The sequence below is a fragment of the Scyliorhinus torazame genome, chromosome 17 (genome assembly GCF_047496885.1).
Source record: "Scyliorhinus torazame isolate Kashiwa2021f chromosome 17, sScyTor2.1, whole genome shotgun sequence".
Lineage (NCBI taxonomy): Eukaryota > Metazoa > Chordata > Chondrichthyes > Carcharhiniformes > Scyliorhinidae > Scyliorhinus > Scyliorhinus torazame.
In genome coordinates, this window is record NC_092723.1 from 156,879,188 (window position 1) to 157,021,600 (window position 142,413).

At 50.2% G+C, this 142,413-nt stretch overlaps 4 protein-coding genes across 9 annotated transcripts in view; 2 read left to right on the plus strand and 2 right to left on the minus strand.

The window, feature by feature from the left end:
- Positions 1 to 424: 424 nt before the first annotated feature.
- telo2 (TEL2, telomere maintenance 2, homolog (S. cerevisiae)) lies at positions 425 to 41,918 on the plus strand. The gene is given in 25 exon segments (XM_072481378.1): positions 425 to 539; positions 1,613 to 1,955; positions 2,539 to 2,816; positions 3,535 to 3,603; positions 7,077 to 7,224; positions 12,611 to 12,713; positions 13,432 to 13,500; positions 13,889 to 14,030; positions 14,327 to 14,463; positions 15,461 to 15,549; positions 16,512 to 16,610; positions 16,957 to 17,045; positions 19,126 to 19,188; positions 19,191 to 19,216; positions 19,998 to 20,049; positions 20,052 to 20,081; positions 20,084 to 20,112; positions 21,893 to 21,964; positions 22,071 to 22,115; positions 22,117 to 22,245; positions 34,837 to 34,928; positions 39,031 to 39,130; positions 39,349 to 39,413; positions 40,061 to 40,176; positions 40,706 to 41,918. Coding segments are annotated over 25 exon segments (2,493 nt in total). The 5' UTR covers positions 425 to 535; the 3' UTR covers positions 40,810 to 41,918.
- A 15,573-nt stretch (positions 41,919 to 57,491) lies between these two features.
- Positions 57,492 to 94,291, minus strand: LOC140394288 (SEC14-like protein 5). 4 transcript variants are annotated; one of them, XM_072481379.1, is made up of 17 exons: positions 93,619 to 94,291; positions 89,018 to 89,087; positions 79,797 to 79,946; positions 78,818 to 78,949; positions 78,225 to 78,353; positions 74,220 to 74,460; positions 73,270 to 73,382; positions 71,367 to 71,396; positions 70,101 to 70,290; positions 68,645 to 68,733; positions 64,726 to 64,796; positions 63,914 to 64,085; positions 62,956 to 63,090; positions 62,437 to 62,574; positions 61,631 to 61,879; positions 60,331 to 60,506; positions 57,492 to 59,497 (listed from the first exon to the last, which is right to left on the minus strand). In XM_072481379.1, exons 2-17 carry the CDS (start codon positions 89,078 to 89,080, stop codon positions 59,392 to 59,394), a joined length of 2,184 nt encoding a protein of 727 aa, XP_072337480.1. In that variant the 5' UTR covers positions 89,081 to 89,087; positions 93,619 to 94,291; the 3' UTR covers positions 57,492 to 59,391. The 4 variants fall into 4 exon arrangements, with proteins under 4 accessions (XP_072337480.1, XP_072337481.1, XP_072337482.1 ...); XM_072481380.1 differs by lacking the exon at positions 93,619 to 94,291 and adding an exon at positions 90,688 to 91,090; XM_072481381.1 differs by lacking the exon at positions 93,619 to 94,291 and adding an exon at positions 90,599 to 91,090.
- A 19,314-nt stretch (positions 94,292 to 113,605) lies between these two features.
- LOC140394290 (heme oxygenase 2-like) lies at positions 113,606 to 131,414 on the plus strand. 2 transcript variants are annotated; one of them, XM_072481387.1, is made up of 5 exons: positions 113,606 to 113,834; positions 118,061 to 118,178; positions 128,001 to 128,492; positions 129,832 to 129,949; positions 130,563 to 131,414. In XM_072481387.1, exons 1-5 carry the CDS (start codon positions 113,755 to 113,757, stop codon positions 130,685 to 130,687), a joined length of 933 nt encoding a protein of 310 aa, XP_072337488.1. In that variant the 5' UTR covers positions 113,606 to 113,754; the 3' UTR covers positions 130,688 to 131,414. The 2 variants fall into 2 exon arrangements, with proteins under 2 accessions (XP_072337488.1, XP_072337487.1); XM_072481386.1 differs by having other exon boundaries at positions 113,607 to 113,834; positions 118,058 to 118,178.
- A 1,339-nt stretch (positions 131,415 to 132,753) lies between these two features.
- Positions 132,754 to 142,413, minus strand: part of dnaja3a (DnaJ heat shock protein family (Hsp40) member A3a) — a 44,490-nt gene continuing 34,830 nt past the window's right edge. Inside the window, exons 11-12 of one of the 2 annotated variants that reach the window (XM_072481383.1) lie at positions 133,687 to 133,812; positions 132,754 to 133,102 (exon numbers count right to left, since the gene is read on the minus strand). In XM_072481383.1, the coding sequence (XP_072337484.1) occupies positions 133,697 to 133,812 (116 nt within the window). In that variant the 3' untranslated portion in view covers positions 132,754 to 133,102; positions 133,687 to 133,696. The remainder of the gene's footprint in view (positions 133,103 to 133,686; positions 133,813 to 142,413) is intronic. The other variant, XM_072481384.1, reaches the window with a different exon arrangement.

Here is a 142,413-nt window from a genome sequence, read left to right on the forward strand (position 1 = left end):
GCTAACACAGATACCGTGATGTTAAAACTGGACTAGTACAAAGGTCCAAAATATGGCACAAAACAGAAAATGTTGGATATAATCGGCAGGTCTGACAGCAGATAACGTTTAGAGTCCAATGAACAGTCACATTCGACATGAAATGTTAACTCGGTTTTTCTCTTTCCACAGGTGCCACCAGACCCTTTTTCAGATTTCAGCATCCACCCGAATTCGCTTTTGTCCTCTACTTCCCATCTCCTGTAGAAAGATGTCTTGTGCTTCCGGGTTCCTTTACCAAGATGGCGCAGCAGTTGCATTTCCGGCACCCCGTACAAGCCAGCGCGGTTGTGTCACTTCCTGGCCCTGTCCTTCCCGTTTCCTATACGAAGATGGCGCAGCAGTTGTACTTCCGGCATCCTGTCCCAATCCAGCGCAGTTGTGTCACTTCCTGGCCTCCTGTAGCATGATGGCGCTGGTGTCAAACCCCTTGATACGAAGATGGCGCTTGTGCTGCCTATACCAGGAGGGCACGTTCTAGGATGTCAACCGTGAAATGGGTAAGGCGATTGTAGTCGGCAGATTCGGTACAAATCGGGCCACTTGTCCATAAATAAATTGAATAGACAAAATAACTTCAGTTCCAGCTGCAGATGTGGGTTCAAGACCCAGAGCGGCGGCTCTGGGTAAACTTACTGCTCGCATGTACCGAGAACGGACGACGTGAACCTATGGGCTGTTTTAGGTAAATGTATTTCGACAGCAGGAGGGTTGACAGGCCTGGGATAGTTGGCAGGTGTTGAGGCATTTCTCTGTCTCACGTTTTTAATGTGGTTATTCAGTTATTTGCTGCTCCCTCACCTGTGATATTTCACTGGACTTCGTGATCCGAGACTGTGAGAGTCACAGATTGCCTGACAGTCTGGAGAACCTGGTGTGATCCTCACCCAGTGTCTGTAGGCACTCAAGCAAACAGGAGAGGGAGACCTGGCATTATCCCCACCCTCTCTTGTCAGTTAAATCTATCCTGACTATCATTGGCAAACCAAGCACGAACTGGGAATCAAATGCCAGGCTTGTTTTTTTTCATTCATGAGATGTGAGCGTGGCTGGCAAGGGCAAGATTTATTGCCCATCTCAAATTGCTCTTCAGAAGACAGTCTTCTTGGATATATATTTGGAGTTACTTGCTGGGCCATTTCAGAGGGCAGTTAAGAGTCACGTGCTCCAAACCGGGTAAAAATATTTTCATTCCTCTGAGACATTAGAGAACTTAATGTTGAAACCAAATTACTTTGGATGCTGGAATCTGAAACAAAAACAGAAAATGCTAGAAAACCTCAGCTGGTCTGACAGCATCTATGGAGAGAGTACAGAGCTAGCGTATCAAGTCTGGATGTCTCTTCATCAAAGTATCTAATGGGTTATTTAGATTTATTGTCACGTGTACCGAGGTACATGAAAATAATTGTTACGCGTTCACCCCTATTTTTAGAGATCTATCTATTTTTAGTGGCTTTAAAATTTGTTGTTTACTAAATAGAAACTGCAGAGTTCAGGGAATTTTACAGTAATATGTGAAGATTTCATTTAATTTTGTAACTTTTTCTGTGTGTATATCTGCTTATCCCAGGATCCTCAGCCATGGAGCCCGAAATTCTTGAAGTCCGATGCCTCGTCAAACAAGCAATCGATACCCTGTCTTCCTCCCGGGACAGTGCAGAAATCACACGCAGCTTACAGACTATGAAACAGTACCTGGGGGGACCAAACTCTGCTGAACACTCGCCAAAGAGCAAAGAATTTGTAAACACACACTACTTCCACTTCCTGCAGGTCCTGACCAGTAATCTCAGTGTAGATTGGCTGATGTTGCTGCCTGCTGACCAGGAAAAAGAATTATTGGATGACTTCTTTCTGAATGGTCCACCCCATCAAGCATACCTGGTGCTGCTGGACACTATCATTGCTGCCAGGTAACTTAACCAACATAGTGGGTACCCTGTAGTGAATTCTCTTATTGTGAAAAAGCACTTAAAAATTCGGTCTCCCTGAATGTGGGCAATGACTGCACAACATTATTAGGAAGAGTTAATAAATACAGGGACTTCTTGAACACATATATACATTTTTGTTTTATAAATTTAGAGTACCCAATTCTTTTTTCCCAATTAAGGGGCAATTTACTGTGACCAATCCACCTACCCTGCACATCTTTTTGGGTTGTGGGGCGAGACCCATGCAGACACTGGGAGAATGTGCAAACTCCACATGGACAGTGACCCGGGTTGGGATTGAACCCGGGTCCTCGGCGCCATGAAGCAGATATACTAACTACTGCACCACCCGTGCTGCCCTTATTCCTAAACACATACATTATAGCAACACATTCATGGAACCCCTCTAAATATTTACATGCGCCGAGGAGCCACCTGCCAACGTGGGTGCACTTGGGAAATTCTGCCAGTTGCCCTTTATTGGGTAGGCTGTTTAGTGTAGGTTGGGGACAGGGATCAGATCGACGTTTTGATTCTACCTCAATGTGGTCTTGTGTCACAGCCCAAGCTTACGACAGGAGCGATGTGTGCAGATTCTGGAGCAGTTCCTGTGGGAGGGCCGGATGGCCCAGCTGATCTGGGAGGTTTGCCTTGAACACACCTCACCGCACATGGCCAGTCTGCGAGAGACATTGCTGAACAAAATCTCTGCACTGCCAGATCACATGGCAAACAAACTGGAGAAGAACAACCGGGTGATGTTCTACCCCGAGGACTACTATCTACTGTTGGGACAGGAGATTCTCTCTGTGTTGGAGAGAACCTGTGAGCGACTGAAAGGTGAGAATAGCCAAGCTCTGATGTAATGGAACACCACCACCTGTAATCTTCCCTCCCAGTCACAAACCGTCCTGACTTGATAATATTGACACTGGTTACTGATTCTTTTTTAATCCTACAAACCACTCTGGGGAGTGACTGAGCGGGGAATATTGGCCCAGAGTGCAGATGGAAACTCCCCTGCTCTTCTCTGAATAGTAATGTGGGATCGTCTGATTTACTTGAGATGGCAGATGGGTAGAATGTTCTTTCAGAGGGTCCTGCTTTGTAGTGATTCTAAGATACCATGGGGTCTCCATTTAATGACTCATCCAAAAGGCGGCATCTCTAACAATGCAGTGCTCTCCCAGTACTGTACTGGAATGTTGGTCTGGCTGCTATGCTCAAGGTGCTAGAATGGGACTTGAACTCACAACTTTTTGACTCTGGTGAGAGTGCTGGCCACCGAGCCACTCCTGAGCTTCTTAATGCATACCAGATAGGAGAGGGTTTCAGATTGCCTCCATTTGTATTCAGCGTGTAATAATAAATTCTGCCCTCCAAACCTTCCCAAGTGTGCTCGGAGTGAATGCTTTGAGGTTAGAGGGGATGTACTGAGGGCATTGGGAGTGAAAAGAGTTTGGTGCAATTTCAAAGCCCGTTGGCTTTAGTCTGTTTTGCGTAGTGAGAGGCTAAGTAATTGAGTGCTGTATCCTGATTTTCTTGCATTTCCTTATAGGTGGGATGGACTGTTCCCTGTCCTTTGTGTCTCAGCTTTTGGGGAAGGTCTGCATACAGGGGCATACTGGTAAGTCTCAGTGTCACACCAGTTGGGGGACAGGACTCAACCTACCTTGTAGCATGACCTCTTGAAATATACCCCCTAAGTTAGCCAGGGTTCACGTGGCGGAGCAGGCTCAAGGGCCTGAATAACCTACTCCTGCTCCTGTGTTCCTGCTTGCTTGTGACTGGTTGCTTCTGAGTCCTGGTGAAAATCTGAGTCCTGGTGAAAACTGTATGATTACCCAGTGAAAATAGAATTGCCCCTAGCTGTGATGCCTTTCACAGTCAAATAATGCTATTTATAAAAGGGCTTGCTGCTAGAAGGTTAAAGTCTGCCCTTGCCACTGTAGCCCAGAAAGGAGTCACAGCTTTCGGGCTAGTTTAGCTCAGTGGGCTAGACAGCTGTTTGTGATGCAGAACAAGGCCAGCATTGCAGGTTCAATTTCCATACCAGCTGAGAATTCTGAATTCTCCCTCCGTGTACCCGAACAGGCGCCGGAATGTGGCGACTAGGGGCTTTTCACAGTAACTTCATTGCAATGTTAATGTCAGCCTACCTGTGACAATAAAAAGATTATTATTAAAAGCTTTCGAGAGAGTAGCAGAGACTGGAGGGGATAATGCAAACCAACTCGGATAGTTGCACCTGTCAGTATTCTCAGCACACAGTTTGGGTGGGAGCTTTAAATAGTAGCTTATATAGAAGCTCTCTTGGGTATCGCAATGGTTTAAGACAGTTTGGCCTTTGACTCTTTAAAAGAGTCTGCTTTGAGAAGATTTGATTGATGTATGTAAAATAATGAAAGAATTAGAATCAGGTGGTGGTTTGAGTTAGATAGGTTAGAGAGGGCCGGGGGCGGGGAGATCAGTTAGCAAAGGACAGAACATAGGTTGATGTTAGGTGATAATTAGACCCTGGAGTAGGAGATTTAGAGGGTGATCTTATTGAGTTCTATAAAATGACAAATGGGCAGATGGAGAGAAACTCTGGTGCCCGAGTCCAGAATAGGGAGGCATAATCTTAAAATGAGTGTAAGCTGCTGAAGAGTGAAATCAGTAAGGTTATTTTTACACACACACTAATGGAAATTTGGACTTCTTTCTCTTAAAGATGTTTTTTCCCATATAGAACCATAAAAGGGTTACATTAGAGAAAAAGGCCATTCAGCCCATCGTGTGTGTCAGCCAGAAAAAAACCAGCCGCTCATTTTAATCCCATTTTCAGCACCTAATAATAATAATCACATTGTCACAAGTAGGCTTCAATGAAGTTCATAGATTATTATAGAATTTACAGTGCAGAAGGAGGCCATTCGGCCCGTCAAGTCTGCACCGGCTCTTGGAAAGAGCACCCTCCCCAAGGTCAACATCTCCACCCTATCCCCATAACCCAGTAACCCCACCCAACACTAAGGGCAATTTATCATGGCCAATCCGCGTAACCTGCACATCTTTGGACTGTGGGAGGAAACCGGAGCACCCGGAGGAAACCCACGCGCACACGGGGAGGATGTGCAGACTCCGCACAGACAGTGACCCTGCGGGAACCTGGGACCCTGGAGCTGTGAATCAATTGTGCTAACCACTATGCTACCGTGCTGCCCCATCCACAATGCTACCGTGCTGCCCCATCCACAATGCTACCGTGCTGCCCCAAGTTACTGTGAAAAGCCCCTAGTCGTCACTTTCCGGCGCCTGTTCGGGGAGGCTGGTACGGGAATTGAACCCACGCTGCTAGTCTTGTTCTGCATTACAAGCCAGCTGTCTTAGCCCACTGTGCTAAACTTGGTCTATAGCCTTGCATTTACAACACTTCAGATGCAGATCCAGATATCTTTTTAAAATGAGTTGAGTGTTTCGGCATCAACCATCAACTTAGGCCTTGAATTCCAGGCTCCCACTGCCCTCTGGAAGAAAAATGTTTCCTCATGTCTCCTCTAATCCTTCTACCAATCAGCTTAAATCTGTGCCCCTGGTAATTGATCCCTCAGTTGGGGAAACAAGTCTCCCCTGTCTACCCTAGATAAAGACAAATTACTGCGGATGCTGGAATCTGAAACAAAAAAGCATCTTTCCTTGCAGATGTTGCCAGACCTGCTGAGATTTTCCAGCATTTTCTCTTTCGTCCCCTGTCTACCCTGTCTAGGTTCCTCATAATTTTGTACACCTCAATTAGGTCACCCCTTAGCCTCCTTTGTTCTTAAGAAAATAACCCAAGCCTATCCAATCTCCTCATAGCTGCAATTTTCAAGCCCTGGCAAAATTCTTGTAAATCTCTGCACTCTCTCCAGAGAAATTATGTTCTTCCTGTAATGTGGTGACCAGAAATGCACCCAAAGCTCCAACCAGCGTTTTATACAGTTTTGGCATTATATCCCTGCTTTTTTATTCAATACCTCACCCAATAAAGAAAAGCACCCCTTGGGCAGGATTCTCCGTTAGCCGACGGCGAAATAGAGAAATGTGATTTGGCAGAGAATTGTTTCCACCGCCAAAATTGCGGCAGGCACCAATTTGCCACCAAATCGTGATTCCCCGTCACCTCGAAAATGGCGTCAATGCGTTTCACTCAGCACATGCAGTAAGCACTATTTGCATATCATTAGTGGGCCCGACCCGGTACTGTCCAAGACCTCCGCGATTCTCCGCCTCCGGTGGGCCGAGTTCCCGACGACCCGGTTCACTTGTGCTTTTTAAAAATCGTGAAACTGGTGTGGCGGCTGCTGAGGGAGAGAGAGGGCATGCGGAAGATGTCCAACATGCCCATAGTGTGCTAGCCATTGTGCCGCTGGCCGGGTGGCTTCTGCCAGGGCTGGGGGGAACAGTGGGGGGGGCAGGAGGTGGGCTGTGGGGTCAGGGTGGGCGGACATGGAGGACCATTGCCACAGCCGGCAAGGTAGCCATGCAGCTGCGCACACCGACAACAGCCCACTTTTTACATGGTGCCATGGGTCATATAAGTGTTCCCCCTGGTGCCCTCTGGTCCCAAACAACCCATCAGCTGTATGGGTGCACTCCAGCACAACCAGTGCCATCTTTTTGGCTTTGATAAGTGTGTACGGGGAGTGTAATGTGTATGCTGCAGCTTGTTGGCCTCCCGCGTGCCGATCGCAGACCTGGTGTATCCTGCACCATTTTTGAGTGGAATTGAGTGTGCTCCGCGTGGTACCGGTGCTAGCCCCTCAACGGTAGTGGAATCGGTCCAGGCGCGGCGCCGGTCTTTCTGTCATAAAAATCCACGGATTCTCTGTTGCCGTCAACACTTAGTCTCAGAAACGGAGAATCCTGCTCCACATGTTATCTTGACCATCTTGTCCACTGGATGGACATATGAACATCTGAAGTGTTTAGTAAGGGGAACTGCAGCAGCCCCTCGTGCTGCCTGTATTAAAAGTGTATGATGACAAGACACTACCACAAATTAACACAGACCACTTGGCTCATCCAGCCTCTTCTGTACTGTCTTTATCAGCTTCTGATTGGCTCACATTCCCTCAGATGCAGTTCTGCAAGTGTTGGTGCCGAGGCTTACTGTTCTTACCCAGTCCGATTGCATTTGGCAACGAATCAGTTGGCGATTAGTGGAGAATGTACCAGAACGTTGGATGGAGAATGTGGTTTCTGGTTTGGTTCGGCTAGCAGCAGGGTAAGTGTGGACGGCACAGAACATTGAGAGTGTGAGATCCCAGCCGCAGACAGCAACTGGACTGGTTTCCCCAGCCGGAACTCGCACAGGCTGCAAGTAGCTTGCTTAGAACCAGTTGCCAGCCATGGCCCAGCAACACTCTTGTCCTTGTTCAAGCCCCAATCCAGACAACTGAGAACAAAATTGAGCCTGAAATTTTCACTGCAGTACAGAGGGAGTGCTGCACAGTCAGTGAGGCAATATTTAGGGAGCCTTGCATTGTCGGGCAATACTGACTGGCCTGTCAGTGGAGCAGTATTGAGGGAGTGCCACACTATTGGAGGGTCAGTATTGAGGGAGTGCCACACTATTGGAGGGTCAGTATTGAGGAGGCACTACACTATTGGAGGGTCAGTATTGATGGAGCACCGCACTGTTGGAGGGTCAGTATTGAGGGAGCACCACTGTTGGAGGATCAGTATTGAGGGGGACGGCACTGTTGGAGGGTCAGTATTGAGGAGGCACTGCACTATTGGAGGGTCAGTATTGAGGAGGCACTGCACTGTTGGAGGGTCAGTATTGGGGGAGCACCACTGTTGGAGGATCAGTATTGAGGGGGACGGCACTGTTGGAGGGTCAGTATTGAGGGGGCACTGCACTATTGGAGGGTCAGCATTGAGGGACACCACACAATTGAAAGGTCAGTATTTAAGAGGCACTGCACTATTGGAGGGTCAGCATTGAGAGAGCACTGCACAATTGGAGGGTCAGTATTGAGGAGGCACTGCACTATTGGAGGGTCAGTATTGAGGAGGCACAGCACAATTGGAGGGTCAGTATTGAGGAGGCACTGCACTATTGGAGGGTCAGTATTGAGGAGGCACTGCACAATTGGAGGGTCAGTATTGAGGAGGCACTGCACTGTTTGTGGGTCAGTATTGAGGGAACACTGGACTGTCGGAGCGTCTGTGTTGAGGGAGCGCCGCACTGTTGGAGGGTCAGTATTGAGGAGGCACAGCACTATTGGAGGGTCAGCATTGAGAGAGCACTGCACTATTGGAGGGTCAGCATTGAGAGCACTGCACGATTGGAGGGTCAGTATTGAGGAGGCACGGCACAATTGGAGGGTCAGTATTGAGGAGGCACTGCACTATTGGAGGGTCAGTATTGAGGAGGCACTGCACTATTGGAGGGTCAGTATTGAGGAGGCACTGCACTATTGGAGGGTCAGTATTGAGGAGGCACTGCACTATTGGAGGGTCAGTATTGAGGAGGCACTGCACTATTGGAGGGTTAGCATTGAGAGAGCACTGCACGATTGGAGGGTCAGTATTGAGGAGGCACTGCACTATTGGAGGGTCAGTATTGAGGAGGCACAGCACTATTGGAGGGTCAGCATTGAGAGAGCACTGCACGATTGGAGGGTCAGCATTGAGAGAGCACTGCACGATTGGAGGGTCAGTATTGAGGAGGCACTGCACTATTGGAGGGTCAGTGTTGAGGAGGCACTGCACTATTGGAGGGTCAGTATTGAGGAGGCTCTGCACTATTGGAGGGTCAGTATTAAGGAGGCACTGCACTATTGGAGGGTCAGCATTGAGAGAGCACTGCACGATTGGAGGGTCAGTATTGAGGAGGCACAGCACTATTGGAGGGTCAGCATTGAGGTAGCGCCACACTATTGGGGGGGTCAGTATTGAGGGAGCACCACACTGTTGCAGGGTCAGTATTGAGGGAGAACCGCACTGTTGGGGGGTCAGTATTGAAGGAGCACCGCACTGTTGGAGGGTCAGTATTGAAGGTGCGCCGCACTGTTGGAGGTCAGTATTGAGGGAGAAACCGCACTGTTGGAGGGTAAGTATTGAGGAGGCACTGCACTATTGGAGGGTCAGTAGTGAGGCACTGCACTATTGGAGGGTCAGCATTGAGAGAGCACTGCACGATTGGAGGGTCAGTATTGAGGAGGCACTGCACTATTGGAGGGTCAGTATTGAGGAGGCACTGCACTATTGGAGGGTCAGTATTGAGGGTGCACCGCACTGTTTGTGGGTCAGTATTGAGGGAACACTGGACTGTCGGAGCGTCTGTGTTGAGGGAGCACAGCACTGTTGGAGGGTCAGTATTGAGGTAACACTGCACTGTGGGAGGGTCAGTATTGAGGGGGCACTGCACTGTTGGAGGGTCAGTATTTAGGTCACACTGCACTGAGGGAGGGTCAGTATTGAGGGGGCACTGCACTGTTGGAGGGTCAGTATTGAGGAGGCACTGCACTATTGGAGGGTCAGTATTGAGGAGGCACTGCACTATTGGAGGGTCAGTATTGAGGCACAGCACAATTGGAGGGTCAGTATTGAGGAGGCACTGCACTATTGGAGGGTCAGCATTGAGAGAGCACTGCACAATTGGAGGGTCAGTATTGAGGGAGCACCGCACTGTTGCAGGGTCAGTATTGAGGGAGAACCGCACTGTTGGGGGGTCAGTATTGAAGGAGCACCGCACTGTTGGAGGGTCAGTATTGAAGGAGCGCCGCACTGTTGGAGAGTCAGTATTGAGGGAGAAACCGCACTGTTGGAGAGTCAGTATTGAGGGAGAATCCGCACTGTTGGAGAGTCAGTATTGAGGGAGAAACCGCACTGTTGGAGGGTCAGTATTGAGGGAGAATCCGCACTGTTGGAGGGTCAATATTGAGGGAGAAGCCGCACTGTTGGAGGGTCAGTATTGAGGGAGCACTGCACAATTGGAGGGTCAGTATTGAGGGGCCACAGCACTATTGGAGGGTCAGTATTGAGGGGCACAGCACTATTGGAGGGTCAGTATTGAGGTAACTTTGCACTGTGGGAGGGTCAGTGTTGAGGGGGCACTGCACTATTGGAGAGTCAGTTTCATAGAATTTACAGTGCAGAAGGAGGCCATTCGGCCCATCGAGTCTGCACCAGCTCTTGGAAAGAGCAACCTACCCAAGGTCCACACCTCCACCCTATCCCCATAACCCAGCAACCCCACCCAACACTAAGGGCAATTTTGGACACTAAGGACAATTTAGCATGGCCAATCCACCTAACCTGCACATCTTTGGACTGTGGGAGGAAACCGGAGCACCCGGAGGAAACCCACGCACACACGGGGAGGATGTACAGACTCCGCACAGACAGTGACCCAAGCCGGAATCGAACCTAGGACCCTGGAGCTGTGAAGCAATTGTGCTATCCACAATGCTACCGTGCTGCCCACAGTATTGAGGGAACACTGCACTATTCGAGAGTCAGTATTATGGGGACACCACACTGTTGGAGGGTCAGTATTGAGGGGACGCCGCACTGATGGAGAGTCAGTAGTGAGGGAACACTGCACTATTCGAGAGTCAGTATTATGGGGACACCACACTGTTGGAGGGTCAGTATTGAGGGGGCACCGCACTAATTGGGGGGGTCAGTATTGAGGGAGCACCGCACTGTTGGAGGGTCAGTGTTAAGGGAGAAACCGCATTGTTGGAGGGTCAGTATTGAGGGAACACCGCACTGTTGGAGGTGAGTATTGAGGGAGCACTGCACTATTGTAGGGTCAGTATTGAAGGAGCACCGCACTGTTGGAGGGTCAGTATTGAGGGAGCGCCACACTGTTGGAGGATCAGTATTGAGGGAGCACTGCACTATTGTAGGGTCAGTATTGAGGGAGCACCGCACTGTTGGAGGGTCAGTATTGAAGGAGCACCGCACTGTTGGAGGGTCAGTATTGAAGGAGCACCGCACTGTTGGAGGGTCAGTATTGAAGGAGCACCGCACTGTTGGAGGGTCAGTATTGAAGGAGCACCGCACTGTTGGAGGGTCAGTATTGAAGGAGCACTGCACTGTTGGAGGGTCAGTATTGAGGGAGCATCGCACTGTTGGAGGGTCAGTATTGAAGGAGAAACCGCACTGTTGGAGGGTCAGTATTGAAGGAGCACTGCACTGTTGGAGGGTCAGTATTGAGGGAGCACCGCACTGTTGGAGGGTCAGTATTGAGAGAGCACCGCACTGTTGGAGAGTCAGTATTGAAGGAGCACCGCACTGTTGGAGGGTCAGTATTGAAGGAGCACCGCACTGTTGGAGGGTCAGCATTGAGGGAGAAACCGCACTGTTGGAGGGTCAGTATTGAGGGAGCACCGCACTGTTGGACGGTCAGTATTGAGGGAGCACCGCACTGTTGGAGGGTCAGTGTTGAAGGAGCACTGCACTGTTGGAGGGTCAGTATTGAGGGAGCACCGCACTGTTGGAGGGTCAGTATTGAGGGAGCACCGCACTGTTGGAGGGTCAGTGTTGAAGGAGCACTGCACTGTTGGAGGGTCAGTATTGAGGGAGCATCGCATTGTTGGAGGGTCAGTATTGAAGGAGAAACTGCACTGTTGGAGAGTCAGTATTGAGGGAGCACCGCACTGTTGGAGGGTCAGTATTGAGGGAGCACTGCACTATTGTAGGGTCAGTATTGAGGGAGCACTGCACTATTGTAGGGTCAGTATTGAGGGAGCACCGCACTGTTGGAGAGTCAGTATTGTGGGAGAAACCGCATTGTTGGAGGGTCTGTATTGAGGGAACACCGCACCATTGGAGGGTAAGTATTGAGGGAGCGCCGCACTGTTGGAGAGTCAGTATTAAGGGAGCACTGCACTGTTGGAGGATCCGTATTGAGGGAGCACTGCACGATTAGAGGGTCAGTATTGAGGGGGCACTGTACAATTGGAGGGTCAGTATTGAGGAGCACCACACTGTTGGAGGGTCTGTATTGAGGGAACACTGGACTGTCGGAGGGTCAGTGTTGAGGGAGCACAGCACGGTTGGAGGGTCAGTATTGAGGTAACACTGCACTGTGGGAGGGTCAGTATTGAGGGGGCACTGCACTGTTGGAGGGTCAGTATTGAGGTAACACTGCGCTGTGGGAGGGTCAGTGTTGAGGGGCACTGCACTGTTGGAGAGTCAGTATTGAGGGAGCGCCGCACTATTGGAGAGTCAGTATTGAGTGAACACTGCACTGTTCGAAAGTCAGTATTGAGGGAACACCGCACTGTTGGAGGGTCAGTATTGAGGGAACACCGCACACCGCACTGTTGGAGGGTCAGTATTGAGGGGGCACCGCACTAATTGGGGGGGGTCAGTATTGAGGGAGCGCCACACTGTTGGAGGGTCAGTGTTAAGGGAGAAACCGCATTGTTGGAGGGTCAGTATTGAGGGAACACCGCACTGTTGGAGGGTCGGTCTTGAGGGAGTGCCACACTGTCGGAAGTGCTAATTTTTGGATGAGATGTTGAACTAAAGTCCTGTCTTCCTTTGGAAGGGTTGTGGGTTAATGATCGCATGGAATTAGCCACTAATCACTGCTTGCAAAGGCTGCACACTAATCATTTTTTAAAAACATGTTGCCTTTTTTCTGACAGGCCTGAGGTGTTGTCAAGGTTACTAGGCAGCATCGTGCTGAAGAACAAGAAGGCCGAGTTTGTCCTAACACACAAATTCCTGCTCTTGCAATATCAGCATAAGGTGTGTGCAGTCACGGGGGAGCGAGGGAGGATTAGAACAAGGTGTGTGGGGGTAAGGGGCCTGGTCAGGGTAAGAGATCAGCCAACTAGGGGGAACAGGGTTTTAAACTTCATAACCCCACACCATGACGTATTGTATTAGGATGTTGAGGGAAGTGGGGTGGTGTGGGGGTAGCAATGTTGAAGGCATTGGGGATGGTTGGGTGGGGGAATGAAGGCAGGGAGGTGTCTGCTCCTCTTCCCCTGCTTCATTCACGGCTGGGTATCTCTGGAGAGGGAGCATGCAGTGTCCACAGGCACTATTGAGGCCTTCCATGCTCGGTGGCTAAAGCAGGGTCTGGAGTGCTTAATTGACCCTTTTTAAAATATAAACTTAGAGTACCCAGTTCTTTTTGTTTTCCAATTAAAGGGCAGTTTAGGGTGGCCAATCCACCTGTCCTGCGCATCTTTGGGTTGTGGGGATGAGATCCACTTAATTGACCCTTTTAACCACATTTCAGTTTAATGTTTCAAGTCTTATTTGTGTTTTGTTTTTGTTTTAAGCAGTATCCCCTTAAAGGGCTGTCCCTTTTAATTTGTCCCTCAGTTTGTTTAATTTAGTTTATTTGGTTCAATTAAAATGGTTGAAGGCAGGACAGATGAGGGGTGGGTGTTGGGGGTGAGATGTTTCCTACTGCCATTTTAGAGCCTGTCTGATATTGTCTTTCTGATTGGTGCAGGACTCTGTGCTACAAAGCTTGCTAGGATATCTGGCCGGCGAGAAAACCCGGGGTTGCTTATTGGTCGAGGTGAGTGGGCACAAGGGGGTGTCACAACATCTCTGGATGGTGGTGGGTTTGTGATGTCTCAGGAAACATGGAGGCTCTCAGGGAGGAGGGTCGACATTGCTCTCTCCCGGTTGGGAGCTGTGGGGTGGTGGTTTGGTGTTTAGGTTGGGGTGTGTGAGGGAATGGTTGGTGTTCACAGCAGCAGTTCGGGGGTCTGCAATGTATTTAAACATTCTGGAGCTGGGAGAGTGACTACTGACATTTTAATGAAGTACTGGAGCGACACAATGAATTCTTGGAGCTAGCTTTGGGCATTCTAGCACTCCCTCCTGACAGGGTGAGAGTGGGAATCTGCTGATGGAGCACTCTGGGCTGTAACAGATTCTGAGTTTGTGTGTGTCTTTGCCAGGTGCTGAAGAAGTTGCTGGAGACCTGGGGTAACAGCAGTACTCTGAGACACACCCCGGTACAACAGCAGCTTTATATCAGCAAGGCTATTGTCATCTGCCTCGCACAACTTACCAACTCGCAGATCCAGGAACACAAAGCAGGTTAGTATGTGGTATGTGCACACCAAAATCAGGTTGCTGTGTTTGTGAGGCTGAAATAGGACTGTGGGGCTGTGAGTTTTGCGATGAGAGTGGGAGATCAAGATGGTCAGTGACACCATTGGCTCATCAGACTGAGGGGGCAGTTTTATGGTGGTGTTTGGATTGTGGGAGTTGAGTGATGATATTGGTGATGTGAGGGGTAACACGAAGGAGGGGGCTAACATGATTGAGTGGGATTGATACTTGTAGTAATGAGTGTCTCAGTCTCCATGTTTTCTGGTGCCCTGTGTTTGCAGTGCTGCTCTCTGGGATGATGGCTGGGATGGAGTGTCACCTGGACAGTAACATAGCCCGTGTTCGCCAGCTAGGGATGGTTGTTGCAGAATGCCTTAGTGCGAGGTTGAACTCTGAGGATCACAGGCTCAAGTTCCAGGTAGGTCTGGCGGAGCTGAAGACATGGAGCACAGGCCCAGTGTGTGTGGAGATATATCACGCTGCAGGGATGGAGCACTATCCCCAAAATGTCTCCACACAGCAAATTTGAAAACAAGTCTTTTACATTTTACTCCATTTGCCTCACCTAACATCTCACCAGAGAGCCGGCACCCCCCCACAGTGCAGCAGTAAATCACTACATGGATTATGAACATTAGTCCAGGAGTTGGACTTGAACCCATGACCATCTGACTCAGTGGCTCACACACAAATTCCGTACAGCTAGTGGAACCTTTTGTTATGTCACAGAGACTGGTTTGCTCCAAGGTAGTTTAACTCTAACCTAATTGCAGGCAAAAGTGGGCAGCTCATTTGGTGTGAAGTGGGGTAACTGAAATGTAAACATACCAAGATTGATATTCAAACATGCATTAATAGCTTTAGCGTAAACAAATGTAGTGAGAGCTTTTTCTAGACATGATGGGAAATTAAGTCTTGGCCAAGGAACATTCCAGAATGGCTATCCCCACAGCTGTAGCAAAAACAGATTTCACAGACATTGCTGATCAGGACAAGAAGGCAATAAGGGGGAACTTGAGACAGTACCCGAGGCTATACCCACGGCTAAGGGGTGAGATAATGGGAAATCCTGTTGATGGAACAGTATGGTTCATTAAGAAATTAATGGGACACATTATAATGAAAAGCAGCAAGTTAAGAACTATAAATATGTACTACAAAGTTTGTATCATTGAAAGAGGCTCCATGGCCGGCTCTCTCTAGCATATTCTTAAATAAAGTCTTTACATAATTGAAAGCTCACAGATTTGGAGCAGTTGTTTTTAATCACAACAGGTGCATGCACATGCTACTGACACATCTTATTGCTCAGAGCCTGAGTCACTCACTCAGCTCGATTCTCTGATCCTCACACTACCCTTGTCTCTAAAGTGGTATAATGATTGATGTGGTGCTTTTATTCGGTGGTCCTTCAGTATGTGGAAGACGACGAGTTGAGGGAACTCCGGTCACTGTCCACCCTGAGGTCGCTGTCAAGCTGGGAGGCTCCTCCGCAGCAGCACAGGTACGTGAAGAATCAATGTTAGAAACAGGCTCGCCCTACAAAACCCAAATACTGGAAATATGCAGCATGTCAGTGCATCTCCAGAGAAAACTTTCAGCTGTGTTACCATTCATCAGAGTGCTGATGAAGCTGTCTGTCCATTAAGAGGTTGTTTGAGTTGCTATTGTCTGAAATGTAATGTCTGTGCGACTAGTGGCCATCCAACACCCTGAATATAAGGACCGGGATTCTCCCTTTTGGGGACTAAGACCCCACGCCCGCCGGAAAATGGATGAGAATCACTCCGGACTTTTTCCTCGAAAGTGCGGGGTGATTCTCCGTTTTCCAGGGGGCTAGCAGAGCCCCGGCGTGCGTCCCGCAGGTCTGGCTGCCGGCGGTTCCCTGCTGTCCAGGCCGCCATGTGTGCGGCGGCCGCCAGCGGCCCACTTCGGCGCGGGCGCGCAGACATGGCGGAGCCACACAGCGGGCCCGTGTGGAGTAAGGTAGGTCCCCCACAGATGGTGATGGCCCACGGGTCTGAGCTCCCGCCGGGTGGCACCAGATGTAAACCACGCCGGCGGGAGTCCGGCCAGTCGCCCGAGAATCGGCGATTGGCGCCGCTTCTCCGGTCGCCGGAGAATCGGTGGCCCGGCTTCGGAGCAGCGTGGCGGGAACTTCCCGCGTCCCCACCGATTCTCCGGCCCAGCGCGGGCTCAGAGAATCCCGGCACAGATGTTGAATGAGAGGAGGGAAACCGACATAAACAGAAAGTCACACTGAATTTTGCTTGTTGCTCCATGCTCCCTCATTTTCATTGGCATTGGCAATATTTCAACCCTCAGGTGAGAATTCATCTGGTTCCCTCCCCAATCCTGAAGCCAAATCCCTCCATCTCCACCTGATCCTCCTCATAAGTAAGAAACTTAATTCACTGGCCACAATCAAGCGCATCAGGGCTTTAATGAGTTTTCATCCATTTCTAGAGATGGAGACTCACAGATGGAGAGCAGACCGAACCTGGGGAAGAGTAAACAGCCAGTGCAGAGAACACAGGACACAGAGGCAGAGTCGGAACTTGACAGGTTGGTAAAACCAGTTTTCACCTCTTTCCTGTTTCAGCCATTAGAATAAAAAATAGGTACAAGATGGGGTCAATTCTTGTATAGTGGTTGCACTCTGACCTGCTGTGGCAAAAGGTTGTGGACTCAGGCTATGTTCCAGGATGAGTAACGTGCTGAAGGAGTTTTGTATTGTCTTTCAGTTGAATGGGTCTCTCTATCTCTCTCTCCCTCTGTCGCTCATTCACCCGTGCTCCTGATCTCTCTCATTTGCTCCCAATTTCACTCACTCTCTTGTCCTCTTGCTTCCCTTGCACTTTCACATACCCACCTCACTTCAATTGCTCACTCCTCTCTTTTTTATTCACAGTGATGATGAACTGATTCCCTATGACCTGTCGATTGACACTGAACTACAGAGGAGTCAAGCCCCAGTCTACGTCAGTGACTGTGTGGAAGGTAACCTGATGCCAGGTCCTTGTGTATTGTGCACTGAGTCACTGGTCAGCGATAGGGGAGCACTGAATGGCTGGTCAGTGTGGGTAGTCACTGAGTGACCAGTCAGTATGTGAAGTGGCGGTTGGACCACTGAGTGATCAGTCACCATGAGTGTGTGAGTGACCTGTCGGAAAAGGCTCGGTCCCTCCTCCCATTCATGAGGAGAGGGCCAGAATCTTCCATTTGGGAAACTATGTTCTCCCGCCAAAGATGAATCGCAACTGCCCGCGCGCTGGGATTGCAAATCCGGAAGCGATTCACCATCCCATGCCATGCAAATTTATGCATGGAAGGGATTCCCTTGTAAATCAAATGGCAGCCGGAGAGCGATATCCGTCGATTGGCTCCCCCATCCCCCGCAATGCAATTCTAGCGCCGCCGGGATTTTCTGGGTGACCTGACCCCCTCCCAAAGACCCCCCCCCCCCCCCCGCAATGAGAGAGACCCACCCCCATGAGAGGCACACCAGTGACCCCCCCCCAATTACAGACCCCCCACCAGAGCCCCCCCAATTACAGAGTATCCCACCAGGAGATCTCCCCATTACAGGGACCCCCCACCAGAGACCCCCCCAATTGGAGACCCATTGCCTGGAAGCCCCCCCCCCTCTCGTAAGAGAGTCCCCCCCTGCCTGGAAGCTAGGGAGTAGTCCAAACAGAGGCAATGAAAAATATCACTGCTTTAAAACTCACCTATGCAATACATCCGCTAGCTCAAGCAGAGGAAGCAGCACCTTTCATAGAATTTACAGTGTAGAAGGAGGCCATTCGGACCATCGAGTCTGCACCGGCCCTTACAAAGAGCACCCTACTCAAGCCAACGTATCTACCCTATCCCTGTAACCCAGCAACCCCCCACTTAAACCTTTTTGGACATTAAGGGCATGGCCAATCCACCTAACCCGCACATCTTTGGACTGTGGGAGGAAACCCGGAGTACACGGAGGAAACCCATGCAGACACGGAGAGACGTGCAGACTCCGCACAGACAGTGACTCAGCCGGGAATCGAACCTGGGACCCTGGAGCTGTGAAGCAGTTGTGCTAAGCACTATGCTGCCGTGCTGCCCCGTGATGCACCTGTGCATTCCTGAAATGAGAAAACCCAGTCAGTTGGGTTTAAACCCTCTCAGATCTTTGATCTGTCACTCTTTCATATCTATGTGAAATTGCTTTTACAAGGCTGGGATCCACAGGTTTCCACACACACACAGCTGTCTGTATTATTTAATTCATCTCCCTTCAGGCTTTAGTCGCTTTCAAGTAGTCAGCTGTGAAATTAACCTCAATGTTTATAAATATCTAGGTACAGCTCCTGGACCACAACAAAGACAGTTAAGTGCTTTCTGGCAAAAAAAGAGGTAGTGAGATTTTTTTCACTGCCTCTGTCTGACTGCTGTCCAGCTTCCAGTCAGGGGTATCTTTTATGGGGGCGGAGGCTTCCAGGCAGGGGTCTCTCATGGTGAGCTTCCAGACAGGGGTCTCTCTTATGGGGGGGTAGGGTCTCTGTTATTGGGGGTCCTCTAGTGGGGGTCTCTCTCAATAGGGGGGTCCCTGGTGGGGTTCTCTGTATTTGGGGGTCTATGCTGGGGTCTCTCTCTTGGGGGGCCCTCTGATGGTGAGGGTGCAATGCGGGGCCTGGTGGGACTGGTGTCAGCAGGGTTTGAATTGTGGGGGGCATGGTGGCCCCTCCGGTGAACTTTGGGGCAGTTCCTTAAAAGAATTACCCCCTTAGCCCACCGCGTCAGGGGCCATGTTTGTAAATACCTGCCTGAATTTGCGTCCTACGTGAATCCCCACCTAGAGGACAGGGGAATCACGTGAACTTGGAGAATATGTTGTCCAGCCCGTTAATAAGCGTGAACCTTGATGTCGCTGCCATCGGGAACCCCACTCCGGGCGGTGGATAATCCAGTCCCGATTCTTCATGTTATTGATTAGTGTTTGGAAGGTTTTTGCAAAGAGCAGCATATTCGTCTCCTTCACCTCTGATTCACTCACTTTGTCCACTTACTGATTTCTAGATTTCTGATTGCTTTACAGTCCTGAGGACATCTGCAAACCCAGAGCAAATTGAAATTACTTTGAAGATTGTGGAAAACTTGATTAGAAAAATCCAACCGCAAGTAGAGAGGTGAGGGGTAGAGGTGAGGAGTGCGGAGTGTGCGGGGGAGGGGGAGACTGGGGGAGCAGAGTGATGACGAGAGTTTGCTGTCAGCTTTGTCAATGAAGGATTATGATTGTGACATGCAGGAGTTGTACCTTTTACTGATATGCAGCTTGGTTTAGAGGGTTGTGTGGCCGAACTACACCAGGCTGACAATGGGAGGGCTGCACTTTTCCAGGGCATCTATTGCAGGAATGGTGCACTGTCAGAGGGGACGTTTGAGGACACCACATTGTTCCAGGGGTCAGTACTTACGGAGCGCCAGACTGTCAGAGCTGCAGTACTGAGGGAGTGCTGCACTGTCGGGAGGCGCAATACTGAGGGATTGCTGCATACTGTCGGGAGGTGCAGTGCTGCACTGTCGGGAGACGCAGTACTGAGGGAGTGCTGCATGGTCGGGAGGCGCAGTACCAAGGGAGTGCTGCACTGTCGGGAGGCGCAGTACCAAGGGAGTGCTGCACTGTTGGGAGGCGCAGTACCGAGGGAGTGTTGCACTGTCAGAGTGCAGAGTTGGAGGGTGCCTGAAGCTGTGACCTTGTTTGCCTGCTGTGATGGTTGATGGGGGGAGTTACCCGGCACTGTTTGAAGAGCAGAGTGATCTGATATCCTAGTCAACATCCATCACTTTGTTTCTTGATATAATTGTGGGATTTTCTGTGCTTGATCGTCGGATTTACAAATGGGCTCAATTTGTGTCGGTCACGTTTCTGAGTGGGGTGCTAAAGCTATTTGTTATTTTATTTCACAGGTCAGTGTGCAGTTTGCACAGGTATTTCTCCACCTTGAGGACAAGTTTAACATTCAGGGTTCATAGGGCTGCGACAGCGAGGGCTGGTGCAATCACTGTTACAGACATCATTCCTGTAAGTACAGAGGAAGCTGCTGAAGAAGCCAAAATGATCCATCCATTCTGGGACAGGTATAACTCTGAACAGTTAATTAATGTGTAATGTCATCGCTTACCCAAAATCATTTTTTTGAGCTAGTGAAAGGGTTTGATTTACAACCCCATTGAAAATCAGCACAATGCAAAGGAAATACTATTCTTTCCCCGTCCCACCCCATTGCAGGCAATATAAGAGTCAGCCTTAACACCATAAAACCAGGAGGTAGCACAGACAAAAGATACAAATGTTTTATTGTGCAACATGAGCTAAGAGTTTGAAAGAATGTTTACAAAATGTTTTGCTACTTCCACACTAAGTCACAATCAATACTCAATACTAACAAAAAATACAAAAAAAAGCCCAGCTTTCATAAGAAGCCAAGTTTACAGTCCAATAGGGCAGCACGGTGGCACAATGGGTAGCACTCCTGCCTCACAGTGCCGAGGTCCCAGGTTCGATCCCAGCTCTGGGTCACTGTCCGTGTGGAGTTTGCACATTCTCCCCATGTTTACGTGGGTTTTGCCCCCACAACCCAAAGATGTGCAGGCTAGGTGGATTGGCCACGCGAAATTGCCCCTTAATCGGAAAAAATGAATTGGGTACTCTAAAATTTTAAAAAAAAGTTTACAATCCAATAATGTTTTCAAAATTGTTTAAATGTCTCTTCAAAATAGTCTGGAGAAAATGTCAAAAAGCGAAGAGTTTTAAGCACGTTACCCCGTATCCCGCCGTGCCAGCTGTATGCCTTTGGGCATAATGGTCACTCTTTTGGCATGGATGGCACACAGGTTGGTGTTCTCAAACAGGTGAACCAAGTAGGCCTCACTGGCTTCCTGTAAAGCTCCAATTGCAGCACTCTGAAAGCTCAGGGTTTGAAGTCCTGGGCAATTTCCCTCACACGACGCTGGAAGGGCAGTTTACGAATAAGCAGGTCTGTGGACTTCTGGTATCGCTGAATTTCCTCTGAGAGCGACTGTAACCTGGCCTGTAGCGATGAGATTTCTTCACTCCACCGGTGGACGCAGTACTTTTCCAGGCCGTCTGGTGGCCAGTTGCTTCCTGGCGTTTGCCGCCGGTGGATTTATGAGCTATCTCTACTCACAGGATCAACCTCACCACCTGGAATAGGAGCCGCACTATCCACATACCCACAATCTGTACTCTCCATAGAACCGACTGGACTAAAGCACGGTCCTCCTACTACCCTACCGGCTCCCCACCCTATCTCCTCCCACTGCCTGTCCCTTCCACCTGACCCTATCTCCCTGCTGCCCCCCCCATTCCCCCCTCCCAATTCCCCATGTGGACCGTGCCCATTATCTGGCTCCTGCCACCATTGACCTTTGGCATGGAACCCACCGCCCACCCCCACCCCCCCGGCAGATCCTCCTTCCCCACCTGATCTTCCATGTGGTCCCTGACCCTCCACCTGGCTTCTACCCGCTGACCATCCCATTTGACTCCCACCCGCTGGATCCTCCAACTCATCCCGCTCTCTGTGTGCACACTCCCTCCCCAGGCTTCAGAGTCCAACACTCCTTCCGGGCCTGAATCCTACTGCTTTCCCCCAGCGTTCATCCCCCCCCCCCCCCCCCCCAACCCCTTTTATACTGATCCAGGCATCTTTCATATCAGCCTCCCACTCACTCCCAGCCAGACACCAGCAGTGACTGGGTGTTTGTGCAGAGTTAGGCTGCACCTCACCCCCCTCCACCAGTATGGAGTGAGACCTTCACCATCTTTACCTGTATTGCAGGTCACTCAGTATCTCACTGCCGAGTTCTACGCTGCGAATTATAGCCTCACTCAACGGCTGGACATCCTGGATGTGAGTGTTTACCTTCTTCCATCACAGTTACTGTTTAAAAGTAATTTCCTACATTGTCAGAAACTTCCTCCTGGTTCCACCATCTTTGTGCTTTGTGTTTGCCCAGGTTTTGGCACTGGCTGCCCAAGAATTATCCCAGCCTGACAGCAGCCCAAAGAGCAGCCAATGAGACTCCTTCCATTCAGCTCCTGCGAGAGGCCCCTGATACACACAACCCCAGTCAGCAGTGGAAGAAAATAATTGAAGAAAGGATAGAAAACAAGACCCGTCGCTTTGCCAAAGTAAGAGCAGAGCTGGGTTGGGGGGAAGGTCAGTTTGCTTGCACGGGCTGAAGCTGGGTGAGGGCTGGGCATTGGGGGAGTCAGAGCCAGAGTGGGTGCGCAGCAGTGCCTTGGTGACAAACTGACTGGATGCATTTAGCAGCAAGCTTGTTGGGAGAGGTTAATAGGGTTACTATATGGTGTCATGGGAGTGTCCCTTTAAGAAAGCATTTTTGTCTTATCACATGGCTTCAGTGATGTCATTGTGTGGGTGGAGCTGGGCTGTGGCTCTGTGAGCTGTTTTTGGTTTCGCTTTCACATTTGACTGTTGTGGATTCAGACAGGAAAAATAGGTATTTTGGCCTGTCTCTCTCTCTAGTTTAAATCACCTTGGTGGTGGCCAGTCTTATTCAAATGAGAATGCAGAGTGCTGTATCAAGCCCTTGGAAAGGAGTTTTTGGTTTATGGGATTTTGTTTTTGAATTGGAACAGTTAAGGGGGAATTCATTAAGTGTTATACATAGATTTGGGAGCACAGTGGGGCAGTGCTGCCTCATGGCGCCGTGGTCCCAGGTTCGATCCCGGCTCTGGGTCACTGTCCATGTGGAGCTTGCATATTCTCCCCGTGTTTGCGTGGGTTTCTCCCCCACAACCCAAAGATGTGCAGGGTAGCATGGTGCATTGGTCTCACTAAATTGCCCCTTAATTGGAAAAAATGAATTGGGTACTCTAAATTTATAGAAAAAAGTGTTATACTAGATTACTGTAGCTGTGGGATATCTATATGTTTGTAATTGATAACCATTCTTGCTGTTTAGTTATCTATAAATGTTAACTAAGTTCTTAGAATAAAGTTTATTTTGATTAAAGTGTCCAGGAAGACTGTTGAATAACACCAAGTGAAGGCTCTTGTGCTCATCCTAGCCAAATTCAACATAAAATGTTATAGGTCAGGTGAACTCCATAATATACTTTGGCGTTTCTAAACCCTGGCCCATAACATGGGATGTGACAAACTTGGTGTGGGGCATCTGAGATCAGAGAGAGTAAAGACCTCACAGAATTAGGTCAGTCAGGCATTAGTTGGTTCAGGTAACAGGAGGTTGCTTACTGCCTGTCTTTCTGTCGGTTCCCCAACCACACCCCTCTGTCTCTCTCCTCAGAAATATAAAAACTACATCCATGTCTTGTTTATTTCTCAATCTATCAGTTACACATTCCATCTTCCCTGTTTTACTTTCACTCATGTATAGATGTCTCACTCTGTCTTTCTTGGTCTCTCTCTCTCACTCTCTGGGTCAGTCTGCCTATCTCTGCCACCTTCTCCCTCTCTTTGTCTCTTTTTCTGTCTCTATCTCTTCCTCTATCTCGGGTGGCACGGTGGTGCACTGGTTAGCACTGCTGCCGACTGTGCTGAGGACCCAGGTTCAAACCCGGCCCAGGGTCACTGTCTGTGTGGAGTTTCCACATTCTCCCCGTGTCTTCGTGGGTTTCGCCCCCAAAACCCAAAGATTTGCACTCCGCCTCTCACACTCCGCTTCATGTGCTCCGCCTCTCCCGCTCTCTCGCACTCTGTCTCTCCTGTTCTCTCGCGCTCTGTCTCTCCCGCTCTCTCGCGCACTGTCACTCGCGCTCTGTCTCTCCCGCTCATTCGCGCTACGTCTCTCCCGCTCTCTCGCGCTCAGTCTCTCCCGCTCTGTCGCGCTCAGTCTCTCCCGCTCTATCGCGCTCCGTCTCTCCCGCTCATTCACGCTCCGTCTCTCCCGCTCTCTCGCGCTCCGTCTCTCTCGCGCTCCGTCTCTCCCGCACTCTCGCGCTCCGTCTCTCCCGCTCTCTCGCGCTCCGTCTCTCCCGCTCGCTCGCGCTCCGCCTCTCCCGCTCGCTCGCGCTCCGCCTCTCCCGCTCTCTCGCGCTCCGCTTCTCCCGCTCTCTCGCGCTCCGCCTCTCCCGCTCTCTCGCGCTCCGTCTCTCCCGCTCTCTCGCGCTCCGTCTCTCCCGCTCTCTCGCGCTCCGTCTCTCCCGCTCTCTCGCGCTCCGTCTCTCCCGCTCTCTCGCGCTCCGTCTCTCCCGCTCTCTCGCGCTCCGTCTCTCGCGCTCCGTCTCTCCCGCGCTCCGTCTCTCCCGCGCTCCGTCTCTCCCGCGCTCCGTCTCTCCCGCGCTCCGTCTCTCCCGCGCTCCGTCTCTCCCGCTCTCTCCCGCTCCGTCTCTCCCGCGCACCGTCTCTCCCGCTCCGTGTCTCCCGCTCCATCTCTCCCGCTCCGTCTCTCCCGCTCTCTCCCGCCATGTCTCTCCCGCTCCCTCGCGCTCCGTCTCTCCCGCTCCCTCGCGCTCCTTCTCTCCCGCTCCCTCACGCTCCGTCTCTCCCACTCTCTCGCGCTCCGTTTCTCCTGATCTCTCGCGCTCCGACTCTCCCGCTCTCTCGCGCTCCGTCTCTCCCGCTCTCTCGCGCTCCGTCTCTCCCGCTCTCTCGCGCTCCGTCTCTCCCGCTCACTCGCTCCGTCTCTCTCGCGCTCCGTCTCTCCCGCTCTCTCGCGGGCTCCGTCGCTCCCGCACTCTCGCGCTCCGTCGCTCCCGCTCTCTCGCGCTCCGTCGCTCCCGCTCTCTCGCGCTCCGTCGCTCCCGCTCTCTCGCGCTCCGTCTCTCCCGCTCTCTCGCGCTCCGTCTCTCCCGCTCTCTCGCGCTCCGTCTCTCCCGCTCTCCCGCTCTCTCGCGCTCCGTCTCTCCCGCTCTCTCGCGCTCCGTCTCTCCCGCTCACTCGCTCCGTCTCTCCCGCTCTCTCGCGCTCCGTCTCTCCCGCTCTCTCGCGCTCCGTCGCTCCCGCACTCTCGCGCTCCGTCGCTCCCGCACTCTCGCGCTCCGTCGCTCCCGCTCTCTCGCGCTCCGTCGCTCCCGCTCTCTCGCGCACCGTCTCTCCCGCTCGCTCGCGCACCGTCTCTCCCGCTCTCTCGCGCACTGTCACTCGCGCTCTGTCTCTCCCGCTCATTCGCGCTACGTCTCTCCCGCTCTCTCGCGCTCAGTCTCTCCCGCTCTGTCGCGCTCAGTCTCTCCCGCTCTATCGCGCTCCGTCTCTCCCGCTCATTCACGCTCCGTCTCTCCCGCTCTCTCGCGCTCCGTCTCTCTCGCGCTCCGTCTCTCCCGCACTCTCGCGCTCCGTCTCTCCCGCTCTCTCGCGCTCCGTCTCTCCCGCTCGCTCGCGCTCCGTCTCTCCCGCTCGCTCGCGCTCCGCCTCTCCCGCTCGCTCGCGCTCCGCTTCTCTCGCGCTCCGCCTCTCCCGCTCTCTCGCGCTCCGTCTCTCCCGCTCTCTCGCGCTCCGTCTCTCCCGCTCTCTCGCGCTCCGTCTCTCCCGCTCTCTCGCGCTCCGTCTCTCCCGCTCTCTCGCGCTCCGTCTCTCCCGCTCTCTCGCGCTCCGTCTCTCCCGCTCTCTCGCGCTCCGTCTCTCCCGCTCTCTCGCGCTCCGTCTCTCCCGCTCTCTCGCGCTCCGTCTCTCCCGCTCTCTCGCGCTCCGTCTCTCCCGCGCTCCGTCTCTCCCGCGCTCCGTCTCTCCCGCGCTCCGTCTCTCCCGCGCTCCGTCTCTCCCGCGCTCCGTCTCTCCCGCGCTCCGTCTCTCCCGCTCTCTCCCGCTCCGTCTCTCCCGCTCCGTGTCTCCCGCTCCAACTCTCCCGCTCCGTCTCTCCCGCTCTCTCCCGCCATGTCTCTCCCGCTCCCTCGCGCTCCGTCTCTCCCGCTCCCTCGCGCTCCTTCTCTCCCGCTCCCTCACGCTCCGTCTCTCCCACTCTCTCGCGCTCCGACTCTCCCGCTCTCTCGCGCTCCGTCTCTCCCGCTCTCTCGCGCTCCGTCTCTCCCGCTCTCTCGCGCTCCGTCTCTCCCGCTCACTCGCTCCGTCTCTCCCGCTCTCTCGCGCTCCGTCTCTCCCGCTCTCTCGCGCTCCGTCGCTCCCGCACTCTCGCGCTCCGTCGCTCCCGCTCTCTCGCGCTCCGTCTCTCCCGCTCTCTCGCGCTCCGTCTCTCGCGCTCCATCTCTCCCGCTCTCTCGCGCTCCGTCTCTCCCGCTCTCTCGCGCTCCGTCTCTCCCGCTCTCTCGCGCTCCGTCTCTCCCGCTCTCTCGCGCTCCGTCTCTCCCGCTCTCTCGCGCTCCGTCCCTCCCGCTCGCTCGCGCTCCGTCCCTCCCGCTCGCTCGCGCTCAGTCCCTCCCGCTCGCTCGCGCACCGTCTCTCCCGCTCGCTCGCGCACCGTCTCTCCCGCTCGCTCGCGCACCGTCTCTCCCGCTCGCTCGCGCTCCGTCTCTCCCGCTCGCTCGCGCTCCGTCTCTCCCGCTCGCTCGCGCTCCGTCTCTCCCGCTCGCTCGCGCTCCGTCTCTCCCGCTCGCTCGCGCTCCGTCTCTCCCGCTCTCCGTCTCTCCCGCTCCGTCTCTCCCGCTCTCTCCCGCTCCGTCTCTCACGCTATCTCCCGCTCCCTCCCTCTCCGTCTCTCCCGCTCCCTCCCGCTCCGTCTCTCCCGCTCCCTCCCGCTCCGTCTCTCCCGCTCCCTCCCGCTCCGTCTCTCCCGCTCCCTCGCGCTCCGTCTCTCCCGCTCTCTCGCGCTCAGTCCCTCCCGCTCGCTCGCGCACCGTCTCTCCCGCTCGCTCGCGCACCGTCTCTCCCGCTCGCTCGCGCACCGTCTCTCCCGCTCGCTCGCGCTCCGTCTCTCCCGCTCGCTCGCGCTCCGTCTCTCCCGCTCGCTCGCGCTCCGTCTCTCCCGCTCGCTCGCGCTCCGTCTCTCCCGCTCTCTCGCGCTCCGTCTCTCCCGCTCCGTCTCTCCCGCTCTCTCCCGCTCCGTCTCTCCCGCTATCTCCCGCTCCCTCCCTCTCCGTCTCTCCCGCTCCCTCCCGCTCCGTCTCTCCCGCTCCCTCCCGCTCCGTCTCTCCCGCTCCCTCGCGCTCCGTCTCTCCCGCTCCCTCGCGCTCCGTCTCTCCCGCACTCTCCCGCTCCGTCTCTCCCGCTCCCTCCCGCTCCGTCTCTCCCGCTCTCTCGCGCTCCGTCTCTCCCGCGCTCCGTCTCTCCCGCTATCTCGCGCTCCGTCTCTCTCGCGCTCCGTCTCTCTCGCGCTCCGTCTCTCTCGCGCTCCGTCTCTCTCGCGCTCCGTCTCTCTCGCGCTCCGTCTCTCTCGCGCTCCGTCTCTCTCGCGCTCCGTCTCTCCCGCGCTCGGTCTCTCCCGCTCTCTCCCGCTCCGTCTCTCCCGCTCTCTCGCGCTCCGTCTCTCCCGCTCTCTCGCGCTCCGCCTCTCCCGCTCGCTCGCGCTCCGCCTCTCCCGCTCTCTCGCGCTCCGCTTCTCCCGCTCTCTCGCGCTCCGCCTCTCCCGCTCTCTCGCGCTCCGTCTCTCCCGCTCTCTCGCGCTCCGTCTCTCCCGCTCTCTCGCGCTCCGTCTCTCCCGCTCTCTCGCGCTCCGTCTCTCCCTCTCTCTCGCGCTCCGTCTCTCCCGCTCTCTCGCGCTCCGTCTCTCCCGCTCTCTCGCGCTCCGTCTCTCTCGCGCTCCGTCTCTCCCGCACTCTCGCGCTCCGTCTCTCCCGCTCCGTCTCTCCCGCTCGCTCGCGCTCCGCCTCTCCCGCTCGCTCGCGCTCCGCCTCTCCCGCTCTCTCGCGCTCCGCTTCTCCCGCTCTCTCGCGCTCCGCCTCTCCCGCTCTCTCGCGCTCCGTCTCTCCCGCTCTCTCGCGCTCCGTCTCTCCCGCTCTCTCGCGCTCCGTCTCTCCCGCTCTCTCCCGCTCCGTCTCTCCTGCTCCGTGTCTCCCGCTCCAACTCTCCCGCTCCGTCTCTCCCGCTCTCTCCCGCCATGTCTCTCCCGCTCCCTCGCGCTCCGTCTCTCCCGCTCCCTCGCGCTCCTTCTCTCCCGCTCCCTCACGCTCCGTCTCTCCCACTCTCTCGCGCTCCGTTTCTCCTGATCTCTCGCGCTCCGACTCTCCCGCTCTCTCGCGCTCCGTCTCTCCCGCTCTCTCGCGCTCCGTCTCTCCCGCTCTCTCGCGCTCCGTCTCTCCCGCTCACTCGCTCCGTCTCTCCCGCTCTCTCGCGCTCCGTCTCTCCCGCTCTCTCGCGCTCCGTCGCTCCCGCACTCTCGCGCTCCGTCGCTCCCGCTCTCTCCCGCTCCGTCTCTCCCGCTCTCTCGCGCTCCGTCTCTCGCGCTCCATCTCTCCCGCTCTCTCGCGCTCCGTCTCTCCCGCTCTCTCGCGCTCCGTCTCTCCCGCTCTCTCGCGCTCCGTCTCTCCCGCTCTCTCGCGCTCCGTCTCTCCCGCTCTCTCGCGCTCCGTCTCTCCCGCTCTCTCGCGCTCCGTCCCTCCCGCTCGCTCGCGCTCCGTCCCTCCCGCTCGCTCGCGCTCAGTCCCTCCCGCTCGCTCGCGCACCGTCTCTCCCGCTCGCTCGCGCACCGTCTCTCCCGCTCGCTCGCGCACCGTCTCTCCCGCTCGCTCGCGCTCCGTCTCTCCCGCTCGCTCGCGCTCCGTCTCTCCCGCTCGCTCGCGCTCCGTCTCTCCCGCTCGCTCGCGCTCCGTCTCTCCCGCTTGCTCGCGCTCCGTCTCTCCCGCTCTCTCGCGCTCCGTCTCTCCCGCTCTCTCCCGCTCCGTCTCTCACGCTATCTCCCGCTCCCTCCCTCTCCGTCTCTCCCGCTCCCTCCCGCTCCGTCTCTCCCGCTCCCTCCCGCTCCGTCTCTCCCGCTCCCTCGCGCTCCGTCTCTCCCGCTCTCTCGCGCTCAGTCCCTCCCGCTCGCTCGCGCACCGTCTCTCCCGCTCGCTCGCGCACCGTCTCTCCCGCTCGCTCGCGCACCGTCTCTCCCGCTCGCTCGCGCACCGTCTCTCCCGCTCGCTCGCGCTCCGTCTCTCCCGCTCGCTCGCGCTCCGTCTCTCCCGCTCTCTCGCGCTCCGTCTCTCCCGCTCCGTCTCTCCCGCTCTCTCCCGCTCCGTCTCTCCCGCTATCTCCCGCTCCCTCCCTCTCCGTCTCTCCCGCTCCCTCCCGCTCCGTCTCTCCCGCTCCCTCCCGCTCCGTCTCTCCCGCTCCCTCGCGCTCCGTCTCTCCCGCTCCCTCGCGCTCCGTCTCTCCCGCACTCTCCCGCTCCGTCTCTCCCGCTCCCTCCCGCTCCGTCTCTCCCGCTCTCTCGCGCTCCGTCTCTCTCGCGCTCCGTCTCTCTCGCGCTCCGTCTCTCTCGCGCTCCGTCTCTCTCGCGCTCCGTCTCTCTCGCGCTCCGTCTCTCTCGCGCTCCGTCTCTCCCGCGCTCGGTCTCTCCCGCTCTCTCCCGCTCCGTCTCTCCCGCTCTCTCGCGCTCCGTCTCTCCCGCTCTCTCGCGCTCCGCCTCTCCCGCTCGCTCGCGCTCCGCCTCTCCCGCTCTCTCGCGCTCCGCTTCTCCCGCTCTCTCGCGCTCCGTCTCACCCGCTCTCTCGCGCTCCGTCTCTCCCGCTCTCTCGCGCTCCGTCTCTCCCGCTCTCTCGCGCTCCGTCTCTCCCTCTCTCTCGCGCTCCGTCTCTCCCGCTCTCTCGCGCTCCGTCTCTCCCGCTCTCTCGCGCTCCGTCTCTCCCGCTCTCTCGCGCTCCGTCTCTTCCGCTCTCTCGCGCTCCGTCTCTCCCGCTCTCTCGCGCTCCGTCTCTCTCGCGCTCCGTCTCTCTCGCGCTCCGTCTCTCTCGCGCTCCGTCTCTCCCGCGCTCCGTCTCTCCCGCGCTCCGTCTCTCCCGCGCTCCGTCTCTCCCGCTCTCTCCCGCTCCGTCTCTCCCGCGCACCGTCTCTCCCGCTCCGTGTCACCCGCTCCATCTCTCCCGCTCCGTCTCTCCCGCTCTCTCCCGCCATGTCTCTCCCGCTCCCTCGCGCTCCGTCTCTCCCGTTCCCTCGCGCTCCTTCTCTCCCGCTCCCTCACGCTCCGTCTCTCCCACTCTCTCGCGCTCCGTTTCTCCTGATCTCTCGCGCTCCGACTCTCCCGCTCTCTCGCGCTCCGTCTCTCCCGCTCTCTCGCGCTCCGTCTCTCCCGCTCCCTCGCGCTCCGTCTCTCCCGCTCACTCGCTCCGTCTCTCCCGCTCTCTCGCGCTCCGTCTCTCCCGCTCTCTCGCGCTCCGTCGCTCCCGCACTCTCGCGCTCCGTCGCTCCCGCACTCTCGCGCTCCGTCGCTCCCGCTCTCTCGCGCTCCGTCGCTCCCGCTCTCTCGCGCTCCGTCTCTCCCGCTCCCTCACGCTCCGTCTCTCCCACTCTCTCGCGCTCCGTTTCTCCCGATCTCTCGCGCTCCGACTCTCCCGCTCTCTCGCGCTCCGTCTCTCCCGCTCTCTCGCGCTCCGTCTCTCCCGCTCTCTCGCGCTCCGTCTCTCCCGCTCTCTCGCGCTCCGTCTCTCCCGCTCTCTCGCGCTCCGTCTCTCTCTCTCGCGCTCCGTCTCTCCCGCGCTCCGTCTCTCCCGCGCTCCGTCTCTCCCGCGCTCCGTCTCTCCCGCGCTCCGTCTCTCCCGCGCTCCGTCTCTCCCGCTCTCTCCCGCTCCGTCTCTCCCGCGCACCGTCTCTCCCGCTCCGTGTCTCCCGCTCCATCTCTCCCGCTCCGTCTCTCCCGCTCTCTCCCGCCATGTCTCTCCCGCTCCCTCGCGCTCCGTCTCTCCCGCTCCCTCGCGCTCCTTCTCTCCCGCTCCCTCACGCTCCGTCTCTCCCACTCTCTCGCGCTCCGTTTCTCCTGATCTCTCGCGCTCCGACTCTCCCGCTCTCTCGCGCTCCGTCTCTCCCGCTCTCTCGCGCTCCGTCTCTCCCGCTCACTCGCTCCGTCTCTCCCGCTCTCTCGCGCTCCGTCTCTCCCGCTCTCTCGCGCTCCGTCGCTCCCGCACTCTCGCGCTCCGTCGCTCCCGCACTCTCGCGCTCCGTCGCTCCCGCTCTCTCGCGCTCCGTCGCTCCCGCTCTCTCGCGCACCGTCTCTCCCGCTCGCTCGCGCACCGTCTCTCCCGCTCGCTCGCGCACCGTCTCTCCCGCTCGCTCGCGCACCGTCTCTCCCGCTCGCTCGCGCACCGTCTCTCCCGCTCGCTCGCGCTCCGTCTCTCCCGCTCGCTCGCGCTCCGTCTCTCCCGCTCCGTCTCTCCCGCTCTCTCCCGCTCCGTCTCTCCCGCTCCCTCCCTCTCCGTCTCTCCCGCTCCCTCCCGCTCCGTCTCTCCCGCTCCCTCCCGCTCCGTCTCTCCCGCTCCCTCCCGCTCCGTCTCTCCCGCTCCCTCGCGCTCCGTCTCTCCCGCTCTCTCGCGCTCCGTCTCTCCCGCACTCTCCCGCTCCGTCTCTCCCGCTCCCTCCCGCTCCGTCTCTCCCGCTCTCTCGCGCTCCGTCTCTCCCGCGCTCCGTCTCTCCCGCTATCTCGCGCTCCGTCTCTCCGTCTCTCTCGCGCTCCGTCTCTCTCGCGCTCCGTCTCTCTCGCGCTCCGTCTCTCTCGCGCTCCGTCTCTCTCGCGCTCCGTCTCTCTCGCGCTCCGTCTCTCTCGCGCTCCGTCTCTCCCGCGCTCGGTCTCTCCCGCTCTCTCGCGCTCCGTCTCTCCCGCTCTCTCGCGCTCCGTCTCTCCCGCTCTCTCGCGCTCCGTCTCTCTCGCGCTCCGTCTCTCTCGCGCTCCGACTCTCGCGCTCCGTCTCTCTCGCGCTCCGACTCTCGCGCTCCGTCTCTCGCGCTCCGTCTCTCGCGCTCCGTCTCTCGCGCTCCGTCTCTCGCGCTCCGTCTCTCGCGCTCCGTCTCTCGCGCTCCGTCTCTCGCGCTCCGTCTCTCGCGCTCCGTCTCTCGCGCTCCGTCTCTCGCGCTCCCTCACTCCCGCTCCCTCACTCCCGCTCCGCCTCTCAAGCTCCGTCTCTCAAGCTCCGTCTCTCCCGCTCTCTCGCGCTCCGTCTCTCCCGCTCTCTCGCGCTCCGTCTCTCCCACTCTCTCGCGCTCCGTCCCTCCCGCTCCGTCTCTCTCGCGCTCCGTCTCTCCCTCTCTCTCGCGCTCCCTCTCTCTCGCGCTCCCTCTCTCTCGCGCTCCCTCTCTCTCGCGCTCCCTCTCTCTCGCGCTCCCTCTCTCCCTCTCTTTGTCTCTTTTTCTGTCTCTATCTCTTCCTCTATCTCGGGTGGCACGGTGGTGCACTGGTTAGCACTGCTGCCGACTGTGCTGAGGACCCAGGTTCAAACCCGGCCCAGGGTCACTGTCTGTGTGGAGTTTCCACATTCTCCCCGTGTCTTCGTGGGTTTCGCCCCCAAAACCCAAAGATTTGCGCTCCGCCTCTCACACTCCGCTTCATGCGCTCCGCCTCTCCCGCTCTCTCGCACTCTGTCTCTCCTGTTCTCTCGCGCTCTGTCTCTCTGTCACTCGCGCTCTGTCTCTCCCGCTCATTCGCGCTACGTCTCTCCCGCTCTCTCGCGCTCAGTCTCTCCCGCTCTCTCGCGCTCCGTCTCTCCCGCGCTCCGTCTCTCCCGCGCTCCGTCTCTCCCGCGCTCCGTCTCTCCCGCTCTCTCCCGCTCCGTCTCTCCCGCGCACCGTCTCTCCCGCTCCGTGCCACCCGCTCCATCTCTCCCGCTCCGTCTCTCCCGCTCTCTCCCGCCATGTCTCTCCCGCTCCCTCGCGCTCCGTCTCTCCCGCTCCCTCGCGCTCCTTCTCTCCCGCTCCCTCACGCTCCGTCTCTCCCACTCTCTCGCGCTCCGTTTCTCCTGATCTCTCGCGCTCCGACTCTCCCGCTCTCTCGCGCTCCGTCTCTCCCGCTCTCTCGCGCTCCGTCTCTCCCGCTCTCTCGCGCTCCGTCTCTCCCGCTCACTCGCTCCGTCTCTCCCGCTCTCTCGCACTCCGTCTCTCCCGCTCTCTCGCGCTCCGTCGCTCCCCGCACTCTCGCGCTCCGTCGCTCCCGCTCTCTCGCGCTCCGTCGCTCCCGCTCTCTCGCGCTCCGTCTCTCCCGCTCTCTCGCGCTCCGTCTCTCGCGCTCCGTCTCTCCCGCTCTCTCGCGCTCCGTCTCTCCCGCTCTCTCGCGCTCCGTCTCTCCCGCTCTCTCGCGCTCCGTCTCTCCCGCTCTCTCGCGCTCCGTCTCTCCCGCTCTCTCGCGCTCCGTCTCTCCCGCTCTCTCGCGCTCCGTCTCTCCCGCTCTCTCGCGCTCCGTCTCTCCCGCTCTCTCGCGCTCCGTCTCTCCCGCTCTCTCGCGCTCCGTCTCTCCCGCTCTCTCGCGCTCCGTCTCTCCCGCTCTCTCCCGCTCCGTCTCTCTCGCGCTCCGTCTCTCCCGCGCTCCGTCTCTCCCGCGCTCCGTCTCTCCCGCGCTCCGTCTCTCCCGCTCTCTCCCGCTCCGTCTCTCCCGCGCACCGTCTCTCCCGCTCCGTGTCACCCGCTCCATCTCTCCCGCTCCGTCTCTCCCGCTCTCTCGCGCTCCGTCTCTCCCGCTCACTCGCTCCGTCTCTCCCGCTCTCTCGCGCTCCGTCTCTCCCGCTCTCTCGCGCTCCGTCGCTCCCGCTCTCTCGCGCTCCGTCGCTCCCGCTCTCTCGCGCTCCGTCGCTCCCGCACTCTCGCGCTCCGTCGCTCCCGCTCTCTCGCGCTCCGTCGCTCCCGCTCTCTCGCGCTCCGTCTCTCCCGCTCTCTCGCGCTCCGTCTCTCGCGCTCCATCTCTCCCGCTCTCGCGCTCCGTCTCTCCCGCTCTCTCGCGCTCCGTCTCTCCCGCTCTCTCGCGCTCCGTCTCTCCCTCTCTCTCGCGCTCCCTCTCTCTCGCGCGCTCCCTCTCTCTCGCGCGCTCCCTCTCTCTCTCGCGCTCCCTCTCTCTCGCGCGCTCCCTCTCTCTCGCGCGCGCCCTCTCTCTCTCGCGCTCCCTCTCTCTCGCGCGCCCTCTCTCTCGCGCTCCCTCTGTCTCGCGCTCCCTCTCTCTCGCGCTCCCTCTCTCTCGCGCGCCCTCTCTCTCGCGCGCCCTCTCTCTCGCGCGCCCTCTCTCTCGCGCGCCCTCTCTCTCGCGCGCCCTCTCTCTCGCGCGCCCTCTCTCTCGCGCGCCCTCTCTCTCGCGCTCCCTCTCTCTCGCGCTCCCTCTCTCTCGCGCTCCCTCTCTCTCGCGCTCCCTCTCTCTCGCGCTCCCTCTGTCGCGCGCGCCCTCTCTCTCGCGCGCGCCCTCTCTCTCGCGCGCGCCCTCTCTCTCGCGCGCGCCCTCTCTCTCGCGCGCGCCCTCTCTCTCGCGCGCGCCCTCTCTCTCGCGCGCGCCCTCTCTCTCGCGCGCGCCCTCTCTCTCGCGCGCGCCCTCTCTCTCGCGCGCGCCCTCTCTCTCGCGCGCGCCCTCTCTCTCGCGCGCGCCCTCTCTCTCGCGCGCGCCCTCTCTCTCGCGCGCGCCCTCTCTCTCGCGCGCGCCCTCTCTCTCGCGCGCGCCCTCTCTCTCGCGCGCGCCCTCTCTCTCTCGCGCGCCCTCTCTCTCTCGCGCGCCCTCTCTCTCGCGCGCCCTCTCTCTCGCGCTACTTCTCTCCCGCGCTTCCCGTCTCTCCCGCGCACTTCCCGTCTCTCCCGCGCACTTCCCGTCTCTCCCGCGCACTTCCCGTCTCTCCCGCACACTTCCTGTCTCTCCCGCTCACCCCGTATTCCTGTCTGTCTCGCTGCCTATCGGTCTACCTTTTGTTCTGGGCAAGTCTGACGGGATCCTGTTTGGTGTGTTTACTGATGATTTGGTTGTTCCTCTTTGTCAGGGAACATCGAGACCAGAAGCCAAGGCTGTTCCCAACAGGCTGGGCCCAGTAGCTGGACATTTCTTCTTCCCCTTAATCAGGAATTACGACAGGTAATATCTTTCAATAATATATTTTTCTCTCAATCTCGTCACGCCCAATTAAAAGATGTTTCCTCAAAGTGGTTCCAGAGCTTGGGATAGCGGCGCTGAGGACCCAGGTTTGAATCCCGGCCCTGAGTCACTGTCCGTGTGGAGTTTGCACATTCTCCCCATGTCTGCATGGGTTTCACCCCCACAACCGAAAGATGTGCAGGGTAGGTGGATTGGCCAAACTAAATTGCCACTTAATTGGGAAAAAAAATAAATTGGGTACTACTCTAAATATATATATTTAAAAAAGTGGTTCCTGAGCTAAGAACGTGTGTGTGTGTGTATGCAGCTCCCTTTTAATTTTTGAGGGTTCAATTTAACAATAATCCAGCAAACAAGCTTTCGTCTTAAACAAGATTGTAAGAGTCCTTCCTGTTTATTTCCTTTGTTCACATTTCTTTTATTTTACTTTTATTATTTTGGTCCATGGACCCACAATCAGAAGATTCAAAGTTGAAGCAGCTACTTGCCAGGTCACTGGCAAGGTTTTGTCTTTTGGAAGGGAGAAGCCAGGCTCTTTGGCACCAAGTGGATCTTAGGATCCAGGATTAGAGGGAATTGGTTCAATTGGTTAACTGGCAACCGGTGGGCTGGTCATAGAATCCATACAGTGCAGAAGGAGACCATTCAGCCCATCAAGTCTGCACCAACCCTCCGAAAGAACACCTAAGCCCATTTGCCCACCCTATCCCTGTAACGCTACCTAACCTTTGGACACTAAGGGGCCATTTAGCATGGCCAATCCACCCAACCCGCACATTTTTGGACTGTGGGAGGAAACCGGAGCACCTGGAGGAAACACACGCATCGGGGAGAACGTGCAAACTCCACACAGACTGTCACCCGAGGTTGGTTCTGCCTGACAATGGTCAGTGATTGGAACTGCGTGATGCTTTCTGAGAGAACTGGCAGAAGTGTTTAGACATTGGAAGCGAAAGAATCGCTCTCTCTCCCTTTCGCTCTCTCTCTCTCGCTTTCTCTTTTGTTCTTGCTCTCTCTCGCTCTCTCTCTTGCTTGCTGAAGTGAAAGAACTGCTCCTTGTTCTGAATGCAGTGAGTGCTTGCAGGGAAAATAGACAACCACCTCCAGGCTAGAAGGAAGAAGTACCAAAACAAAAGCCTGAACTTCATAAAGACATTAATTGGAAGTCATCACAGTGCATCAAAAACCTTTATTCTTTTATTTTTATTTTTATTCCCTTTCCACCAACCTTTCCCCTCTGTGTTGTGGGTGTGTGTGTGTGTGTGTATATATATTATATATAGAGTGAGGCAAGTTAAGAAGAGAGGTTTGAGAAAGAGGTAGTAGATAGTCAATTACATTTTCTGTCCATTTAATTTTTCCAATTAAGGGCAATTTAGCGTGGCCAATTCACCTACCCTGCACATTTTGGGTTGTGGGGGTGAGACCCCCGCAGACACGGAGAATGTGCAAACTCCACACGGGCAATGAGCTGGGGCCGGGATCGATCGCGGGTCCTCAGCACCGTGAAGCATCACTGTGCCACCCCTGTCCGTTGAATTAAAGTACTGTACATAATAAAAGGTAGCTAAAAGATTTTAAAGTTCAAAACCTGGTGACTTTAGTTTATTGGGTTCAACGAAGAACCTTGGGTATTTTAAATAAAACCTAATTTCACCCAAGTAGGGCTGGAGTTGACCACGCACTAGCCCAGGATGTCGTGACAAGATAACATTTAGTTTAATACAAAAATATTACTGAAAGTTATGTAGGTAAAAGTGATAAAGCTATTAAATAAAATACAGATACAAAGATCAAAAGTAAATAAAGGAAAAAAGATATTTAAAGCTGAGATTTCAAATCAGTCTGTGATTGCTTCAATTCCCTTTTTTTCAAAATGTAGGGGTTGAAATTTTAAATTTGGTTCAGCAGCTGCGATGGCTTCTGCAATCGACTCATTTGCCTTTTTCAGGAGGACTCAGCAGGTCAAGCAGATTTTTGGGATAGAGAAGATTTCTTATTCCTCATTAGTTCTGTAGTTAAGGGACTTGCAAAATTGCCTTGACACTTTCGCATGAACAGTAGTCAATTTCTTAATACCTTCCTCTTTTGGGGACTTCCGGTGGCAAAGTGCAAACCTCCCCTGTTGATGTCTCTTAAAGAATTCCTCCTGGGGGTTCTGAACAGAAAATGGCTGTTCCCCTCCAGACTTTAAAGAGTTCAACATTTAAAATGATTGCTATCTAAATTTTCAAGGAATCATTATTATTGTCACAAATAGGCCTCCATTAACACTGCAATGAAGTTACTGTGAAAATCCCCTAGTTGCCACACTCCGGCGCCTGTTCGGGAACACTGAGGGAGAATTCAGAATGTCCAAACACCAGGCAAAGGAGCTAATTACATTGAGAACCTTTGAAGACCCTTCCTGTCTCCTGTTCCCAAAGAAGTAAAAGGGTTTTTCACATCTTTTAGAAAGTTCAGTGGACCACCCCGGAGGGGACTTTGTATTTTTAGTGGCTCTTCCTAGCCAGCTTTCGAGAAATGAAAGTAACGAGGTTTGAGTTGAAAGATGCCATGTTGTCAGCCCATACTTTGTTTTTGAAAATAGCTTTTAAACTCAATGTAAAGGTTTGAAAACAGAAATGTAAGCTTCAAAATCAGAATTATATGTTTGTGACAATTTTCACAAACATTTATGGTCATAATTTTTTTTTTTAACATTTTGATTACCCAATTCATTTTTTTCAATTAAGGGGCAATTTAGCGTGGCCAATCCACCTACCCTGCACATCTTCGGGTTGTGGGGGCGAAACCCACGCAAACACGGGGAGAATGTGCAAACTCCACACAGATAGTGACCCAGAGCCGGGATCGAACCTGGGACCTCGACGCCGTGAAGCAGCAGTGCTAACCACTGCGCCACCATGCTGCCCCTTCATTTTCTTTTTTTAATTGATTACCTCCAATCACAATCCTCAAACACATCAACCGCATTAAGGAGAAACGACGGTTCCCTCCCCCACTCGGGTCTTTCCATTTCACACAACAAGAACAACCACATGTGCCTGAAACATACAACATCTCAGGGTAATAATAATCTTTATTAGTGTCACAAGTAGGTTTACATTAACACTGCAATGAAGTTACTGTGAAAAGCCCCTAGTCGCCACATTCCGGCGCCTGTTCGGGTATACTGAGGGAGAATTCAGAATGTCCAATTCACCCAACATCACATCTTTCGGGACTTGTGGGAGGAAACCGGAGCACCCGGATGAAGCCCACGCAGACACCGAGAGAACGTGCAGACTCCGCACAGACAGTGACCCAAGCCGGGAATCGAATTTGGGACCCTGGCGCTGTGAAGCAACAGTGCTAACCACTGTGCTACCATGCCGCCCTATTAATGCCAAGCTAGCAAAGCAGAGAGTGAGCGAAAACGTGGCTAGAACTGGAGGAGGACGGAGAGACCCCGACAGTGAAACTGAACAGAGTTTTCTCTGGTGCCCTGACCACAGCAGCCCCAGGTCTCGCAGTCAGACTCCGGCTCAGCTCCTTGTGAACCCAAAGATATGGACCTATTATAGGCCGGGTGTAGCGCACAATTACTTACGCGAGACGAGAAGCGATGAAGTCGATCTAGGCTTTATTAAGCGAGACTTGTCCCCAGCAGCTCAGCAACAGAATGAGGCTGCGGGGAGAAGCTCGGGCTCTTGTACTCCGCCTTCAGGGCGGAGCCAGAAGTCGGCAGATCCAACCAGGACCCGGGACCTGTCAGCCAATAGCCTCTCGGCTTCACAGGTACCACATTACCCCTAATACATACCACCACACCGAGGTTATTGCCCTGCAATGAAGACCTGCAGATTTGGACCTGTCCCCATGTTTGTGACTCTGAAAGTCTCTGACCATCAGCTCAGATTCTCAGGTCCTGCTGTGGTCCCTGGACCACACTGACCATTATATTAGCAGCTCCCTACCCCAGACCACACTGGCCACTGCTATATGCCCATCCCCCTCTCATCTCCCCCACACCCTCTTCCACACAGCCCAATGCCTTACCCTTCCAGGCTACATTGACCACTGCTTTATTCCCCCTCAGGCCACAGTCACCGTTCGACTTCCTGGCTGAACAGCCTCTGATGATGGGACGTCTGATTCACACACTGGCGATTCTGATGTACTTTTCAGTGAATGTCCCGGTGAGTGATGAACCTGGGAATACTGGTGGTGGGCTGCGCGGGACAAGGAGTGAAACACTACCACAGGAGTGAGTGTGGGGCACAGTTCTGGACTGTTCTGGTGCAGGATTAATGGGACAGTGTTCAGACATTCAAACAGAAGCACTTTGTAAGACCTTTTTCATATGAGTGGCAGAGCATCAGCAATGTGAGTAACTGGTGAATTTATCCTCCCCTAGATCGCTATCCACATGGGGAAAGCTCTGCTGGATTTCACCTGGGCTGTTCGGTATCACACAGATACGTAAGTAACTGCTTAGCTACCTATAACCTTGGTGCAAACCCTCTCTCTCCTGTAATTGTGCTTTTGCATGTTTTGCTGCTGTAGCCTCTCTTCAGTTGTGCTCTCTGATTTTTTTCACCTCACCTTCTCACAAGTCCCTGCTCTCCTTCACCCAACATCATTGTTCATGTGTGAGCAATGACGAGGAGTGCAGGCTACATAGTGAGCGATGCGACCCATGGCAGTCCGAATACTGCTCTGTATGAGCACTCCTCCAGTGGCCATTCGAATGGTGTCGTATCAGGACAGTCATTTGGCCGACATTACTTGCTGGTGGATTTTGAGATCAATGGTGCATGATCCCAGTGGAGATCTACGGAACAATGGAGTGAGGGGACGGGATGGGGGAGGGAGGTTTGTATCCATTGATGATATCCAGCTCGCATCTCCAGGAGCCTCTCCAGCTCTAGTCTGTATGTCACTACTGCTGAAGGCTGCTTTGAACACACTTGAGTAGAATGGGGGAATTCAGTTTTTGGTGTGTGGGCTAGGTTAGATGGGTCATTGTAGCAAAGTCCTGATGGTTTGAGCTGTGAGCTGTCAGCTTAGTTGCCTGTATTCGGGAGGGTATGTAACCCATTCTCAGGTCTCTCTTGTTACTCTCTCAGGTATGTGCGACAGGGTACACTATTTGCTGTCTCCTCGATATTACTGAGTGTTCCTAGTCACATCCTCCTGACCGAAGTTCCAGACGAACTCCTGGAAATGAGATCCTGGCTTGCAGGTGAGTCCTCAACAGAGTTCCAGGGAATGCAGAAAATTAGACACTGACCTTCCTGCTCAGGGACATGGCCTGAGCCCAGGCCACACCTGCTGGATGTGTATGGGTGGGTTTTTCTCAATCAATGTCCTAAAGCTGAACTGCCCTAATAGAATTGCTGTGCAACCGCACTATGCAGGTGCTGCTCTGGGGGATAGAGGTCCCTCGAGTTGGGGATTATCTAGACATATCTCTCTGCAGGTCCACAGGCTGATTACATGGAAGAGGGAACTGGCTTCCCTTCATCAAAGGATCTGAAGGGGTCCAACTGGTGAGAAGTATAGAAAGCCTAACATGCTGAGTGCTGTCTTATAGGTCCCCAATGAAATGAGCTTTGAGCTTAGTTGCTGCACTCATGGCTGGGATTTTCCCTGTGTGCCTTACCCCCTGGGGTGTGAGGTGTACCCTGAGTGGGAACACCCAGTTCTGTGTGTACAGCAGTGTTTGACTTCCAGCGCTGCAGTCTAACCTGAGGATGTTACTCTCTCGCCAGATGTTGCTGAGAATGATCCAGATGAAGGTTGCCGCAAGTCAGCCTTGCAAAGCTTGCTGCTACTGGAAAACTTCAAGAAGAAACTTGGTCTTTTCGCAGAATAATTGCAGAGCTCAAGCCCAGACCCATAAATGGAGAAACCTGTAAACTGCAGAAGACACTTCCTCGTGATCACGAACTGGGGTGTGAGACACCGTCTGAGATGGCCTTGGACAGGACACGTCATCGGCAATGCAGGGACAGGAGGGGGAGATAAACTGATTTCCTTTGAGGCTGACATGGGTGAGAGAAGTCTGAACCCATAATGATTTATCCTCCATGTTTGGTTGTACTTACAGAACAGTTAGCTCAAGGGGCTTTAATGCAGTGTTAAACTGTCAATAGAAAAGTAGATCATGGTCTCAAAGTCTCACATCTAACGCGTCTATGCACACTTGCGGACTTGTTAATTTTCTAACTTGGAGATGCAGTCATCTGTAATCATAGAGTGTCTCTGAGAACCTACATATACCCTATCTTTGTTTCTGATTCTTGTTGGGGTGTGTCTCTGTGACCCCCTGGGGACTGGCCACTTGGTGTCAACAGGCTGCTCAACATGGAAGTGAGTCATTGCTGTTCCTGATCCCGATGGCCACGTGTGACTTCAGGCAGGAATAGAGCAACAAGGAGTGGGGAAACCTGCCCAAACCAGAAAGACTGGGATAAATGGTAGCATACCTGATCTACCACCGTGGGAACCTGTGACTTTCTAGTTTGTAACGATGAGCACCACACAACATGATATATATTTAATCCACTGCAGCAGTGACTATCTGTGTACGTTAACAAATACTGTAACGGTGAGAAAGACCCTTTCCTTCTGCTAATGATTTGTTCAGTTTTATCCATGTGACCTGTCTTCAGGGCCAAAATAAATTTATCAAATTGTGTAAGCTGAGTTGTACACTCCAGAAGTCTCATATTTCCTCCCCTTGGTCTGAACTAGTGACTGTCTCTTGGGGGAGGGGGCACAGGGGCCTCTGTGCCAAAGTGGGGAAAATTGGACAGAAAAACTCCCCATGTTCTCCCAGCGCCAACACGTATTGCAGCAGATAAGTGTGCGCCGTATCGAGGTCCAATCTGCTTTCAGATTCCGGGAAATAATTCTTGTGCCGATCAACACAGTCTGTGATTTCTTGTCATTCTAAAATAAATTATACTTTTTCCTCAGTCACCAGCTGGAATTTTGTTGTGTTGCACAGCTTTTATTTTGTACCTTATTGAGTAGGGGTAATGAGAAGGGTTACCTACTCTCTCTGTCTCACTAGTAAAGCTGATAATTGCCTCTTTCAATGCTGGGCTTGGTCCTTCTGCAGCTTTTAATTTTGCCTCCTCTACCTCCCATCTCTACTGAAACTGTAGATCACCTGGTAGGCAACCTTGTAGCTGTCCATTCATGTGGAAATTTAGACAGTGTCAGGGTCCTTCCTGTTTATTCCCTTATTTATTTTGCCACTCGTTTTTGATCCGTTGATGATTAATGGACATGTCTCTTTCAGGCAAGTAGCCTGTATCTATAATTCAAACAAAATAATCCACAAATTACAGGGAAGAACTTTGCTAGTCTATGCTGTTTGAACATAAACTGCAGACTTGCCGGCACTAGGGCAGCACGGTGGGGCATTGGTTAGCACTGGTGCCTCATGACACCAAAGTCCCAGGTTCGATCCTGGCTCTGGGTCACTGTCCGTGAGCACATTTTACCCATGATGGCGTGGGTTTCGTCCCCACAACCCAAAGATGTGCAGGGTAGGTGGATTGGCCATGCTAAATTTCCCCTTAATTGGAAAAAGTGAATTGGGTACTCTAAATTTATTTTTAAAAGACTTGCCGGCACCAGTGAGAGAGATGGGGTTGGGACTCGGTTTGATTGATTGGCTGGTGGCCAATGAATTGGCCCACAAGGCTGTGATGTGTCTGGCAACAGGTGGTGATTGGATCCTATCAGGCTGGAATGCCTTTCTTTCTAATAAGCCTGCTGTGAGGGCTATCTCTCCCCAGAAAAGCTGCGAGTACTGCATTTCTTTTTTTAAAAATAATTTTTATTAAAAGTTTTCATAAAGTATCAATAACAAAATGAGAAAGAAAAAAGAACCCAACAGGGTTAAGTACAATACACAATCTAAAAAAGCAACCGCCCAAACCCCTCCCCCCCCCCCCCCCCCCCGTACATAAATAATAAATTAACATTAACACCCCGACTTAACGCAACAGGTGTATACACCCCCTCAGACACTCCAGTGTAAATAACATAAACAAAAATAAAGTAAACCCCCCCCGAGCTGCTGCTGCCATTGACCAATGTCTATCGTTCTGCCAGAAAGTCTAAGAACGGTTGCCACCGCCTAAAGAACCCTTGTACCGACCCGCTCAAGGCGAATTTCACCCCCTCCAATTTAATGAACCCTGCCATATAGCTGATCCAGGATTCCACGCTTGGGGGCCTCGCATCTTTCCACTGAAGGAGAATCCTTCGCCGGGCTACCAGGGACGCAAAGGCCAGAATTCCGGCCTCTTTTGCCTCCTGCACCCTCGGCTCCTCTGCCACCCCAAATATTGCGAGCCCCCAGCCCGGTCTGACCCTGGATCCTACCACCCTCGACACCGTCCTCGCTACGCCCTTCCAAAATTCCTCCAGCACTGGGCACGCCAGGAACATATGGGTGTGATTTGCTGGGCTCCCTGAACACCTAACACACCTGTCCTCACCCCCAAAGAACCGGCTCATCCTTGTCCCGGTCATGTGTGCCCTGTGCAGCATCTTAAACTGTATGAGGCTGAGCCTCGCGCACGAAGAGGAAGAATTCACCCTCCCTAGGGCATCTGACCACGTCCTCTCTTCGATCTCCTCTCCCAACTCCTCCTCCCACTTACCTTTCAACTCCACCACCGAGGCCTCTTCCTCCTCCTGCATCACCTGGTAAGTTTCCGAGATCTTCCCCACTCCCACCCACCTCCCCGAGAGCACCCTGTCCTGTACTGTGTGTGGTAGTAGCCGAAAACCCTCCACCTGTTCTTCCTGGGGCGAACCGGTGGTTCCCCCGTAATGGGGTCCACGCTGAGGCCCCAACTTCCCCCCTATGCTGCCTCCACTGCCCCCAAATTTTGAGGGCCGCCACCACCACCGGGCTCGTGGTATACCTCCTTGGAGGGAGCGGCAGCGGTGCCGTTGCCAGTGCCCTCAGATTCGTACCCACACAAGATGCCGTCTCCAGCCTCTTTCATGCAGCCCCCTCCATCACCCACTTGCACACCATCATCACATTGGCGGCCCAGTAGTACCCACAGAGGTTGGGCAGCGCCAGCCCCCCCCATATCTCTACTCCGCTCCAGGAACACCCTTCTCACCCTCGGAGCTCCTCGCGCCCATACAAACCCCATTATACTCCTGTTAACCCGCCTGACAAAAGCCTTCGGGATAAACACTGGGAGGCACTGGAACAGGAACAAAAACCTTGGGAGCACCGTCATTTTGATTGACTGCACCCTACCCGCCAAGGACAGCGGCAATGCGTCCCACCTCTTGAACTCCTCCTCCATTTGCTCCACCAGCCTTGTAAAGTTAAGCCTGTGCAGGGCCCCCCAGCTCCTGGCCACCTGGACCCCCAAATATCTGAAGCTCCTCTCCGCCCTTTTTAGTGGGAGCTCGCCAATCCCCCTCTCCTGGTCCCCTAGCTGAACTACGAACAGCTCACTCTTCCCCATATTGAGCTTTTACCCCGAAAAGTCCCCGAATTCCCTAAGGATCCTCATTACCTCTGGCATTCATCCCACCGGGTCTGCCACATACAGCAGCAGGTCGTCCGCATAAAGCGACACCCTATGTTCCTCCCCACCTCGCACCAACCCCCTCCAGTTCCTCGACTCTCTCAGTGCCATAGCCAGGGGTTCAATCGCCAGTGCGAAGAGCAGGGGTGACAGGGGACACCCCTGTCTCGTCCCTCGGTGCAAACGAATGTACTCGGACCTCCTCCTATTTGTGGCCACACTCGCCATCGGGACCTCATACAACAGCCTAACCCACCTGACAAACCCCACCCCAAACCCGAACCTCTTCAGCACCTCCCACAGGTACCCCCACTCTACCTATCGAAGGCTTTCTCAGCGTCCATCGCCACCACTATCTCCGCCTCCCCCTCTCTCGCCGGCATCATGATAACGTTCAAAAGCCTCCGCACATTCGCGTTCAACTGTCTCCCCTTCACAAACTCCGCCTGGTCTTCATGGATGATCTGCGGCACACAATCCTCAATCCTCGTGGCTAAGACCTTCGCCAGCACCTTGGCATCTACATTTAGCAAGGAAATCGGTCTGTAAGACCCACATTGCAGGGGATCCTTGTCCCGCTTCAGGATCAAGGTGATCAGTGCCCTGGACATCGTCGCGGGTAAAGCCCCACCCTCCCTTGCCTCATTAAAGGTCCTAACTAACAGCGGGCCCAACAGGTCCATATATTTTTTTATAGAACTCGACCGGGAAACCGTCTGGCCCCGGTGCCTTCCCCGCCTGCATGCTTCCTATCCCTTTGATCAGTTCCTCCAGCCCAATCAGGGCCCCCAGTCTCGCCACCAGTCCCTCTTACACCTTTGGAAACTACAATTGGTCCAGGAAACGGCCCATCCCTCCCTCCTCCCATGGGGGCTCGGATCGGTACAATTCCTCGTAGAAGTCCGTGAAGACCCCATTGATGCCAACCCCACTCCGCACCACGCTCCCTCCCCTGCCCTTAACTCCCCCGATCTCCCTAGCTGCGCCCCGCTTCCGAAGCTGATGCGCCAGCATCCGGCTTGCCTTTTCCCCATACTCGTAGACTGCCCGCCTGGGCCTTCCTCCACTGCACCTCCGCCTTCCTGGTGGTCACCAGGTCGAATTCGGCCTGGAGGCTGCGCCTCTTCCTCAACAATCCTTCCTCAGGCTCTTCCGCATACCTCCTGTCTACCCTCACCATCTCCCCACCAGCCTCTCCCTCTCCCCCCACTCCTTGTGGGCCCTAATGGAGATCAGTTCTCCCCTCACCACCGCCTTCAGTGCCTCCCATACCATCCCCACTCGGACCTCCTTGTTGGTCTCCAAGTACCTCGCTATACTTCCTCGGACCCGCTCGCTCACCTCCTCGTCCGCCAACAGCCCCACCTCCAAGCGCCACAGTGGGCGCTGGTCCCTCTCCTCCCCATCTCCAAGTCCACCCAATGCGGGGCGTGGTCTGAAATGGCTATTGCCGAATACTCGGTATCCTCTACTCTCGCTATCAGCGCCCTACTCAAAATGAAAAAGTCGATTCGAGAATAAGCCTTATGGACATGTGAGAATAATGAAAATTCCCTAGCCCCCGGCCTTGCAAATCTCCAAGGGTCCACCCCTCCCATTTGGTCCATAAATCCCCTCAGCACTCTTGCCGCCGCCGGCTTCCTACCCATCCTAGACCTGGAGCAATCCAGTGCCGGATCCAACGCCGTGTTAAAGTCTCCCCCATTATCAGGCCCCCCACTTCCAAGTCTGGGATCCGACCCAACATACGCCGCATAAAACCCGCATCGTCCCAGTTCGGAGCATACACATTGACCAGTTCCGCCCTCTCTCCCTGCAACTTACCACTTACCATTATGTACCTACCGCTATTATCTGCCACAATGCTCGACGCCTCGAATTACACGTTCTTTCCCACCAAGATCGCCACCCCTCGATTTTTGGCACCTAGCCCCGAGTGAAACACCTGACCTACCCACCCTTTCCTCAGTCGTACCTGGTCTGCCACCTTCAGGTGTGTCTCCTGGAGCATAACCACATCCGCCTTGAGCCCCTTCAGGTGCGCGAACACGCGGGCCCGCTTAACCGGCCCATTCAGTCCCCTTACATTCCAGGTTATCAGCCGGATCAGGGGGCTACCCACCCCCCTCCCCTGCCGACTAGCCATGACCCCTCCTCAGCCAGCCACGCGCCCGCACCCCACACCCGGCCCGTTCCCCACAGCGGCATACCCCCGTCTCGACCCCCCCCCCCCACTCGCTCCAGCTCCTCCTTGACCTTAGCAGCAGCAACTCGATCCCCTCCCCCCACCCCCCCGCCTAGGACCCATCCTAGCTGGTTTACTCCCCCCATTGCACTTCCGCAAGTCAGCTGACTCCTGCTGACTCTGGCCACTCCCGCCTCCCCTTCGACTCCTCCCATTGTGTGGCACACCCTCCTCTCCAGCTCCCCATCCACTGGCTCTCCCCCTCCCCCCTCCGTTCTAAGCGCGGGATACAATCCTCGCTCCCACCCCCCCCCCCAGTCTTCGGCGCAGGAAGAAAGCCTGCGCTCTCCATCTACCAGGCCCCGCCACCAACCAAAACAGTGCCCAACCCGCCCCATCCACCCTTCCCAACCCGAAAGAGAAAAACACAGAGAAAAAGAAACCCAAAAAAATGCAAAGGCCCCCCCCCCCCGCCGAACCAAAAATAGGCATAACATATCCACCGCAGTCCCCAATCGCCCATCCCGACCCTCAGTCTGTGTCCAGCTTCTCGGCCTGAACAAAGGCCCACGCCTCCTCCGGAGACTCAAAATAATGGTGCCGGTCCTTGTAGGTCCTTGTGGGGTGCGGGCGCGTGGCTAGCCGAGGAGGGGGTCATGGCTAGTCGACGGGTAGCCCCCTGATCCGGCTGATAACCTGGAATGACCTACAGTCGCGCCGGCTGCAACATGCCAAACTTCACCCCCTTCCTGTGCAGCACCGCCTTCACTCAATTGTACCCGGCCCTCCTCTTCGCCACCTCCGCACTCCAGTCCTGGTATATCCGAACCTCCGCGTTCTCCTACCTGCTGCTCCTCTCCTTCTTGGCCCACCTGAGCACACACTCCCGATAGACGAACCGATGGAACTGCACCAGCACCGCCCGCGGAGGCCCATTAGCCTTGGGCCTCCTCGCCAACACAATGGGCCCCTTCCAGCTCCAGGGGCCCCTGGAAGGACCCCGCTCCCATCAGCGAGTTCAACATGGTGACCACATAGGCCCCCACGTCCAGCCCCTCCGGGAGGCCCAGAATCCGCAGATTCTTCCGCCTCGACCGATTCTCCATCTCCTCAAACCGCTCCTGCCATTTCTTGTGGAGTGCCTCGTGCGCCTCCACCTTTACCGCCAGGCCTATGATCACGTCCTCATTGTCAGAGATCTTTTGTCGAGCATCTCGGATCGTCACCCCCTTGGCCATCTGTGTCTCCAGCAGCTTATCAATAGAAGCCTTCATCGGCTCTAGCAGGTCCGTTTTAATCTCTCTGAGGCAGCGCTGGATACCCCCCTGTTGCTCCTCCACCCACCGACTCCACGCTGCCTGGTCTCCGTCCGCCGCCATTTTGTCCTTCTTCCCTCCCTTCTTCAGGTCCACCACCACCTTTTTTGTCGCCCCGCTCCTCGTTAAAGCCATATACTGACGGGGAGCTGTTATTAACTCTTTCCCACACCGGGAAACGTCGAAAAGGTGCCCTTGGGGGCCTTGAAAAGAGCCCAAAAGTCCGCTTTTGCGGGAGCCGCCGAATGTGCGACTTAGCTCCGCATAGCCGCAACCGGAAGTCTCGAGAGGGAATCCTTTTGGCAGTGTTCGCTTCACCAATCTGCCCCAAAAAGTCTGTGGAAACTCCTGAAAAAGGTCTGAGAGTCCGTTCCAGACAGGAGCTGCCGAATGCGCGACCTACTCCTCCATAGCCGCCACCGGAAGCCTCGACCCCGCTTCTTCAATGGCCTTGGTAGATCTTTTCACAGTTGTTCCCTCTGATGATAGAATTCACCTTTAATAAAGGCCCTCAAGTCAGCTTGCAGCCTTAAGCTTGCCCTTCCCCCACCTGCATGCTGGAAGAGGCTTTGTTTATCCTGCAGTTATAGCCAAATCTTTTACTGTTTCTGCCGGGTCTGGTAACCAAGAGACATACCATTCCTGGGGGACACTGTCGGGGGAATGTTGCAGTCTTCTTCCCACACCGGGAAATGGCGAACAAATGCCGTGGGGGGCCCTGTAAAGAGCCCAAAAGTCCGTTCCAAGCGGGAGCTACCGAACATGCGACCTAGCTCTGCAAAGCCGCACCCGGAAGTCCTCGAGTACTGCATTTCTAAAGTACAGTGAACCTCAATGAATGAATCTATAGCGAAGATCATTACAGGCTGCAAAACAGAGGCTTTAACGTGCAAGCTTGCTGTGAAGAAAGGTGTGGTAAAAAGCCATAATCTGAAACAAAGATTCTTTTTCCTTTCACTTATTATTTTTACCCCTTTCCACCCCTCTGTGTTTGTTTATCTTGTGTGCGCATAAAGGGTGGAGGCAAATTAAAGTGGAATTAGGAATTAGTTGAAAAGAAAAATGAAATGCAAATCGCTTATTGTCACAAGTAGGCTTCAAATGAAGTTACTGTGAAAAGCCCCTAGTCGCCACATTCCGGCGCCTGTTAGGGGAGGCTGGTACGGGAATTGAACCGTGCTGCTGGCCTGCAATGGTCTGCTTTAAAAGCCAGCTCTTTAGCCCTGTCCTAAACCAGCCCCGTAAGTTAATATATTTTTTTTAATTTAGAGTACCCAATTTTTTTTTTTCCAATCAAGGGACAATTTAGCGTGGCCAATCCACCTAACCTGCACATCTTTGGGTTGTGGGTGTGAAACCCATGCAGACATAGGTAGAATGTGCAAACACCACACAGACAATGACCCAGGGCCGGGTTTCAAACCCGGGTCCTCAGCGCCGCAGTCCCAGTGCTAACCACTGCACCACATGCCACCTGAGGTATTAATTAATAGTTAACCAGTTGTATTTGTTGCATGTTTCATTATAGTTCAGTAATTGTGGTTACATTTACAAAACTGGTGACTATAATTAATTGGGCAGCTAAGGGCCAAAGACCTTGTCTATTTTTATAAGAATTATTGGTTGTGTTGTGACTCCGGGGCGCGAGGGACTGGAATTGACCACTCACTAGCCCAGGGTGTCGTAAGATAATTTGGGGGCTCATCCAGGATTTTTGGAACAGTTGATGCTGATGTTTGGGTTACAGTGTAAATTAAAGAGACACCAGGTTTGTAGTAATATAACAGGATGACTCTGGAAGCTGCTAAAGGTTTTCATCAGATGGCATCCTATCTCTGGTTTATTTAAAAGAGCTTCGAAAAGACAAGCTAGTTGAATTGGCAGGGGAATTAGAAATAGAGATGCTAGCTAGAGCTAGCAAGGTGGAGATAATCGATGCGATTGCTCATCATTTTAATTTAAAAGAGTTGCTAGGAACACAAGTGAGCCCACAAAGTAGTGTAGCGTTAAGGATATTTTCTGGTGGGGACGTTGAGCTAGAGAGATTGATTGCAGTTAGAGCATGAAAGGGAATCAAAAGTAGAAATGGAGATGCAACAAAGAGAAATGGAGCTGAGGCAAAAAGAAAAAGAACAGGAAATATAGGCAAAAGTTTTAATTTAAGGAGACAGCCAGCACAGACATATAGCTAATTCAAAAGGGTTAAGCAGAATAATTTTGAGAGCTGCATACAAGCATTGGGAGTTACAACTACCTATGAGGCTCCGAGAGAGGTCCTACTCTTAGAGGAATTTAAGAATCCCCTATCTTCTACAATAAGAACCTATATTGAAGACCAGAGGATGAAGACTGCTCGGCAAGTAGCAATTATAGCTGATGATTATGAGCTAATCCATAAATTTATCACCCCTATAATTTTGGAAGGATAGGAAGTGGGAGAGTGAAAGGAAGACAGGTAGCCAAGGTAAAGAATGGATAGCTGGGAATGCTCCGAGATCTCTTCCTCAGACCAGGAAGGAAGCTACTGAGGGTGAAGGTGAGACGCAAAAGCCTAGGTTTTACCATTGTGACAAGGTGGGATACGTTCTTTCAGCATGTTGCAAGTTGCAAGGAGAGCCCATGGAACTGGTGGGGGTTCATAAGGAGGATTCCAAAAAAGGAACAAAGGTGGAGAATACTACAGGGCAGACTGTAGCTTTAACCGGACTTAGGAGACCTGAGGTAAACTGCTGTGAGAGCAGGTAGGAGGAATGAGGTAAATGAGAACTATTCCGAGTTTTTAAGCAGAAGATCGCCCCTTTTCCTCAACTAATGTAGCTAAACCCATAACTATTTTAAAGGTGCTACTCAAACTCTCTTACTGGAGAAGAAGTTGGTTTTCCTTCCAGAGAGCTCAATGAAAACTAAGGTATTAGTGAATGTGATAAGTGGGGGTTATATCCCAATTTCATTGTATAATATACAATTGGAGTGTGACTTAATGTCAAATCCAGTAGTCGTCGGAGTGGTATTCCCAGTGGACGGAGTAGACTTACTTTTGGGGAATGATTTGGCAGGAGTGAAGGTGGTTGCTTCACCCATGATTACAGAGAGTCTGTGGGATGTACTGCAGATAGCACATGAGATGCCAACAGTAGGGCATGTGGGAGTTAGGAAAGCCGATCGGTCATTAAAGGACTCAAATAAACAAATGTTAATCGCATATCAAATGAGAATGGTAGTGAATCTGATTCTGCTGATGCTGATGAAATTACCTCGATGAGAATGATTCCTCACAGAGATTTGTCAAAGATAAAATTTAGTAGAAAAACAGATTTTGAGGATTCTAAGACCGAAGGTGACCATAAGAAAGCGGATTACGAATCTAATAGCAATGACTTTGATTTTGGTTCTGACCATGAAGTAATGATAGACGAATAGAACTTTCACTAACTGATCTTAAACAAATGGCAAGTAATTTGTCCAAAGCTACGAAAGAAGGCAGCAAATCGGGAGAGGAAAGTGACTAGGACTTTTCTAAAAGTAGTTTGTTACAGCCTCGTGAAGTAGACCCATTGCCATTCACTTCAGGTGCAAATATTTCCCACAGCCTGCCTGTTTTGAAGGACAATATATTTAATAGCAGGCATCAGCTAATCAGGACAAGGACAGCAAGCACTGTGAAGTGACATCAAGCAAACAGCTGATTAACCCACGTCCTTTTAAAAGTCCATAGTGCCTCTTCACAGTAAAGGAAGTAAATAGATGCACGGTGGCGCAGTGGGTTAGCCCTGCAGCCTCACGGCGCCGAGGTCCCAGGTTCGATCCCGGCTCTGGCTCACTGTCCGTGTGGAGTTTGCACATTCTCCCCGTGTTTGCGTGGGTTTCACCCCCACAACCCAAAAGATGTTCAGGCTAGGTGGATTGGCCACGCTAAATTGCCTCTTAATTGGAAAAAATGAATTGAGTACTCTAAAAAAAATTTTTTTTAAAGGAAGTAAATAGTAAAGGAGATGAAATAATCAGTAATCAATTCCGTTTTATAAAAATTAAGAGGATCAGGGTGGAGCACCCTATAGTGATTCTGCCACCGAATCGGTTAACAAAATGCAGGAAGTTAATGGAACCAACAATGTGTTATCCTCTGATTCTGAAAGTAAAGAAGAACAGTTGAAATTTGAAAAGCACAAGTTGTTTCAATCTTTATTACTAAATGGAGATAAGGACTGTGATTATGAAGAGTCCGATGAGGAGGTAAAAGCTGTAAAACAAAGAATGGTGTATATACAGCCAACCAACTCTGCAACGATTGAACCCTCAGCTTTACCATGTGCAGGAAAAGAGAGAATATAAAGCTGGAGGGGTTGAAGAGTGTTTATTGATTAAAAACAAACCAAATATTTCCCTCCGCATTGACAATACTACTTGCAGTTTGGCTGCAGAAGATCCTCAAAATTTGAATAAACACTCATTGGACAATCAGAAAAGACTGGCTGCATTATACGAGAGACAGACATGCAGAAGAAACTCATTCCGGAGGTCCTCTCTATTTGCACAGTCAGAAACCTGACAAAGGGAAGCACATTGTCTTTGATTTTGAAAGGGAGAGTGAAAACAGTGCTACTACAAGACAACGCTGCAAGAATAGAGAGGCCATTGGGGTTTTTTCAGAAAAACTACCATTGAAAAGGATGCCTTAGCCTTGCTACTAGCCCTTCAGCACTTTGAAGTATACGTCCATCATGACAATCAACAAAGCTTAATTTACACAGACCATAATCCACTTGCGTTTATAGAAAGGTTTAAAAATGGAATGCAAGATTAGTCCGTTGGAGTTTATTACCACAGTTCAATGTTAAAATTGTACACATTGCTGGAAAGGATGATGTGATTGCGGATGCTTTGACACACATTTAAAGGCTGACTAGTTACCAATGTAGAGATTGGGAAGGTAACTTGTATCATGGGGATGGATATGTCTTTGTGATTTATGTCTTGCATACCTCATAATGGAATGTCCGTGCCCTAAGGTTTCATTCCCCCTTTTGTTTTGCATATTTCATTATCGTTCTTGTTATAAATAAACCGTAATTGTGTTTACATTTACAAACCCGGTGACTGTAATTATTGGGTAGCCAAGGGCCAAACACTTTGAATATTTTTTTTTTCCTAATTAAGGGGCAATTTAGCGTGGCCAGTCCTCCTAACCTGCACATCTTTGGGTTGTGGGGGTGAAACCCATGCAGACACGGGGAGAACGTGGGACATCCTTTCTCAAGTAAGGAGACAAAAACTCTACACAGTACTCCAGGTGTGGCCTCACCAGCCCCCTATAAAGCTGCAACATAACATCCCTATTTTTAAATTCCATCCCTCTAGCAATGAAGGACAACATTCCATTTGTCTTCTTAATTACCTGCTGCACCTGCAAACAAACTTTTTGTGATTCAATCACAAGGACACCCAGGTCCCTCTGCACAGCAGCATGCTGCAATTTTTTACCAGTTAAATAATAGCCCATTTTACTGTTATTCCTACCAAAATGGATGACCTCACATTTACCAACATTGTACTCCATCTGCCAGATCCTTACCCACTCACTTAAACTATCTATATCCGTTTGGAGACTTTCAGTGTCCTCTGCACACTTTGCTCTACCACTCACCTTAGTGTCATCTGCAAACTTTGACACATTACAATTGGTCCCCAACTCCAAATCATCTATGTAAATTGTAAACAATTGTGGTCCCAACACGGATCCCTGAGGCACACTGCTAGCCACTGATCGCCAACCAGAAAAACACCCATTTATCCCCACTCTGCTTTCTGTTAGTTAACCAATCCACTACCCATGCTAACACATTACCCGTAACGCCATGCACCTTTAACTTATGCAGCAGCCTTTTATGCAGCACCTTGTTGAGTGCCTTCTGGAAATCCAGATACACCACATCCACCGGTTCCCCGTTGTCCACCGCACTCGAAATGTCCTCAAAGAATTCCAGTCAATGAATTAAACATGACCTGCCTGTCATGAACCCATGCTGCTTCTGCCCAATGGGACAATTTCTATCCAGATGTCTCGCTATATCTTCCTTGATGATAGATTCAAGCATTGTCCCCACTACAGAAGTTAAGCTAATCGGCCAATAGTTACCCACCTTTTGTCTACCTCCTTTTTTAAACAGTGGCATCACAGAGCAGCACTGTGGCGCAGTGGGTTAGCACTGCGGCCTCACGGCGCTGAGGTCTCAGGTTCGATCCCGGCTCTGGGTCACTGTCCGTGTGGAGTTTGCACATTCTCCCTGTGTTTGCGTGGGTTTCTCCCCCACAGCCCAAAAATGTGCAAGCTAGGTGGATTGGCCACGCTAAATTGCCCCTTAATTGGAAAAAATGAATTGAGTACTCAAATTTTAAAAAATGAATACAAAATAAAAAAACAGTGGCGTCACATTTTCTGTTTTCCAATCTGCCGGAATTCACTTGTGTTGCGACTCTGGGGCACGCGGAGCCGGAATTGATTGTGTACTAGCCAGGGGTGTCATAACAACAGCGGGAGTGGCTCTGTGCTATTCAGCTGTGGGGAACTTCCGGGCTGAGCCCAGACCTACTCCACACTCAACATTGGACTTATACCTGGTGGCACTGAGGCCAATCCGCTCACCCACCCTGACTGGCATTAGCACAGCCCAAGACTATCACTGGTTAGCATGCTTGCCAGCTGTGTTTTCTTTGCCCTGTGTTGCTCCTTGTGTTTTTGGACAAGTGTAACTTGTCCCACCGGCTGGATGCCATTCTTCTGCTGGTTTCTCTTTCTCCTTGTCATTTCAATCAATGAGCAGAATGTTCCAGAAACAAAAATATTTATTTCCATCTTGACAGAAGTAACAGTGCTTGTCAGTTGTTGGGAATCAGAAAGTCAATAATCTCCTTTCCCCTTCCAGTTAATTCTCAAGGTGAGGTGACCGTATTCCAATTAGTAGGAAGTATGAGCTCAGCCTGCTCGGATCCAGTGTCACGGGTTACAGGAGTCTTTTGTCACAGGAGCTATTACCTTACAGTCAGGGCTCGCGAGGCTCATAGAAACTACAATTGTCACTTGCCCACCAACTGAAGTAGTTTGGGTTCTACTCTGGTATTTGCAGCCTTCACAGCATTAGAAACACAATCAGTAGAAAATATTGAGGGAAATCATAGACTTTTTAAAATGTTGTGCTTCGAGGGTGATAGGAACCCTTTCCATATAGAAAACATCAAACAGTCGAAAGGCAAGTACAGCACTGGTTCGATACAGATGAAAGCTCTCTACCTTGTCCCCATCAAACAATGCCTGGACAGGTATTAGATACAGAATACTGTTCCCTCTACCCTTATCAAATAATGTGCTGCTGTGTACTGTGCTGTCAGCCACTTGGAACTGGGCATAACCCAATTTCACACACAAACCCTTACAGACAACAGACTTGGTAGTTTTCAGCCCCAAATTGTAGGCTGTCTGAATCCTGGTCATAGAAGCAAGGGTCAGTGTCTAACCCACAGTGTCATTCAGTTCCGTCAATAACAGTGTTTAAAGGATTAGTGGGAAGCTTCATCTTTGGCAGTGACTTGAGCTGTAACAGGGACTGAAGATGAATCAAAAGTGATAATTGGGTTATGAGGTTATAATGAACACCCTCAAACATACCACACCTGTTGGGAAGGGACAGCAATACAGGATTGTCCTATTCATGTACATGTCACCTCACACAAGGGGGTGATCCCAAGTGAGCAGCAGATTATAGTATTTCACAGTGCTGGATCTGATAGAAACAAATACTGTTCCTTATTTTATAACAAGGGTAGTGTGTTCCATCAGACTCCTGACTTGGGGCTTGACAGCAGTGAAGAGGCTTTGGGGAGTCAAAATACCTCGCCTCTTACCTGCTCAAGTAGCCCCCTACCCTGTCAGAGAGTATAAATGGGAGACAGTGAGCATGGAATTCAACACAGTTTCATATAACCTAATTCCTTAAAAAAGAGGATTTTAACACATATATTCACCTATATTAAAAATGTACAGAGCTTCAATAGAACTGATAACAAACTCCAGTAACTTTACATTTAAAACTTGGAACAATAAATCCTAAGGTTTAAATTTGTTAATTCTAACAGTCGGTAAATACATAGAAAAATGTACACATCAAAAATATAGTTTGCCAGAGGTTCCTGTCCCAGTGCATACACCAACCTTGCATGTACGGGGACAGAAATCACTCAGTTACAGGGATGTCCAAGTAGTCTCGCACCCTGGAATTTGGGGAGTCACATGTCAACTTTGAACATCTGTTCCCAATAATTTGCAGAGTTCTTAAGTTGAAGCAAATGAACAAATCTTGCTGTTTTGGTCTCGGATTCATCCACTGACTAATCAGTCCCTTCACAAATCCAAGCCTTTGACATTCAAGTCCACTCAAGGAAACCCATTCCCGGGGAATTATGCTCCAGTAGCTCAAATACAACCTGGGTTCGGGGGCCACTGGTTGGACATCCCTCCTCCGAAAGGTAGGCTGAAATTGTGCATTTATTAACACTGGTAAGTATAGGACAGGAATTATTGCTGGTTTCTGCCATAAAAGCCTTAAAGAGGGGATTCATCAATAAGCTGGAAAGAGGTATCAAAGAGGTCCAAAATTATCACACCGGTCCTGCTTCACATTTTTGAGAGAATTCTCAATGAAGAATTTGTGGCCATCAGACCAGCCACAGAGTGGAAAATGACAAGAGATGTCCTTACTCTGCTGGACCTGGGCCAGAGGCTGAACGGTTCGATCCTGGATATGTCACAGTAAAGGTGAGGCCTCTCTGATTATAACACTGAAACCTTGGTGGAAGTTGTTCAAAGTGCTACTGCAGCCAACACTGGTCTGGGTTGTTGTATCCCTGGAGCATGAGGTCAATGACGAGGAGGAGGATGTTCCTAATTTGTGAAATTCTCAGCAGAGAATCGGGGGTTAACAAAGCTTTTTAAAATAAATTTAGAGTACCCAATTCACCTTTTCCAATTAAGGGGCAATTTAAGCGTGGCCAAACCACCTAATCTGCACATCTTTGGGTTGTGGGGGTAAAACCCACGCAGACTCAGGGAGAATGTGCAAACTCCAAACGGACAGTGACCCAGGGCCGGGATTGAACGTGGGTCCTCAGCGCCATAGGCAGCAGTGCTAACCATTGCGCCACCATGCCGCCTGGGGTGGGGTTAACAAAAGTAAAGGAATTTTTTTCCTCGGGACGGCACGGTGGCGCAGTAGTTAGCACTGCAGCCTATGGCACTGAGGACCCGGGTTTGATCCCGGCCCTGGGTCACTGTCCGTGTGGAGTTTGCACGTTCTCCCGTGTCTGCGTGGGTCTCACCCCTACAACTCAAAGATGTGCCACACTAAATTGCCGCTGAATTGGAAAAAAATAATTGGGTACTTTAAATTTTCTCCACCACCCATTGTACCCCTCCCACCCACCCACACACACACACACACACACACACACACACACAATTCCCAATGCCAGTGGTGTCCCTGGTAATAAGTGACCCTAATCAAATGTAACCATCTCTGACAGCAGTTTGCCCCGAAGTGGAACTGTCCCCAGTTTGCCCTGGTCTTTTAGCAGTCTTCAGTTAAAAAAATTAACATGATCTGCATTCAAACTTCAGAACCGATTTATAGATTTTAAAATCCATCTAATTGTTAATCAGGAGGCAGAGGGGTACTGTGTGCCTGGGCTTTGGGTTTTAGAAGCATTGGTGCCATTCAGAAAGAGCTGGACCAATAAAAGTGGAAGAGGACTAAGGAAAGCCAATTGTGGTTTAATGTGCTAGGCTAACACGTATAGATTTGAGAAACTCAGTGCTTGATGAATGAGCAGAGTTTATAGAATAGGGAGAGTAGCTGATACACCATCAGCTCCCTGCCTACAGGGATAAGATCATAAGAAATAGGAGTTGGAGTCGGCCACTCAGCCAATCATGGCTGATCTGATAGTGGCCTCATCTTCATTTTCCTGCCCGTCTCCTATAACCCGTGACTCCCTTATAGATCTGAAATCTAACTCAGCCTTCAATATATTCAGTGCCCCAGTCTCTACTGCTCTTTCAGGAAGAAAATTTCAAAGACCAAGGACCCACTGAGAGGAAAAATTCCTCCTCATCTTCGCTTTTGAGTGGGAGACCCCGGATTTTCGAACTGTGCCCCCGAGTTCTAGATTCCCCCATGAGGGAGACATCCTCTCAGCATCTACTCTGTCAAGCCCCTTCAGAATTTTATGTTTCAATAAGGTCACCTTTCTTTCTTCTAAACTCCAATGAATACAGGCTCAACATGTTCAACCTGTTCTCATTTTCTCTTCATCCCAGGAATGAGCCCAGTGAACCTTTCATTATAAGTATATCGCTCCTTAAGTAAGGAGACCAAATCTATACACAGTACCTGGGTGTAGTCTCACCAATGCACTATGGAAGACTTTCCTACTTTTATACTCTATTCCCCTTGCGATGAAGGTCTCATAGGCACTTAGGAAACGTATTATCCTAACTTTGCATAGATTGTTCACAAGGCCATGTCTTGAATACTGGATGACAGACTCAACCTGCAAAAGTACATTGATGTGCTGCAGAAGGTTCAGGGAAGAGCAACCTGGACAACAATGGGACTATGGAGTTCAACAGGTTCCCACTGGAGAAAATAAGATGCATGATTTAGGCCTGTAAGATGCTGGGAGGAATGAATAATAGGGATGTTTACAGGTTATTTAGCAAGGACAGTGGGCCAGAAGTGCAGGCCAGGAGGAAAAAAATAATCAGCCAGTAAGTTCTAAATGAGAAAAAAAATTCCTCGCAGCAAAAGCAGTTAATGAACTGGAGGGATATCTTTAGGACAGGAGTGGTGGCTTAGTGCATATATAGATACTCAAACACAGTGTGATTTTCAGGGGTGACTGTTGAATGGCTTCCATCCTCGGCAACACTAAATTAAGTTGTAGGATTGGATATTCTGAAGTTTTGATGGGCGATGAGGAGCCAATACCATGGATCACACTGTATTTGGGCCAGGGAAGACTGAGCTATAAGCCACTTCTCCCCATTGTCCTTTCTATCTGGAAGACTGTTCATAGCTGTGCATTCGATACACAGCCTAAAGAGGCCAACTAGTGAAACATGCCCTCTTTACATAATACAGCAGATAGCAAACCTCAAAATGCTGCACAATGTCCTGTGATATTATTGCACCGATATGAGATGAGTGACGAGCTGGCATTCAACCAGCACCCAAGCTCATGGGAGCAGTCATCATTGCACCTGGTCCTGAGGCAGTTGCAGTTTCCTGGTTCAGTGGCTTGTGACAAATGTGTCTCAGTCCAAGGGCTTCCTATCTGGATATGTGTGAACTGCCTTGAGACTGGCTGGAGGAGGTGGTGCCAGCACTGAGCTGTGAGAATCCACTCTGACAGGACTCCAGGCTAGTCATGGATCCTCTGCAAAGAGAAAGGGCAACTGTTAATTGTGCAACTTATCACCACTCTTCCGCGGATACACCCAGTAACATACCCAAGTCATGAGTGCAATTCAGTCTCTCAGGCCCGTTCCACCACTTCGTAAGATCACGGCTGATAATCATCAATACCCTTTTATACCCTCATCATGGGGCTGTTTAGCACAGGGCTAAATCGCTGGCTTTGAAAGCAGACCAAGGCAGGCCAGCAGCACGGTTCAATTCCCGTAACAGCCTCCCCGAACAGGCGCCGGAATGTGGCGACTAGGGGCTTTTCACAGTAACTTCATTTGAAGCCTACTTGTGACAATAAGCAATTTTCATTTCATTTCATTAATTTAATTTCATTAGTCTTGCCGCACCAGTCTAGACTTAAGCAGACTATTTCAGCACAGAAGGCATTCTGTCATGGCATCCAGCAGGGGTGGGTCCTGGAGGGCAAGAAGGAGCAGGAATCTAAGCTTATAAATTGGGATAATGCAGCCGTTGTGAACTTCTGTTCAGGCTGTGGATCAGATACCATCACAATATAATTCTCTGCCTTGAAAACACTGTCCCTTAAAAGGTAACGTGACAGCAGACACCAGTGGGGGAGCACACCCCTCCATTCCAGACATTAAATATGACCCTCATTTTACTCAGGAACTGCACCCACTTGACCGATTTTACAAGCTCAAGGACCATGGTTCTGTCCTGCTGCTGCTCCTCTCTGTTTCCTGTCAGGTCACCCTGACTGAAGCAGGACAGTTGTGAGGGCTTAGAGACTGCAAGCGGAAACACACACGTGTCAGCTGCAGGCAAAGGATAGACACCCACCTGAAATCCTCCGAAGCCAACACCTCGGTGTAGAACATGATTTTGCACTTGTGGGAGGAGACTTGTAAAGAAGCCAGTACATCGTCGACGCGAGGGAGATTTGAGGAGCACGACCAGGGACTGTGCATCTTCCACTGCAAGATGTAGAATCCAGGCCAGCGGGTCACGTGTGAACCCTGAAGACAAAAAAGCATTTGATCATGAGATCCTGCAACAGGCAGGATTGCCGAAGCCATCAGACAACTGATGGAGGTTATAATAACAATAATAAAATAAAATCTTGATCTAAAATACACCCTCCATCCTGCTAGCTGTGGCTTAGTGGGTATCACTCTCACCTCAGAGTCAAGAGGTTGTGGGTTCAAGGCCTGCTCCAGAGCCTTGAACCCATGATTCAGGCTTACACTCTCAATGCAGTCCGTCTGTCTGTTATTAGCCACATTATGCCAGATACCATCAGCCTCTCTAAAAGGGACAAGTGGTTATCGCTTATGGGGAACCACTCTGCAACCAATCTAGAAAGGTTTTGCGGCTAGAGAAGAGCCGGAAGCACGAAAAGGGCATTGTGTGTGTGTGTGGGGGGGGGGGGGGGGGTTTGGTTCGGTGTCCTTTTTATCGATTACGCCGTGGGATTCTTTTCTCTATTTTAGAAGTGTTACATCAATACGAGGTGTGCTGTTATTCAAAAGTAGTGTTTGGACTAAAATGAAACTGAACTCCTTAGTCTGAACCAGTCACTGAAACCAAATACTTTAAATATTCATGTATAAATGATAAGTGGGAATTCATCCGATACTTAAAGAAATGAGAAAAGTAATTGGAGTTATGGATGGAATTTTTCATTTCATTAAATCCTGGGATGACATATGAGGAGAATGGAAAATAGTTCAAGTTCCAATTATAGAACAGTTACAATCGTTGACTATTTTTAATCTGTAGCTTGCAAAATATAAATGAAGCCCATCAATCTTTGGGTTCATCAAGCTGCTGTAGATTAATGACAGAGAATGGAACATTTTCTGTGAACGTCGACATCACAGGCTCCCAGGACAGATACAGCTTGGGTTAGATATAGAGAAAAGCTCCCTCCACACTGTCCCATCAAGCACTCCCAGGGCAGGTGCAGCTCAGGTTAGAACCAGAATAAAGCTCCCTCTAAATTTTTCCATCAAGCACTCCCAGGGCAAGTACAGCACAGAATGTTAGAATTCAGGAGGGTCTTTTGGTCTATACTGTTAAATGTTATGTTACTAATTTTACTAGAGTGCAAAAGGACTGATGTACTGCCCCAGAAACGGACCTGGACACTCTCTCCTTCCCGACAGATGAGTGGTGTTTCCATTGGGCTGTAGTCCACACCCAACACCCAGCTTTTGTCTATCAGCTGCACATTATTTCCAGTGGGGAGAGGAACCAGTGGGCTGTTCGAATCCTTGCGACTGATCTGAGGTGCCTGCTTGGAATGGAAGATGTTAAACACCACATCACCCTTCAAAATGTCAAAGTCCCAGGTGATGACAGATGAGGCCTCCATGATCTCAATCGCCTTCTGTGAAACAAAACAAACAGGATTGAAAGCTAGGGCTGAGGGAGAAAACATAGCTGGAGTAAAGATAAGAAACTTGTGTGAATAGTGCCAGACCAACCTGGGGAAAGTAGGTGAAAACCTTGTGACATGTACTTCACAAGGGTAGAGTCCCTAATCATTCTGGAGTGTAAATATTATGCACTGTGTAACTGTGCAGAGTAACTATTTATCTAACTGGATAAGGATTATTCAATGTAACTGTGTACAGTTATTGTGCATTCATCGGAGCTAATTGCAAGACCAATTCACAAGCTGTGCACTTTTTTTTTAAATTTAAAGTACCCAATTCTTTTTTTTTTCCAATTAAGGGGCAATTTAACATGAACAATCCACCTACCCTGCACATCTTTGGGTTGTGGGGGTGAGACCCACGCAGTCACAGGGAGAATGTGCAAACTCCACACAGACAGTGACCCGGGGCTGGGATCGAACCCGGGTCCTCGGAGCCATGAGGCAGCGGTGCTAACCACTGCCCCACCGTGCTACCCCGCTGTGCACTGTTAATGGTGACTCAGTACCTCATGTGGCGCTCCTTTGAAGATGGTGGCTGACTGATAAATGGCTTCTGTCCAGAGTTTGATTTGATCTGCATTTTCCAGCATTTCCTCCGTCTGGTACAAGGACTTAGGAACCATTCCCCCTTCTGGGATATTACACTATAAATGGAAGCATAAGGATAGACATGATTGACAAAATATCACAATAGAGCATACCCTTCTCACAGTCCATGTACATTCTACCTGCCATTTACTCTCCTACCACAGTTCATGTGTACCCTCCCATATCATGGACTCTACCCAACTGCTCCAAACCAGAACAAAATGAATTATTTGAAAGGTGGCAGCTATTGAAAGATTTCCACAGTCATCATGTTACTGCCACTGAGAGCATTCTGTAACATAGTCCCTTGCACACCCTGAATTCACTACCCACGCCCCTCTCCACCCTCAATATCCATCCCCCCCCCCCCCCCCCCCCCCCACCTCAGCACCACCCTCACACTGCTCTGACTGACCCTCCACATCAGCACGTCTTACCAGGCAGTCTCCACCCAGGAAATCAGGAACAATCTCTTTGTCAATGTAGTCAATGAGCCCTCCCATGCCCTGGTAGTTATTGCCACTGTAGATGAGGAATTTCTGACGTGTGTTTTCATTGATGAATGGATTGACCTGAAAAACACACAGAATTAAAAGGTGCATGTCAATCTCTCTCTCCAGTACCATCCAAAGACACAGAGTTCAGAGGAGTCCAAGCATTTTCGTGATGCGGAAGTCACTGGCAAGTCCAGCATTTATTGTCTGCCCCCTAGTCATCCTGAGCCTGGTGCAATTGAGTGATTCACCCAGATACTTCAGAGAGCAAATAAGTGTCAACCACACTGCTATAAGACAAGAGTCACATGTCGGCCTAAACCAAGGACAGCAGATTTATTTCCCAAATGAACATTGTGAGTGAGTTGGGCTTTTACCACAATCTAAAAAACTCCATGGCCGCTTTTGGTAGGGGCATCTTTTCCTTGGTAGATTGGAAAAATTGAATACAATGTTATCAAACTGGCATGGTGGGATATGATCTCACATTCTCTGGATTACTAGTCTTGCAAAACAGAATCACTTTGTTATTGTTACCACATATCAGATGCTGTGGCAGTGACACAGTATTTAAACCTATATGGAAGCAGCTCAAACCGTACACACAGAAAGTTTCAGGATTGATCCCTGGCCTTGTAGGATTAGCTGAACTCAGATAACAATCCTGGTCTAGAGAGAGAGAGGAGGAAAAATCAGCTGATGGTCCTGCTACTGCCCAATGATGGCTGCTGGTGATTGGGTGTTTGGATATTGAGTGAGGACGGGCTTGTCTGCAACACTTCCACTGCCCAGTTGTCACCACCTGGGCTCTCAGGAATGGGCACTTGTTGGATGTACAGGGTGGGGGTCACGGGGAGTAAAAGTGAGGATTGGGAAAGAGCAGCATCAGTTTTTGACTCACCAGTGTCCAGAGGACAGGAAACACTCTGGGTGCCCTGAGAATCAGCAGTCGGCCTAGCGTCTCTGGATAGTTTGCTTCCACCACTTCAATGATCCTCAACAATGCTTTCACTCCTGGCCGCCACAGGTGCCTCATGTTCAACCCTTCCAGGTCAACCAGGCAGGTCCACGATCTGTCCATGGAATCGGAAACTAGAGTTACTCACAGACCCATTGTCTAAAGGCAACTGAATATCGACAATTAGGAAGCTGACAGATCGAGGGTTCATCCATTCTAGCTGTTGTTGTGTACAGATCCGCATGGCTCTGATCTTTCACCCAGACCTTTTCCCCACTTCGCCAGCCTCTCCTGCGTCTGCCCTACTGCTCCAGCCTATCACTCTTGTACCTTTACTGTCCCAGTCAATGCCCCTGTATCCACTATTCCAACCTATTCCACCCCTGTCCCTCCTGTCCTAGCCCCCACCCAACTTAAAGAAACCTCCCAACTGTCTCCCCAGCTTTGATGAATCGTCACCACAATCAGCCGCCATGGAGCTGCATGGACTCTCCTACATTTCCACCTAACGAGCACCCACCCCACCCGACCTCTAGTCTAACTGACTCAAATCTTCATTTCATAGCCAGATAACTCTACACAGATCATTCTGAAGAGGGAAGCAAGGTAACGCGACTGAGTATGAGTGAATAAGCGACAGTGAGAATGCTCGTGGAACTGTATCCCAGCAAGAGGCAACACCAGGAACAATGTGGTGGTAGGGCCATGGGGACAGAGAAAGAGGAGGCATTGCTGATGTACAATACTTCACTAACGTGATTGGGCGGCCAAAGATTTTGGTGTTCTCTTCACATCTCTTCTGCCCATCTTCATTGATTGACAGAACCTGGAGAGAAAGGAAGAGCTTTTAGTGATGCCAACTGCACAGTGCGAGTGCTGAGATTTCAATACCAAACCCTGGGCATTGCCCACCTGTGGGTGAGCCTATGGTCCATAGCTACAGATTTGTGAGTCTGACCCATTTAGAACATAGAACATAACAGCGCAGTACAGGCCCTTCGGCCCTCGATGTTGCGCCGACCTGTGAAACCACTCTAAAGCCCATCTACACTATTCCTTTATCGTCCATATGTCTATCCAATGACCATTTGAATGCCCTTAGTGTTGGCGACTCCACTACTGTTGCAGGCAGGGCATTCCACGCCCTTACTACTCTCTGAGTAAAGAACCGACATCTGTCCTATATCTATCTCCCCTCAATTTAAAGCTATGTCCCCTCATGCTAGACATCACCAGCCGAGGAAAAAGGCTCTCACTGTCCACCCTATCCAATCCTCTGATCATCTTGTATGCCTCAATTAAGTCACCTCTTAACCTTCTTCTCTCTAACGAAAACAGCCTCAAGTCCCTCAGCCTTTCCTCATAAGATCTTCCCTCCATTCCAGGCAACATTCTGGTAAATCTCCTCTGCACCTTTTCCAATGCTTCCACATCCTTCGTATAATGCGGCAACCAGAACTACACGCAATACTCCAAATGCGGCCGCACCAGAGTTTTGTACAGCTGCAACATGACCTCATGGCTCCGAAACTCAATCCCTCTACCAATAAAAGCTAACACACCGTACGCCTTCTTAACAACCCTCTCAACTGTGTGGCAACTTTCAGGGATCTATGTACATGGACACCGAGATCTCTCTGCTCATCCACACTACCAAGAATCTTACCATTAGCCCAGTACTCTGTCTTCCTGTTATTCCTTCCAAAATGAATCACCTCATACTTTTCTGCATTAAACTCCATTTGCCACCTCTCAGCCCAGCGCTGCAGCTTATCTATGTCCCTCTGTAACTTGTAACATCCTTCCGACCTGCCTGATGACAACAAAATCACATTTTACAAGTACAGGCTGCTCTGGCCAAGGGTGTTAGAGAAGTCAAAGCCACACCTAACCTCCATTAACACAATGACCAGAAAGACTACTTCAATCACTCTCCTCCTCACCAATTAACAACAACCAAATGTATTTCTATCGTGCCTCAATGTACTAGAACAGCTCCGTGCAAATATCGAACAAAGTTTGACACCGAGCATAAGGATGTATTAGGACAGGTGGCAAAGGTAGGTTTTAAGGAACATTTTAAAAACAGGAAAGTTGAGGGTCACAGAGGTTTAGGGAAGGAATTCCAGAGCTTAGGGCTTTGGCAGCTGAAGATGCAGCCACCAATAGTGGAACAACTCAAATCAGAGGATGCTCAGGAGGTCAGAATTGGAGAGTTGTGGGGCAGGAGGACTTTACAGAGACAGGGAGGGGATGGGACATTTAAAAAAAAATTTGAATCACTTGACCAAAAGCCAATGTAGGTCAGAGGTGATAGGGGAATGGACTTGGTGCAAGTTAGGAAAGGGGCAACAGAGTTTTGGAAAGGGTTTATGGAAGAATGAGAGATGGGACACTAGCCAGGAGAGTGTTGGAATAGTTACATTGGACACATTCAGAGATTCTTCACGCTAATTTTGAATTCTGAACAGAAACCCAGAAGGACAGAGAGGAGCTGAACATTTGGGCAGGATTTTCCCACCGTGTTGCGCCCGCCGCTGATCCTGTTAGTTTGGGTGCATAGCAGGAGAGACCAAAAAAGGGGTTCGCGCCAGGCGCCAAGCTGCACGCGATACACCCAACCTGCTACACCCAACGCAATCTTGATCATGCCCTCACTGGGCATGACCAGATTAGCATATTTAAATCAGCTATTAAATGCATTTAAATATGCACAGTCCGTCCGAGGCCGCAGTCCCCAGGCTCCTGGTTTACACCGGCCCCACCAGCAAGGTCTGATACTGACACAAATTAGTGCTGGTCTCCAAAAACGGAAACCAGGCATTTAAAAAAAAATTTAGAGTACCCAATTCATTTTGTCCAATTAAGGGGCAATTTAGCGTGGCCAATCCACCTACCCTGCACATCTTTGGGTTGTGGGGGCGAGACCCACGCAACCACAGGGAGAATGTGCAAACTCCACACGGACAGTGACCCAGAGCTGGGATCGAACCTGGGACCTCGGCGCCATGAGGCAGCAGGGCTAACCCACTGCGTCACCGTGCGTCCCTAGAAACCAGGCATGATGGCCACACCGGGGGGGGGAGGCAGTGAGGCCATTGGAGCAGGGCCAACCTGGCACTGCCTGAGTGTCAGGTTGGCACTGCCAGGATGCTAAGGAGCAGTGCCCGGGTGCCAGGTTGGCACTGCCATGGTGTCAATGGGCAATGCCTTGGTACCAATGGGGCACTGTCGAGGGGGGGGTCTGAAGGGGACCATGCCCATGAAAGGGAAGGTGAAGGAGGGGATCTGAAGAATGGAGATGTGAAGGGGGGCATGAAAGATGGGGGGCCTCAAAGATGGGGGTCCTTAGCGGGGTATACCCACTTGAGGGGGTGGACAATGCCCTGATGCTGATGATGATGGATCCATGTGAGGCTGGGTCATCCTCATGCCTGGGTTGTGTTGGGGGGAGGCGTGGGGGGTCACGTGGGCATTTAGTGATGTGGGGAGTGTTGTTTTTATTTACCCTTATCTGCTTGGTGGGGGGGGGGGGGGGGGGGGGGGGGGGTCCCTAAACCTAACTTTGAGGTCTGGACACCCTTCAAAATTGCCACCCCGATCACGGAGGAGCTGGTCTTGCCAGCATCCTTCGTTCCCCACTGTGCAGAAACAAATTCCAAGTGTGGGAATATTCAGTGGGAAAACTCCTAGCTCCAAAGAAATTCTTACGGGCAAAATTTACCGACCAACCCGCCACGTGTTTTTCGGCGGAGGAGGTGACCCGTCAGTGGGATTTTCTGGTGCCACCATCGTCAATGGATTTCCCATTGACTTCACCCCTCGTCTCCGGGAAACCCGTACGCTGTCAGTGGGACCGGAGTATCCCGCCAGCGTGAACAGCGTTAAATTCTGCCAGGAGTGTGGGTGAATACTGATCTGGATCGTGCCCAACACCCAGCAAGAAACACCCCACGAAACCTGTCCAAAATGACACTTAGCGCCCTTGATTCAACAGGAAAAAAAAGCTTTGCAATAAGTGGGGTCTGTTGATGAAGTGGTTACATTATCAGATGAATGATCGCGATCATGTGAGTTTCAATCCCATCATAAACATTCATCCAGTTCAAAGAAAAATCTGTGTCTAGTCAGTGATTTTATGTCAGTCTTGTGAGGAGATGCAGGGTAGATTAACCAGAATGAGAATGAGATGCATAGGCTTAGTTTCTGGGGACAGATTGTATAGACTATGCGTGTATTCCCATGAGTATAGATGATTAAGAGATGATCTACTTGAAGTATTTAAAATGAGCAAAATATTTAATTGAGCAAATAGCTATTTCCTCTGGTGGGAAACCAGGGAGTATAACTTTAAGCTTGGAGCCAAGGGGCTGTGTTCAGAAGCAGTTCTTCACACAAAGAGTAATGGAAACCTGGAAACCACTCCCTTAAAAAAGCTGTTGAATATTTGGGGGGTTAATTTTAAAATTTTAAAATGGAGATTGATTTTTTTTATTTTTATGAGGCAACGGTATTAAAGCTAAATGGAGTTAAGATTAAGAATAGTCACAGTCTAATTGACTGGCAGAACAGACTTGAGGGGTTGAATGGTCTCCTCGTGATCCTATGTTTTACTGAACAACATTAGCCAAGATATATTGAGCACTCGAGGCAGAGCATCACTGACTGACTCACATGTCGTAGAATGGCCTCCTCCCCCACAGCTTTCAGCAGCCCCTTCGTGTCCATCTGTCCCAGCCGCAGGATGTACAGCGGGCGGCCATCTTGGTCAAGGAAGAAGAAGGAAATCAAGATTTGCATTCAAAGCTTCAGCCCCAGCACAAGATCTCCCAAACTGACGGGTCACCAGTTAGCCTTCTGTGTTATCCCAGAGAGTGTTTCAGCTGCCAAGTATCTGCTTGGCGCCATCTTGTGTGGTCTCCCTTAGCTCGATTGAGGAGGAACTGCCCAAAATTTCTTTCCTCCATTGGTCAAAGGGTTTTCCCTTTTTCTTTTATAAATTTAGAGTACCCAATTCATTTTTCCCAAGGGGCAATTTAGCGTGGCCAATCCACCTAGCCTGCACATCTTTGGGTTGTGGGGGTGAAACCCACGCAAACACGGGGAGAATGTGCAAACTCCACAAGAACAGTGACCCAGAGCCGGGATCGAACCTGGGACCTCGGCACCATGAGGCAGCAGGGTTAACCCACTGCGCCACCGTGCTGCCCCTTTTCCTTTTCTGCCACCTGAAGGAGTCTGTACGATTGGCGCTGTGATGCGGATGTACAGACCGAACCATATTGCAATGGGACATGCTTGACAGATCATACTGCCCAATCATGTCCTTCTTACACTTCCATTAATGAAAGCTGCACCTTTCAATGAAACCCACAGCACAAAGAACCAGTCAAACATAACACTGAACAGCCACACCACTTGCGCACAGACCTTCACTGGGGGCTGACTCTGGTGGTGTGGATCGTCAGGAAGGCATCAGGACACTTGTGCGTGTCATCAAACCCTGCCGTTTGACAGGAAGGCAGCAAAAGCCCCATTTTAATAATAATTTTATTATCACAAGTAGGCTTACATTAACACTGCAATTAAGTTACTGTGAAAATCCTATGTTTAGGAACTAAAAACAAATGCTTGTTCAATTGACAGAATAACCACAATCTGCGAGTAAAGGAACAGCTAACATCCTGAATCCATGATAGATGGGCGGCCGGGTAGCACAGTGGTTAGCACTGTTGCTTCACAGCGATTCCTGGCTTGGGTCACTGTGCGGACTCTGCACGTTCTCCCTGTGTCTGCGTGGGGTTCCTCCAGGTATTCCGGTTTCCTCCCACAAGTCTTGAAACACGTACGGTTAGGTGATTTTCACTGAATTCCCCCTCAGTGTACCCGAACAGGCGCAGAGTATGGCGATTAGGGGATTTTCACAGTAACTTCATTGCAGTGTTAATGTAAGCCTACTTGTGACACTAATAAAGATTATTATTATTAATTATCTGAATCCTCCCACATCCCATTAGTCACCATGGGAGTGGTGTCATACCCAGGATTTCAATGTGAGAATTGAGCCCAGGAGCACTCCCACTGATTGAGAGGCTGACTCCCAGTTAAAGTAATGAACCTGAAGAATTACCTCTGTCATGATAATGCCAGCCTCCTGTGTAATAGTTGACCAGCACCTGTGGGGGTCTCCACATCTCGAGAATATAGTCCACCTGGTATTGTTTGCGCCAGGTAAGTGACAGGCACAAGATCTCTCGCGCCTTGTCAATATTGAAATCTCGAGCCCGCAGGAAACGCAAAATGTGTTCATCTTTGGGAATCTGAAAAACACAACAGTGGCAAGCTCTGCTATCACTGCCTTCACAACATTTACTCAGTAGCTGGGGCTCACACACTAACTCTATTCACACCAATACTCTGACGCACACTAGCACCTACTCCATTTCTATCTGTAATCTCAGGTGAAGGGGAACAATGCATTTACACCAGTATTCACTGAACAGGTGATCTGCATGTACACCAGCACTCAGTGTGTATACTGGTATTATCCTTCCATCATTACAGATGAGGAAATCCATTTGGTCCAATCAAGTCATCCTTCCATTGAAACCTAGAGCTCTTCACATAGAAAATCTGACCCAGAGGGTTGTTATTAACAAATCATTGGAGACTGTGCTTTGAAAGTACTTCACACTTGAACTCCAACCTGTCCTTCTGCAAAATATTGTTTGTTTCAATTCAGTGGCAAGGCTATGGAGTAGACAGATCTCAATCCCTTCTGATTTGGATTAGTTCATAAGCTGTTTGTCCTTCCCTCTGGAATTCCAATCATGTTTAAGGGGACAATTACTCAAATGCCACTGCAAACACATGCAGATCATTCACATTATCACACATGTGTGACTGTAATGTACATGTTAGAATTAATGGGTGTATGCATCCGATTTTCAGGGTGTGTGTGTGTGTAAGGGTTGTGTGCTCTGTTTGTGCAAATTTTCCTGAGTAAATATGTGTTTTCAACGTGATGGTGTGGCCATCTTTGGGAAGAGGTTCAAATAAATGGTCTATGTCCTCCTGATGACCAACAAAATGAGACACAAAGATGAATGGGAGACTGTCAGATCCTGAGGATCAACGGTAAAGATGTCTATCCAGATCATTAACTTTAATTTAGTAAGGCAATAAGACAAACTCATTAAGAGAATTAAACTTAAGAAATATGTCTGCCCTGATTACAAGTTGAAGGCAGCGTGTCAGAAAGCTGTTGACGACTGGAGGACACAGCGACAATTATATTTGAATCCACCTTCCTGGTATTACACACTAGCCCTACTAGGCGATGCTAAACTCTGACTCGCGTTGACATGCAGCAAATGCACACACAGGAAAATATTACCTTTTCTGCTTTCCAATCACCTGCCTCAGACTATAGAGAGCACAAAAAAAATGACTTGAGGTGCAGCACTTGATTGAGATACAAGACAGCATTCCACAATGACTTCACACATGGCGTTGCTCAGTCTTTAATAAAGCAATCCAGAGACACACAATCCATTCATGTACTCAGATCAAGCGCCTTCTGGCAGCAGGATCTCATTCCCGCTGAAGCAGGTAAAACATCTAGAAAGTTTGCAACGACTCAGGAATCATTAGTTGGAGGGAATGTGATTACTCCAAATATTCATGTACCTGATAAGGATCCCCAACCATTTGTCAGGAGTTTTTTTTTGCTTCTATCAATCTCAAAACCCAGAGAATGTGTTAACTCCAGGATGGGCGTCGAGGTGGTTAAACCTCCCTAAACCAGGCTCCACAAAGCCCTCTCTGTTACCTGCACAGTGACTAATACATTTTTAAAAAAATTTAGAGTACTTAATTAATTTTTTCCAATTAAGGGGCTATTTAGTGTGGCCAATCCACCTACCCTGCACATCTTTGGGTTGTAAGGGCGAAGCCCACGTAAACACAGGGAGAATGTGCAAACTCCACACGGACAGTGACCCAGAGCCGGGATCAAACCTGGGACCTCAGCGCCGTGAGGCAGCAGGGCTAATCTACTGCACCACCGTGCTGCCCTGTGACTGATACATTTATCCTGCCATTCCAAGATCTTGGTTCTACCTCTAAGGAGGATCAGGGATACACAATTGGAATATACCTCCCAGTCAACCAAGATTCAGGACCCATTCTGTCAATGCATGAGATATCCAAGTGTTTCCAGCTCCATTCGATCCATGTTAGATATACAGAATATCCTATTTGCCTGTAAAATGTCCAGAGCCAATTTCAACACTACACTATGGGCTGGATTCTTCCGCCCTGCCCGCTGCAAGAACGCCACGTGCTGGAGAAGTCCATTGACCTCGGGCGGGATTCTCCAGTCGCCGGTGGACGCAGCCGGAGAATCCTGCCTATGTCCAAACTCTATCTGTGTATGAGATACCCCAAACCCATTCTATCTGTGCACCTGAGATGCTAGAAGGTAAAAATTAAATAGTGCGGCTATGGCTGCTTCACGCCAACAAAATATTTTTGATATGTAATCACTGTTCTAGTGAAGGAATCGTAGCAGTCAATGAGCACAGTAAGATCCCGCAAAGAGAATGAGATAAATGATCAAATGAATAGTGTATCCATTGGAATCACACAGTAGAGAGACTGGCGATCCTAGACTAAGCCTGCTGAAGAAAAAAAATGGTTCTGACAAATAGGCACGATTCTGCCAAAAGGCAATTACTGGTGGGAATCTGTTCAGCATCTCCTGCCTTTTGCACTTCTTGCAAATTGTATGGGCAATAGAACAATAACATTTACTGATGACACCAAGCTCTGTGCTCAAGTGATGAGTTTAAGAGTCAATGCATTCAAAGAGAACTGGACAAATTCAGAGGAAGGATTATGGAATAGGGTGGATCTTTACTATAAATAAATATTGCCGATAAGTAGATCCACAACCACATCTAGACAATACTTGGGTCTCTGCTGCCAAAGATGTGAAAGGAAATGTGTGAGTGATGAGAGTGATAACTCACTTGAATGTCTAAGGAACAGAATACAATTCTCATTGAGGATAATCATCACTGAGGATTATATTCAGGAATCTTACTCTCCATCTACGCAGAATATTTAACTCATTGGTGAGGTCACCTTTGAAATGCAGCATCACTCTCCCCCAGGTCAAAATCTCAATTCTAGAAGGAATCAGCTTTACTCACTCTTCAACTAATCTCTGACTTGTTTTATTGGATTGATTTGTGTTGAACACAGGTCATTTCACCCTTGTCCTGCCCATCACGTACCTTGCCCTTGTGTGTTTCTTGGAGCCACTGTCGAAGCTGGATCAGGCAGCTCTCTTGCATGGGGGTCAGTTGCCCCAGGTACCGCTCGATGTAATCAGCATCAAGCTTATCAGCTGAAAAACATATGAATAAACCCAATGTTGACTGTTGTTATTGAAGGACTCAATAGCCAATGCCACTCATTGAGATCTATGCACAATAAAGCACTGGTGTCTCATCTCTCAATTCCTTTTGCATGGCAACAAGTAGCCCAAAGTAGAAAGCTGAGGGGACAGCTGAGAGATGAGGCTTGGAACTAACTGGGCCTTTTTGGTCAGTTTACCTACTTGACCTAATCACTGGTCATTTCACCTGACGCCTCTCCTACTTTCTGCTCCCTCTGCCGATCCCATGGTAAAGCACCTTGGAGCAATCTTGGTAAATGAAGAAAGTTTTTAAAGCTTAGGAACGAACAGGGAGTGGGAATAATTGGATAACTCTTTCAAAGAGGTGGCATGGACATGATGGGCAGAATGGCCTCCTTTTGTGTTGTATCGGTCTATGAAGTTGTTGCTTCATTAGGATACATATGCCAGATTCAGATCAAGCTGACTTTCTAGTTGACTGATGTCTTTAAGGAAGGTCAGCATACTCAAACACAAGGACATATTGCTCGTGTTCAGCACTGCCATCAGGATGGATATCCCAGCATTAATCCCCTCCATGAAGGCAGTGGTGAATGATCCACTCTTTGCCATACCATCAACACATTTATATACCTCGATTGGATCACCTACCAACTGACATTTTTTCAAAACTGGAAAGACTAAATTTTCCCCACTATTCTGCGATGCTAGCAATCAGCCCTGTTGTTCCCCAAAAGCATTAAATTCATTTAACTCTGTTGTATACATTTAAAAAAAACAGCCAGGAAGGAGAAAGAGTCAGACCTGATGTATGCAGAAACTTACCATCTGGTGTTGTGGGCGGTGTTTCCTGCCCACACAGGTGTGTTAATGGTTCTTTGGTACTGCTATGTGCCAGATCCTCCGATGGCTCTATCCTGAGATCCAGCACTGGTGCTAATGCTGGCCGACTGGACTCAGGCACCATCTCCGCTGTGGCAACAGTCACACGAGGGGTCCAGCGCGGAATGTGTCGGATACCCTGTGCAGTCAGCTCATTCAGATAATGTTCAATAACTTCTTTCCCCTGAAACATAAAGGAATTGGTTACAAACATAATGCCTTCCATTTCATAAAGACTTAGACCAGCAGCACTGAAGCACTTTGGGCCACTTAGCAACAGTCCAAGAGAAAGTATTTTCTGACCAGTTTATCACTAATTTATGAATCGCTAATTTAAAAAAAAATTTTTTTACACTACCCAATTCATTTTTTCCAATTAAGGGGCAATTTAGCGTGGCCAATTCACCTACCCTGCACATCTTTGGGTTGTGGGGGCAAGACCCACGCAAACACGGGAGAATGTGCAAACTCCGCACAGACAGTGACCCAGAGCCAGGATCGAACCTGGGACCTCGGCGCTGTGAGACAGCAGTGCTAACCACTGCGCCAATGTGCTGCCAACGAATCGTTAATCTGTCATATTGATTCAGTGGGTAGCACTCTGAGTGAGAAGGTAAAGAGTTCAAGTCCCACTCTAGAATTTAAATCTCTAATCTGGGGCAGCACGGTGGCGCAGTGGGTTAGCCCTGTTGCCACACGGCGCCGAGATCCCAGGTTCGATCCCAGCTCTGGGTTACTGTCCGTGTGGAGTTTGCACATTCTCCCCGTGTTTGCGTGGGTTTCGCCCTCACAACCCAAAGATGTGCAGGCTAGGTGGATTGGCCACGCTAAGTTGCTGCTTAATTGGAAAAAATGAATTGTGTACTGTAAATGTATTTTTAAAAAATAATAAATCTCTAATCTAGGCTGATGCTCCACTCCAGTATTGAGGTGATAGAGGCACTGTTGGAGTTTCTGTGTTTCAAGTGAGACGTTAAACAAATGTCCCATATTGGCCTCTCGTGGTTAGAAAAGATCCACAGTCACAGTTTCAAAGTAGAATAGGGAAGTTCTCCCCAGCAAGACACTAAAATAGATTCACTGATCAGCAATTCATTTGGGATCTTGCTGTGCACCAACCTGGCTGCTACGTTTGGCTGTGATATAACGAGTTTTATTGATATTGTGTTACCCAGTTGATGTTATAACTGGACGGAAAGATCCCAGAATAGAACCCTGGCTCAAAAGACTGTAACATTTACTTTTTTAAAAATACAATGTGGAGGCACAGAGTCACAGGACCCCTAATTAGTTTTAACAACAAGAAAAAAACATTTATTAAACATGGAAAAATTGGATTATAATACAATACTCCTTTACTTCCCCCCTTAGCTTACAAGTACGCACAGGTTTGAAGATTTTTTTTTTTTTAATTTAGAGTACCCAATTCATTTTTTCCAATTAAGGGGCAATTTAGCGTGTTCAATCCACCTACCCTGCACATCTTTGGGTTGTGGGGCGAAACCCACGCAAACACGGGGAGAATGTGTAAACTCGACAGGATCGAACCTGGGACCTCGGCGCCGTGAGACTGCAGTGCTACCACTGCGCCACCGTGCTGCCCCACAGGTTTGAAGATTAACATGGTTTGCAAGTACGTCTTAAGCTACAATGGTCTCATTAACACAAAAAGTCCCTTTAGATGACTGTGGTAAGACACAATCCTCTCTGAACCCAAGTGAATGTCTGTGGATTTCGGCTCAAAATCCCCCCAGATGATTCTTATACCATGAGTCACCTTGACTCACTGAACTCCAGCTTCCACACAAGTGATTTCAAATTCTGCTTTCAAAAGTCACTCTTCCAAATCTTCTTTTAGATTATGCACGTTTTCCTTCAGGGTTCATTTGCCTTACAAGACTTTTACACAAAAACCCGAGATCCAGCCACCAATTTCAAATAATGTCTCCCAAACTGTAGTAATTTCTCACAAACCTTAGCACTTCTGCAGATATCTTTCTGGCCTCTCGTGATCCAATTGCTTTTCAACTCTCTGTGACTTTACTGAACAGTATCAGGGGCTGTTTAGCACAGGGCTAAATCGCTGGCTTTGAAAGCAGACCAAGGCAGGCCAGCAGCATGGTTCGATTCCCGTAACAGCCTCCCCGAACAGGCGCCGGAATGTGGCGACTAGGGGCTTTTCACAGTAACTTCATTTGAAGCCTACTTGTGACAATAAGCGATTGTCATTTCGTTTCCAGTTTCCTCTGTTCTCTTAACTTCAGACTTCTTGGATTTTTTTCTTAATTTCTCTAATTTTCTTAACTAGCTGGACTTTGAACTTCCCAGCATCTGTTTTCTTAACAATTACTCCATAGTATGGCTTTTCTTCTGGAAAGGCTGAAAGCGATGTTCCCTCTAAAATCATCTGCTTCTAGGAGAGCTGTGAGAGCTCCCTTCTCTCTCACTACCTATCTCCAACTGCAATCAAATTAACTAAACTAAAACTTAAAAGCTTCTCTCCCTTACAAGGCCCCAGTTGCTGAGCAATGGCCACATATCTCTGCTGACCTATTTATTCTTTATGCCGTGGCCCTCTCTTAGCACAGTAGAAAAACAGTTGGAACTTAACTAACCCTCATACATACAAACACCTTTGTCCAGCATGAATCTAACCATAGGTTTTACCTTTCCAGGCACAGAAACATCAAATTAATCCCACTTAAAACTATACCTTATTTCTAATGTTTATCAATACAAGTATAAATCCCTTAAAACTTCCTTTGTTTTCCGAACAATTGTGTCTTTAATGTAGACAAACACCCGTAGTGTAGGCTTAAGGAAAAAATATATGTTGACATTTCAAAAAGGTAAGGTGCATTGGAAAGCTCTGATGATGTATTAAGATGTTATATAATGCAAGCTCTTCATTAATATTAAATTACCCATTAATGGGACATTTATTAAAATGATTACAATTTCACACTCCTCAGGCTTTTAGTAGCTGAACTCACCACCCAGTGAAGCCCTGAGCCACACAGGCTAAGGCAGGTTAAATTCTCAGTCTGGGCCCAGAAGCAGTGGTTCAGGCTGATACAACCGGATTCAATCTTCATTGACTGAGGGTACCCGTCTGTTGCGGGCTAACTTCATTGACTGAGGTCAGGGAAAGGAACCAGGATCCCTGCTCCTGTTCAAGCTGCAGAAAAGCATCTTGAGCACCGGAGGTCAAGGCAGGGCAAGGTAGAGTTCAGCTGCACTGACCCTGTAGCTGAATAACTTGCAATCCAGGATCACGCAAGCGAATGAATAATAAAATGTAATGCCAGAGAGTCGCTGCCTTGCATAAATATATTCTTAGGTTTTTGTGATTACAAAGCACCGGGCTGGAACTTGGCCAGTTAAATCCTGGCTGATTGACTATGGGTAGGAGATAATCTGGCGATTTATTGGCACGGCTATAGTTAGCAACTCAGAGGGATCTGATAATGCACTGAGGACCCGGATTCAATCCCAGCTCCGGGTCACTGTCCGAGTGGAGTTTGCATTCTCCCCATGCCTACGTGGGTGTCATCCCCACAACCCAAAGATGTGCAGCGTAGGTGGATTGGCCACGCTAAATTACCCCTCAATTGGAAAAAAGAAATTGAGTACTCGAAAAAAAAATTTAAACTTTTAAAAAAGGAAACATTGATAATTTTGAGTGCCTCGAAGAGAGCCGTGCTGTCAGTTGACAGAACAAGTCAACGCGTTGGACACTAAACTAAGAAAGCATCAAACCCATTTCATAAGGACCCTTACAGCCACCACAGAAAAGAGATTTAAATCAGAAGAAATTGGGCTGAATTTGAACCTAGATCCCAGGGCTGAATGACCAGAGTCAATTCCCTGCACTGTCTGTCCTGTTAGCTCTCATCTCCCCCCACCACAGTCACAGAAGATAGAGGAGAAAACAGGAGACTCTCTCACCTTTTTGATGTTGGCAGTGTATTGTCTCATCGCAATCTTTTCCACTGTGTTTTCAAACCCAAAGAAAGACTTGATGTCCAGCGATGCAGACTGTTCAAAGCAGGTCCACTCCTCATTGTCAGGGTGAACCTGGCGAGGGAAATTGGCATTGGTGCATTAAAAGTGACATTCACACAAATTCTCCACTGAGCGCCACCACCAGCTGCACATTGACACAAATACTGCAGGCTTCAGTATCACAGCAAATGCATGGAAATAGGAAATGTAGACAGTTTCCAGACAACATGCAGACAGAACACAGACAGCAACCAAACAAATAGGAGACAAAAGCAGCTAATCAAGACAGAAAGTACGACAAATGTACACAATCCAGCAACCTATATTTATATAGTGCCTTTAATGTAATAAAACACTCAAATGTGCTTCACAGGAACAATATAAAATAAAATCTCACACACCCATAAAAGGAGTTATTAGGGCAGGTGTTTACAGGGAGGAGAGTAGTGGAAGTGCACAGAGATTTAGGTTAAAATTGAATTAAAAAATACAGAGCAATAGAGCACAACTTTTAACTGTCAGGTTCTGCAACTTACACTGTAACTGCAGATTTCATTGACGAAGACCCTGTTGGAAAATGTCTCATTGTGAGCCTCAATCAGCAGTGTGCGCTCCTTCCAGTTCACTGTGTTCTTCTGGATGAAGGAGACATATTCCACTCCTGCGATCTGCATTGGGCAGAGGGAGTGTCACAGTCAGACGGGATGGCAAGGGGAGAATGGTCAGAGCTTTATCACTATCTTCCATCACCACAAACAGAAGCAACTGGCAGAAAGACTCAGAACGAATCCGATTATTTTCAAATAGAGCTCAATGCAACACTAGCCCAATACTGAGAATGCAGCCCAACATCCGTTAGACACTCCCAACCCAGCCTGCTCAGCATAGGTCAGAAAATCATAGAACAATGCAGCATAGGAGGCCATTCAGCCCATCATGCCTGTGTCAGCTCTCTGAAAGGACTATCCAATTAATTCCATTCTGTTGCAAATGTGTTTTTAAGTAGTACATTTGATTCCCTTTTGAAAGTTTCTGTTGAATGCTTCCATCACCCTTTCAAGCAGTGCACTCTAGATCAGAACAACTCACTGCATAAAAGTAAAGGTCTGATATTCTCCATCTTGATGTGGCGATTCCGGTGTTGAACTGGGGTGAGCACAGTAAGACGTCTTACAACACCAGGTTAAAGTCCAACAGGTTTGTTTCAAATCACTAGTCCGTAAGCTAGTGATTCAAAACAAAACTTTTGGCCTTTAACCTGGTGTTGTAATTCTCCACCTTGTACAAGGCTAGTGCTCCCAGTGCATGTCTAATACACCCAACATAGCAGAGCCCAAATATTTCCAGGCTCAGCCCATGTCTGACACTCCCATCGTTGCCCAGCAGAGGTACTCCAAGGCCAGGTCAGGCAGGCACAGTTCTGATGCTCCTGGTCAGATGCAAGATGTTTGTAAAGGGTTTTTCTATAAGATCAGAATTTAATTATTACACACATAACCGACAACACACACTCACCTTCTTCAGCAGTCGGGGCGCGTCCACGTTCAGCTTGCAATTCCTCTCCACAATATGCAGTGATTCATCTTCACTCTTGTACTCACTGAGTTTCTCACTACCCAGAAAAACCGGGATCAACGGACATGCTGGGAATCTCTTCTCATAAGCCTGGAATAAAAAGATAATTTATTCAGTGAGGGAAGAAATGTACATCACTTAACCCTCAGGTTAGCTTAGCATTGCTAATTAAATCAACGCCCAAGTCTCTCAATACCTGATGGAAAGAACATATCCCACTGTTCCACCCTTTCACTAACATCAGCTGTTTATGCCAATTCCTCCCCCAAAGGCGCTCGACAGCGAGCGGTGACCCTCGCTGAGCTGACCATTCTTCTTGTGTGTTTGTGCAAGCACTGACATTTTTCTGATATTTCCAAGAGATTGGAACATTCTCCTTTAAATGTTAACTAAGGAATGTTGAGAGCAACATGGTGCTGCAGTGGTTAGCATTGCCAAGGGCCCGGGTTTGATCCCGGCCCCGGGTCGCTGGCCGTGTGGAGTTTCCACATTCTCCCCGTGTCTGCGTGGGTCTTACCCGCACAACCCAAAAAGATGTGCAGGGTCGGTGGATTGGCCACATTAAATTGCCCTCAATTGGAAAAAAGAATTGGGAACTCTAAATTTTATTTTTTTTAAACTAAGGAATGTTGTGGATGGGCAGCACGGTGGCGCAGTGATTAGCATTGCTGCCTCACAGCGCCGAGGTACCAGGATCGATCCCGGCTCTGGGTCACTGTCCATGTGGAGTTTGCACATTCTCCCTGTGTTTGCGTGGGTTTCGCCCCCACAACCCAAAGATGTGCAGGGTAAGTGGATTGGTCACGCTTATATCATCCCTTAATTGGCAAAAATGAATTGGGTATTCTAAATTTAAAAAAAAAGGAATGTTGTAGATGTGCAACACGGGGATGTCTGTTAGTGCCCACCTTCCTAATATTTACAGATAGATATGCACCGAATTGGAAACAGCCTTTTTTTAAAATAAATTTAGAGTACCCAATTCATTTCTTCCAATTAAGGGACAATTCTAGCCTGGACAATCCACCTAGCCTGCACATCTTTGGGTTGTGGGGGTGAGACCCACACAAGAACAAAAAACAAAGAACATAGAAAAGTTCAGCACAGGAACAGGCCCTTCGGCCCTCCAAGCCTGTGCCGACCATGCTGCCCGTCTAAACTAAAATCTTCTACACTTCCTGGGTCCATATCCCTCTATTTCCATCCTATTCATGTATTTGTCAAGATGCCCCTTAAATGTCACTATCGTCCCTTCTTCCACCACCTCCTCCGGCAGCGAGTTCCAGGCACCCACTACCCTCTGTGTAAAATACTTGCCTCGTACATCTCCTCTAAACCTTGCCTCTCGCACCTTAAACCTATGCCCCTAGTAATTGACCCTTCTACCCTGGGAAAAAGCCTCTGACTATCCACTCTGTCTATGCCCCTCATAATTTTGTAGACCTCTATCAGGTCGCCCCTCAACCTCCTTTGTTCCAGTGAGAACAAACCGTGTTTATTCAACCGCTCCTCATAGCTAATGCCCTCCATACCAGCCAACATCCTGGTAAATCTCTTCTGCACCCTCTCTAAAGCCTCCACATCCTTCTGGTAGTGTGGCGACCAGAATTAAACACTATACTCCACGTGTGGCCTAACTAAGGTTCTGTACAGCTGCAACATGACTTGCCAATTCTCATACTCAATGCCCCGGCCAACGAAGGCAAGCATGCCGTATGCCTTCTTGACTACCTTCTCCACCTGTGTTGCCCCTTTCAGTGACCTGTGGACCTGTACACCTAGATCTCTCTGACTGTCAATACTCTTGAGGGTTCTACCATTCACTGTATATTCCCTACCTACATTAGATCTTACAAAATGTATTACCTCACATTTGTCTGGATTAAATTCCATCTGCCATCTCTCCACCCAAGTCTCCAAACGATCTAAATCCTGCTGAATCTTCTGACAGTCCTCATTGCTATCCGCAATTCTACCAACCTTTGTGTCGTCTGCAAACTTACTAATCAGACCAGTTACATTTTCTCCAAATCATTTATATATACTACAAACAGCAAAGGTCCCAGCACTGATTCCTGCGGAACTAGTCACAGCCCTCCAATCAGAAAAGCACCCTTCCATTGCTACTCTCTGCTTTCTATGACCTAGCCAGTTCAGTATCCATCTTGCCAGCTCACCCCTGATCCCGTGTGACTTCACCTTTTGTACCAATCTGCCACGAGGGACCTTGTCAAAGGCCTTACTGAAGTCTATATAGACAACATCCACTGCCCTACCTGCATGAGTCATCTTTGTGACCTCTTCGAAAAACTCAATCAAGTTAGTGAGACACGACCTCCCCTTCACAAAACCATGCTGCCTCTTGCTAATACGTCCATTTGCTTCCAAATGGGAGTAGATCCTGTCTCGAAGAATTCTCTCCTGTAATTTCCTTACCACTGACGTAAGGCTCACCGGCCTGTAGTTCCCTGGATTATCCTTCTTCCCTTCTTAAACAAAGGAAAAACCTTGGCTATTCTCCAGTCCTCCGGGACAACACCTGAAGACAGTGAGGATCCAAAGATTTCTGTCAAGGCCTCAGCAATTTCCTCTCTAGCCTCCTTCTTTTTATGGGGTGTGTGGAACATTCCTTGTTCCATGCCTATCCGGGCCCCCTCCCACAACTCCTTTACTGATACATTGATGACTATTTTGGTGCCACGTCATGCTCTTGCTCGGACCTGGAAAAATTCATCAACTTCGCTTCCACCCCTCCATCACTTTCACCTGGTCCATCTCAGACACTTCCCTTCCCTTCCTTGATCTTTCTGTCCCCTTTTCCGGCAATAGACTATCCACTAATATCCACTACAAGCCCACTGACTCCCACAGCTATCTGGACTACAGCTCTTCGCACCCTACACCCTGTAAGGACTCCATCCCTTTCTCTCAACACCTTCGCCTCCGTCACATTTGTTCCGGTGATGCCACCTTCCAAAATGGTGCTTTGAAAATGTGTTCCTACTTCCTCAACTGTGATTTCCCACCTACAGTTGCAGACAGGGCCCTCAACAGCGTGCGGCCCATCTCCCACACCACTACCCTCACCCCCTCCCAGAATAAGGATAGAGTCCCCCTTGTTCTCACATTTCATCCCACCAGCCTCCGTATGCAAAGCATAATCCTCTGCCATTTTCGCCAACTCCAACGTGATGTCACCACCAAACACATCTTCCCTTCACTCCCTCTGTCAGCATTCAGCAGAGACCGTTGTCTCCGAGATAATCTTGGCCACTCCTCCATCATACCCAATACCTCTCCCATCACCCATGGCACCTTCCCATCCAATCGCAGAAGGTGTACCACCTGCCCCTTTATCTCTTCCATGCTTAACATCCCAGGCCCAAAACACATTCCAGGTTAAGCAGCGTTTCAATTGCATCTCTTCCAATTTGGTCTATTGCATTCGCTGCTCCCAAAGTGGTATCCTCTATATCGGAGAGACCAAACGCAGACTGGGTGATCACTTTGCTGAGCATCTTCGGTCTGTGCGCATTCAGGACCCTGACCTTCCTGTTGCTTGCCATTTTAACAAAAGATCCTGCTCCCATGCCCACATGTCTTTTCTGAAGCTCAACGCAAACTGGAGGAACAATATCTCAGCTTTCGGTTAGGCACGCTTCTGGCCTGAACATCGAATTCAACAACTTCAGATGATCAACTCTACCCCACCTCGACCCATTTGTTTTCATTTCATTTTAACTGTCTTTTACCATTTCTTTCTTTCTTCATATATATTTAATCCCCCCCCCCCCCCCAATCTTATCCACCTTTCCTTCACCTTTCTCCTCTTTGCTTCCCCCTTCCCCTCCCCCCACATCTACAGTTCATCCTCTGATGTTAGTTTCCCTGCTGTTTGGCCTTTCACATCTTTTGTTCTCTCTGGGGACTGCATTCTTTCCCCTTGGTTTCTGTGGCCATTAGCACCCGGATTCCCTGGGTTTCTGTGGCTATGACTCATCTTTCATTCTCACTCCACAGTATAAATATTTCCCACTTTCTCTGTCTGTTAGCTTTGACAAAGAGTCATCGGACTTGAAACGTTCGCTCTTTTCTCTCCCTACAGATGCTGCCAGACCTGCTGAGATTTTCCAGCATTTTCTCTTTCGCTAAAAAAAGGAGTGTTCCCTTTATTGAACTGGCACTACGAGAGACAGAAATATACAAACACATATTGTGGGTAGGAGAGAGGGGGAAATGAGACAGACAGAGTCCGTCCTGATTATTACTGTAGTGAGAGAAAGCAAATGAAAGGTAGTGATGGATGGCTGTCTATTTGTGTGAAAGGGGCCTCAAGAAACAGCCGACTGTTTAATAATTGCCCTTTCTGCAGCAGCATTAATATTAGTTTGTAGCTCCTCAACAAACCTATGGACATAATGCAAGTTCTCCAGGCCTCAGAAAATTTTACTGCACAAAGTGAGAGGAAAGGGTTGAAATAGAACCTTCTGAGTTTCTCCTAACCAGTTTGAAGAGCATGGAGGGAGTTGGTAGATTCCTGCTGTGACACTCTCGTCCCCTCTCCACTCTTACATAAGATGATCTTAGACAATAGGAACCCTGTGTGAAGAGCAGCGGGCACATCTGTTCTGTGGTATGAACAGAAGGAGCATGTGACACACACAATAGGTTACTGTGAGACGTTTGTATACTCTGAGACAGACTGGCACTGCTGGCTCTGATTATTCATTCGGAATAGGTTCTTTGAAAGGGATTCACTCTTGAAGGAGCTGACTTTGGCATCGTTCAATGGATATCCAGGATGCCCCCGTGCCTTGCTGAAGAGGGCATTTTTTCATGTATCACATACACAGTTATGATTGGGAGAGTATTCATCCCTGGAGACATCACTGTTGAAACTAGATTCATGCTCACACAATTTCTATTCACTTTCCAGCAGGACTGACTGCAGTTCCTTGACAGTGTGGCTCAGTACCATGCTTGGCAGTGCATTCACACACTAGAGGCATCACAGAATAGAATCTCTAGAATCTATAGAATCCCTACAGTGCAGAACGTCCATCAGGTCTGCACTGACCCTCTGAAAGAGCACCCCACCCAGGCCCACTCCCCCATCCTATCCCTGTAACCCCACCTAACCTGCACATCTTTGGACTGTGGGAGCGCCCGGAGGAAACCCACGCAGACACGGGGAGAATAATAATAATATAATAATAAAATGTGAAAACTCCACACAGTCACCCAAGGCCGGAATTGAACCCGGGTCCCTAGGATTGTGAAGCAGCAGTGCTAACCACTGAACTACCGTGCTGCCCTACATTTTTTAAGATCTGTAAATGGGCAGAACAATGATAGTCCAGGTTAAGTGGGTTAAGTTACCGATGAATATTCAGAGTTGGGAGATAATTGCAGCCATTCTGAATTCTTGCGTGTTGTAGAACTGGTTCTGGTTAAAGTTCAAGACTCCTGGGTTCTGACACCAAGACAAGATCAGAATGTACTGAGTTAAAGGTCATCTTCACAGTCAATATTAATTGAAGATTACTAACCTCCACGCCCTTTTTCTCCCATTTTTGAAACATTTCACAAAGTTATTTTAAAGGGAAGGGTTACTGAGTGACAGTGTGAGGGAGTGGGAGGGAAGGTGAGATTGGAAGAACAGAAGGAAAAATCTGCCTTATCAGACAGTGGAGGAAGCAATCACTTGATAGTATTGTCAATGGACTAGTAATCCAGAAACCCAAGGTAATGGTCTGGGGACCCGAGTTCAAATCCCACCACGGCAAGCGATGAAATTTAAATTCAATTAAAAAACTCTAATGATGACCATCAAACTATTGTTGATTGTTGTAAAATCCCACCTGATTCCTTTAGGGAAGGATATCTGCTGTCCTTATCTGGTCTGGCCTACATGTGATTCCAGACTCACAGTAACTCATAAATGGCCATGCAAGCTCTTCAGTTGAAGGGCAATTAAGGATGGGTAATAAATTCTGGCTCAGATATACATCCCATAAATGAGTTTTAAATGTTGGGTAAATCTTCAGAAAAATAAAGAGCTCAGGATGTCCCAAGCACTTCACTGAAGTATTTTTGAAGTGTGCCACCTGTTATAATGTAGGAAATGTTGCCGTCAATTGGTGCATAGCAAGATCCCACAAATCATAATGCGATTAATGACCAAGTATTTGTTTTCATGATGTTGATTGAGGGATAAATAATGGCCCCCAAGATACCAGGGATATCCACCCTGCTCTGGTTTCAAATAATGTCATGCAACCTTTTACAACCAGCTAAGAGGACAGGCAGGGCCTCAGTTGAATACCTCATTGGGGAGGTTGTACCTCTGACAGTGTAACTCCCTCAGTTCTGCATTGAAATGTCAGGCCAGATTGTTGTGTTTAAGTTTCTTGAACACACAACTCGGACACATAAGCAAGAATGTTAGCCACTGAGCTACGGCTGACACACCAAGTGCTCAGTATATTGTGCAATAAATTAACAGTGAATGACACTTGACGCAACCATCTTCAGTTGCTTCATCAATAACCTCTTTCCAATATAAATTTGGAAGTAGGGATATTCAGTGATGACTGCACAATGTTCAACACCATTGCTGATATTGAAGCAGTCCATGTCCTTATGTAACAAGACCAGGATGACATTCAGGCTTGGGCTGATAAATAGCAAGTAACATTTGTGCCACAGAAATGGCAATGATTGGGCGGGATTCTCCGACCCCCCCGCTGAGCCAGAGAATAGCCAGGGGGCGGCGTGAATCGCGTTGCGCTGGTCGGGGGCCGTTGGCAGCGGCCCCCCCCGGCGATTCTCCGCCCCGCGATGGGCCGAGTGGCTGCCCGTTTTCGGCCAGTCCCGCCGGCGTAAATTACACCAGGTCCTTACCGGCGGAACTGCCTCTGCAGAGTCCTCGGCAGGGCGTGGGGGGATCTGGCCCCGTGGGGGTGCCCCCACGGCGGCCTGGCCCGCGATCGGGGCCCACCGATCCGCATGGGGGCCTCTTTCCCACCGCGCTGGCCGCTGTGAAGCTCCGCCATGGTCGGCGCGGAGAAGAACCCCCCCTGCGCATGCGATGGGATGACGCCAGTACACGCTGGTGCTCCCGCACATGTGCCAACTCATGCCAGCTGGCGGAAGCCCTTCGGCGGCGGTTGGCGCGGCACCAACCCCGCTGGCGCCGGCCTAGCCCCTGAAGGTGCGGAGGATTCCGCACCTCCCAGGCGGCTCGCCGCCAGAGTGGTTCACGCCACTCCTCAGCGCCGGTACGGTCCGCCCCGCCGGATAGCAGAGAATCCCAGCCATTATCTCCAACAAGAGAGAATCTAACCATCGCCTCTTGACATTCAATGGCATTACCATCAATGAATACTCCACCATCAATATCTCCAAGGTTACCATCAATCAGAAACTGAACTGGACCAGTCATATAAAGACTGTTAGCTACAAGAGCAGGTCAAAAGCTGCAAATTCAGCAGCATGTAACTCACCTCATGACTCTCCAAAGCCTGTCCACCAGCTACGGCACAAGTCAGCAGTGTGATGGAATACACTCCTCTTGCCTGGCTGAGTGCTGCTCTAACAGCACTCAAGGAGCTCAACACCATCGAGGACAAAGCAACACACTTTTTTTAAAATTAAGGGACAATTTAGTGTGGCCAATCCACCTAAACTGCACATCTTTGGGTTGTGGGGATGAAACCCAAGCAGACATGGGAAGAATGTGCAAACGCCACATGGACAGTGCCCCAGGGCCGGGATTCCAACCCTGGTCCTCAGCACCATAGGCAGCAGTGCTAACCACTGTGCCATGTGCTGCCCCGACAAAGCAACCCACTTGATTGGCATTCCATCCGCCACCTTAAACGTGCACTTCCTGCACCACCAAAATATAGGAACAGGAGTAGGCCATTCAGCCCCTCAAGCCTGTCCCACCATTTAATGAGATTGTGGCTGATCTGTGTCCGAACTCCATATACCTGCCTTTGGCCCATATCCCTTAATATCTTTGTTTAACAAAAATCTATCTATCTCAGATTTAAAGTTAACAACTGTTCTAGCTTCAACTGCTGTTTGTGGGAGAGAGTTCCAAATCTTTACCGCCCTTATGAGTGAAGAAGTGCTTCCTAACATCTCTCTTGAATGGGCCACCCCTAATTTTTAGAATCTCCAACTAGTGGAAATAGTTCATCTTTATCTACCCTGTCTTTCCATGTTAATGTCTTAAATCTTAAGACACACACAGTGACAACAGTGTGTACCATCTACAGGATGCACTGTAGCAACTCACCAAGGTTCCTTCCCCGTCACATTCCAAACCCATGACCTGTACCACCCAGAAAGACGACAGCAGCAGATGCATGGCACGACCACCAGTGGTTTCCTTCCAAACCACATATCATCCTGACTTGGGGCTTTTTCAGCGTTCCTTCACTGTCCCTGGGTCAAATTCCTGGAAAGCCCTCCCTAACAGCATTGTGGGTGTACCTACATTACACAGACTACAGAGGTTTGAGAAGGTGGCATTTTCAGGAACAACTATGGGTGGCATGGTGGCACAGTGGTTAGCACTGCTGCCTCACATGTTCAATTCCAGCCTGTGTGGAGTTTTCACATTCTCCCCGTGTCTGTATGAGTTTCCTCCAGGTATTCCGGTTTCCTTCCACAGCCCAAAGATGTGCAGGTTATGTGGATTGGCCATGATCAATACGCAGGGTTACGGGGATAGGGCGGAGGAATGGACCTCGGTAGGGTGCTCTTTTGGTGGGTCAGAGCAGACTAGATAGACCAAATGGCCTCCTTCTCCATTTTAGGGATTTGCATTTAGGGATTGCTTTCGAGGGTAACAAATGTCAGCCAATGACATCCATATTCCACAAAAGCATATACATTTTTTTTAAAACACTGATGGTGACGTTTTGACAATTAGATGGATTTCTGCACTGAGAAAGGGTGAAAGGATATGATAGGAAGGTGAGTTTATTCATTTAAAAAATGATTGTTGGATGCAAAGGGCTTTCTCTACTTTCTCAACCTCAAATAGGTAACAAGACCTGTAAAATCCTGAGTAAAGGCAGTGTGATGATGTGATGATTCTGGAATGTGTATGTCTGGGCATCCGTTGTAATTAAACATAATTTACTCACCGCCATCACCATTTCAAAAGTGTACTTGTAGACCCGTACTGGAGACTGGTATTTCTGCACCATTTTCTCTCTGAAATTTCAGACAAAACGGAATGAGTAAAATCCATCATTACTTGCATTAACTAATATTCTTACACATCATATACCTGATTTTAAGTCAGCTGTTCACTTTCCGTCCCAAGCCTAAAACAACTGAAGCCAACTCCAGCAGCCACAGAAACCCGCACAGAACCCTGGGCAGACCACACCTTCAGCACTGCAATCAACTATGTGGACACCAAGACTCAAGGGGACTATTCAAGCCTCTAAGGTTTTGCAGACAGACAGAGCTAATCATCAACTTAATGAGCACACACAAAAAAGCCCGACTTCAGAACAATAGATTGACATAAATTGCCTTCAGTTGCCTCCTGGACTGTGCTGCCAGGTACCCACACTGTGCAACAACTGGCCTTGGGCACTGTGACTAGGAAATGTTTTTATTCGACCACTTGCATGGCAGCAAATAACTGCAATCGTCTCACATCCTATATTTAATGTCAACTTTGTGGAATATGAGCACTGCTGCTTCACGGCACCGAGGACCCGGGTTCGATCCCAGCCCTGGGTCACTGTCCGTGTGGAGATTGCATTCTCCCCGTGTCTGCGTGGGTTTCACCCCCACAACTCAAAGATGTGCTAGGTGGATTGGTCACGCTAAATTGCTCCTTAATTGGAAAATTTGAAAACAAAACTTTGTGGAATATTATAGAGGCAACTGGGATGCATTCACAATAAATAAATGGTCAAAGTCTCTGCAGCTGAACTCTGAAACACAAACTATTGGTTAGCCATCACATTTTGTCTGCAATTCAATTCTTTGCTCTTTTCTATAGACTTTGGAATCCCTAAGAGGACCCCTGGGCAGGGCCCTCTCCTGGGCAGAACCCTCCCATGGTAAAACCCTCATCTGGGCAGGACCCTTCCCTGGGCAGGACTCTCACCTGGTTCAGGACTTCTCTGTGTAGGGCCCTTGCCTGGGTAGGACCCTCGCCCAGAAAGGACTCTCCTGTGGGCAAGACCTTTGCCTGGGCAGGACTTTGGCAGACATTCTCCTGGGCAGGACCTTCGCCTGGATAGCAACCACCCCTGGGCAGCACCCTCCCCTGGGCAGGACCCTCGCCGGGGCAGGATGCTCCCCAGGGAAGGACCCTACCCTGGGCAGGACCTTCCCCTGGGCAAGACCCTCCCCTCCCCTGGGCAGGACCCTTCCCCTGGGCAGGACCCTCCCCTCCCCTGGGCAGGACCCTTCCCCTGGGCAGGAGCCTCCCCTCCCCTGGGTAGGACCTTCGCCTGGACAGCACCCTCCCTTCGGCAAGACCCTCGTCTGGGCAGGACCAGCAGGACCTTCGCCTGGGTAGGACTATGACCTGGACAGGTCCCCGCCTTGCGCAGGACCCTCCCCTGGATAGGACCCTTCCCCTGGGCATGACCCTCCTGACAGCAAGCGCAGGAAGGATACAACAGACTATTCAGCATTGATGGCTCCAGTCCCAGATTCAGCAAGCGAGTTGTGTCCAGGGTTCTGCCTACATTCCTTACCAGAGTCAGCGGGCTGCTACATGCAAAAGATCCTTTTGTTTCATTCCTTGGATTTGGCACATTTAGCTCGAGTTGCGCAAAGGCCTCACCTGAGCGGACAGGAAAGTTTTCCCAAGTCCCCGTGTCCGTGTCGTGCTTATCAGTCTTTCGGATTAACTAGAGAATGTATAGCAGCATTTCCAGCTTTGATGGAAGGTCATTGAGCTGAAAGATTAACTCTGCTCCTCTCTCCACTGGCGCTACACGGATTCGCTGACCATTGCCAGCATTTCTGTTTCTCTCTGACCCGCTCCATCTCCACTGCCTTCACTTCCCCTCCCCTGTGTGCTCAATCATCCTTCACAACATCTCCATTCACAAAGTCCCGTGATAATGTCCACATTTCCCAGTGCCCCCTAATCAGCTTGCTCGGAGATCTCTGCAAGGATTTCAAAAGGGGGACGAGCTGAAATGGGAGGTAGCCAGGATTGGCACAACTGTCTGCTCGATTCAGGAACCTGCCACATATCCGGGGTAAATAACACAAGGCGGGTTTTGACATGAATTGTGTGATTTAGCTCCTCCTTCCCCAAGCAGCCGGGACCCAGCGCTGTGCAAAGCTGGGAACTGAAGTGTGTGTGTGTGAGGATAAATGCCTGGTGCAGTGTCAGAATGGGAAAAGTGTAGCGCCAGGCTAGGCTTAAAGATAACACGCTTCTTAGCCACAACCAGAGCAACACCCAAAGCTCACTTCTCAACGTTTTGCGAACTCAAACTGGCAGCAAAAAACTTGTCATAACTTGTGTGACTGGCTCGTGAATTCTCCTCCAAAACGGGTTACCTGCCCCGTTAACACCGGGAAACACACGGTGGGGAAACAGGCGCGCTTCCTAAATCCGCCTGAAGAAGATTCAGGCAGAATGACACTTTGCTTGCCCTGGGTACGGTTGGGGTTCTTTGGCAAGGAATCGTTTCAAAGGGTGCTTTGCTGTTTAGATTTTTAAAAAAAAATTATTAGGGTATTTGTAGTTTTTGTAACAATAACAATAACAGCAACATAAACAGGGTGCTTTGCTGTTTAGATTAAGTAGCGTTTAGCAATCATGGTCACACCGACACAACTTCACAAACCCATTTACCCAACCATTCCGTCACCATGGGGACATGACTCCACTCCATCGATCTCCAAACATGTTTGCCCAACAGTTCCCTTTCGCCTTCAATTATTGCAAGTGTCTGTCATCGCCTCCCTGGAGAAGACTGGTATGTCCACACCATCTGTTCCCTGTGCACACCCCACCCTCCAGGCCAGTTAACATGTGCTTCTCCCAACATGGATAAACCTGACCTGCTCAAAGCAAACTAATCTCCGTTTTCTGTGGATATCCACTGCAGTTAATTCCTTTCCCCTCAACCAACGGTGGTTGGGGAAGGTGTCACTGTTTGTGTAAGTCATGTTGGTTGGGGTTTGTTCTGGGGAGGGGGGGGGGGGGGGTTGTTGGTTATATTGTTGTGTTTCTGCTTTTGTTGAGATTTGATGTTTAAAATATTTAAAATTATAAATGCCTCAATAAAATATTTTCTAAAAAAAAAAATTCCTTTCCCCTCTCCACTACTTGTCTTCTGATTAAAGTGCTGTCTTCTTTCTAGGAATACAGGGTTTATTTTTGCAAAAATAAACTTTATTCATAAAACATCGGAAACATTCCAAAACATTCAACTTGTCATAACAGTAGAGTGAACATAGAACATAGAATTTACAGTGCAGAAGGAGGCCATTTGGCCCATCGAGTCTGCACCGACCCTTGGAAAGAGCACCCTACTTAAGCCCACACTTCCACCTATCCCCTCCTAATTGTTTTGGACACTAAGGGCAATTTAGCATGGCCAATCAACCGAACCTGAACCGAAACTGGAGCATCCGGAGGAAGCCCACGCAGACACGGGGAGAACGTGCAGTCTCCGCACAGACAGTGACCCAAGCCAGGAATCGAACCAGGGTCCCTGGAGCTGTGGAGCCACGGTGATAACCACTGTGCTACCCGTGCAATGATATTGCCATGCTAAATTACCCTTAGTGTCCAAAGATGTGTAGGTTAGGTGGGTTAAGGGGATAGGATAGGAAAGTGAACAGAGATAGGGTGCTCTTTCAGAGGGTGGGTGCAGACTCAATGGGCCGAATGCCCTTCTTCTGCACTGTAGGGATCCTATGGATTCTAAAACACTGCTGCATATTGACATTCTCTACATAGATCAGGATGAGGTGCTTGAGCACAGTAATGAGAACATTACAAATATTCCCATATTTTCCTTACAGAGAGGACAATGCTACTCCACAGTAGCTAGCTCCTCACCCTCCGGCACCTCGCCTGCATTTATATTCCTGCTTTGGAAGCCTCAATGCTGAGTGGGTCAATTCAGCGACAAAGCCAGTTCCATTCTCTCCTCAGCCACCACCCACATGGCTCAGCGCATTCCTTAGATAGTGATCAGCAGCAGAGCTGCCCGAACTGATTCATCCAGCCCCTAAACCACGGCAACCGGGACCAAGTGAGTTCACTCAGCATAAAACAGGGAATCAAACCTCCCTTCGCCACAAAAAAAACCCCAGCCACTCACTGGCTGAACTGGAGGAGCCACCAGAGAGAGCTGTAGAGATTCTCCACGAGGTCGGTTCAAAACCTTAAACACACCCGATGAAGGAGCTACGCTCTGAAAGCTCCATATAAACCTGTTGGACTTTAACCTGGTGTAAGACTTCTTACAGTGCAAAACCTTAAAGACACTCGGGGATCATCCAGAGAGTGGAAAGAATCAGGTACAACAACGCGTCTCCCTCATCCAGAAATCGAACAAGCGTCAGCATTCTTACAAGTCTTGCAACGTTATACATCTAAACATCAGGAACATCTCTCCCAGTCCAAGAAAGCTGTGAACTATTGACAACTTCATGTCCCTACCCTCCCAACCAGCTATAGGTCCACCTGGTGCTCGGGTGGTCACTGAGGACTGATGCAGTGTTAATCAGTTCCAGTACTCACATGGTTAAACGGTTCCAATATTTGCAGCATTAATCTCGGTCCCAGTCCCTCTCAGATGATAGGCCTGTACCCAGCCCCAACTCGCCGGAGCGGAGCCTGCAGCCGCTGTGTCTGCCCTGAGCCGCGGGGAAGTACAAGTGGACGCGAATGCACTCGACACATTCTCTGCCCGGTCCCTGTGGAGCTGTGACATTAACCTAATCCGCCTTGACCTCCAGAAGTTTCTTCTGCGCGACCATCGAACGAGCAGGGTGCCTGGGTGAGCTGCTCCTGCAGTCAGCCCCCCCGGTGATGCAATGCCATCCTAGCCAGCATGTGTTGTCTTTCCTGTCTCGGCGGGCTCCTGATCAGGATGGATTACTGGCTCATTTCCACCTCACTCATTACATCACTGCACTCCGCAATTAGGAGCCTCTCAGTTTCAAAGCGGGTTCTCGTGATAGCCTGTACACTGATCAAAGTCAAACGGGAAACACTTCGAAAGCCTCGCAAGCGACCGAGCTGAGCCTTGGCTTCTGCCCTATGATAATAACAATCTTTATTAGTGTCACAAGTAGGCTTACATTAACACTGCAGGGAAGTTACTGTGAAAATACAGCGGGAGCCCGGGTCTCCCCACAGTCCGCTTACAGAATGGACAATCAGCCCAGGCATTGACACAGAATGAGCATTTCACTGCAGCCTGCCACATCTGTTCACAGGACTTGGGGGGGGGGGGGGTCTCTGCGAGGGATTCAGAGGCAATCCCATTCTCAGAAACCTTTTCAGCTGGTTTTAGCTGGAAGACGAGACGCGCATTTATCCAGAGCCTTTGATGAAAACCGGAAATGTCAGTTTCCAAGGGAGAATTTCAGGCCGGGAATTCGCTCCCGAGAACACTCTTCAGAGGGAAGAGAGAGGAAGCCCCCCCCCCCCCCCCCGGGCCAATATGTATCCATCAATAAACCCACAGATTCATGTTCATTAAAACATTGTTGTTACTGGGATCTTGCTGTGCACGCATTGACTGGCTGCCGCGTTTCCTACATTAGCTACACTTTAAAAAGTACTTCTTTGGACGCGGAGCGCATTGGGGGGGGGGGGGAGTAGAGCAGTGAAAGGCGCCACAGAAATGCAAGCCTTCCTTTTTGAAGCCTCAAGGTAATCAAGCAAAACCGCAGAATGTACATTCAGGACTGACGCCTTCATCTAGTTACTTTGCACAGGTCACATTTCCACGCTTCAGGTATTCATTCCATGGAGTACTCAGGTTACCTCTGTGTGTGCAGCCTAACCATCAATCCATTGCCCAACCTGCTATGTACACAGAGTGAGTCAACACTGAGGTGGGAGCCCGTTGTAAGTGTGCACGACCCTGGAAATGTGTCTTTTGTTGTCTGCCCCCCGCCCCCCCCCCCTCTCCTCCCCTCCCAGGCTGAACAAAATCTCTGTCTATTGGTGCTGGATCATTCGTCCGAGTCAAATCATCTTCTCTTTTCTGCGCCACTTAGCTTGAGGCCCAAATGCGGAACTGTGCCACGGTTGAAGGAGGAGTGATGGGGGAGATGACAGCAATAGGGAGTTGTGGTTAATTTGTTGTCAAGTTTGCATTTTAAAAGCTTGACGATCCTAAAATAGGGGGGGGGGGGGTGGAAGAAGAACTGCTGGCTCGCGAACTTTGGAATGAGGTTTTTAAGAAGTTATTTCAATTCAGATTTCACCGTTTTAATATGTCAATGTGTACATACAGAATTTGCATTTCTATAGCACCTTCACAATTACAGGATGTCCCAAAGTATGTACAGCTAAAGAAGCACTTTTGAAGTGAGTCGCTGGGGTAATTAGGGCCAATTTATACACAGCAACCTCCTACAAACAGCAAATGCAGAGGAAATTCACCAGGATGTTGCCTGGGCTGGAACTAGGAAGAGAGGCAGGAGAGGCTGATGTTGTTCTCAGATCATAGAAGGCTGAGGGCGGAGGGCATCATTGAGGTGTACACAATTATGAGGGATATAGGTAGAGTAGATAGTAAGAAACTTTTCCAATTAGTAGAGGGATCAATAACCAGGGGCATAGATTTAATCTTGAAGGGGATTTGAGGAAAAGCCTTCTCAACCCAGAGGGTACTGGAAATCTGGTACTCACTGCCTGAAAGGGTGGTAGAGGCGGGAACTCTCACAACATTTAGGAAGCATTTAGATGAGCACTTGAAACACCATAGCTTACAAGGCTACGAACCAAGTGCTGGAAATGGGACTAGAATAGAACCATACAATTCCGATAGTGCAAGAGAAGGCCATTCCACCCATTGGGTCTGCACTGACCCTTTGAAGGAGCACCCTACTATGTCCACTCCCCCACCCTATCCCTATTGCCATAACCCCCCACCTAACATACACATAAGCTGTCTTCAGGGCGGCACAGTGGTTAGCACTGCTGTCTCACGGCGCCAGGGACCTGGGTTCAATTCTGCCATCGGGTGACTGTGTGAAGTTTGTACTTTCTCCCCGTGTCTGCATGGGTTTCCTCCCACAGTCCAAAGATATGCAGGTTAGATGGATTGGCCATGCTAAATTATCCCTTAGTGTCCAAAAGGTTAGGTGGGGTTACCGGGTTAGGGGGATAGGGTCAGGGCATGGGACTAGGCAGAGTATTCTTTCCAAGGGTTGGTGCAGACCTGATGGGCCGAATGGCCTCCTTCTACACTGTAGAGATTCTATCCTTGGACACTATGGGGCATTTTTAGTATGGCCAATCTACCTAACTTGCACATCTCTGGACTGTGGGAGGAAACCGGAGTACCCAGAGGAACCCCACTCAGACACGGGGAGAAAGTGCAAACTCCACACAGTCACGCAAGGGCAGAATTGGTGCTGTGATGCAGCAATGCTAACCACTGTGCCGCACTGTTGGATGGGATGTTAAACCAAAACCCAGTCTGCTCTCTGAGGTGGTTGTAACAGAACCCATGGCATTATTCGAAGAGAAGCAAGGGAGTTCTCTCCAGTGTCCTGGCTAATATTTATCCCTTAACCAATATCATTAAAACATATTATTTGGTCATTAACACATTGTCATAGAGCTTTAGATGTTTGATGGCCAGCACAGACACAATGGGCCAAAGGGCCTCTTTCTGTGCTGGAAGACTCTATGACAGTATGATAAGGGATAAATATTAATTGGGACACTGGGCAGAACTCCCTTGCTTCTCTTTGAATAATGCCACGAGTTCTGTTACAACCGCAAAGAGTGCAGACTGGGCCTTGGTTTAACATCCCATCCAACAGTGTGGCACTGGACTGTCTAGCTTATGTGCTCAAGCACTGCAGTGGAGCTTGAACCCTTAGTCTTGTGACTCAGAGGCAAGAGTGAAATTGGCTGAGCAAACAGAAAAAGATAGGCAATCATGTCATGCTGGAAGTGGAAATGTACCAGCTCTAAGTGCTGTTCTCTGCTGTTCTATAAATCATCCTTCACCAACAGCAATTGACTTTTCCAGCAGTTAGGTTTTAATTGCATTAAAAGGGAGCTGCCAGGGCATATGGTGGTCCAGTGGTTAGCACTGCTGCCTATGGCACTGAGGACCCGACTTCGATCCCGGCCCCGGGTCACTGTGTGGAGTTTGCACATTCTCCCTGTGTCTGCATGGGTTTCACACCCACAACCCAAAGATATGCAGGGTAGGTGGACTGGTCACACTAAATTGCCCTTAATTGGAAAAAATAATTGGTTAGAACATAGAACATACAGTGCAGAAGGAGGCCATTTGGACAATCGAATCTGCACTGACCCAATTAAGTGCTCACTTCCATCCTTTCCCATAACCCAGTAACCCCTCCCAACCTTTTTAGTCACTCAGGACAATTTAGCATGGCCAATCCACTTAACCTGCACGTCTTTGGACTGTGGGAGGAAACCGGAGCACCCGGAGGAAACCCATGAAGACATGGGGAGAATGTGCAGATTCCGCACAGTGACCCAGCGGGGAATCGAACCTGGGACCCTGGCGTTGTGAAGCCACAGTGCTAGCCACTTGTGCTACCGTGCTGCCCAAATTGCTCTAAATTGAAAAAAAAGGGAGCTGCCTTCACATTAACATTTGAATTGTACCTTGTACATAATATATCAGATTCTTGTCTTTATAAGACTGAGCCTCATTTGAATTAGGGAGCAACACCATGGGAGATCCTTTACTATGAGGGGGTAGAGTTTACCAGGGCGGAATGGTTCTCCTGGTCTCACTTAATTACTTCTGCAGAAACTCCAGGGAAATGGTTCGAGCACCACATATCAGAGGCCCTTTTTTTTGTTCTGCTTTCTGGCAAGGCAAAGTTTATTGTCTATGTGTAGAGTTGCTTGAGCAGTGGGGCTCCTCCTTAAATCAATGCAGTTCTGGTGAAGATGCTTCCACATGGTCTCAGGGAGGGAATCCCAGAAGTTCGGCCCAATGATATTGAATGAACAGCAATATTGGTCCAGGTCAGGATGGTGGGAGACATGTTTTTTTAAATTGGCTCATGGGATGCAGACATTGCTGCATTAATTGCCCATCCCTAATTATCCATGAGGAGGTGGTAGTGAGCTGCCTTCTTGAAACACGGGAGTACATGTAGTGCAGGTAAGCCCACAATGCTATTAGGAAAAAAAATCCAGGATTTTGATCTAGCGACAGTGACCGATTTCAAGATACTTATGACATCAAATGATAAGGGGATAGCGCAGTAAAGTAGCATGAGGTAGATGATCAGCCATGATCTAATTGAATTGTGGAATAGGACCAATGGGCCAAATGGCCTACTCCTGCTTCACTGACTGTTGGAGCTGCACTCACCCAGGCATGTGGACAGTATTGTGTCAGATTCCTGACTTGAGTAGATGGTTGACAGGTTTGGGGAGTCAGGAGGGGAGTTAGTCACTTCAGGGTCCCTAACCCCCGAGCTATGCTTGCAACAACAGTATTTATACGGCTGGTCCAATTCAGTTTCAGGTCAGTGGCAACTCCAAGGATGTTGATGCCTGGGGTGCAGCAAAACCTAGTGGCAGTGGGATGGGAACCAATTCAGGAAGTCAGAGGGTAGTAAAGAGGAGACAGAAACAAAAGCAAGTAAGGAGAAAAGTGGAAGGCAGAGAAACAGATTGAACTGCCTAGAATGGCAGAGGGAGTGGGAACCAGAGTAGTAGGTCAGCGGGAGAAATAGCAGAGGGAGAGCTACAGACTAAGGCCAGTAAGATTAAGCGGTAGAGCAGGTTGGTTTGCGCAGTGTGGCTGGTGGGCTGCATCAGTTCCAATGCGAGGAGTATTTCAGGTAAGACAGATGAACTTAGAGCTTGGATTAGTACGTGGAATTATTAACATTAACACTGCAATAAATGCAGTGGGTTAGCCCTGCTGCCTCACGGCGTCGAGGTCCCAGGTTCGATCCCGGCTCTGGGTCACTGTCCATGTGGAGTTTGCACATTCGCCCCGTGTTTGCGTGGGTTTCGCCCCCACAACCCAAAGATGTGCAAGGTAGGTGGATTGAACACACTAAATTGCCCCTTAATTGGAAAAAAATTAATTGGGTACACTAAGTTTATTTTAAAAAAACAGGAACACTGCAATGAAGTTACTGTGAAAAGCCCATAGTCGCCACATTCCGGCACCTGTTCTGTTAGTGATGTTGTTGCTATTACAGAAACTTGGTTGAAAGAGGGACAGGATTAGCAACTAAACATTCCAGGATTTAGATGCTTCACGAAGGATAGAGGGGGATGCAAAAGGGGTGGGGGAGAATTTCACAGCTGTGTTGAGGGTGGACACCTTGGAGGATTCAGGCAGCGAGGCAATATGGGTAGAGCTCAGGAATAGGAAGGGTGCTGACACAATGTTGGGGGTTTACTACAGACCTCCTAAAAGACTGCAGGAGATAGAGGAGCAGATATGCAGACAGATCTTGGAAAGATGCATAAACAATAGCGTTGTTGTGGTGGGTAATTTTAACTTTCCCTCTATTGACTGGGACACACTTATACCTAGAGGCATGGATGGAGCAGAATTTGTAAGGAGCGTCCAGGAGGGTTTCTTGAAACAATATGTAAATAACCCACTCGGGAAGGGGCCATATTAGACCTGATGCTGGGAAATGAGCCCGGCCAGGTGATTGAGTTTCAGTCGGAGATCATTTCGGGAACAGTGATCATAATTCTGTAAGTTTTAAGCTGCTTATGGAAAAGGTCAAGAGTGGTCCTCAGGCGCAGTTGTTAGACTGGGGGAAGGCTAATTACAACAGCATTAGGCAGAATCTGGAGAGTGTTGACTGGGCAAGGCTGTTTGAGGGAAAATCAACATCCGGCATGTGGGAGGCTTTCAAATGTCAGTTGATTAGAATTCAGGACCGGCACGTACCTGTGAGGATGAAAGATAAGGGTGGCAAGTATCGGGAACCCTGGATAACGAGGGATATTAAGAACCTTGTCAAAAAGAAAAAGGAAGCATTCGTAAGGTCGAAAAAGCTTAGGACAGATGAAGCCCTTGAAGAATATAAAGCAAGTAGGAAGGAACTTAAGGTAGGAGTTAGGAAGGCTAAAAGGAGTCATGAAATGTCGTTGGCAAACAGGATTAACGAAAATCTTAAGGCGTTTTATACATATATAAAGAGCAAGAGGGTAGCCAGAGAAAGGGTTGGTCCATTCAAGGATTTCAAAGGGAATCTATGTATGGAACCAGAGAGGGCAGCACGGTGGCACAGTGGTTAGCACTGCTGACTACGGCGCTGAGGACCCAGGTTCGAATCCCGGCCCTGGATCACTGACCGTGTGGAATTTGCATATTCTCCCAGTGTCTGTGTGGGTTTCGCCCCCAAAAGATGTGCAGGATAGGTGGATTGGCCAGGCTAAATTGCCCCTTAATTGAAAAAAATAATAATTGGGTACGCTAAATTTATTTTTAAAAATGTATGTTACCAGAGGAAATGGGAGAGATACCAAATGAATACTTTGCCTCAGTATTCGCCAAAGAGAAGGACTTGGTAGATGAGGACTATAGGGTAGTGAGTAAATATTCTAAGTCATGTTGATATTAATAAAAAAGGTGTTGGGCATCTTAAAAAGCATCATCGAAGATAGGTCCCCAGGGCCTGATGGGATCTACCCTAGAATACTGAGGGGGGCAAAGGAGGAAATTGCTGGGGCCTTGACAGTAATCTTTTTATCCTCATTGGCTACAGGTGAAGTTCCAGAGGACTGGAGAGTAGGCAATGTTGTTCCAGTGTTTAAGAAGGGCAGCAGGGATAATCCAGGAAATTATAGGCCGTTGAGCCTGTAGCCACTTAAAATGGCCAACTCCCGATTCAAAATGGTGAACGGCAAAGGCTGATGGGAAAGTCAGCCAATAAGACACAAACGAGCAGCTGCAGGTTGGCTGTGTATTTACCTCTGGAAAGGCCAGACAAGATCGATACCAGCAACTGTCAGCATAACAAAACACCAGCCATCTGCATACTAATGAGCAATCTCCGGGAACAATAAGCAACATTTAGACACATAAAGCAAAACCAGACTCTTCGGCGCCAGCAGAAGCCTACACAAAAGGAGGTGAGCGACCACCTCAAGACCGCCCATTGATCAGGGAACCGCTCCAGCATTGGAGAAAATCGAACTAAGCAATTGGGACAAAGTCCAATCACTTGGGACCAGGTACAGGGTCCGCCCCGAAAGGCGGGAAGCCCCTGGGGACTATAAGAATTGAGCCCCAAGTTCACGTCGCTCTGCTGCTCTTCTCCACCGCTTCTCCAGCTCTTCACTCTTCAGCAGTTGGTCAAAACTGTAAATCTTAATTCAACGCTCGCTACGAGATAGGCGCTCCTAGCTACCAATCTGTACCAACTTCGAATCCCGCAGGCCAGTTCCAAGTTATAGGACTGTTAGTTGTAGAAGTAGCTTAAACGTAGAATTTGTGCATGAGTAGTGATTACTGTGTATAATAAATGTGCTTTGATTTAAATCTTACTAATCGGTGTATTGGATTATTGATCATTACTCGGACTTGAACCACGTGGCAGTATCATAAAGATACCTGGCGACTCAAGAGCAAAGGTAATAAAACAGAGCAATTGAACTAAGGCAAAATTAGCAACAAGCCTTATGTCAGTGGTAGGGGAATTATTGGAAAAGATTCTTAGAGATAGGATTTACTCGTAGTGAAGGGGAGGTCGTGCCTCACTAATTTGATCGAGTTTTTCGAGGAAGTGACAAAGATGATAGGTGAGGGAAAGGCAGTAGATGTCATATACATGGACTTCAGTAAAGCCTTTGACAAGTTACCTCATGGCAGACTGGTACAAAAGGTGAAGTCACATGGGATCAGAGGAGAGCTGGCAAGTTGGATACAGAACTCGCTTGAGCACAGAAAACTGAAGGTAACAGTAGAAGGGTGCTTTTCTGAATGGAAGGCTGTGACGAGCGGCCTTCCACAGGGATCAGTTCTGGGCCTTTGTTGTTCACAGTTTATATAAATGATTTGGAAGAAAATACAGCTGGTCTGATTAGTAAGTTCGCAGACGACACAAAAGTTGGTGGAGTTGCGAATAGTGAAGAGGATTGTCAGAGGATACAGCAGGATATAACTAGTTGGAGTCTTGGGCGGAGAAATGGCAGATGGAGTTTAATCCGGACAAGTGTGAGGTAATGCACTTTGGAAGGTACAATGCATGTCGGAATTACACAATAAATGGTAGAACTCTTGCAAGTACCAGCAAGCAGAGAGATCTGGGTGTGCATGTCCACCGATCACTGAAAGTGGCAACACATGTGGATAAGGTGGTCAAGAAGGCATACAGAGGGCAGCACGGTGGCCTAATGGTTAGCACAGCTGCCTCACGGCGCTGAGGTCCCAGGTTCGATCCCGGCTCTGGGTCACTGTCCATGTGTAGTTTGCATATTCTCCCCGTGTCTGCGTGGGTTTCACCCCCACAACCCAAAAATGTGCAGAGTAGGTGGATTGGCCACGTTAAATTGCCCCTTATCTGGAAAAAATAATTGGGTAATTTAAATTTATTTTAAAAAAGAAGGCATACAGCGGGTGGCATGTGGCACAGTGGTTAGTGCTGCGGTGCTGAGGACCCGGGTTCGAATCACGGCCCTGGGTCACTGTCCGCGTGGAGTTTGCACATTCTCCACATGTCTGCATGGGTTTCACCTCCACAACCCAAAGATGTGCAGGTTAGGTGGATTGGCCATGATAAATTGCCCCTTAATTGGGAAAAAAAAATAATTGGGTACTCTAAATTTATAAAACAAAAGAAGGCATACAGCATGCTGGCCTTCATCGGTCGGGGCATTGAATATAAAAATTGGCAAGTCATGTTGCAGCCGTACAGGACTTTAGTTATGTCTCATTTGGAATATTGTGTACAATTCTTGTGGCCACACCACCATAAGGATGTGGATGCTTTGGAGAGAGTACAGAAGTGGTTTATTAGGATGTTGCCTGGTATGGAGGGCATTAGCTATGAGGAGAGGTTGGATAAACTCGGTCTGTTCTCACTGGAACGACGGAGGTTGAGAGGCGACCTGATAGAGGTCTACAAGATTATGAGTGGCATGGACATAGTGGATAGTCAGATGCTCTTTCCTAGGGAAGGAGAGTCAAGTACTCGGGGACATAGGTTTAAAGTGGGTGGGAAAAAGTTTAGAACAGATGTGCGAGGCAAGTTTTTTTACACAGAGGGTGGTAACTATATGGAACGCGCTGTCTGGGGAGGTGGTGGGAGCAGGTACGGTAGCGGCATTAAAGGGGCATCTAGACAAATGTATGAATAGGGTGGGAATGGAAGGATACGGACTCCGATGTGCAAACGGTTTTAGTTTAGGCAGGTACCATGGTCGGCGCAGGCTTGGAGGGCTGAAGGAGCACTGTTCCTGTGCTGTATTGTTCTTTAATGCCATTGAATGGCAATGGGAGTTGGTTAGATTCTCTCTTATTGGAGGTAAGTAATTGCCTGGTAGATGTGTGGCGTGAATGTTGTTTGTGGTGTTCCCATAATATTCCTGCTGTTGTCCATTTGGATGGTAGGTTGTGAGGCTGAACAATGTTTTGGAAGTATCTTCGGTGAGTCATTACATTGTTTCCTGTTGCTGGTATATTCCCCAGTCACCGTGCACCAATGGTTCGGGGGTGGATACTGATTCCCAGTGGTAGGGGCACCAGGTGTGACTCCGTAATTGGATTGTAAAATAGCATAATTTTCCCTAGTGAAGAATCTAGAAAATATCCTTGAAGTATTTTGATTTTTTTTGTCTCCAGTTTCTCCATCTCAAGAGCTTAACTTTGTTTTCAAATTCTTTTTTAAAATTGTACGATTGGATGATTGTTCTATTATTATGGTTAACATTTTTCATTAAACTCATCCCTCGGGCCTTTTTTGAAAGTCTTCTCGCTTAACCTGTTTATGGAAATGTCCTTCTTTGTTCCTCTTGGGACAGGGTTACGGAAGAATGATTAGAGTATTTTGCAATTTGGCCTCCTAGGATTTTGTTTCTTTTAGTAAACAACTGAAAGACCTGCAGTGCCATCAGCTCATTTGCCTTGCCTCTAGGAATCACCTCTTCATCTCCCCATCATATCCTGATGGTGCTGAATCCACTTGGGATGCACTTCTACAATTGCAGGCAGCCCTTTGGTACTTTGCCAAAGTGGCTAATCGTCCATGCTCAGTGCCAATGGTTATTTAGTTATGGGTGCACCACCAGAGCCAAGCCCAAATCTGAGGTTCAAACAGCTTTCCAACAGGGGTCACTGGCTTGTATGATCAGGAGCAGGAATTCTGACGCTTTTCATCCATTCAATACACCACTGTCCCTGAACCAGAAATTGATTCCCCCCCTCCCTCCCCAACTGTTTCAGTTACTGGGAATATTTCCCTTACTGCACCTCTGCTGTGTCCTAACTCACAATAGCTGTTTGCATCAACAGATTTCCATCACTGTACAATGTCATTGTTCCTGATGTCAGGCATTTACTGCAATGTACAGCTGTAAAATCCAGTCCTGTAACTGCCTGTGACAAAGGGTGAGGAGGGGTGGAGGGAAGGAAGCAAAGCAATGGGCTCAGCTGAGCTGCAACTCATTTGCTGCCTTTCTAATGTACCATGGTGGCATGGATTACTCATACACTAAATAGCAAGCTACAAGTTTTGTGGTGAAGTTTGTGATTGTTGTATCATCTACGGCCCAAAGATATTTATTTTTCAGAGAGCTTTGAGACAGTCTTTGCTCAGCTAACTCAGCAATGGCTGCGGAAACAACTTCGGAACCTCTGGGCTGAAGAGCATTTAAACACAGAGCTCTGTGAGATGGGGGCAGCCAAGATGAGGATTTAATTTCAGACGAATGCTCTGATTCAATGGGCTCATTGCAGCCCACAATACCGTTAGCTGACCTTAAGCAAGATTTGATCTTACCCCCAACAAAATTTAAAAGAGACTCTCCTGAGTGGAGTTCACAACTCTAGTTTGCACTATCTGGTTACTGCCCCTGATACATAGAAAATCTTTGACAGAGATTAGAAACTTGAAAGGTGTAATGGAAGTTTTTGTCCTGTAACAGTGTATTGCATAGATGCTTTGTAAGCAAACTATTTGTCACATTAAGTTAATTAAAGCTGTATTATAGGAAAATCTTGAGGCAATAATGTTAGTTTCATATGAAAATGAACTGTCAGAGGGAGAGAGTGAATGTGCATGAAACTGCTTAGAGAGCATGACCCAATCTTCTAAAAAGCTACATTCATTAAAAAACACTTGCTCCACAAACAGAAACATAGAGACATTTATGGCACAGGAGGCCACTTGGATCATTGTGTCCACGCCAGCTAAAAAAAGAGCCATACACTCTAATCCCACTTTCTACCCCTCTTGGTAACAGAACGGTAGCAGAGCAGTTAGCACTGTTGCTTCACAGCTCCAGGGCCCCAAGCTTGATTCACGACTTGGGTCACTGACTGTGCGGAGTCTGCACGTTCTCCCCGTGTCTGCGTGGGTTTCCTCCGGGTGCTCCGGTTCCCTCCCACAAGTCCAAAGATGTGCAGGTTAGGTGGATTGGTGATCCGTGGAGATTTCAGAAGCCAAGGAGCAAGGAATATTCATTCTACTCTCATGTGCATAAGGCTTACTCCAGGATCGATTTTTATATTGGACAAACCATTGTTAGCCGGGGGTGGTGGACATAGAGTATTCAGCAATCGTAGTATCGGACCATGCGCCACATTGGCTAGACCTACAGGTGAACACGGGAAATTCTCAGCGCCCACAGTGAGCTGTTAGCAGACAACAAGATATGTGGGCGAGTGAGGGAGGCCATTCGGGGGTATAGAAAAACCAACGTCACGGGAGAGATCATGGCTGTTGTGGTGTGGGAGGCATTGAAAGCGGTCATCAGAGGGGAATATATTTCAATTTGGGCCCATAGGGAAATGGCTGAACGGGCAGAGCTGGGCAGGCTTGTAGGCAAAATCTTGCATGTGGATAGGAGATATGCGGAGTCTCCGAATGAGGAGCTCCTGAAGGAGCGTCAGAGACTTCAAATGGATTTTGGGCTCCTTTCCACGGGCAAGGCGGAGGGACAGCTGAGGAGGGTAAAAGGGGCAGTATATGAATATGGGGAGAAAGCTAGCAGGGTGTTGGCACATCAGCTGTGGAAGCAGGAGGCGGCGAGAGAGATACGGAAAATTAAGGATGAGGGAGAAAGTAGTGAGGTACCCGGGACCGGTGAATGACGTTATTCTATAGTCGTTTATATGAGTCGGACCCCCTGCGGGGGAGGAGGGAATGATCCAATTCCTGGAGAGGCTAAGTTCCTGAAGGTAGATGAGGAGCTGGTGGAAGTCTTGGGGGGCCCAATTGGACTCGGTGAAGTGATAAGACGGATTGGGGGCAATGTAATCGGGTAAGGCCCCGGGACCTGACGGATTCCCAGTGGAATTTTATAAAATGTTTTCGGGGCTAGTGGGACCGCTGTTAGTCAAGGCTTTCAATGAATCCAAGGAGTGGGGAGTACTTCCCCCAACGCTATCACAGGTATCAATCTCTCTCATCCTGAAGCAAGACAAGGACCCGGAGAGCTGTGGATCGTACAGACCAATTTCCCTTTTAAATGTAGATGCTAAATTACTGGCAAAGATCTTGGCCACCAGAATAGAGGACTGTGTCCCGGAGGTAATAGGTGAGGATCAGACGGGATTTGTGAAGGGCAGGCACCTGATGTCCAATATTAGACGGCTTCTTAATGTTATACTGATGCTAGCTGAGGGGTGTGAAGCTGAGGTGGTAGTAGCCATGGACGCGGAGAAGGCTTTCGACCGGGTGGAGTGGACATACCTATTTTAGGCAGGTTTGGGTTCGGGCAGGGATTAGTGGACTGTGTCCGGCTGTTATATCAGGCCCCGGTGGCAAATGTGAGAAACAACCAAACCCGGTCAGAATATTTTAATCTCGGGAGAGGAACAAAGCAGTGCTGTCCGCTCTCCCCATTGCTGTTTGCCCTGGCCATAGAGCCTTTAGCAATGGCCCTTAGAACATCGAGTGCGTGGTGGGGAATAGTGAGGGGGGGTGGGGGTGGAGCACAGGGTTTCTCTCTATGCGGATGACTTGCTGCTTTGAAACAGACCCGGTGGGGGGGGGATGACCAAAATCATGGAGGTACTAGGAGAATATGGGCGATTTTCAGGCTACAAGTTAAATATGGTAAAGAGCGAGATGTTTGTGATCCAGGCATGGGGGCAGGAAAGGAGACTGAGGGAGTTACCTTTTAAAGTGGTGGTGGGGAGCTTTAGATATTTAGGGATTCATGTGGCTAAAGAGTGGGAGCAGCTCCACAAGTTAAATCTGGGCAAAGCGGTCGACCAAATGAAAAGGGACTTTCACAGATGGGACATACTCCCGCTGATGCTAGCGGGAAGGGTCCAGACGGTGAAGATGACAGTCCTCCCAAGACTGCTTTTCTTTTTTCAATGCCTTCCGATTTTTGTCCCAAAGGCTTTTTTTAGAAAAATAAACGTGGCGATTACAGGTTTTGTGTGGGCGGGGAAAACCCCTGAGAGTAAAGAGGGCACTCCTGGAGCGGGGTCGCGCAGAGAGGGGGGCCTGGGCCTGGCCCTCCCGAGCTTTATTAATTATTACTGGGCGGCCAACATATCGATGGTCAGGAAGTGGGTTGTGGGGGAGGGTCGGCCTGGGAGTGAGTGGAAGCGGCATCCTGCAAGGGTACGAGTTTGGAGGCTTCACTAACGGTGCTGTTTTTAGGAAGGTTCTCACCGGCTCGGTACTCTACAAGCCCTGAGGTGGTGGCAGCCCTAAGGGTGTGGAGGCAATGGAGGCAGCACATGGGATTGGAGTGTGGTCTCCAATTTGTAATAATCACCGGTTTGTCCCAGGGAGGTTGCATGGGGGCTTCAGGAGGCTGGATGGGGGCTTCAGGAGGCTGGATGTGGGCTTCAGGAGGTGGCAGGAGGCAGGGACCGAGAGATTTGGGGATCTATTTATCCAGGAGGGCTTTCCGACCTTGAAGGCACTATTGGAGGAGTTTGAGCTACCGGGCGGGAATGGGTTTCGATATCTTCAGGTCCGGGTCTTTGTCCGGAGGCAGGTTCCAAGCTTCCCTCGCCTCCCCCTGAGGGGACTACAGGATAAGGTGATATCAAAGACTGGGGTTGGAGAGGGGAGGGTTTCAGAGATATACAAGGAGTTGATGGAGTGGGAGGGGGCCTTCATCAGGGAGGCGAAGTGAAAGTGGGAAGAGAGCTGGGAATGGAAAAGTGGGAAAAAGCCTTGGAGAGAGTCAATTCATCTTCGTCCTGTGCCAGACTTAGCCTGATCCAGTTCAAAGTGGTCCACAGGACGGTAGCCCGGATGAGCAGGTTCTTTGAGGAGGTGGAGGATAGATGTGAGCAGTGTGGGGGTATCCCGGCTAACCATGTGCATATGTTCTGGGCATGTCCGTAGTTGAGGGGATTCTGGCAGGGATTTGCGGACGTTATGTCAGAAGTCCTGGAAGGGAGGGTAACCCCAAGTCCAGAACTGGCAATATTTGGGGTATTGGATGATCCGGGGGCCAGGGGGGGGGGGGGGGGGGGGGGGGGGGGGAGACCGATGACCTGGCCTTCTCCTCCCTCATGGCTCGGAGATGGATTTTGCTGGGATGGAGGTACTCGGAGCCCCAAGAGTCAGGTGTGTGGGTCAGCGATACGGCAGGGTTTCTCAGCCTGGAAAAAAATCAAGTTCACCCTGAGAGGATCAACTCAGGCGTTCGCCCAGAGATGGCAACTGTTCAGTTCATCGACTTCTTCAAAGAAAATTGAATGTCAGCAGCAAGGGGGTGGGGGGGGGGTGGAAGAAATTAGGAGGCATGGCAGTGTTAGATAAGGACAGGGAACTCAGTACACGGGTAATTAGGCAATAGGACGTGGGCAGTAGGGGACATTGTTTTTTAGGTTTTTTGCGTCCTTCGGCACACGCGGGTTTTTCTTTTTTTTAAAGAAATGTTAATGTTTTAAACTGTGAAAATTACAAATGCTTCAATAAAATATTTTCTAAAAAAAAGGTGAGGTGGATTGGCCATAAATTGCCCTTAGTGTCCAAAAAGGTTAGGTGGGGTTACTGGTTAAGGGGATAGGGTGGAGGTGTGGGCTTAAGTAGGGTGCTCTTTCCAAAGCCCGTGCAGACTCGATGAGCCGAATGGCTTCCATTTACACTGTAAATTCTATGATTTATGCTTGAAGTGCATATCAAAGGATTTATTTAATTGTGAATAAGGTGTTTGCCACTACCAGCCTTAAAACATTTTTTTTTAAGAGTACCCATTTATTTATTTTTTCCAATTAAGGGGCAATTTAGCACGGCCAATCCACCTAACCTGCACATCTTTGGGTTGAAACCCACGCAGACATGGGGAGAATGTGCAAACTCCACACGGACAGTGACCCAGGGCCGGGATTCGAACCCAGGTCCTCAGCGCCGCAGTCCCAGTGCTAACCGCTGCGCCACATGCTGCCCCTCTACCGGCCTTTTATTTTTATTTTTTTTAAGAGATACATTTCGAGTACCCAATTCTTTTTTTACAATTAAGGGGCAACTTAGTGTGGCCAATCCATATCTTTGGGTTGTGGGGGTGAAACCCACGCAAACACGGGGAGAATGTGCATACTCCACACAGTGACCCAGAGCCGGGGTTGAACCTGGGACCTCGGCACCGTGAGGCAGCAGTGCTAACTACTGCGCCATCGTGCTGCCCTCTACCAGCATTTTAATCAGTGAGTTCCAGGGCCTTACCACCCTCTGGGTTAAAAAAGTACTCAACTTCCCTTTAATCCTTCCACTTCAAAACTATGGCCACTGGTTATTGACTTCTCCATGAAGGGGAATAGGTCCTACCTATCCACTCTATCTAGCGCCCTCATATTATACACCTCAATTAAAATTTCCCATATCCTCCTTTGTTCTGAAGAAAACAACCCCAGTTTATCCAATCTTTCCTCATATTTAAAATTCTCGAGGGCAGTACGTTAGCCCTGCTGCTTCACGGCGCCGAGGTCCCAGGTTCGATCCCAGCTCTGGGTCACTGTCCGTGTGGAGTTTGCATATTCTCCCCGTGTTTGCGTGGGTTTCACCCCCACAACCCAAAGATGTGCTGGGTAGGTGGATTGGCCACCCTAAATTGCCCCTTAATTGGAAAAAATTAATTGGGTACTCTAAATTTATGAAAAAATAATATTTAAAATTCTCTATTCCTGGCAACCTTTCCTGGTACTCTCTCAATTCCTCCCTTGTAACACAGTGACCAGAACTGTGTGCTGTACTCTAGCTGTGTAAATGGGGAACAAATGTTTATGAAATGAAAATCACTTATTGTCACAAGTAGGCTTCAAATGAAGTTACTGTGAAAAGCCCCTAGTCACCACATTCCGGCACCTGTTCGGGGAGGTTGGTATGGGAATTGAACCGTGCTGCTGGCCTGCCTTGGTCAGCGATTTAGCCCAGTGCTAAACAGCATCAAACAAATGATGCACAATTTACATCGCATAAATCACATGACAAGGTGCCAGAAATTACACACAATCCTGACAGCTAATATCCTTCCCCAGGCTAATATTTGACAAGTATAACTTCTGTGAAAAGGTGTTACAGACTGTAACAAATAAGGTCCTCAACCTGGCCACAGGAACACAAGAAGGACATTCAGTTCCTCGAGTCAATCAGTGAAATCATAGCTGATCTGTTCCTCAACTCCTTTTGTCTTTGATTCATATTCCTTGATTCTGTTACCCAATGAAAATCTATCAACAAAGTAGGGCCCATTAGAGACCAACGTGACAATGTGTGTGTGGAGCCAGAAAATGTAGGGGAAGTTTTAAATGAGTACTTTGCATCTGTGTTAACTATGGGGAAGGATGATGAAGGCATAGAAGGGAGGGGTCTGTGATGTACTTGACAAATAAACATTGAGAGCGAGGAAGATTAACAGTTTTAGAGGGCTTAAAAGTGAATAAATCCCCAGGCCCAGATGAGATGTATCCCATGCTGTTGTGGGAGGCAGAGGCTCCGACAATAATTTTCAAATCTTCTCTGGCTGCAGAAGAGGTGTCATAGGACTGGAGGACAGCTAATGTAGTACCATTATTCAGGAAGGGAAGTAGAGAGAAACCAGGAAATTACAGGCCAGTGAGCCTAACTTCAGGGGTAGTGAATCTATTGGAAAAAAATTCTGAGGGACAGAATTAATCTCCACTTCAGGAGGCAAGAATAGTCAACATTGAGTCAAAGGGAGTCCATGTCGTACAAATTAGATTGAATTTTTTGAGGTGATCAGGTGTGTAGATGAGGGGGATGGCACGGTGGCGCAGTGGGTAGCATTGCTACTTCATGGCGCAGATGACCCAGGTTTGATCCCGGCCCCGTATCACGGTCTGTGGGGAGTTTAATAATAATAATCTTTATTGTCATAAGTAGGCTTGGATTAACACTGCAATGAAGTTACTGTGAAAAGCCCCTAGTCACCACATTCTGGCGCCTGTTCAGATATACAGAGGGAGAATTCAGAATGTCCAAATTACCTATCAGCAAGTTTTTTGGGACTTATGGGAGGAAACCCATGCAGACACGTGGAGAACGGGCAGACTCCGACAGTGACACAAGCCGGGAATCAAACCTGGGACCCTGGAGCTGTGAAGCAACACTACTAACCACTGTGTTGCCCTATTCCTAGGGAGCAGGGCAGGATTTAGAGATCAGGAAAGTTCCTCGGGAGCAGGGCAGGATTCAGAGATCAGGAAAGTACCATAGCGGGCAGGGCTGTATGCAGGGTCATACAGCGCCAGGGTCCCAGGTTCGATTCCCTGCTGGATCACTGTCTGTGCGGAGTCTGCATGGGTTTCCTCCGGGTGCTCCGGTTCCCTCCCATAAGTCCCCAAAAACTTGCTGATAGGTAATTTGGACATTCCTCCGGGTACTCCGGTTTCCTCTCACGGTCCAAAGATGTGCAGATTAGGTGGATTGGCCATGATAAGTTGCCCTTCGTGGTCAAAAAGGTTAGGAGGGGTTACTGGGATAGGGTGGAAGTGAGGGCTTAAGTGGGTCAGTGCAGACCCTTCTGCACTGTATGTTCTACATTACAGGACAATATAGACAAGTGGTTAGGACAGAATAGAGGGTGGCGCAGTGGGTTAGCCCTGCTGCCTCACGTTGCTGAGGTCCCAGGTTCAATCCCAGCACTGGGTCACTGTCTGTGTGGAGTTTGCACATTCTCCCCATGTTTGCGTGGGTTTCGCCCCACAATGTGACCGTTAGGTGGATTGGCCACGCTAAATTGCCCCTCAATTGGAAAAAATGAATTGGGTACTCTAAATTTATTTTTTAAAAATATGGTTACCAGAAGGACAGAATAGCACAAAACAGAATTTAACTGTGGAAAATGAGAGGTAATGCATTTTGGGAGGGCTAACAAGGCAATGAATGAATGGTAGGACCCTAGGAAATACAGAGGAACCTTGGTGTGCATGTCCATATATCCCTGAAGACAGCAGGACAGATAGATAAGGTGGTTAAGAAGGTATACGGAATACTTCCTGATTTCACTCCTGAATAGCCTGGCCCAAATTTTAAAATGACCACTGTTCTTAAAATTTTTTTTTTAAGAGTACCCAATTCATTTTTTCCAATTAAGGGGCAATTTAGTGTGGCCTATCCACCTACCTTGCACATTTTGGGGGCAAAACTCATGCAAACATGGGGAGAATGTGCAAACTCCACACGGACAGTGACCCAGAACCAGGATCAAACCTGGGACCTCTGCGCGTGAGGCAGCAGTGCTAACCACTGCGCCACCGTGCTGCCCCATGACTCCTGTTCTGGACTCCATCAGAGGAAATAATTTTGCTCCATTCACCCTATCAAATCTTTATCATTTTAAACACGTTTAACTGATCACCGTTCCATTTTCTACAAGCTCAAAAAAATACAAGCCAAGTTTATGCAATCTGTCCTCATAATGTAATGATAATGTAACCAGCCCCGAGGCCAAGCCCAGGAGGCTTCCAGTGCCCTAAACAGGGTCAAGGCAGTCTCAGAATGATCTCCGTCGAGCCTACAAATCCTGAAACGGGGCTCCTCAGACTGAAGCACCAACTTCATTGACTTCAGATGGAGCCGTGGGTTCGCCGAGTGGGAAGAGGGTGGACGGAAGCTGTAGCCTCTGGATGCTGATCGGGCTGCTGGACGCTGCACCGTCCCCTCCTGCTGGTATTGGAAGAGACGGAGGGAACCCAAGGCCGATCTCGGAGTAAGCTAGGAGGAGGCTCTGGGAAACGGTCCCTGATCTGGGCCGATAATCACCACCTTCATCACTTTGTTTCAGTGGCTTCTGGATGCTCCAATAATGACTCTGGCTGCTTTGGGTAGTGAGGATGAGGCGGCGGCTAGGCCACGGTTACCACGGCAACACACACGCCACATCCGGTCACAGCGGACCCGATGACGTCACGTCCGCATAGCAGGGCCGGCGGGTACCCGGATGTTGAGGCTCTTTGCTGACTTTCTCTCTCCCCTTGAGCATCACTCTCAGCCCTGTGTCTGACTGGTGGATATGGTCGGTCCGAGTCACAGCTATCAACAGTGAAAACCCCTGGAGATGCCGCCCACGAAAGACGAGGAGAGCGATGGGCCGCCCAGCCAGGTGGAGGACATGGAAATGGACGGAGAAGCCGTTAGGTTTGTGTGTGAGGCGGGAGCAGCCCGAGCGGGGTTTACATTAAACTGGAGTCGGCATCACGCAGATTTCCCCAACCTGTGTTACCCATCTCCTCAAAACAACATTCCTTGATCCCGCCGTCCTTCCAAGTCAAGAATTGTCTCCCCCCCCCCCCTCCCCCCGTCCGTGTGCCCCCCCATCCGATTCCACTCCTCCCCCCCCCCCCGATTTCCCCCTACCCGGCCCCCCGCCCCGATTTCCCCCCATCCGTGTGCCCCCCCCCGATTTCCCCCTACCCGGCCCCCCGCCCCGATTTCCCCCCATCCATGTGCCCCCCCGATTTCCCCCTATCCGTGTCCCCCCCTGATTTGCCCCATCCGTGTGCCCCCCCCCCGATTTCCCCGTACCCGGACCTCCCCTGATTTCCCCCATCCGTGTGCCCCCCCCGATTTCCCCCCTATCCGTGACCCACCCACTGATTTCCCCCCTATCCGTGCCCCCCCTGATTTTCCCCCCATCCGTGTGCCCCCCCACCGATTTTCCCCCATCCGTGTGCCCCACCCCTGATTTCCCCTACCCGGACCCCCCCTGATTTCCCCCATCCGTGTGCCCCTCTCGATTTCCCTCTACCTGGCCCACCCTGATTTCCCCCTATCCGTGTCCCCCCCGATTTCCCCCCTATCTGTGACCCACCCCCTGATTTACCCCCTATCCGTGACCCACCCCCTGATTTACCCCCTATCTGTGACCCACCCCCTGATTTACCGCCGATCAGTGTCCCACCCCCTGATTTGCCGCTATCCGTCCCCCCCCCCGATTTCTCTCTACCCATGCCCCCCCGATTTCCCCCTACCCATGTGCCCCCCTGACTTCTCCCTACCCATGCCCCCTTCCGATTTCCCCCTCCCCGGACCCACCTAGTTTCCTCTCTATCCGTGTCCCCACGATTTCCCATACCCGTGTCCCGCCCCCCCGATTTTCCCCCCACCCAGACCCGCCTGGTTTCCTCCCTATCAGTCCCCCCCATCCCCGATTTCCCCTATCCGTGTCCCCTCGATTTCCCATACCCGTGTCCCGCCCCCCCCTATTTACCCCCCCCCCCCAGACCCGCCTGGTTTCCTCCCTATCAGTCCCCCCCATCCCCGATTTCCCCTATCCGTGTCCCCTCGATTTCCCATACCCGTGTCCCCCTCGATTTCCCCACCTAACTTTGTCCCCCCATTTCCCCTACCCGTGCATCCTGATTTTCCCCCTGCCTCCCGATTTCCCCTCACCCCCGAATTCCCTCCTCACCCCGAATTCCCCCCTCACCCGTGTCCCCGATATCACCTTCAACCGTGCCCCCGATTTCCCCCTCGTGTCTCCTCCGATTTCCCCCTCATCCGTGTCCCTCATGATTTCCCCCTCACCCGTCACCCCTGATTTTCCCCCTCTCGTACACCCCCAATTTCTCCCCTTCTCCATCCCCCACCTCTCCCATCTCCAATTTATCCCCCTCTCTTCTACCCCCTACTCCAATCCATCTCCAACCTCCCATTCACCTAAAACGTTATTGAATATGTTGTCACCTCCCAAATCTTTGCCCTACGTTATTGAAATGCCATAAAAAATAGAAGCAGGAGAAGGCTATTTGTCCCTATGAACCTGCTCTGCCATTCATTATGATCATGGCTGATCATCCAACTCAATAGCCTTCCCCCCCCAAAAAAATCATTTGCTCCCTTTCGCCCAAAGAGCTATATCTGACTCATTGAAAACATACAATGTTTTGGTCTCCGCCACTTTCTGTGGTAGCGAATTCCACAGGCTCATCATTCTCTGTATGAAGAAATTTCCCCTCATCTCAGTCCAATGGGGCAGCACGGTGGTGCAGTGGTTTGCAATGTTGCTGCACAGCGGCAGCGACCCGGGTTCAATTCCGGCCTCGGGTGATTGATTGTGAGGAGTTTGCACTTTCTCCCCGTGTCTGCGTGGGTTTCCTCCGGCTGCTCCGGTTTCCTATCACAGCCCAAAGATGTGCGAGTCAGGTGGATTGGCCTTGCTAAATTGCCCCTTGGTGTCCAAAAGGTTAGGTGGGAATACTGGGTTATAGAGTGGAGGCATGGGCCTAGGTAGGGTGCCCTTTCCAAGAGTTGGCGCAGACTCGATGGGCCGAAAGGCCTCATTCTGCATTGTAAGGATTCTATAAATGGTTTACCCCGTATCATTAGAATGTGATCCTGGACACCCCGCCATCAGGAACATCTTCCTACATCTATCCTGTCTAGTTCTGTTGGAATTTGATAGGTTTCCAGGAGAACCCTACCTCATTCTTCTGCGCTCCAGCTAATATAATCCTAACGGACTCAATTTCCTCCCCCATGTCAGTCCTGCCATCCCAGGAATTAGTCTGGTAAACCTTCACTGCACTTCCTCTAGAGCAAGAACATCCTTCCTCACATAAGGAGACCAAAACTACACACAATATTTCCGATGTGGCCTTACCAAGGCCCTGTATAATTGCAGCAAGTCACCCCTGTTTCTGTATTCAAATCCTCTTGCTATGGAGGCCAACATACCATTTGCCTTCTTTTCCGCCTGCTGCATCTGCATGCTTCCCCTTCAGCAATTAATGTATGAGGACACCCAGGTCTCGTTGCACATTCCCCGTCTCTCAATTTATACTTATTCAGATAATAATTTGTCTTCCTGGTTTTGTTACTGAAGTGGATAGCCTACATTTATCCACATTATACTGCATCTGCCATTTGTTTGCACACTTGCTCAACTTGTCCAAATCACACTGAAGCACCTCTGCATCCTCCTCACAGCTCACCCTCCCACCCAGCTTTGTGTTATCTGTAAATTTGGATATTACATTTAGTTTCCTCATTTAAATCATTAACATATATTGTTATTATTTGGGATCCCAGCAGTACCTCACTAGTCACTGCCTGCTATTTGGAAAAAGACCAGTTTATTCCTACTCTTTGTTTCCTACCTGTCAACCAGTTTTCATTCCATCTCAATGCATTACCCCTAATCCCATGTGCTTTAATTTAAAAATAAATAAATTTAGAGTACCCAATTCATTATTTCCAATTAAGGGGCAATGTAGCATAGCCAATCCACCTACCCTGCACATCTTTGGGTTGTGGGGGAGAAACACGCGCAGTGTTGCCACATTCCCCTGATTTCCATACGAAGTTTTCTTCCGACCGGTATGACTGAAGTGATACCCCACTTCACTTCCCTTGCTTTATGTGCGTATGTGCTGATTGCTCATAACATTGACTGAGAGAGCTGTACGTTCTCTCTGTGTCCAATCAAGCATATGTATTTATTTTGTTTTTACCACTTGATGTTGATGATAGTTATATTAATATATGAATGGTTAAGCATATTCTATAACTCATTATGAAATAGTTAGCATGTATTAAATGTATTTGATCTTATTCAAGGATCATAGTTAGTGAACAAGCCTGATTTCAATTTTGTTCTCAGTGAGATGAAGGAGGCCCACTCAAGCAGCCCAATCACTAGCCTAGGTTGCCCATCACTGATCTAGGTGGTAGTGGTTGTAGGTTTGGAAGCTGCTACCTAAGTAACCTTGGTGAGTTCCTGCAATGCATCTTGTAGATGGTACCCACTGCTGCCAATGTTCGTTGGTGGTGGAGGGATTGATTGTTTGTGGAAAGGTTTACATTGTTATCTATTTAGAATTAGAATTTACAGTGCAGAAGGAGGCCATTGGAGTCTACACAAGCCCCAGAAAGAGCACCCAACCCAAGTCCACACCTCCACTCTATCCCCGTAACCCAGCAATGCTATCTAACTTTTGGACACAAAGGGCAATTTAGCGTGATCAATCCACCTAACCCGCACATCGTTGGACTGTGGGAGGAAACCGGAGCACCCGGAGGAAACCAATGCAGACATGCGGAAAATGTGCAGACTCCGCACAGACAGTGACCCAAGCTGGGAATCGAACCCGGGTCCCTGGCGCTGTGAAGCAACAGTGCTAACCACTGTGCTACTGTGCCACCCCTTGTTGGATTGAGTGCTGACTGCACTGTTGCTGATCCCTGGCCTGGGAATGCTTGTTGAGACTGACACAGTGATAGCAATGAATTCCATTGACCTTTTCAGCTGTCTATCTCTCCCTCTCTGCGTGCTCCCTCATGTTCTTGAACTCACTGACTCGTCTCATCCCACCCCCCATCAACTCTTTTGCTCTAATTTTTCTCCTTACTCCCCAACATAGCAGTAGCACGGACCTCTCCGAGATCTTGAAGGAAGGAACAAAGGAGTCTCACGATCAAGCAGAGAACACTCAATTTGTGAAGGAGTTCCTGAAAGGCAAGATTCGCCGAGAACTGTTTGAGGTGGGGCTGATCATGGTCTGTGTGCTTCAACAGTCAGGTTTTGTGGACTTCGTTGCAGATTGGTTGTGTCGCAAGAGATGCATAGCAACAAATGTGGATAGAGAAAGGGTGACACTGGGACATAATAGGTTTATGCCACCAGGAATAATTGTGGGGAGAGTGTGGGAGAATTGACCCATTGACCTGTGCAGGATGTGGATGCTTCATTGTGTAGTTACATGAATATTGATTGTTCTGGAAGGGCTCAGCTCAGCACATCACTGTTTAAATGGATCTATTTGTTGTCAAAGATACAGAATGTCATTATGCAAACGGTGGATGAATTACCCACGTTCCATCACTGCCAGTCACCCAGACCCCGGCACTCTGACCTGCTGCCGGTCACCCAGACCCCGGCACTCGGGCCTGCTGCCGGTCACCCAGACCCCGGGACTCTGACCTGCTGCCGGTCACCCAGACCCCGGCACTCGGGCCTGCTGCCGGTCACCCAGACCCCGGGACTCTGACCTACTGCCGGTCACTCAGACCCTGGCACTCTGACCTGCTGTCAGTCACCCAGACCCCAGCACTCGGACCTGCTGCCAGTCACTCAGATCCCGGCACTCTGACCTGCTGCTGGTCACTCAGACCCTGGCACTCGGACCTGCTGCCAGTCACTCAGACCCCGGCACTCTGACTTGCTGTCGGTCACCCAGATCCCGGCACTCGGACCTGCTGCCGGTCACTCAGACCCCAGCACACTGACCTGCTGCCGGCCACTCAGACCCCAGCACACTGACCTGCTGCTGGTCACCCAGACCCCGGGACTCTGACCTGCTGCCGGTCACCCAGACCCCGGCACTCGGGCCTGCTGCCGGTCACCCAGACCCCGGGACTCTGACCTACTGCCGGTCACTCAGACCCTGGCACTCTGACCTGCTGTCAGTCACCCAGACCCCAGCACTCGGACCTGCTGCCAGTCACTCAGATCCCGGCACTCTGACCTGCTGCTGGTCACTCAGACCCTGGCACTCGGACCTGCTGCCAGTCACTCAGACCCCGGCACTCTGACTTGCTGTCGGTCACCCAGATCCCGGCACTCGGACCTGCTGCCGGTCACTCAGACCCCAGCACACTGACCTGCTGCCGGCCACTCAGACCCCAGCACACTGACCTGCTGCTGGTCACTCAGACCCCGGCACTCTGACCTCCTGCCAGTCACCCAGACCCCAGCACTTGGCCTGCTGCCGGCCACTCAGACCCCAGCACACTGACCTGCTGCTGGTCACTCAGACCCCGGCACTCTGACCTCCTGCCAGTCACCCAGACCCCAGCACTCGGACCTGCTGCCGGTCACTCAGACCCCGGAACTCTGACTTGCTGTCGGTCACCCAGACCCCGGCACACTAACCTGCTGCCGGTCACTCAGACCCCGGCACTCTGACCTGCTGCCGGTCACCCAGACCCCGGCACTCGGACCTCCTGTCAGTCACCCAGTCCCCAGCACTCTGACCTGCTGTCGGTCACTCAGACCCCAGCACTCGGCCTGCTGCCGGTCACTCAGACCCCAGCACTCTGACCTCCTGTCAGTCACCCAGACCCCGGCACTCGGACCTGCTGTCAGTCACTCAGACCCCGGCACTCAGACCTGCTGTTGGTCACCCAGACCCCGGCTCTCGGACCTGCTCTCGGTCATCCAGACCCCAGCACTCGGACCTGCTGTCGGTCACTCAGGCCCCAGCACACTGACCTGCTGTCGGTCACTCAGACCCCGGCACTCGGACCTGCTGTCGGTCACCCAGACTCCGGCACTCGGACCTGCTGTCAGTCACCCAGACTCCGGCACTCTGACCTGCTGTCGGTCACTCAGACCCCAGCACACTGACCTGCTCTCGGTCATCCAGACTCCGGCACTCGGACCTGCTTCCGGTCACTCAGACCCCGGCACTCTGACCTGCTGTCGGTCACTCAGACCCCTGCACTCGGACCTGCTGTCGGTCACCCAGACTCCGGCACTCGGACCTGCTTCCGGTCACCCAGACCCCGGCACTCTGACCTGCTGCCAGTCACCCAGACCCCGGCACTCTGACCTGCTGCCAGTCACTCAGACCCCGGCACTCAGGCCTGCTGTCGGTCACTCAGACCCCAGCACTCGGACCTGCTGCCGGTCACTCAGACCCCGGCACTCTGACCTGCTGTCAGTCACCCAGACCCCGGCACTCGGGCCTGCTGTCGGTCACTCAGACCCCAGCACTTGGACCTGCTGTCAGTCATCCAGACTCCGGCACTCGGAACTGCTGCCGGTCACCCAGACTCCGGCACTCGGACCTGCTGCCGGTCAGCCAGACCCCAGCACTCTGACCTGCTGTCGGTCACTCAAACCCCAACACTTTGACCTGCTGCCGGTCACCCAGACCCCGGCACTTGGACCTGCTGCCAGTCACCCAGACCCCGGCACTCTGACCTGCTGCCGGTCACCCAGACCCCAGCACTCTGACCTGCTGTCGGTCCCTCAGACCCCAGCACACTGACCTGCTGTCGGTCACCCAGACTCCGGCACTCTGACCTGCTGCCGGTCACCCAGACCCCGGCACTCGGGCCTGCTGCCGGTCACCCAGACCCCGGGACTCTGACCTGCTGCCGGTCACCCAGACCCCGGCACTCGGGCCTGCTGCCGGTCACCCAGACCCCGGGACTCTGACCTACTGCCGGTCACTCAGACCCTGGCACTCTGACCTGCTGTCAGTCACCCAGACCCCAGCACTCGGACCTGCTGCCAGTCACTCAGATCCCGGCACTCTGACCTGCTGCTGGTCACTCAGACCCTGGCACTCGGACCTGCTGCCAGTCACTCAGACCCCGGCACTCTGACTTGCTGTCGGTCACCCAGATCCCGGCACTCGGACCTGCTGCCGGTCACTCAGACCCCAGCACACTGACCTGCTGCCGGCCACTCAGACCCCAGCACACTGACCTGCTGCTGGTCACTCAGACCCCGGCACTCTGACCTCCTGCCAGTCACCCAGACCCCGGCACTCGGCCTGCTGCCGGCCACTCAGACCCCAGCACACTGACCTGCTGCTGGTCACTCAGACCCCGGCACTCTGACCTCCTGCCAGTCACCCAGACCCCAGCACTCGGACCTGCTGCCGGTCACTCAGACCCCGGCACTCTGACTTGCTGTCGGTCACCCAGATCCCGGCACTCGGACCTGCTGCCGGTCACTCAGACCCCAGCACTTGGACCTGCTGCCAGTCACCCAGACCCCGGCACTCTGACCTGCTGTCAGTCATCCAGACTCCGGCACTCGGAACTGCTGCCGGTCACCCAGACTCCGGCACTCGGACCTGCTGCCGGTCAGCCAGACCCCAGCACTCTGACCTGCTGTCGGTCACTCAAACCCCAACACTTTGACCTGCTGCCGGTCACCCAGACCCCGGCACTTGGACCTGCTGCCAGTCACCCAGACCCCGGCACTCTGACCTGCTGCCGGTCACCCAGACCCCAGCACTCTGACCTGCTGTCGGTCCCTCAGACCCCAGCACACTGACCTGCTGTCGGTCACCCAGACTCCGGCACTCTGACCTGCTGCCGGTCACCCAGACCCCGGCACTCGGGCCTGCTGCCGGTCACCCAGACCCCGGGACTCTGACCTGCTGCCGGTCACCCAGACCCCGGCACTCGGGCCTGCTGCCGGTCACCCAGACCCCGGGACTCTGACCTACTGCCGGTCACTCAGACCCTGGCACTCTGACCTGCTGTCAGTCACCCAGACCCCAGCACTCGGACCTGCTGCCAGTCACTCAGATCCCGGCACTCTGACCTGCTGCTGGTCACTCAGACCCTGGCACTCGGACCTGCTGCCAGTCACTCAGACCCCGGCACTCTGACTTGCTGTCGGTCACCCAGATCCCGGCACTCGGACCTGCTGCCGGTCACTCAGACCCCAGCACACTGACCTGCTGCCGGCCACTCAGACCCCAGCACACTGACCTGCTGCTGGTCACTCAGACCCCGGCACTCTGACCTCCTGCCAGTCACCCAGACCCCAGCACTCGGCCTGCTGCCGGCCACTCAGACCCCAGCACACTGACCTGCTGCTGGTCACTCAGACCCCGGCACTCTGACCTCCTGCCAGTCACCCAGACCCCAGCACTCGGACCTGCTGCCGGTCACTCAGACCCCGGAACTCTGACTTGCTGTCGGTCACCCAGACCCCGGCACACTAACCTGCTGCCGGTCACTCAGACCCCGGCACTCTGACCTGCTGCCGGTCACCCAGACCCCGGCACTCGGACCTCCTGTCAGTCACCCAGTCCCCAGCACGTTGACCTGCTGTCGGTCACTCAGACCCCAGCACTCGGCCTGCTGCCGGTCACTCAGACCCCAGCACTCTGACCTCCTGTCAGTCACCCAGACCCCGGCACTCGGACCTGCTGTCAGTCACTCAGACCCCGGCACTCAGACCTGCTGTTGGTCACCCAGACCCCGGCTCTCGGACCTGCTCTTGGTCATCCAGACCCCAGCACTCGGACCTGCTGCCGGTCACCCAGACTCCGGCACTCGGACCTGCTGCCAGTCACCCAGACCCCGGCACTCAGACCTGCTGTCGGTCACTCAGACCCCGGCACTCGGACCTGCTGCCGGTCACCCAGACCCCAGCACTCTGACCTGCTGTCGGTCACTCAGACCCCAGCACACTGACCTGCTGTCGGTCACTCAGACCCCAGCACACTGACCTGCTGTCGGTCACTCAGACCCCGGCACTCGGACCTGCTGTCGGTCACCCAGACTCCGGCACTCGGACCTGCTGTCAGTCACCCAGACTCCGGCACTCTGACCTGCTGTCGGTCACTCAGACCCCAGCACACTGACCTGCTCTCGGTCATCCAGACTCCGGCACTCGGACCTGCTTCCGGTCACTCAGACCCCGGCACTCTGACCTGCTGTCGGTCACTCAGACCCCTGCACTCGGACCTGCTGTCGGTCACCCAGACTCCGGCACTCGGACCTGCTTCCGGTCACCCAGACCCCGGCACTCTGACCTGCTGTCGGTCACTCAGACCCCTGCACTCGGACCTGCTGTCGGTCACCCAGACTCCGGCACTCGGACCTGCTTCCGGTCACCCAGACCCCGGCACTCTGACCTGCTGCCAGTCACCCAGACCCCGGCACTCTGACCTGCTGCCAGTCACTCAGACCCCGGCACTCGGGCCTGCTGTCGGTCACTCAGACCCCAGCACTCGGACCTGCTGCCGGTCACTCAGACCCCGGCACTCTGACCTGCTGTCAGTCACCCAGACCCCGGCACTCGGGCCTGCTGTCGGTCACTCAGACCCCAGCACTTGGACCTGCTGCCAGTCACCCAGACCCCGGCACTCTGACCTGCTGTCAGTCATCCAGACTCCGGCACTCGGAACTGCTGCCGGTCACCCAGACTCCGGCACTCGGACCTGCTGCCGGTCAGCCAGACCCCAGCACTCTGACCTGCTGTCGGTCACTCAAACCCCAACACTTTGACCTGCTGCCGGTCACCCAGACCCCGGCACTTGGACCTGCTGCCAGTCACCCAGACCCCGGCACTCTGACCTGCTGCCGGTCACCCAGACCCCAGCACTCTGACCTGCTGTCGGTCCCTCAGACCCCAGCACACTGACCTGCTGTCGGTCACCCAGACTCCGGCACTCGGACCTGCTGTCAGTCACTCAGACTCCGGCACTCTGACCTGCTGTCGGTCACTCAGACCCCAGCACACTGACCTGCTCTCGGTCATCCAGACTCCGGCACTCGGACCTGCTGTCGGTCACCCAGACTCCGGCACTCGGACCTGCTGTCGGTCACTCAGACCCCGGCACTCGGTCCTGCTGCCGGTCACTCAGACCCCGGCACTCTGACCTGCTGTCAGTCACCCAGACCCCGGCACTCTGACCTGCTGTCGGTCACTCAGACCCCTGCACTCGGACCTGCTGTCGGTCACTCAGACTCCGGCACTCGGACCTGCTTCCGGTCACTCAGACCCCGGCACTCGGTCCTGCTGCCGGTCACTCAGACCCCGGCACTCTGACCTGCTGTCAGTCACCCAGACCCCGGCACTCGGGCCTGCTGTCGGTCACTCAGACCCCGGCACTCGGACCTGCTTCCGGTCACTCAGACCCCGGCACTCGGTCCTGCTGCCGGTCACTCAGACCCCGGCACTCTGACCTGCTGTCAGTCACCCAGACCCCGGCACTCGGTCCTGCTGCCGGTCACCCAGACCCCGGCACTCTGACCTGCTGTCAGTCACCCAGACCCCGGCACTCGGGCCTGCTGTCGGTCACCCAGACCCCGGCACTCGGACCTGCTTCCGGTCACTCAGACCCCGGCACTCGGTCCTGCTGCCGGTCACCCAGACCCCAGCACTCTGACCTACTGCCGGTCACTCAGACCCCGGCACTCTGACCTGCTGCCGGTCACCCAGACCCCAGCACTCTGACCTACTGCCGGTCACTCAGACCCCGGCACTCGGACCTACTGCCGGTCACTCAGACCCCGGCACTCTGACCTGCTGCCAGTCACCCAGACCCCAGCACTCTGACCGGCTGCCGTTCACCCAGACCCCAGCACTCTGACCTGCTGTCAGTCATCCAGACTCCGGCACTCGGAACTGCTGCCGGTCACCCAGACCCCAGCACTCTGACCTGCTGTCGGTCACTCAAACCCCAACACTTTGACCTGCTGCCGGTCACCCAGACCCCGGCACTTGGACCTGCTGCCGGTCACCCAGACCCAGGCACTCGGACCTGCTGCTGGTCACCCAGACCCCGGCACTCGGACCTGCTGCCAGTCACCCAGACCCCAGCACTCTGACCTGCTGTCGGTCACTCAAACCCCAACACTTTGACCTGCTGCCGGTCACCCAGACCCCGGCACTTGGACCTGCTGCCGGTCACCCAGACCCCGGCACTCGGACCTGCTGCTGGTCACCCAGACCCCGGCACTCGGACCTGCTGCTGGTCACCCAGACCCCGGCACTCGGACCTGCTGCCAGTCACCCAGACCCCGGCACTCTGACCTGCTGTCAGTCATCCAGACTCCGGCACTCGGAACTGCTGCCGGTCACCCAGACCCCGGCACTCGGACCTGCTGCCAGTCACCCAGACCCCAGCACTCTGACCTGCTGTCGGTCACTCAAACCCCAACACTTTGACCTGCTGCCGGTCACCCAGACCCCGGCACTTGGACCTGCTGCCAGTCACTCCGACCCCGGCACTCGGACCTGCTGCCGGTCACTCAGACCCAGGCACTCGGACCTGCTGCTGGTCACCCAGACCCCGGCACTCGGACCTGCTGCCAGTCACCCAGACCCCAGCACTCTGACCTGCTGCCGGTCACTCAGACCCCGGCACTCGGACCTGCTGCCGGTCACTCAGACCCCGGCATTCGGACCTGCTGTCGGTCACCCAGACCCCGGCACTCTTGACCTGCTTCCGGTCACCCAGACTCCAGCATTATGACCTGTCATTTGAATCCACTTGGAATGGGGGATGAGTTGACCGTCCATGGGGCTTGTAAGGTTTTAATCTTTCTGCCCCACGAGAATTGGCTGTTTCGAGATCTCTATTCCTTTAAGCTGTTTGCTACTTAAACAGTTGGAACATTTGCTTGTTTATTTGACCTGATGGCCTAATAACTAATAGCATCAGGCTGTGTAGAACAGAGGTAGAGTTATGAAGGCACCAGGCTTAATATTTGGCTTCTTAGTAAACATGCATTTTATGTTTAGATTCGATGTGTCAATTGAGGCTCAAAAGCTATCGTTTTCACCTTAGTTGATTGCTTGTGCATTCAATTCCTCTGCCAGAACTTCACATAAATCTAGGCTGAACTTCAGTGCAATTACAGAGTAAGTACTGCACTGTTGGGGATCAGAACTCATGGAGTACTGCACTGTTGGAGGGTCAGTGCTGAGAGAGTGCTGCACTGTTGGAGGGGCAGTAGTAGTGAGCAAGCGCTGCATTGGAGGGAGGGGGACCACAGTTGAAGGTTCAGCGCCGTGGGGCAGCCATATGGCCCGTGTGTTGGCCCACATGGTCAGTGAGGCAGCGCGGGGTAGGGGCAATGCACAGTCGGTGGGTCGCAGCTGTGATGCGTGTTCTACACGATCAGAGGTTGATTGATGTGGGGACGCCACATGATGAGTGGGTTGGGGCTGTGGGGGGCACACGGCAGAGATTCAATGATTTGGGGGCGCAACACGGTGAATGGGTTGGTGCTCTGGGGGGATGCCACATGGTTGGATATGCCGTCTTTCAGACGAGCCGTTTAAACTGAAGTGCAGTCTGTCCTCTCAGGTGGCTAATATTTATCTCCGAACCAACGCCACAAAAACAGATTATGTGGTCTTTTTCACATTGCTGTTTGTGGATCTTGCTTTGCACAAATTGCTGCTCATTTCCTGCATCAAAATAGTGACTATACTTCAAATGCTCTTTATTGTCCATAAAACACTTTGGGCTGTCCTGAGACATGAAAAGGCACTGGAAAAGTGTAAATCTTTACAAATCCCTGTTTTAAAAGTCCTTCTGCTTTAGTGTCCTGGATACAATCCGGCCAGTCTATGCATTTAGGATTGGAATTTTGGTTTTGTGCAGGCTTCGAGTGGAGCAGACGCTTTTGTTTGTCATCGGTCTCCCACTGGCTGCAGAGGTTGGGGAGAGGGAAGCAGCAGGAGGGACTGGGAGAGTTTTTTAAATTTAGAGTACCCAATTCTTTTTTTCCTAATTAAGGGGCAATTTAGCGTGGTGAATCTACCTACCCTGCACATCTTTGGGTTGTGGGGGTGAGACCCACACAGACATGGGGATAATGTGCAAACTCCACAGAGACAGTGACCCAGGGCCCAGCCCAGGTCCTCGGCGCCATGAGGCAGCAATGCTAACACTGCGCCACCGTGCTGCTCCTGGGACTGGGAGAAATAAGTGAGGGTCAAGGAGCAGGAATCAAGAAGAAAGAATTAGCATATTTAAAAAAAATATATATAATTTAAACGACCCAATTCTATTTTTTTCCAGTTAAGGGGCAAATTAGCATGGACAATCCACCTTTGGGTTTGTGGGGATGAGACCCACGCAGACACGGGGAGAATGTGCAAACTCCACATAGACAGTGACCTGGGTCCTCAGCACCGTGAGGTAGCAGTGCTAACCACTGCCACCAGCTGCCCAAGCGTATTTCTTTAGGTTTATTGATTGTACATTACAAATTTGCCGTTTTTCAACTTATGGGGTGTAGCGTTTTAAAAACTTTTCCTGAGACATTCGGTCCTACAGAACGTAACTGCAGCTTTTACATTGGTTGTATTGGGCAAATCAGATTTGCTTAACATTTGAATTAAAGTTGTATTTTTCAGGAATGTAGCTACAACATTAAGTGAGGAATTACCATGTAAGGATTAGGGGCAAGTCCGTTGTGATGTGAATGTGGTGGATGAGATGCTTGTCAGAAGAGAGTGGTCATTGTGCAGTCTTAATTCCAAGTATGTTTTGAATCTATTGCATTTGGACTGGGGCTGGATAACATTGCAACACTGGGCCTCAGCAGCCTGGGCTGGGAATCCATCAGAGCTTTTTAGTGGCCATTGACCCCCATTGGAAAGGCCAAGGATGAGGACAGAGTTAAATTTAACTTTGATGTCCCATTTCCCCATCATGTAACTTACCAACACTCGTCATGCACATGAAGGCCACTAAGGCTGAGGTACTGGGGGATAGCAGGTGCTTCTGGGAGGAGGATAGCCAATCAGCAAAGCTAACTGGGAATTGGTGTCCTGAGCTATTCTATTATTGTTGCTACCTTGTGTTACAGTTGGGCACGGTCGCCCTCTACTTCACCTATTCTGCCCTGGAGGAGGAAATGGATAAAAATGCAGAACATCCTGGCTTTGCTCCCCTTTACTTCCCGCTTGAGCTACATCGCAAGGATGCTCTAGCCAAGGACCTGGAGTACTTCTATGGGGAAGATTGGCAGGACCAGATCAAATGTTCAGAGGCCACAACAAGATATGTAGAGCGGATCCATCACATCGGGGAGCATGAACCTGAACTGCTAGCAGCACATGCCTATACACGTTACATGGGTGATCTGTCAGGGGGACAGGTGTTGAAGAAAGTGGCACAAAGAGCCTTGCATTTGCCAAGCACTGGTGAGGGTGTGTGGTTCTACACATTTGACAATATTTCCAACCCTGCTCGCTTCAAGCAATTGTACCGATCACGGTTGAACACTTTGGAGACAAGCAATGAGACCAGGGAGAGGATTGTTGAGGAGGCCAACCGAGCCTTTCGCTTCAACATGGAGGTGAGCGTGACTGAGGGCTGTTAATGAGGAGCTCGATTTCCACTCCCAAACTTAGTGTGGCCTTGTTCTGCCTCACCTGAACAGTTGTGTCATATGGCACAGCCAGTTAGGGAGCAGCAAGATCCAGAATAATTTCACAAAGTAAGGCTCTACCATGTAATAAAATGCAGAAAATCAGGAATAGAAACTGACAAACCTCTCTTTGTTGGATTACTCCCTGATTCCGAAGTGTCTCATCACAAACCTTGCCCACCTTTCTTTTTATTTTAATTTTTAAATTTTTAAATAAATTTAGTGTACCCAATTCATTTTTTCCAATTTAGCGTGGCCAATTCACCTATTCTGCACATCTTTGGGTTGTGGGGGTGAAACCCACGCAAACACGGGGAGAATGTGCTAACTCCTCGCGGACAGTGACCCAGAGCTGGGATCCAACCTGGGACCTCGGCGCCGTGAGGCAGCAGGGCTAACCCACTGTGCCACCGTGCTACCCTTGCCCACTTTTTCCAGTTTCTGCCGTAATTATGATTTCCAGTGGGGTTTTTTTCTCTTTACTCCTTTATCCATGTTGCAGGAATTCAAACAATTGGAGCCATCAACCCTGTGCTCACTGACCTACAGGCCATCCAGTTAAGCAAGCCTTGATTTTTAAAATTCTTAATTTTGTTGAATGTGAATTTTGTGTAACAAGGAGGAACAAATTTCCGATATGTCCCCTCAGACAACTGAATACTGTATTTGTAATGGTGAGGGGGCTCTTTGAGCTTTGCAGAGACCTGTATTGATGTTTTCTGGAACTTCTAGTGGCTGTGAGACAGGCAGCCTCAAGTGTTACGTTGAGTATGTTGTGTTATGTAATTTGGAATAACACAAGCTGCCACTTGAAGCAGTTTTGAGTAAAAGATGCTCCAGAGTTTGAAGTGAGTTCAATGTGTTTTATTGAACTATTAGCACAGTTCTCAATGAGTTTGACTCTCTGCTAATCTAAATGTAGTAACTCAGTCTAACTGAACCAGCCTTGCTCTAAGCCACGTGCTGGGGTGTGATGCTGAGGATATACCCTGTCTCACTCTTGTTGTTGGTCTGTGGAAAGAGGCGGGGGTGAGTGCCTCATCCCTTTTATAGTGAGACACCCGAGTGTCCTGACTGCTCATTGGTCGTGTCCTATGCATATCATGACTGAGTAAACCCATGATGCTTCTCTGCAGTTAAAATAACCTCTGCTGATTGTCAGCTTTGTTTCCAAAGGTCCTATCTATCCAAATGCACATTCTGTATTGAAAGATTCTGCTAATAACCAGTCCACTTTAATTTTTTCTCTGATCACAAATTCCCACAGGTTTTTGAGGAATTGGATAAGTTTGGAAAAACACTGGGGGAAGTGGTGCAGGCCTCTGGAGTCCCGCTCCATGATGGGAAAGGAGATGCCCGGAAGTGCCCATTCTATGCTGCAGAAGGTACATGAGCTTGGAATGTGGGTACCATTCAGAGAGAAATGTAATTTGGCTGGGGGGTGGGGCGCAGAGGGATAGGGCAGAGTGAAGAGAGAGAAGGAAGGAGTTCCGACTGTGATTGGGTGAGAATGGAGGGTATCCCAGACTGTGGTAAATAAAGAACGATTGGGGAAATGATGGAAGGGGTCCCAGACTTTGAAGGAGAATGGTTCAGGGATTCCACAAATTAGCACAGCAATTAAATGAAAAGTAGATGCTTCAGTGGACTATCACAGCAGCTGAACAATGATTAACCTCTGTCAAACTTCAGCCTCTGGAAATGATTGGGCATTTGGAGACCACCAATGGAAGTGTTTCCCTCTGTCCTGAGTTGGTCCATTTTATACCAAGTGGCCAACTCCCGAACATCTGAACAAGTAACTGAGAACCCAAGCTGACAGGAAACTGCTGGCACCGGTGGGTGAGAGAGCCTGCTGATGTTGGTGTGGACTTGTATACCCTGGTCTGTATTTCTATGATGTGATGTCCCAGGAATGTATACTGCAGGTCTATGTAATTAACCATGGTACATGAAACTCTGCCTCTTGATTAATCCTTTGGCTGTCTTTCTCTCCAGGCAATTCCATTGGCGGTGAAACTGGATGCCCGTTACACTCTGTGATGGCCATCGTGCAGAGCTGTCCGTTTCAGTTTGTCCTAGCTGCTCTTCTGGCGCTCACTGCTGGCTGGTATCTGCTGTGAGGATTACAGCCATAAACAAGACTGTCCAACCCAAGTGATGCAAACCTCTCCCCAATGTAACACCCCAATCCTCGCCTCCTTACCCAAAGAAGTAGTTGATCTGTGGGAATGGAGACTGAACACCTATTTCAACTCTCCTCTCCTTTTGCAGCATTTGGCCTTGGACGTGGGCCCATGAAAGCTCTGCTAAGTATTGTGTTTAATTAGTGTTCAGCTATGCACCACTTGATAACTAATGCCACTGTCTGAGCAAGGTGTAAATATAATTGGTTTGGCATGCAGAATCCCACCTGTGATTGCCTCCTTGAATTGTATACAGTGTTCTCATTGTCACTGCTAGCAGCTGTTTTTGGAGAAACTATGATTTTCCCATTCATTTTGAAGGAACACAACTGGTTAATGTAATTGATCAGAGAACCTGAGACAGACACATCCCAATATGTACCTCACAGACAGGAACATGTATCTAACCATACTGACCTCACTGTGAGATGGAGAATTATTGGTAAATTCAGGTTCAACACTTGCCTCCCTGTGGATCCAGGCCGAGATACCTGGATTCATTTCCTTGGTGTTGCCTGGTTGGGATGCAATTATATGCAACATCTGTGTGAACTTCCACTTTCTTTAATCAGTGATTGGACCTGAATAATCTCAGTAAGTTTGCTCTTTATTCACTGTATTTATGCATTTGATTATTAAATGTTCTATCAAGTTTCTGGAAAAATGTCCTTATTTACCCTGACCGAATTGTGTATAGAAATTACAGCACAAACAGGCAATGCTCCTTGTCTCTGCTAGTGTTTATGGCCCACCCTCCTCCATTTCACCCTACCAGCTCATCCTTTTAATTCTTCCCCATTTTTTATCTAGCTTCCCCTTAATACATCTATGCTATTCACAGGGGCAGCACATGGCACAGTGGTTGGCACTGAGGACCCAGTTTTGAATCCTAGTCCTGGGTCACTATCCGTGTGGAGTTTGCACATTCTTCCCATGGCTGCGTGGGTTTCACCTCCACAACCCAAAGATGTGCAGGTTAGGTGGATTGGCCACAATAAATTGCCCCTTAATTGGAAAAAAAATTGGGAACTCCAAATTTATAAAAAGAAAATCCAAGCTATTCACCTTCAAGTTTCACATTCTTTGCATTCCTGAATTCCTTGTGTGTTTCAGTATTTTGCTAGCCACTGAATCTATGTTGACGAAGATACAGGGATATGAAGGATTGCTGCTGCATGGAGCAGAATGAAGTATAAGCTGAGATTCCAAGTTAACGTTTGCTTTCAAACAGGAAACCTGGAGTTATGGTCTAAATGCCAGCATTTGCTGGTTGATCCAAGAGAATTTCCAGCTTAATGCAGCCCCTCCATTATCTGAAGTTATTTGTATAGATTTGGGTTTTGTCACAAAATAACCTGCCCACTTAACAGGAAGGCAGTTTCTTCGTCCTGATTAGATGAAAGCTCGACATAAGAACAGAGAAATTGATGACTGAGAAAGAAGCAAGATTCATTTAATTTACTTTCGACCATCCTAGCTGAGGAGATGTTAACTAATCCCAACACAATCAATGAGCTGTCAGGTCCAAAGTCAACAGATACCAGTTTGTTGGTTTGGAAAATCTAATTTGCATTTGAATGATATAATACTGTTTCTATTATCTCCCTTGAAAGCTTGTTTCCTAGGCTGACCATGTGCCTTGAACCCTTTCAAGATTCATAAGGTCAACTTGGAAGTCCCCACTTTCACAATGTCAATTACATTCAACCATAAGGTAACGGAGACAGTATCAGGTATATCCTCCACTGCATCGTGGGGCAATAGCCATTCCTAGTTAATTGGATCTACCCATTAAATATGTTGGCCTATTCTAGGGACAGTAAACACTGCTTGCAAAGAATGATGTTTCTGGAGTGAAATGACTGTCTACCCAAATTCTTAACCAAGTCCCACGACTTGCCTGCATCTGCAAGGAAGAGAATCTGGAGTAAAATAGTGAAACACTCCAAGCAGCTAAAGGAACATGCAACCAAACTTCATAAACATGCAAACTCCAGGAACCATTTGTGTCACTTCAAGATTTATGACAAGATTTAAATGGAAGAGACATCTCTAATTCCCAACAATTATTGTATGGTGCCCTAAACATTGATCACAGTGCAACAGCTGCAATTAAATACTGTATCTGTCACTATATTTACATGGCCATTGACATCACTGTACATAAGTAATCAAAACAATAAAATGCAAGGGCTTTCTTATTGAAAATGTGTCTCTAGGTTCTTGCTGTTTGGTTTCAAAGGAAGGAAATTCCTTCAGCTGCCCCCTGCAACTCTGACAGTGATGGCAAAATGTGCGGCAGTCCACAATCTGGTAACCCAGGCTGAGCTCAGTTTCCACTCGAGCGCTTTCCTGAAATCAGAATAAAACTAATTAAACTTTTAAAGCACACTGATCAAAGCTGACACTTATGCATATGCAGGTAAAGTGAAAGTGAGATGTCCCAAGAACACTGGTTTGTATAAGATTATTGTGTGTACAGAGAACAAAAAACATCCCACAAAGCCAGGAATGCTGTGAAGTGTTGAAATCTTGAGTGAGGATCCACCCCTGTACGAATGCAATAATGAGTCTCTCAAACTTGGAAAGCCATGTGGCTGCTTGGGAAATCAATGGCAACTGATACAAAATGACAGTTTGGACTGTAGACTGATTTACTGAGAATCAGACTACCTGAATCCATTTCACTCCGGAGTCCGAGAGAGAAGTCCACTTTATATCCATGTTGGAGGTTGTACTCATTGCTTACACCAGTTAGTGGACATTTGGAATCTGCCACAGGTCTCATCAGGGTAGTCATTCTCAAACTGGTATTTAGTGCTGTGACTATAATGCACACCTGCTGCAAATGCAACACAACAGCTTTATGTTGGCCAGATGGACACATTGTGCTGTTCAGGTGAAGAAAAAGGGAAAACAAAATGGAGGTTTCCTACCTCTGACGTATCAGCTAAACATTCGCTTTAATTTAGTAAAGAATCCCTCCTTGTTTTCCCCTGGATTTTGCTCAGGTGGGTCTGACTCTTTTTCTCCGATCTCAGTGGTCGCCTGGGCTTTAGTGCCTGTAGAGACAAACAGTGAAAGCCCAGGGTCAGAATGTGAGGAGATTGGCCACACCAGCATATGCAATTCAGTACAAGCCATTCATGCTTGTTTCCAAGTTTAACAGTTCATAGAAACGTGGAAAATTGGAACAGAAGTAGCCCATTTGGTCCTCTGAGCCTGCTTTGCCATTCAACATGATCGTGGCTGATCCTCTTCCCAATGCCATTTGCCCACACTCTTCCCTTGATGCCTTGAATCTAGAAATGTATTTACTTCTTAAATATATTCAGTGACTTGGCCTCCACAGGTTCACAACCCTCCGAGTGAAGAAGGTTCTCGTCATCTCAGTCCTACATGACCAACCCAGTATCATGAGACTGTGGTCCCTTGTCGAGACGCACCAGCCAAAGGAAACAACATCCCTGCATCCAGTCTGTCCAGCCCTGTCAGAATTCTATATGTTTCAATTAGATTCCCTTTCATTCTCCTAAATTCCAGTGAATACAGGCCCACTCAACCCAATCGCTCCTCATATGACAATCCTGCCATCCCATGAATCAGTGATGAACCTTTGCTGCACTCACTCTATGGCAAGTATATCCTTACTTAGACATGGAGACCAAAACTGTACACAACAATCCTCCAGGGCTGGTGTCACCAAGGACCTGTACAGCAAGATATCCTTGCTCTTGTAATCAATCAATTCCTCTTGCAATGAAGGCCAACATACCATTTGTCTTCCTAACTACTTGCTGTACTTGCATGCTTGCTTTCAGTGACAGTAAATAAGATAAAAGTTATAATTAAAAGTGTTCTTTTGGAATGCACAAAGCATTTATAACACAATAAGAATTAGTGGCATAAATGAGATAAATGGGTTTGATCTAATATCCATGATAGTGATGTAGCATGGCTTTTGCTCGGGCGAGGTTGAAAACCAAATATTCTAGGGTATCAGATGTTTGAAAAGAAAGACAATAAAATATGATATATGGACAGCAGTGAGGAAGAGTTGGCTCAGAAGAACAGGTAGTAGAAGCAGTGTGGGTGGACATAAGAAACGAGTCAGAAAATGCAGGTGGGAGTAGTTTATCGACCGCCTGCTATTGCTGGACAGTATCAATCATGAAATAAGAGGAACTTTTAAGTATAGCAAAGCAACAATTCAGGGAGCTTTAATCTCCATATAGACTGGACAAATCAAATCAAAAATAGTTTGGAGAACAAGTTCATGGAATGCATTTCAGACAATTTCCTAGAACAATGCGTCAAGTAACTAACCGGGGAAGTGGCTGGTTTGGCTCATTTTGTGTAATGAGAAAGAGTTAATTAGTAACCTCATAGCAAGGGATCTTCTGGGGATCAATGATCATATTATGAATTTCACAATGAATTTGAGTGTCATACTTAAATCTAAAAGTAAAGTGTTAAACTTAAATAAAGTCAATTACATAGATATGAAGAGCATTGGCTAAGATAGATTGAACAACTAGATTAAAGGGGGAATGGTAAATAAGCAATGGTAAACATTTAAAGAAATGTTTTATTCTCAATGAATATACATTGAGCCAAAACCCTTCATGGGAAAAGTGATCTATCTGTGGCTAACTAAGGAAGTTAAGGATAGTATTAGATTAAAAGAGGCAGGGCAGCACGGTGGCGCAGTGGTTAGCGCTGCTGCATTACAGCACTGAGGTCCCAGTTTTTTCCCCAGTTTCAATCCCTGCTCTGGGTCACTGTCCGTGTAGAGTTTGCTTGGGTTTTGCCCCCACAACCCAAAAATGTGCAGGGTAGGTGGGTTGGCCACGCTAAATTGCCACTTAATTAGAAAAAATGAATTGGGGACTCTAATTTTTTTTTTTAAAAAGAGGCTTTGAAAGTAGAATGAGAATAAAGAGGCCAGAAATATCAACGATTGCAAGAGCTTCTACAAGTATGTAAGAATGAAAAGTAGCGAGAGTACTTTTGGGCTCTGGCAGGAGACATTAAAATGGGGAATAAGGAATTATTGAGATATTAAATATTTTGTCTCGTTTTAGTTAAAGACACAAGAACAATACCATTCAGATTCTTATACACTTCAATCAAGTCACCCCTTACTCGTCTAAACTCTAGTGGAAACAAGCCCAGCCGTTCCAAACTATCTTTGTGTCGTCTGCAAATTTAGCGACTATGCCTTTGCTCCCCTCATCTAAGTCATTGATGTAAATTGTAAAAAGTTGAGGCCCAGCACAGACTGCGACAGGACTTCACTCGTCACAACCTGCCAATCAGAAAAAAGTGCATTTATGCATACTGTTTTCTGCCAGCCAGCTAATCTTCAATCCAGGCTAATACGTTACCCCACACACCATGAGCTTTTACTTTTGCAATGACCATTGCTGAGGCACCTTATCAAAGGCTTTCTGGAAATCCAAGGACAGTATGTCTACAGGCTGTCCGCAATCCACCATACATGTTACTCCTTCAAAGAACTCGAGTGATAAATAATCTTTATTAGTGTCACAAGTAGGCTGACATTAACAGCAATGAAGTTCTGTGAAAATCCCCAAGTCGCGGAGGACCAGACGGGTTTCGTTAAGGGCAGGCAGCTGAACATGAATGTGAGGAGGCTCCTGAATATTATGATGCCCTCGGAGGGGGGGTGGGGATGCGGAAGTGGTGGATGCAATGGACGCGGAGAAGGCCTTTGACAGGGTAGAGTGGGAGTATTTGTGGGAGGCGTTAGGCAGGTTTGGATTCGGGGAGGGATTCATAGGGTGGGTCAAGCTGCTGTATCAGGCCCCTGTAGCGAGTGTGTCCACGAACCGGCTAAGGTCAAAGTATTTCAGGCTGCACCGAGGGACGAGGCAGGGGTGTCCCTGTCCCCGTTGCTGTTTCTCCTGGCAATTGAGCCGTTGGCCATTGCGCTCAGGACTTCAAGGGATTGGAGGGGGCTGGTGCGCGGCGGGGGGGGGGGGGGGAGGGAGGAGACACACGGGACACCGGGTCTCCCTCTACGCGGATGACCTGTTGTACATTTCGGACCCTCTAGAGGGAATGGGGGAGGTCATGCAGATCCTGAGGGGCTTTGGGAGCTTCTCTGGGTATAAATTGAACGTGGGGAAGAGTGAGCTGTTCGTGATCCATGCTAGGGGCCAGGAGGAGAGACTGAGGGAGCTCACACTCAAGATAGTGAAGAGGAGCTTTCGGTACTTGGGGATACAAGTGGCCAGGAACTGGGAGGCCCTGCACAGGCTCAACTTAACCCGGCTCGTGGAGCAGATGGAGGGAGAGTTTAAAAGGTGGGATATGCTCCCGCTTTCCCTGGCGGGGCGGGTGCAGACTGTGAAGATGACGGTTCTCCCCAGGTTCCTCTTCGCCTTTCAGTGCCTCCCCATTTTCATTCCCAAGTCCTTTTTTAAGCGGGTGAATAGGATTGTTACGGGGTTTGTGTGGGCGAATAAAACCCCGCGAGTTAAAAGGGCATTCTTGGAGCGTTGGGGGGGGGGGGGGGGGGGGGGGGCGGACCATTGGCTCTGCCGAACTTCTGTAGCTATTATTAGGCGGCCAATGTGGCCATGATTAGGAAGTGGATGATGGAGGAGGGGGCGGCATCATGCCAAGGCACCAGCCTAGGGGCACTAGTCACGGCTCCGCTGCCGTTCTCACCGGCGCGATACACCTCAAGTCCGGTGGTGGCGGCGGCACTGAGGATTTGGGGGCAGTGGAGGAGACACAGGCAGGAGGGGACCTCTGTGTGGACCCGGATACGGAATAACCATAGATTTGCTCCAGGTAGGATGGGTGGGGGGTTCCAAGGCTGGTATAGGGCAGGTATTAGGAGGATGGGGGACCTGTTTATAGACGGGACTTTCCCCAGCATGCAGGCGCTGGAGGAGAAGTTCGGCCGACCCCCGGGGAATGCATTCAGGTACCTCCAGGTTCAGGACTTTCTTAGAAAACAGGTGGGGACATTTCCGCTGCTGCCCCCGCGTAGGATCCAGGACAGGGTGGTGTCTGGCATCTGGATAAGGGAGGGGAAGGTGTCGGAAGCCTCAGTGGAGGAGTTGAAGGGCAAGTGGATGAGGGCCTGTGGGCCGACGCCCTAGGCAGGGTGAACTCATGTGCCAGGCTCAGCTTAATTCAGTTTGAGGTGGTGCATCGGGTGCACATAACAGCGGCAAGGATGAATAAGTTTTTTGGGGTGCAGGACAGGTGCCCGAGATGTGCAGGGAGTCCGGCGAACCATGCCCATATGTTTCGGGCATGCCCGGCGCTTAAAGAATTCTGGCAGGGGTTTGCGAGGGTGATGTCTCGGATTTTGGACACTCGGGTGAAGGCGAGTCCAACAGTAGCGATATTTGGGGTTCAGGAAGCGAAAGAGGCCGGGGTACTGGCCTTTGCTTCCCTGGTAGCCCGGAGGACGGATCTTGTTAATGTGGAGGGACTCGAAACCCCCGAGTGTGGAGACCTGGGTTAGCGATATGGTGGGGTTCCTCAGCCTGGAGTGAATAAAGTTCGCCTTGAGAGGGTCCTTGATGGGTTTCTCCCAGCAGTGGCAACCTTTCCTTGACTTTCTAGGGGAGCAGTAATTGTCAATGACAGCAGCAACCGGGGGGGGGGGGGGAAGAGAGAGAAGAGAGAGAGAGAACGTGCAGACCCTGCACAGAAAGTGACACTTTTTGCAAAGGGATGGCAGACACAAGATAGGTACAAGATGGCGGGGGCTCCTTCCAGAAAGAGTTTTGAGATTTCTGTGTTGTGGATCCTCTGGATGTTGGCCAGGGAAGAAATCAAATTATATTTTGGACCGTGGGCTTGTTGTGGATGTTTGGGGTGTTCTCGGGATAAAAGTTAAATGTAGGGGAAAGCAAAGTGAGTGGTGAATGAGTTGGGTTGGCGAGCCAATTTAGGGGGAGGATGCCATTTAAGGTGGCTAGAGACAGGTTTAGATATCTGAGGATTCAGGTAGCGAGAGAATGGGCGATGCTTCACAAATGGAATTTAATAAAACTGGTGGAGGAGGCTAGGGAGGATCTCAAGAGATGGGACACGTTGCCCTTAACTTTGACAGAGGGTCCAATGGTGAAGATGAACATTCTGCTGAGGTTCCTGTTCATATTCCAGGCACTCCCGATCTTTATACCGAAGGCCTTCTTTCGGAAACTGGACACAATTATTTTGGACTTTTTATGGGTAGGGAAGGTGCCACAGGTTAAGAGGACCCTGTTAGAGTCAGCAGGGAGGGTTGGCACTGCCGAACCTGCTACATTACTATTACTATTGGGCAGCGAATGTGGAGAAGGTGAAGCAATGGTGGGAAGAGGGGGTAGAATGGATTAGGATGGAGGAGGAATCTTGTAGGAGCTCCAGCTTAAGGGCTCTGGTAGGATAGTGGGGGAGGAAGTTGAGGTGGGGAATGTTTGTGACCGTGTTTGAGGAGTTGGTCATCGCTTGGGGGGGGGGGGGGGGTTGCAAAAAAAGGGGACAAATTTGTACAATTTGTATAGTTGTGCGTTGGGAAATTTGTTTCCCGAACGGTTTCTGTATTGTAACGTTTCATATACGTTTGGTATAAAATGCATTTAAAAAATATATTTTGGACAGTTTGGAGTAGTCAAGAAATGTCTTCGCCCATTTGATAAAGAGACTGGATTTCATAGAGGATTTTGTTGGGTTGGCTTCAATACAAAAGGCTACAGAAGGCATTGCAGAAGGAACCACATCTCAAAGGTGCAAAGCTTCATGCTCAGAAAAACAGAAAATTGCTTCAAGGGCACAGACCAAATAAAGTCACCAAATCAACAAGCTGACACTGAACGTGGAGGGTGCAGTTAAAGCTGTTTTTTCCTAATTAAATTAAAGATGGTAATTTAAACACTTGGGGTGGCACGGTGGCAGGTACTGCTGCCCGACAGTGCCAGGGACCGGTTTCGATTCTGGCCTTGGGTGACTGTAGTTTGCACATTCTCCCAGTGTCTGCATAGGTTTCCTCCCAATGTCCAAAGATGTGCAGGTTAGATGGATTGGCCATGATCAATGCACGGGGTATGGGGACAGAGCGGGGAAGTGAGCCTAAATAGTGCTCTTTCAGAGGGTTGGTGCAGACTTGATGAGCTGAATGGCCTCCCTTCGGCACTGTAGGGATTCTATGGATATGGTTAGGTTAAATGGGTGATCAAGAAAGCGTATAATGTGGGAAATGTGAAGTTATTCACTTTGATAAGAATAATAGAGAAACAGGGCAAATGGTGAGAAACAATTAGATGATGTGGAGATGCCGGGGTTGGACTGGGGTGGGCACAGTAAGAAGCTTTACAACACCAGGTTAAAGTCCAACAGGTTTGTTTCGAATCATTAGCTTTCGGAGCACAGCTCCTTCATCAGGTGAATGAAGAGGTGGGTTCCACAAACTCATGTATAGACAAAGTCAATGATGCAAGATGATACTTTGAATACGAGTCTTTGCAGGTAATTAAGTCTTTACAGGTCCAGACGGTATGACTGGAGAGAGGGATAATCACAGGTTAAAGAGGTGTGAATTGTCTCATGCTAGGACAGTTGGTAGGATTTTGCAAGCCCAATCCAGGGGGGTGAATGTAATGAGACATGAATCCCGGCTGAGGCCGTACTCGAGATCACCATCCACCAGGTACGCGGTACATACTCGTGCGATTCGGCCAACGTTGTCTACCTCATACGCTGCAGGAAAGGATGCCCCGAGGTATGGTACATTGGCGAGACCATGCAGACGCTGCGACAACGGATGAATGGACATCACGTGACAATCGCCAGGCAGGAATGTTTCCTTCCAGTCGGGGAACACTTCAATAGTCAAGAGCATTCAGCCTCTGATCTTCGGGTAAGCGTTCTCCAAGTCGACCTTCAGGATGCACGACAATGCAGAATTGCCGAGCAGAAACTGATAGCCAAGTTCCGCACACGAGTACAGCCTCAACCAGGACCTTGGATTCAGGTCTCATTACATTCACCCCCCACTATCTGGCCTGGGCTTGTAAAATCCTACCAACTGTCCTGGCTTGAGACAATTCACACCTCTCTCCAGTTGCATTGTCTGGACCTGTAAAGTCTTAATTACCTACAAAGACTCGCATTCAAAGTATCATCTTGCATCACTGACTCTATCTATATAGGAGTTTGTGGAACCCACCTCTTCATTCACCTGATGAAGGAACTGTGCTCCGAAAGCTAGAGACTCCAAACAAACCTGTTGGACTTTAACCTGGTGTTCTTAAGACTTCTTACTGAAACTATTAGATGTTGGGTGTTCAGAGGGATTTGGGTGTTCTTGTGCACAAAGCACACAGGTAAATTAATTAGGAAGACAAATGGCATGTGAACATTCATTGCAAGGGGTTTGGAGTACAAGAGTAAGGAAATCCTGTTGCAATTGTACAGGGCTTTGGTGAGCCCACATCAAGAGTAGTGTGTACAGTTCTGGAATCCTTACCCAAGGTGTATACTTGCCTTAGAAGGGTGCAACAAATGTTCACTAATCAATTCCTGGAATTAAGGGGTTGTTCTATGAGGGGGGACTGAGTGGAATGAACCTGTATCCGATGGTATTTTGAAGATTGAGAAGCAATATCATTGTTTAAAAGAGTTTGAGAGGGGCGATGTTAGAGGTTGTTTACCCTGGCTGAAGAGTATTGAATTAGAATGAATAGGATAAAGGGATCAGTCAAATAATAATGATGATAATAATAATAATAATAATAATAATAATAATAATAATAATAATAATAATAATAATAATAATCGCTTATTGTCACAAGCAGGCTTCAATGAAGTTACTGTGAAAAGCCCCTAGTCGCCACATTCCAGTGCCTGTTCGGGGAGGCTGGAACGGAAATTGAACTCGCGCTGCTGGTCTTGTTCTGCATTACAAGCCAGCTGTCTTAGCCCTCTGTGCTAAACCAGCCCCTTAGAACTGAGAGATCAGGAGAACCTTCTTCACTTCAAAGGGTTCCGAATCCTTGGATTTTTTATCATGGAGAACTGTGGATGCTCAGAATTAAATATATTCTCATATATATATATATTAGATTTTTGAAATCTAGGGAATCTGGTAGGAAAGTGGAGCTGGGGATGAAGATCAGATAGCAAAGCAGATGAGTGGACGTATGGCTTACTGTTCCTATTTTTTATGCAGTTTCGAGGGCACACAGGCAAGTGAGTAAAGCAGTGCTCATCACAGCCAGTCATTCTGACGCATTTACTTTAAAAAAAAATAATTTTTATTGGATTTTCACAAAATATCAACAACAGAATGAAAAAGGAACCCAATAGAATTAAATTCATAACAAAGTAAAACAACCCCCGTGCCCCCCTCCCCCTATACATAAATAATAAATTAACGCCCCGAATTAACACAAAGCAAACATAGCAAATATATACACCCCCCTCCGATCCCCCAGGGTAAATAAACAAAAATAAAATAGAACCCCCCCTCCCCCCCGGGTTGCTGCTGCTGACCATTGTCTACTGTTCTGCCAGGAAGTCCAAGAACGGTTGCCACCGCCTGAAGAACCCTTGTATCGATCCCCTTAAGGCAAGTTTCACCCTCTCCAATTTAATAAACCCCGCCATATCGTTGATCCAGGATTCCACGCTTG

What these genes read in the sequence shown, in the direction of transcription:
- LOC140394288 (XM_072481379.1), bottom strand. Translation starts at nt 89,080, where the DNA reads ATGGTGCAGAAATACCAGTCTCCAGTACGGGTCTACAAGTACACTTTT. An exon ending in ACCGCCCACAACACCAGATG is followed by an intron (nt 73,383 to 74,219) that starts GTAAGTTTCTGC and finishes TATGTTTTTCAG; the next exon opens with CTGATAAGCTTGATGCTGAT. An exon ending in TTGGCTTCGGAGGATTTCAG is followed by an intron (nt 59,498 to 60,330) that starts GTGGGTGTCTAT and finishes TTCTCTTTGCAG; the next exon opens with AGGATCCATGACTAGCCTGG.
- LOC140394290 (XM_072481386.1), top strand. Translation starts at nt 113,755, where the DNA reads ATGCCGCCCACGAAAGACGAGGAGAGCGATGGGCCGCCCAGCCAGGTG. An exon ending in CCTTTCGCTTCAACATGGAG is followed by an intron (nt 128,493 to 129,831) that starts GTGAGCGTGACT and finishes AAATTCCCACAG; the next exon opens with GTTTTTGAGGAATTGGATAA. An exon ending in CCCATTCTATGCTGCAGAAG is followed by an intron (nt 129,950 to 130,562) that starts GTACATGAGCTT and finishes CTTTCTCTCCAG; the next exon opens with GCAATTCCATTGGCGGTGAA.